Raw genomic sequence first — 121,896 nt, 5'->3', positions numbered from 1 at the left:
GTAACTTTTAGCATTATTTTCATGATTTTACTTTCAAGCTAAAATAAGTTTGATAGAATGTCCTAATTTAGGTGAGTGTATACACTTATTATTAACTGCCAGCTGGGACTGTATGTGTAATTTTGAACATGATAAGCTTACACTGCGATTAAATGTTTGCCCAAACATTGAATTGTAGCCCAATGCCAAAAAGCAAAAACCGTGGACGCTGTGCATCTGCACTGAAATCTTCACATAAAGTGCACAGAGAGTAGTCTAATGTAATGCATAGGGGTGAATGTTTTCAACTGTGACATTGTATGTTCTGTTTCCTTTTGCGGGAAATCAAAATAATCGTCAGAAGTTGAATTCAACTGTCAAACGTTTCACAAGGAATGGTTTCCCAATGCAGTAAAAACCCATATAGTATCCCTTCAGAGGGTAGAATTCAGAGAAACCAGGAGAGAACATGAAGATACTTTGAGGTCTACAAATTTCAAGAGTTACAGCTAGTGGGACTTTAAACACGTCAATCCCGATCCCGGTCCTAAATAAATGTTCATGCCTTACGGACTTTGATGTTTGCAGTGACACATATCTCGCCAGTACTGTTCTGTTGTCCCAGTCGGCTTTCGATGGTGTATCAACAGCGCAAAAGCTTGTTTCCTTTTCAGTATGATGGCGTTCTCATTTACCTTAAGGTAGAAAGCCCCTCGGTGACAGACATTCGGACTCTCAAACTTTAACAATTCTTTTCTGATACACCACTTGTGGGGGTTCATTTTCACCTTCCATCAAGCAGCATGAGATATGCGTCATCTGAACCATCAAGAAATCGGAAGTTGGTATCGTTGCATACAATAAGTACAATTTTCATGATTGTTGGGGATCAGGATTGTAACGATCAATCCTTGGACAAACAGTGAAAACTAATTATCTTTCGTACAATCTTCTTTGTTTTCATCCAAAAGTGCTTTGTAGACAGCTGTAATGTTTTCTGTTGACAGGTCTTACCGTAGTCATCTCCACTGATTTCAAAAAAAATTACTTTGTCTTAATTTGTTATTTGAAGACTCTGTTTTTCTGATTATCATTGGGACCATGATCAAGATCCAAATTGCGTTTTTGTGTCAAAATTAGGAGAAGGAAATTACTTTCTTGAACAAATAACTTCTCGGCCTGTTTCCTCGTTGAGATATTCTTACATTTCCTCTCGAAAGCTGATACTGGCATTTTGTATTCATACCTATTCGTTAAAACAGAGAGTGGCTATCTATATTTAGTATATGCAAATTAGGCCTATTTGTAACACCTAGACCACTCTTTACTTTTAATATGTGATTTATTTGAAATTTAAAGATATGAAAATGAAAAGTGACAATACTTTAGATCGTATTGCGTTTTAGGTACATGGAGACTTGACTTTAACTTTTCGGGCGACAATCAGCCTTGCCTTGTACAAATGTGTTCGTTAACTCTATGAGAGGTTTTGCCTGGCGAATTGCCAAATTATTAATTTCACAACATGTCATCTCTTTCCGTACATACTCCACCCACCATGTCACTGTTATTTAAGGTCTGAACAAGGAAAAAGGAAGCCAAAAAGAGCTTTACCTTTTAGGAAGACATATCGTGATGGATTCTGATCTACTGCCTCAGAGAACACGAATGTAAAGAGGGAAAAGGTAGGTGTAAATATGAAACATTTCTACATTCTTTATTCACCTATCCCTGAACTTAAGGCCTAAATATAATTTCAACTTACACACAAACAGTCAAGAAGCTATTAAGGACGATATGCCCCATTCCCCATATGTTGTTATGACAGTATATTTCCATTGACGTAAACCTCTCGTAGGCATGCTGCATGGTTTTCTCGTCATTGTATGTAGCGCATGGCAAGTAACTTAAAATAGAGTTTCACCTCAGAAGGGGTGAAACGAGACCCTTAGCTAGAAACGAAGTCTTTTAATGCAATAAGTGTACAAATGCGTAAAAAGTTGCGCGTATTTACAGTATTTTATAACAGATTTGTCACAAATTTGCAAAAACCTTCGCAGCTTAGCGCTTGAGAAGCATTTACCTGTTAGATCAAAATGAGAATCTGTTCCCCTGTTGTTTGACATTGTAGTGTAACTTAAAATAACCCTAATTTAGGCAAAGTTAATTTAACAATCAAGTGAAGTATTTTAGCCTTTCCCGGTCGAAATTGTATTTCCTTTCCATGTGGTTTTGGAGATCAGAAGTTGATTGTAATTCGACAAGTTAGTGACAGTTTTGAAGAGAGATACACCGTACACGCATGATCATCATCATCTTCATCATCAACATAATTATCATCATCATCATCATCATCATCATCATCATCATCATCATCGTCATCATCATCATCATCATCATCATCATCATCACTTGTGTACTCCAGCCTTTGCCGTAGTTCCATTTAAGTTACCATCTGGAAAAATTACTTTGTCAGGTGTACTCAAACAGCAGTGAAAGCAGAAAGGGAGATCGCGGATTTGCCAATTTTTTCCCAAATACTGTATGTCCCTAAAATGCACGGATGCCAGTTTCTTCGGTCTCGGAGGTGACGAGGGGAAATAGCGGGGGGGGGGGGGGGGTTGTTAACCCTGTTTTTGATTACGGTTATTAGATTTGCGTACATGGAAACTTGACTCTAACTTTTCGCTCGACGATCCCCTTGCCTTGTACAAATGTGTTCGTTAACTCTATGGTTTTTGTTTTGCCTGGCGAATTTCCAAATTCTTAAGTTCACAGTATGCAGTCTCTTTCCGTTCATATTCCACCCACCATGTCACTGTAATTTAAGGTCTGGACAAGGAAAAAGGAAGCAAAAAAGAAACTTTAGTAAGACATGTCGTCATGAATTCTGATATACTGCCCTTTATTCACTTATCCCTGACCGTAAGGCCTAAGTCTAATTTCATGTACACAACAGGCAAGAAACTTCTCAGGACAATTAACCCAATTCCCCTTATTTTGTTACGATAGTAATTTTCCAATGAAGTAAATCTTTCGCACACCTGCAGCATTGTTTGCTCGTAATTATATGTCATCTAATGACAAGTGACGTAAAATGGAACTTCGCCGCAGAAAAACAACTGCCCTAGCTAGAAAGACACATTCTATTAATGCTTTCAAAATTCCAATGCGGAAAACGTAGTGCGTATTTACAGTATTTAAAACAGACATCACAAATTTGCAAAGTGTTCACAGGTAAAGGTTAAGAAGTATTTGCCTGTTAGATCAAAATGAGAACGTGTCCCATTGTCTTTGGCATTTCAGTATAACTGAAAATGATCTCTTATCGAAGCAAAGTTGATTTAACAATCAATTATCCATCGGTGAAATATTTTTTGCATTTCCTAGTCGAGATTGTCTTCCTTTCCATGTGTTTGAAGATCTGAATTTGACTGTAATTCGACAGTTTTATGACGGATTTGAAGAGAGATAAACCATTATCATTATTGTCATCATCGACATTATCATCATGATCATCATAGTCCTCGTCGTCATCGTCATTTCATCACCATCGTCGCCGTCGTCTTCATGATTACCATGATCATCATCATCGCAGTCGTCACCATCCTCGTCATCATCATTGCTATTGTACCTCGGTTGTACCGTATTTTAGCATTTACTGACCACACTTGACAAAGCCGTTTTCGGCGTGGTCAATATTATGTACATTATACGTTGTATTGGACACACCGTGAACTGCTGCGTCGAGTGCGACTCGAGTCGTATGCGCACGCGTTTACAGCCATGTACAGCAGATCGCAAAGAGAACACAACTAATCTGAATCCATTACAGTGATTTTTCAAGTATTTCATAGCGGTCAGGAATTTAAACCCTGATCCATTACCAAACTGCTTTTAATTTTAACGTTCTTACTTGCTGAGATTAAACACCTTATCCGCGTTTGTCTCAGCTTTATCCTCCAGAATTGGAGATTAAAGAAACTACAGAAACGGCCTTTTCTGCTTCATATCTGGACATTTTACTTGAATTTGACTCTAATGGTCACCTTTCTACTAGGCTATATGACAAGAGAGATGATTTTAACTTTAGTATCATCAATTTTCCACACCTCATAAGTAATATTCCACTCTCACCAGCTTATGGGGTATATATTTCCCAGCTTATTCGATATGCTAGAGCATGCACTTCATATGATGATTTTGTAGAGAGACATGGCCATCTCTCTTACAAACTATTAAATCAAGGTTACACCAGAGCAAGACTTGTCTCTACATTCAAACGCTTTTTTGGCAGGTATCGCAAGCTGGTAGATAAATACAATATCTCTCTTCGACAAATGATCACTGATGGCATCGGTGACATTGGGCCTTAGTTAGTGACCACTACCTATCTGACTTATAGATTGATATATGGCGGGTGCCACATGTGGGGCAGGATGCGCTTACTATTTTCGAAACACCTGACATCACTTCTTGGTCTTCTGACCAGAGGTCCATATATCTTTCTTTCATGAATATGACTTTGTTTGTGTACCGTCTATTTACTGTCTGTTCTGTGCTGTTTTGTGTCTATGTTTACAACTATTGTCTTGCGAATTCCGACCTACTGTCATTGGATTATGGATTGGTATGATTGCGATTATTTTTCGTACACAAACAAAGAAAGGTGAACACAGCAAGTTGCAAAAGGGTCTTGTTTGATCAGAAAATGATGCCACACTCTTTTACACTATGGAAGTCAGGAGCTGTGACACTCTACAAAGTAACCAAATGTTTGTGCTTTCTGTCAACAGACAAATTTGTAGGAAAGGCATTTCTACACTGGCCACCATGGTTCGATACTCAACTCAGTCGTTGGTGGCGCTGTTCATACTTATATACCTCACAGCAACGAAGTGTTGTCCTCAAACGTGTAGATGTCAGTCAAAACTTTCGAAGCGATCCTGGTTGTGGTTAAGATCTAACGGCGAGGTCGACTGCAGTCGTAGATCCCTGACTGCGTTACCGTTAGGCATCAAAGCAGAAACTGTGAATCTTGATCTTAGTTACAATGACATAACCACACTTCTACCAGAAGCATTCAGTTCCCTGTCACGGCTGAAGTACCTACACCTGAAGAACAATGCCATTTCTGTCATTTCATCCAGAGCATTTCATGGACTGATCAGTCTAGAGAAATTATATATTGACTACAATGACGTCATTACATTACCCGAAAATGTGTTCAGTTCTCTGTCACGGCTGAAGTACTTATACCTAGGGAAAAATGCCATTTCTGTCATTTCATCCGGAGCATTTCATGGACTGACCAGTCTAGAGAAGTTATACCTTGACTACAATGACGTCATTACATTACCCGAAAATGTGTTCAGTTCCCTGACACGGCTGAAGCACTTATACCTGAACGATAACGCGATTTCGACGATTTCATCCAAAGCATTCACTGGCCTAAGCAATCTCTACGAATTAACAATTTCATACAATGAAATCACTTCCTTGCCAGCGAGTATCTTTCACAACTTGCAAAATCTCCATCGCTTAGAAATGGATCACAACAAAATATCGAGTGTACCGATCGAGGTATTGCGTAGCCTACCTTCATTGCAGCATTTATACTTGTCGAACAACCTGTTAACAGATGTATCGACTCTGAACGATTTACCAAATCTTCGATCCTTGAAGTTAGATGGTAACTGTCTCAAGGTATTGCAAGACGGCGTGTTCGAAAAACTAACGAAGCTAAGAAGCCTATACTTAAAACGCTGTTGCATCGAAACTGTATTTCCTTCCACGTTTCGGGGACTATCCAACATGACAGAGTTGTTTCTAGACTACAACAAATTGATAGCAATACCAACTACAATATTCGATGATATGCAAAATCTACGTCGCTTAGGAATGGATGGCAACAAAATATCATCACTACCCGACACAATATATCAGACACTGAACAAATTACGCACATTGAGCTTTAACGGCAATAACCTGACAACTTTACCCTTCGGCATTTTCGACGGTTCGAATAAGCTTAACGTGTCGAGTGTAACGCAAAAGAAAATAACCTCATTGCGATATTTGGACTTGGGGAACAACCTGTTAACAAATGTGCGGACTGTGTACGGTTTACCAAAGCTTGAAACTTTGACTCTAGATGGTAACTGTATCAAGAAATTGCAAGACGGAGTATTCAAAAGACTGACAAAGTTAAGATTCCTAAAGCTACAAAGCTGCTGCATCAAAACTGTATTTCACTCAACATTTCGGAAACTATCCAACACAATGGAGCTGGTTCTGGACAACAACAAATTGGAAACATTACCATCTACTCTATTCAATGATATGCACAGCCTGAAAAGATTGTATCTCCGACACAATCGTCTAACACATTTGCCATCCAACATATTCACTGGTTTGCCTTTAGTAGAATTAGAGCTCGATCACAACAAACTGCACCATCCTCCAGTAATTTTGTCTTTAAATGAACTTCACTTCCTATCTCTGTCACATAACGACATAGGAATTATTCCCGACAACTTTTCAAATCCAAATATTGACATTTGGAACTTAGATTTTAGTTTCAATAAGCTAAGCAGGATTCCAAAATTTAATTTTACGTCAGGAAATTCAATCAAATTTAGGGGGAATCCCATAAGTCGAATCGGTCCCGACGCATTCAGCTGGATATCTGCGGAGGACGTGTATATAGATCTGGCAGAAATGGGCCTTTCATACATTAGTGATGGCGCTTTTAGGGGCATGACTCTGGCAAACCGCATATATATTGACCTCTCATGGAACCAGCTGTCATTCCTGTCAGACTCGCTTATATTTAACATTCTATCAAGCGATGGCGAACAACTCATCGACCTTCGTTTTTACGGCAATCCTTGGGCATGTGATTGCCGCCTGCGTGGACTACGTCAGTTGATTGAGAATTATAGAGTTTCAGAGACCATTGATGATCCGTTTTGGCGATTTGGAGGACCATTTGAGTCGATTGAGGACTATGGAGAGGGCATTCTTATTTCGTCTTGGGGGTTTATATGCCGAACACCACAGATCTACGCTGGTTTCAATGTCATGGACATGTCACCAGAAACTTTCATATGTACTGTTCCCGAATTCGCTGAACGTGTGGGAGTGACTAGTGTCGATGAAGGCGATACAGCAGAACTAAATTGTAGAGCAACAGGTGTGCCCGAACCAAGCGTTTATTGGATAACCCCTGGTGGAAATCTTGTGAATGGAACTATCTACAATGATACGATGGGAGTTTATGAAGAGCTGCGAATGAACAGTCAGGGCACCCTCTTTATAACCTCATCTCGAACGGAACATTCCGGAACCTACGTCTGTATAGCAACGAACATGAAGGGCACCGCAGCTAAAGTTATTATTGTACGTGTGAATTCAAGGATGACATCCTCCATCACGAATATTACGAAGCCCGTTGACGAGAGCTCAACAATATCTACCAACATCGTGGAGGGAAGAAGATTCCAAAATACCGACACAAACTTTCCATAGCAACTTAAATTGCAGGTTTAGTGACTGGAACATTCGTTGGAGGTTCTATATTCGTTGCGGGTTTAGTGATGCTTGTGTTAGTAGCACCTATAGAAAGGAACCGCATGGTTACGAATAAATATCAAGATCAAAATTCAAAGACCGAACTCAGATTTAGCGACTTGCAATAAGTCTTCAAAAGCCGATATGATCCCGAAGAGAGTCATGAAACTACTAATGATGATACTAGAAAGAACGTCACCGATCTCAGAAATGTCGGCGATGATGCAACAAAGCTGAAAAACACCAGATATATATGTAATCCGTTAACAAATACCTTGCCAACCTTTAGACACGCAATTCTAAGCACATGAAGATACAACGAAAATGGATGATTCGGAGTACACCTCTCTCACCGGACACTACAGCCCCTGAACATGTATAGGAAGCCATCAACAGGAAAAGGAATTTGCAAGATATGCTCAGAGTCAATCCGTAATAAGTCTGCCATACCATGTCCTCAAGTTTAACAGATAAGAGATTTTGAGTCAAAACATAATTTGATCGTGCACAACCAACGTAAAAGTGCACGAATCAATAGATCCAGAAATTACGCGTGTCTGAGACAATGCTTTCTGAAAAAAACGAGGTTTTCTTCGAATTCCACAATTAATTGTTTATTGTAGGAGAATACATTTGCATAGTATATGTGATACTGGTGGAACGCATTTCTGCACGGCTGGTCATTAAATTCTATATCTCCCTGTCAGAGCAAAAATAGGATTTTGGCAATGTCGTCTCTCAAATGTAAAAGTATGCATTTTGCTATGCTCCTGAATGTTTTAATTGTGCGGTTTGTTGTCAATCGCAGGTAAGGCCAGAGAGAAAAAAAGTATTGTTTCCTGGATTGCTGTCGGCAAAGGTACAGAGGCGGCGATCGAATTTTTAATTTTTTGACGAACCAGCAAAATCTGCCACTAGTTACATGTACATTGTGACTGATGACTTGTAGTTTAGATTTATAAATTGTCCACCATAATATACGTTACAATACGGGCAGTGTTGAAAGAAATCCTTTCATGTTCCTTGGTCAGATTAGCTGCTACTTGTAATATAGCTCAGTGAATGTCAAAATTAGATCTCCAAGTTCGCTTAAATGAAGTTTCCCTTTCTTCCTTGCTTGATATACATTGATGCTATTCGTTTACTTAAGGTAGTATGCTCCTCGAAAGTGAATGACTTAAACTTTTGTTCAAACTTTCCTCAATGAAATTTACAACTATCCTCATATCAAATCAAGAATGAATATCAGGGGTCACCGTGCAAAGTTTGGCACTAGAGAAACAAGTTACCTAACATTTACTGGATGTTGAAATTCAAAATGGCCGCCGTCTCTGTGTTTACCCAATGGGGATGGATACAATTTTCGATTTTCGAGAAATTAAGACAGTGAAAATGGTCCCTAATCCGGAGTTTCAAAATGGGTCCCAACAAGCCGTAGATTAATAAAAAGAGGATAATCCGAATATCTGTCCCTGAGGCGCATTCTACCTTAACAACAAAAAATAACCACAAACCAAGTAATTTAGCTTATAAGCGGATCGAAGAAGAGTGATTCCACCATCATCCGTTGATGTAACTATGCAATCTTTCTAGCAACTTATAATTATGCATGGCATGATAAAGGTATCAATTGCATTCGACATTATATCATAGATTTCGTTACCTGGTAATGTACCTATCGTCTTATAACTTTATTTATTCGTAATTCACCGTGAGTAGCGTCTCACAATTGCGCTACATATTCCAAATTTTCAAGGTATATGACAATTATGATCTGGATATTGAGCAAAGACGATAGTCTCCGACAGCGTTACTATCTTGTCTTTTACACAATGGAATAGTAAGACTATTACAGACATCGATATAAGATGTATGTCATTGTCACCGTTTGAAACTAACGTTAATATGTATTTCTGTCCTTCTCTATAACGTTTATCTTCATACGTACATTGCATCGATTGAATTGTTTGTATGGGGTTGGTTTGGTAACTACAGTTAAACAGATTTTTCATCACCGGTTAACGACTTCGGAACAATTATCTTATGGTGTTTTAACTGATATTCTACAATATGTAATAAGTTCATTTATCCAGGTATTAAAGTAAATATACGTCTCCTCATGTTAAATTGATGTTATTTCTTAATCAAATATCCCTGGACAGATTTACAGTTATGTCTTATTTTCACTGAATTTACAAAAACACATTGATTTTCACTGAGTTTACAAAAAGACACTGGTGACGTTTACGACGTCCTATACAGTTATCTTCACTGTGATATATTGTAGAACGATTCCTTTAATTAACAAGTTTATATTACATCATGTCAATTAAAGTTACTAGAATATTCTAATAATACTTTATTACTCAAGATAAATAAAGTTGAAAAAGTGTAAACTAGAAGGTACTGTTCGAGTTGCTAATAAATATTCACGTAAAACAATGGAGAGATATATCATAGATGCACAGTGAAGCCTTTAAAAGAGAGAAAGTTTGTTCAATTTCAAATATCACGTACGTGTAGGCATGCTTGGATGATTTGTCTATCGTAGTGTGGGTTTATTAACAGTTGCATTTCGAGAATTTCCTATCCAACTTATCAATAATTAATGGATGTTTTAAATGTTGAAAGGAATGTTGCATCGATCGGTGTACTTGAAGTAATTTGCGAGTTTTGTAAAAGACGACATGTTATAATTTGAAACAATACAGGAAAACAGTCATACGACGATCACATATATGGACCAAGTATCACCAAGACTTGTCAAGAGACTGTGAGCTTATCGATGAATGAAATAAAGGAACATGTTTCATCAAATCGTAGCTGCGTTTTTAATTGCATGAACTGATTAAACGCGTTGACAATTTCTGATCTGTTTGACGGGTGATGAGCACGTGATTGTGTATGTCGTTAGATATATTATGAGCATTCGTGTCGCTAGTGTAGAATGTAAAAACTCTGCCTTTTATAGTTAGCAATATATACGCCGACTTTGACTTTAAGTTATAATGTAAGAGTATTGGAGTGAATTTCTGGCGTGAAATGTTATATATATATATACACACACACATATATATATAATGAGATTTTTTCTCGATCTGAGACACTGCGCGAGTTGTGTGATATCGCGAATATAGCACTGTTATTTTCACACCGCCACCAATCAGATCGCTGTATTTTCATCATTAATATACACGTAAAATAAATAACGTGACACGGTATCTGGAATTCGAGTTTTTAACACTGCAAAAGACGTCACTGATGATTCGTGGGGAGTAGAAAACTTAATCGACTCTATCTTGGTGACATTGTACCCAAAGTCGTTTCAACGACAAAATGATTATTTTATTCAGGTGGATACAGCCGTCTAAGGTTTAACTACATAAACATCAAATTAAAGTACTTACGGAACTTGCGGCAAAACTTCAAGCGTTATTTCAGGGCAAAACTTCAACCGTTATTTCAACAGGCCCCAGTGGAATAGTGTGTCCTACATCACCAGGGCCACAAATCTCTAAGACAATGCTACTCCTTACACATAAGTCAGCTGAAGTCTGCAGTAGTAAAGTCGATACTCACACATTCCCGTTAGTCAGTTCCAGCTTCATTCATAGCAGTTTGAATGATCTTCACAGAGTGAGATTTCGTGCTTGGAGTTGTATTTACTTTAATTGAAGTACAACCAAGGCTGAAGTGCACAGAACCCATGAAACGAGCGTAGGCATGTAAGGAAGACAGGGCCGATGTTTCTAGGGTGTGCCCAAGTATTAAGTTTTAATAGTTTTGAAAATTATATTACTTAACGGTCTATCTAAGTAGGAATGCCAACACTATATTATATGTATTTCCAAACGTACAACCGAAACTTATTTGTTACCCAAACAAAAACGAACAAACAAACAAACCTAAAACTCATCTGCGAAAGAAAGACAAACAAAGGGCCAAAATGCTTCACAAGTAGGCTCAAAAAATCAGTCACGAACGGGCTTCAGTCACAGTGCAGCATTACAGTTTCCGTTTCGGAGTTTCCGTAGTCTACCAACGTTATGCTGGATCTTAAAACATGGAAAGTTAGAAGAGAAAGGCTTGGTGAAGTTAGCGTACAAGATTGTAAAGTTCGACCATTATGTAAACAACCACAAGACATTTCATGACTAATTAAAATATTGGGACACGTATCGGTTTATGAGTATGACGTTTTAATCTATAAATTGTTCTTTGTAAAATGTGATGATGTAGTCTTTCCCTGTGATATTAACTTTCTTAATAGATACTGTCTTTCTTTGAATGCTTATTTTAAGTCCAGGACTTCATTTCTGTGCGACTTTTCAATATTTTATACAACACAACCATAAACGCCACCGTACCACCACCTTTCAGCGCTACAACAACGACAGTACCGACATTAGCATCTTCACCACCACAACAGCTACCAAGTTTGTTTTCACAAGTTTTGACAGAGCGTGTCGTTGCTATACGTTTCTAAATCGTCATTTGATCATAAAAAAGAATATTAGGTACTTGTTACCAAATGGTTTATTAATGATTATTCAATGCGTAAACACATAAATGTATTGATTTAAGAAAACAAGTAAAATATATCATATTCAATACAATGAAAAATTTAAAACATCATCAATAAATTATCCAATATCTTTACTATATCTCATTTGAAAATACTTTTAGTTATTCAAACTCTTATCTAAATTTAGACACGGAACATTTTTGATCAAACTAAAGTTGTATCGTTTCTATTTCCTCGTAGAGAGATCAATTATTTCCTTCAAAGCCACACTGATAATACTTTTATCATCTCACTGTCACAAACTAAGCACCAAATTTCATGAATCTGAAATTTTGAGCCAATCATAGTCATTATCAAAGATTTTCACCCGTTACGTGCCTAATTAGGCAAGGCCTGCAACTTATAGACTGAAAGATCCGTCGCTTGAGGGTGCGCTCTACCCTGGGGCGTAAAAAGCACCCTCGAGCGACGGATCTTTAAGTCTAATAACTGATGAATAGAATATAATACAAACGTATTTTTACTCACTTACGAAGCCCTCTTTGTTGTCGCTTCTGTTTAATACCTGGTAGAGGTAAAGGCTACATCCCTGCTTCAGTGCTACAATGACAAGCAACTGTCACATCATCCATGGTGCAGCTGGACGTACTACAGTGAAAGTTTCTTTTACTTTTACTATAGGGCAGTTAATATGGACTAGAACTTTGCTTGCCATCTCCTCAGACCGGTTTACACAGAGGCTTTATGTGCAATCTCTTTGAATATCTAATGATTTATTTCTATTTTCTGCTTGTCTTCTAAGTTTCAAACTACGTCGTAGAGGTGTCATTTTTAGCTCACGTGTTCACACACGTGACCTGATGTCGAAGCAATGCCTATCTGTCTGTGTATGTGTGTCTGTGTGTCTGTGTGTCTGTGTGTGCGTCTGTCCGTCTGTCTGTCTGTGCGCCAGATATCTCAAAAGCGGCTCTTCAGATCAGAATCAAATCTGGTACATAGATTGTTTCGCAAATGGCAAGAACTGATTAGTTTTTGGTGGGTGTGGCTTGCTTACTTTTGCTCATTTGCATAATTAATGATTTTAGAAAAAAACCGGATATACTTGGAGAACGATTGCACAAAACGTAATGACATTTGCTACAAATGTTGATCACACCAAGATATATAAGCCCTGAAAGATATAAATGGATGACGTGATACAATAAAGTGGTGATACAATATGACAGCAGTCAAAGAAATTTAGTATTTTCATTTCAGCTAATTACATATTTGTATACTTAATGACATTTAGAATTAATCTGTTGTGCATATTGTTCATTTTGTTGATCATAACACTTTCATTGAAGTTGCAAACATGTGGCAAAGTTTTAAAATATACACATAACTGCAGTATATCATGAAACACGTGAGGACTTTCAGCTCATATCTGATATTTGGTGTGTCTTGCAACAGATAGTAGTATTTATTCAATAAGTACTACAGGCCACCGGCCCAATGTACAAGCTTACAAATCAATACATAGCAAACACTTAGAGAGTCAAAGGTATATCCATGAATTGATACTGCCAAACAGATTTTCAGTCATAAAAGAGGCAAAACCATTTACAATCATAAATCTTGTAAAAACAATGCTCTTTTTTTCAAAAGCATGGAACAAGTATATCGCACAATTCCTTATAACTACTGGGTCTATAGCGTTCATAATTCTTATGAATTTATATCGTGATAGTGGCTGATCTGTAAAAAAACTTGGAATATATTGATTTCTGAGTTCTACATAAAGAGGACAAACGAAAAGGAAATGAAACTCATCTTCAATACTATCCATACACATCGGACGTTTCCTGTCCATTCTTTGAATTCCCAAGTGTCTTCCTTTTTCAATCATAAGAGAATGAGCAGAAATTCTAAATTTAAGTAATGCTGAACGAAATACAGGTTTCATGTCAATGGTGAGGTATGTTTCTAAGACCAAATCAGTTTTAAACAATTGGTAGCTAGACAATCTGTCCAGTGAAACTACCTTTTCACACCAATTTTGAAAATCAATGTCCAAGCATCGTTGCCGAAAAATACAAATAAATCTATTTTCATCTCCAACCCCCTGATTACACCACGTATCAGCAAATCCATATGTTAATAAAACTCTTTTAAGATTTTTTACCCAACATTCCTTGTTTGCCTCCGCCATAGTACACTGGAGGTGATAACACTGCAAAACATACCGATCAGCATTCATTTTCAAAATTCTCAGCCAATACTTTATCATCCTCACCACAGTCACTAAACGTATAGCCCTTAGAGTAGGGCGACCTAGCTCCCCTCTCACAGCTACGTGAATATACGATGAATGTGAAGAAAGTAAGAATTTACAGAACTTGATATGGACATTTTCAACAACTTTGGCTTCATGATAGCCCCATATTTCACATCCGTAATGTAAAATCGGTACAATCTTTGTATCAAATATTTGAGAGCACAGAGGAATTGGCACTTGGCCCGATTTTCTCAAATTAATCATCAAAGCATGGAGGGCCTTTGATGCTTGGTCTGCTAATTGTTCAATAGCCCTTGACCATAGGCCTCTTGAAGACAATTCCAATCCTAAATACATGTAAACATAATAAGACACGATCTCAACCGTCTGCTGACCATAGAACCATTTTTCATAGCTCCTCAGCACTCCACCATTTCTAAAGACAACAACTTTAGTTTTACTTAAATTAACCTTCAATTTGTTCTTGTCACAGTAAGTTTTTAATTTGGTAAGCAGACGTTGTAATCCTATTGCATTGTATGACATTAGTACGAGGTCGTCAGCAAAAAGAAGGTAAAAGAGTTTAATCATTCCGACTGAACATCCGACATCGTCACCTAAAATATGATCAACCCTTAGCTCTTCGTGCAAGTCATTTATGAAAAAGGAAAAAAGGAAAAGAGACAAGATACATCCCTGTCTGACACCTACAGGGCAATTGAAAAAGTCAGTCAGACCAGATGGTGTTAAAACACAAGATTTGACTTCTTGATACATGGAATACAATGAAAATGCGATACATGTTACCCTTTATACCTGCATTACCAAGTTTAAAGAATATGGCTGTTCTATTGACCTTATCAAAGGCTTTTTCAAAATCTACGAATGCGCAGTAAAAGCGACCCCTTTTAGTAGTTAAATATTTTTGGATGAGCGTGTGAATAATAAAAATATTATCTGTAGTACAGTAACCAGCTCTAAAGCCAGCTTGCTCCTCACTTCTATATTCACAAATATTGTCCCATTTACATAACCTGATATATAAAATTCTGGAAAAAATTTTACTTGCTATCGGGAGCAAAGATATACCACGATAGTTACTTGCCAACTGTCTCGATCCCTTTTTGGACACCGTGGTGCGAAGCACCAAAGGTGTCCTTTGTCGCCACAATGTCTGTGTGTGTGTCCGTCTGTCCGTCCGTCCGTCCGTCCGTCCGTCTGTCCGTCCGTAGACAGATTTTGTTCCACTCATAACTTAAGAACCCTTAGGTCCAATGTCATGCAATTTGGTATTTGGTATAATCATGATGAGACTTAGATCTGATTAAATTTTGGTGGGTGTGGCTTATTAATTAATTGCTCATTTGCATATTTTATGACTTTTTTCGTTCACGCAGATATCTCAGAGACGCCTGGAGCGATTTGGTTCAAACTTGGTACAATGATAGTACTCTACCTCATACAGATGCACGTTGATTTGTTCCAAAATGCGATCAAATTTGGCCGTGTTAGAGGACTTTTTAGTTTTCACCTCCATAGACTCCCATGTATAAGGCAGTCCATAGACTCCCATGTTTAAGGCAGTCCATAGACTCCCATGTATAAGGAAGTCCATAGACTCCCATGTATAAGGCAGTCCATAGACTCCCATGTATAAGGCAGTCCATAGACTCCCATGTATAAGGCCAAGAAAAATAAAAATTTAGTTTCTCATCGTATTCATATTGCAAAAAGGATGCAGTGACACAGTTTTTAGTCCCCAAAGATTAAGTCCAGGGGGCTCATAGATTGGGTCATGTCAGTCCGTTAGTCCATCCATGTGAGTCCATCCGTTCACGCAGATATCTCAGACGCTTTGACAAAATGTCACGTGACCTTTGACCTCGAATATACATATTTGTCCATAACTCAGTAACCACAAGTGCTAAACCTTTCATATATGGTATGATGGGACACCCTATGACGCCACATATTGTACCTCATTAATTATGTGCATATCTAATTTTGAGCAAGCCAATAGAGCTAGAGGTCTGATTTTTGGTATATATGGATAACTTAGGGATGGACCATTAGATCTTGGGAGGGGGGGGGGTGGTCAAAAACAGAAAAAAAATTTCAGAGCAGAAAGTTAGGAAAAAAAAATCTTCAAACTAGTTTGCAAAATAAAAAAAAAATAAATAAGAAGACAAAGGCGTAAAAAAAAATCTGCAAAAGTCTTTAAAATTTTGAATTTTTTTTAGATTTTACCGACAGTAAGCAACTTTCTGTATTTTTAATACATCCTCCCGGCACATTTTTAATTTTAATTTATACATTTAGAGTGACTGTATCCCTTATACTGGAAGTTGTGATTATCTTATCTTTTCAGGACTTTTGTATTCTGATCACTTGAAAATTATGAAATTATAGAGCCTGTTTTCTACTTGTTTCCTGCGTACAAACCAAGCAGGTACACTAGGTAAAACATTGAAACTATGGTATGGTTGTCAAGACAGAAAGTTGTATTTGCCTTTTAAGATCAAGGTAAACAGATGCAGGCCACATCAGTTTCATTTTTTTTCACAGCATTTTATTACAATGATGAATGCAAGAATGGGTGAACAAGTAGAAACACGTCAATAATGATAAAACAACATATCAAGTCATTATGTATTATTTTGCTTTTAAAAAGGCATTTTCAATTCTTTTTTCTCAAAAAACAGCCTCAAATAACAACAGCAACACTGTTTTAACATTCAACAATACACTACGTAGAATGCCATCTACCCAACAAATCCCAACACAAAAACACATAAAAGGGTTGAACTTTGAAAGTTTCTCGATAGCAAATACTGAATAAATCTGCATGGTTAATCGTTTTTGTGTAGCAAATTTCAAAGAAATTGGACAAGCCCTTTCAGAGAATACAGATTTTTGACCATGAATGGCATAAATTGCCCAAAAAGACAAATATTGAAATTTCAACACATCTATACACATCCAATCAATTTGGACATGCTGCTAAAGAGAAATAGATGTTTTGATCAAAAAAGGGCAACAATTGCTCTAAAAACACAAATATGCAAATTTCACTATATTATTTAGCTTATTTTAGCTTCTCAGCTTGTCAAAATCAATTGTAAATCATGAGATATGCATGATGTTTGGTGGGGTGAATGTAGGCATTTCACCACGCAGTAGAAAGGGAAGCCAGGAAACCAAAATAGTCAATTTTCAAAACTATACGAAGCTACTGAGGAGCAAGAAGGCCATGTTTCAGAGGAAGATGTGTAATCCGAAAAAAATGCTCCCAAAGTGCCACCAAATAACACCATTTTTATCTCTATTTTTCAAAAGCTCCAACGGCAGGAGGGGGAGACCCCCTCCTGACCACCCCCCACAAAAATACTCCCCAAGTGCCACCAAATAACACCATTTTAATCTCTATTTTTCAAAAGCTCCAACAGCAGCAGGGGGACACCCCTCTCCTGACCTCTTCCCAGTGACCGCTTAAGTGGCCGCTTGTGGTGCTTGGCACCACATGTTTCCCCTCTTTATCTTCAGACAGCGACGAACGAAAAAAAAAATTATAAATCTGAAAATTTACTCTGAAAAAAAAATTTGCACAGCTAATCTCAATTGGAAAAAAAAAATTTCAGAAATTTACAATAGTAAAAAAAAAATTTTCACAATTTCATTGTGACCACCCCCCCTCCCAAGGTCTAATGGTCCATCCCTTAGCAATACAATTTTTTTTGACAAAATGTCATGTGACCTCGGTGACCTTTGACCTCAAATATACATATTTGTCCATAACTCAGTAACCACAAGTGCTACACCCTTCATATTTGGTATGATGGGACACCTTATGACGCCACATATTGTTCCTCATTAATTATGCACATATCTAATTTTGAGCGAGCCAATAAAGCTAGAGGTCTGATTTTTGGTATATAGGGATAACTTAGCAATACAATTTTTTTTTACAAAATATCACGTGACCTCAATGACCTTTGACCTCAAATATACATATTTGTCCAAAACTCAGTAACCACAAGTGCTACACCCTTCATATTTGGTATGATGGGACACCTTATGACGCCACATATTGTACCTCATCAATTATGTGCATATCTAATTTTGAGCACGCCAATAGAGGTAAATATATGATTTTTAGTATATAGGGATAGACTATAGGATAGAAATTTTTTGACAAAATGTCATGTGACCTCGATAACCTTTTACCTTAAATACACGATTATGTCAATAAATAAGTAACCACAAGTGCTATGTCCTTTATATTTAGTAGGATGGGAGACCTTATGACAACACATGCTTTACCTCGTTAATTATGCCCATATATAATTGTGGGCAAGCCAATAGAGCTAGAGGTCTGAATTTTAGCATATATGGATTAATTAGCAATACAATGTTTTATTTTCAAAATGTCACGTGACCTTGATGATCTTTGACCTTCAATATGCATATATATGCATAACTCAGTAACCACAAGTTCTTTACGCTTCAATTTTGATAGGATAATAGACCTTAAGATGTCACATCTTGTACCTCATGTATTACGCACATATGTATTTCTTGGCTGGCCAATACAGCTAGAGGTCTGATCTTTTTTCCCGATTTAGAACCATAACTTAGACATGCCTCTTGTTTCAAATTGGGAACAATGACATAGACCTATGTGTCCATAGATCTGAACATATACACTCCAGTGATACTTCTTAATGACCTCATTTCCCTGCCCCATCAAGACTAATACTCCTATTACAAGTGGGGACTATGTCATTGTCAATGACTTGTTACCCTATAGCATAACTATGGTAAAAGTTTAGTAAGTTTGGTTAATTAATTCTAATTTGCATATTTAATGAATTTTTGTAATAAGACTACCAGTATACTGAAGAACTTCTTAAGCAAATGTGATGGCCATACTTTTATCAGCTTGTAGAAACATCATAGTTAAGAAACAATTATTTTTAAAATAATGCTACACCATGAATACTGTTTTATGTGTGATTATTTTTTTTCAATAAAATAAAAAATGTGTTCAGTGGGTTTTCTCATAGGAGTGTATGTTAGCAGTAAGGGGTTCGTAAAGTTGTGTTTGCGGCGCCATCTAGTGGTCAGAACAAGTAAGGCCTTTCAACCTCGCTCTCATGCATCGAGCAGCCATACTTTCTGTGTGTCGCTACGAGATACGAGATTCAGTTCCTTCTACGTCTATCTACAGTCACACCAGTGGAGCCAGTACGACATTCGGTAAGAGGTTTATTTTTGTATCCGTATTTAGAGCATGTGTTAACTTTGCGTGTACCGATAATATCTGTGAGTGAATGAGAGTTGAGAAGCTGTGTGCAGAAAGAAACGGCCTCGAAAGTTATCCAAAGCACGTCACTGATGAGTCGTGTCAAAACGTGTGGCAACATCTCACCACACATCGAGTATACAATATGGGCCCTAATTATGGTCTAGTTTAAAAAGAGTATCTAAATTTACGAGGGATCGACTGTAATTGTGTTTTCAATATTCACGGAGTTCATTCGAAAAATGTTACTCGCGTGATGACGACGCCATTGTTTTACAATTAGGGCTTGGGCGTGCATTAAAAACAACCGTTCCCCTGATTTCTACCACACTTGGGATTCTTATAGTGGAAACTGAAAGTTCAACCCCGATTTGCGAGAATTTTTGGTTATTTTTGGGCATCGTAACTTTTGTGGAGTACAAGTCGGGGGCCCCTGTAAGGTTGTGCCGTCACGGACATAGCGGAGTAAGCGAAATGTGGTGTTTACATGGTTCAAACTAGGATATATTTTCATTTTAGCATACCGAGTCTGAAAACAAATGACCCTCCTGGTTTCACTTTAGTAAATTACTATATCTTGTATTTTCACTGATATCGTGAAACTTGCCAAAATGTCCCGATAGAACTTGTAGACCACGCCGTTTTCCCGTTAAACACAATTCCCCGAATGGCGTCATTTGTTATGCCCAATCAGATTGAGCGTTCTTCCGCACGCTTTCCAATACATTGGACATTACATAGTACAAGATATCGTAAGACGTAATCGTTGCTATGATTGGCGGAAGCGTTTTGATGCCCTTCGGCATGTCGATAGGGCCTAGGGGCCATTAGGTAAATTTTCTCAGTAAACGCAATATCAAGAGAAATACGAGCGTGCGGAAGTGGGGCAAAGAATATGTAAAGACATTTAAGATGGGGCACCGGTATCTTTTTATATGGTTGCTATGGGCCGTTTCTGGGTTTTACTTATGACTTTCGATTAAGTCGCTTGCCGTGGCTTGGCTGGGTGCAGCGACAAGTCGAAAATCCCTAGTTGTATGAGCGCGCGCCCCCTGACAATATTGATATGCAAATTAGGTAGTGCAAAGTTCAAAACCCTAAGGCTTTGCAAAACGCTGCATGTCAACGGAAGTAGTTGTACCAGGGTCATTCTGGTGAACCATGGAAAATGTTGACGGATTTTGTTTGCAGCGAAAACGGCCCGATGCTGGTATTTTAGCATGGTCGTTACACCCCTACTAAAATCATGGATTTGATGCGTTTTCAGACGGGTATTTCGCCTGATAATCCTTTTCGACGAAAGGATATTTGCGAAAACGATGCGTCAACAGGTGCAGACATTGACTGTTTACATTTGTGTACAATAACGCTGAAATCGGTTCATTGTGGAAAAAGCCTTAGGGATTTTACTGTCGACAATCCAATGGCGGCGAAAGTAAACCATGAATTTTCAGCGCCCGAAAGAGTTACCGTGGAGACTAGTCGCGTCTGTTTCGTACGCGGGATCGCAGAAGAACCCATTGCGGACAGAGACGCTTGCACAGGCTGTATGAGGAAAGTTGCAGGCTAGTACGGAAAACCGCGGCACACATGCTGTCAGCTTTGGGTGTCGATCGGGTAAAGGAAAATGTCTGAAGTGCTGTGTGATGCCGAAAATTGAATCACAACAATAGTACTAAAAGTTACGACCGAGATTCTGTCTTCCGCCTCACATTCTTGGCATTCGACGGACTATCTAACGGACCCTATCTAACACTGCAAACGCCTAGCCTAGGATGCCCACCAGCAACAGTATGATGGAGACACCAGGGCAACATTGATAGGAAGGATCATCACTACGTCATCGCCGTGTGCAGAAATGACAGTACAGAAAATGTATTTCAGTAAGGTAAGTGGGTATATGTTTGTTTTCACTGTTGTTTATTGGTTTTCATCCAAAGTGACTATAAATAGGACCTTGGAGCTTGAGGTAGACAGTGTTGCAAACAGTTTTTCCAAAATATGGGTCATGTCTGTGTCCCCTATCTGACAATTTTAGGTGGTCATCAGCAATATTTGAGGGACAATTTACCCAGGAATTTCTACAATATTATTGATAAATTGTATAGAAATAGTTTTAAATGTAGTGACTAGTATAAATGATTTTCAAAGCTATACAGCTTATTGGCTTTGGGTGGAACAATGCATGATAAAAATTACAATGCCATAAATATGAAATTTATAAACATGGGGCAGTGCAATTCAGAAATTTAATAAGACTTCGCACGTAAAACCTGGATAGATTGGGTTGATTCTGTACATCATACTCATCCTCATCCTCAGGGGTCACGTGAAAATGAGGATGAGGATGACGCTACAGCGTCAGCTTCACCGGCGTCAGATCCGGTTATTCCCGAATGCGTCTGATGGAATGATAAGTGTAAAATTGACTTTTAAAATGTGCTCCAAGTTTCATATCACTGTAAATATCAATCAAAACACATTGGGTTTGTATTTCATAATATTTAGTAACCTCTCCTCTTAGTATCCGTTTCTCGCGATGTAGGTACAACGCAATATTCTTAGCCCTTAAAGTTCAAAGGCTGTATGTTTAATATGATGACTTTTCAGGCCTCAAGTCATAGCTACACAAGTTGATTGTTTTATATGTTCTCAGAATAATTAGGGCTTTCATATCGCCTCTCATGGTGGCGATTTTTACACATTTCAGACCATGTATACCTTTTTGGCACCAATTTTTTGAAAATCTTAATGCAAGAGTTGATAGGATACCAACAAACGTATCCATTGACTGAAAATAACGAACATTTCCAAAAAACTAGTCTGTATGGGATATTCTAAGGATAGAATATTACCTGCAAACAGTTTAACGATTCATAAGAAAGTTGTGAAAGAATGGACTTGTTATTTTCTTTAATTATGGGCGAATTTTATCATTCATCCTTCATCGGGTAGCGTAACTTTGGCAATCTTTGGATACGACGCTGAAGCTGACGCTGAGTAGCGTCATTTTCAGCGTCAGCTATAAAGGTCACCTGAGGCTGAGGATGAGGATGACACCCACTTTACCTTCGTTGATTCTGTCAGTGATGTTTTTTAAAATCAAGATGCAAAGGTGTCTAGAGTGCATCTAGATGAGAACACAATGAGAGTGAGGATTCATTGGGGATTGCTCAATTTCTCTTTTGGCTAAATGATGATATTTATAACTGGATCATTCTCTTGAATATTTGATCAGAAGACTAATTGAGCCATCTCCTATGAAAACACACTGGCATGTTCAATCATAAACAACACAGAAACTGTTAGTCATTGATATACTTATTTTATTAAAAATACATTTATATTCTGTAATCAGCCCCCAAACTCTGTTCACTTAAAAGTGATAATAAAAACTTTGTTAAGTATGTAAATTAAATAATTGTAATTATAAATTAATCATCATGATATCCTTTGAAAATGTTTCATAATTTGATTAGTTGTATTTTCTCTTTTAAATCCCAAACTTTTTAATTTATTGAGGAAATCCTGAACAGTTGCCCCCTGTGCATATAAATCTTGAAGTTTTTCATATGTAAAATTTTTCTCCACCAATTTACTGTATGTGTAGTTTGATATTTTAATAACCGAATTGTGTGGTGGAGTGTTTTCTACAAATTTTAATTTCAGAGCTGTTACAGCATTGTAATGATGGAATTTTTCTCCCAGGTGTTTGTTGTTTCTGTGACATTTTTTGTTTCCATGCTTTGCAGATGCTGCTTCACCCTTCTGCTGGTCAAGATCATTTTCAGTGCCCTTGTGTCCTCAAGTGACCTATGAGCTGTAAAAGAAGATCAATACATGTATTGGTGAGTAACATTTATTTTCAGTAGATTTATGAAGTTCTAGTGTACTGTAGTGCACTGTCTCTGCCTGTTTTTCCCATTCACTGTCTGCAAGAATGATTGTCATCACACAACACACAAGCCAATGGACATCCTATTCTGTCACATGTACCTTTCTATACTTGAAACTCTGACAGCCCTGTCAAGTGCATAAATGTATGAACCACGACATCAAAGTGTCATTACTCACCATTATACCTGCGTCTGGGAAATAGAACTTTAAAGATAGACTCCATTGATAGACTGGTTGTCTTCAGTACATTCTGAGACTTCAGCTGAAAAAGTATAATCCTTAATTTGTAAATTGTTCATCACTCTTCAATCAAGTTATTGACAATAATATGATTGTCATGGTAACAAATTTCTATTGTTTACCGAAAAGTACAGAGCAACATGCACCACTCTGTAATTGCTCTGGGGAGAACACTGAGTATATTTCCACATACATGTATGTGATGTTACATATGTGAAGATCTAATCTAAATTTGGTTCTTTTGTTGTATTTGTATTAATAGATTTTCATGGGTTTGCCAGCATGTATTTTTCTTATTTACAAGCCTTTTTGACCAAGTCAATATTCCTTAACCACGGTAACTTTGGCAATAACAAAAATACCTTGCCTATTAACATGTACATGTATATTGTTTCTCAACTACAGTTTACACATGAACTGTTCATCTACTCATCCAGTCTATCTATGGTAAGTTTTGTCCATACATGTAGTTGAATCTGACTCTACACAAAAAATCTGTGTTTGCTAAGGCCAAGTAAAGAAAAGGTTTGTGTCTCATCCTAGACATCTTGCAAAAATGATGCAGTGACAGTTTTTTTCTCCATTTTTTTCATTCTTCAACCAACAAGAATGTGCAAACAACATGAAGACAATATGCAGAAAAAAAGGTTGATGCAGTGGGTCTGGATTGATGAGCGTGTGGTTGAGAAACAAACTTTATATTTTTCTTGGCCTAAGTAAACACAAAACAAAAAAACTTTATAAAAAATAACAAGAACTCAAAAGTTACCAGATTTTCACACTTTCTGATGTTAAAATAAACATAGTTACAACTTACTTCCCGACATAGTTTCAGTGAGTCAGCAAAATGCAAATTACAGTCTTTCATCCTGGTTACAATTAAGTCTGTCATTCCTCTTACATGGACTTCTTTGAAAAGTAGAGGATAGTCATAAGCATAACCATTATGGGCGACCATTACTGTAAGACAAATATGTTTAATAAGTATGACAGTGACACATAGTGCAGACCTAATGCACCAGGCACCCAGCATCCATTCAAGGTAATCTCCAAGCAAGCAGTCTGTTCATCATTATTAAAGGGATAAAGTCACTATTTTTGACATTATTTTGGTTATTTTAGTTTTGTAATGTTATCAATGTTGTTCTGCTCACTAAATAATGCTTAATCACTGGTTGTTAAAGTTCACATGAATTCTTCTTTAGAACAATTTTTGGTACATACCAAAAGTTAAATGTTGGAAGTAATCATGCATTTCGTCTATGTATAGAGTGTAAGTTGAGCTGTGGGAACCAGTGATTGAGCCCATTTCCTTAAGCAGAACAATACAAATAATATTCTACAAGAAACTTAAATAACTCAAATAATGACAAAAATAAGCAATTTTGTGCCTTTAATACCCAACATGGACACAGGCCAATTTATTCATTACTGAAATCTAATCAATCTTACAGGTTCTATCAATAGAGGTTATTCATTCAAACTACAATTATTGAGTGGTGATTAGCAATATGCCCAATACAAGAAACTAAAAAAATTATTTTTATTGTTATTCCTTTTGATCAATAATTTGATTTAATTATAAAACTTAGTTATATTATGTGAGTGTACTTGCCTGGATAAATTGTGCATTGTAGTTTTTCCTCTACTTCCTGTACAAGGGTGGCCACCCAATCTAAGAAAGATGGTAGTGCTGTGGATAGTTTTGGTTTACCTTGTAACATTCCCTGGGAAATACCTGTCTTCATTGCAACTGGAAAGGGAATATTTGAAATATAATATTTATTCCTGTGAAAATAATCCAACCCATTTCATAATCATGCATAATATAATAATAGTAGAAAACATTAATATTGTGATTTAAATTGCCCAGAAAAAAGGAACAGAAAAGGAAAAGCCCCGGATACCAAGCTGTTTTTTGAATTAACTTTCAGTTGTGTTTGAACTTTGTTATTTTAATACTCTATACTAACCTATTGATTTTATCTTTGCAGAAGTCTTAACAAGAGTTGAAAACTCAAGAGGAGTTTCCAGATGCTGGATTCTGTGGGGTATGTATGCACTGGCACCAATCTCTATGATACTATCTCTGTGTGTGTTTCCACCAGTACCCTCTAAATCAAAGATAATAAATATCCTTGATTGCATAGAGGGTATTTGTTCGATTCCAGCTTCAGTCCCAGTACCATAGGTAGATGAAGTTGCTGCAGCTTGAGTACTGGCATTGGTGGTAGCAACTGTGCTAGATGGAGTGGTTGTGACAGTAGGTGTTGCTGAAGCCATGTTGTCTTCAGTGATGACAGTCTCATCCTCATCACTGCTGTCACTCTGATCAACAGCCATACTTTTGCCCACATATTGAACAGTTGTCACACCAGTGGCTCTAATACTGTCCATTCTAGTCTTCTCATGCCGCAAGCGACGCTTCCTGCTCTTCTTTTGTGCAGCTCTGTGTTTGAGACATGTGTTACGTGCAGAGAAAACGAACAAAAGGGTGAACTCAGCAGTTAACGTTTAAACAAAATTTATTATGAAATAAAAACTAATTGCTAAGTCAGGGATAGAGTACAAGCTTTAAAAGTGTACAGACTACTTATCTCAGCTGGGACGGCAAAGCTCCAGTCTCAGAGTTGTAACAGTCAGTTGAATGAATGAACAGTCCTTGCAGGCTTGCAGCTGCACAAAGTCCACAGTATAAATCCAGCGTTGACAGTGAAGGTCTTGAAAAGTCTTGAGAATGACTACTGCTGGAGTTTAGTAACACACAAGAGACACGATCCCAAAAGTCTGACTGGAAGCTGTGCGCGTCCCTTTTATAAAGGCATATAAGAACAATCTAGAACTTTTATTGACATGCTAATTACAGTTCTAAAATTATCTCCCTTACACAACTAATCAACTTTCCAGAACATTCCAAACATGACTAATTGAATTCAAGGTTGTGAGGTCATCAAGGGCAGTGACCTTGGGAATGTTCTAGACTAATTGAACTCAGGTCATGATGAGTGTGGGGGAAATGACCTACATAACACACCCCCTCTTCAAAAAAAAGAAAATTTTTCAAAGAAAAATCTTTCTTTTACAAATGTAATCTTGAAAAAGATTTAAGTACTCAAAATTTTTTTACTCTAAAGTAAAATTTCTTGAAAGTGAACAACAATAAACTCTAAATACGAGAGAGACAGTCTGCAATAAATTGTCTCTGCCTTTGATATGTCTAATGTCAAGATTAAACTCCTGTAACATTAAACTCCATCTTAGCAATCTCTGATTTTTGCCTTTGAATTTCTGCAGAAAAAACAAGAGGGTTGTGATCAATATAAACCACTATTGGCTGATTTGAAGAAGTAACATAAACTTCAAAATGCTGTAAAGCTAATATCAAAGATAAACACTCTTTTTCAATTGTAGAGTAGTTTCTCTGGGATTTGTTAAATTTGCGTGAAAAATAGCAAACAGGATGATCTATACCATGACTATCCTCTTGCAATAAAACAGCACCAGCAGCCGTATCACTAGCATCTACAGCTAATTTGAATGGCAAAGTGAAATCTGGTGCAGACAATACTGGGGCACTTTGCAGTATGGCTTTAAGTGTATCAAATGCCTGTTGGCATTGCTCTGACCAAACAAACTGTACTTTCTTTTTAAGTAAGTTAGTCAAAGGCTCAGTAATTGTGGAGAAATTTGGACAGAATTTTCTGTAGTAACCAGCCATACCGAGAAAGCGCATCAGTTGTCGTTTGCAGTTTGGTATGGGAAAACTTGAAATGGCACTGATTTTGGCATCAACAGGTTTTACCTCACCCTGTCCTACAGTATGTCCGAGGTAAGTTACCCTTGCCCATACAAACTCAGATTTGGCAAGGTTGACAGTCAACATTGCTTTACTCAGTCTCTCAAAGAACTTCCGCATGAGCTTGATGTGTTCCTCCCAGGTGTCACTATACAGAATGACGTCGTCAACGTAAGCTGCACACCCGTCTAGCCCGGATATGACGTCGTTGATCATCCGTTGGAACGTTGCCGGAGAGTTCTTCATTCCAAATGGCATCACCTTGTACTGGAACAATCCGTCTGGCGTAACAAAGGCGGATATTTCACGAGCACGATCTGTCAGAGGGACTTGCCAAAATCCCTTCAGTAGGTCAAATTTCGTCACATACTTGGCTTTTCCCACTCGGTCGATGCAGTCATCAATCCTCGGGATTGGGAAAGTGTCTGTCTTTGTTAAAGTGTTGACCTTCCTAAAGTCCGTGCACATACGATAACTGTGATCTGATTTGGGAACAAGTATGCACGGCGAACTCCAGTTACTTTTACTGGGTTCAATAAAGTCATTGTCCAGCAGGTATTTGACTTCTTCCTGGAGATATTTTGCTTTTGTTGGATTCAGTCTGTATGGATGTTGTTTTACAGGCTTACTGTCCCCAACATCAACGTCGTGATAGATGACGTTTGTCCTCGTTGGAACATCTTGAAACAGGTGTTTATATTCGTGGAGCAGTTCTTTCACCTGTTGTTGTGTTCTGGCTGGAGGTGTGCCAACTTTGTAGACTCCAGCTTCTCCAGGATTTCTGAGTTCTGAAGCTTGACCGAGCCCAGCTTTGAGTTTAGAGTATTTTCACTCAAGTCAGTTTCAGTATCACTATCTTCATAATGGCCAGAACTGACGGTACTGACAGGCTGAGTTATAGTAGGATTATCCCTATCCAAATATGGCTTAAGCATATTTATGTGACATAGCTGCTTTTGTTTTCGCCTGTCAGGTGTTATTATGATGTAATTTAAATCACTCAATTTCTTATCGATTAGATATGGCCCAAAGTAACGAGCATGGAGTGGTTTGCCAGGAATTGGAAGTAGAACAAGAACTTTTTGACCTGGTTCAAACTTCCGTTTTGAGGTGTTTTTATCGTATTTGGTTTTCATTGACTGCTGAGATGACTCAAGATTTTCTCTGGCTAATTCACATGCTTTAGAGAGTTTTGTACGAAAATCTGACACATATTGCAAAATATTCAGACAATCATCATCGTCTGATAGGAATTTCTCTTTAACGAGCTTAAGTGGGCACGGACTGTATGTCCAAATACAAGCTCAAATGGGCTAAAACCAAGAGACTCTTGAATTGACTCTCTAACAGCAAAGAGCAAAAAATGAATTCCTTCATCCCACTGCTTCTCTGTGTCAAAACAGTAGGTCCTAATCATGTTTTTCAAAGTTTGATGAAATCGCTCAAGAGCACCCTGACTTTCTGGATGATAGGCGGATGACCTATACTGTTTAATGCCTAGCTGATCCATTACTTGTTGAAAAATACCAGACATAAAGTTGGAGCCTTGATCGGACTGGACACATTTAGGGAGGCCAAATAAAGTGAAAAATTTGACTAAAGCTTTCACTATAGTCTTTGTCTTTATATTCTCAGTGGTATGGCTTCTGGGAACCGAGTTGATGTACACATAATTGTCAACATGTACTCATTTCCTGATCTTGTTTTTGGTAGGGGCCCAACACAGTCTATTAGTATCCTACTAAATGGTTCTTGAAATGCAGGAATTGGCTGTAAAGGGGCCTTTGGAATGGTCTGATTTGGCTTTCCTACCATTTGACATGTGTGACAAGTTTTACAGAAATGTGCTACATCCTGCCTGAGATTAGGCCAATAAAAGTGACTGAGAATTTTGTGATAAGTTTTCCTTACTCCCAAATGACCAGCCCAGGGGGTTTCATGGGCTAGGCGCAATATTTCAGCACGATAGGGCTTTGGAACGACAATTTGATGTTTTATAGCCCAATCGTCATCAACCAAAACATCTGGAGGTCTCCATTTACGCATGAGAATACCAGATTTTGTATAATAGGAAACAGAGCTATCTGAAGTTTTACCTTCATCATCTACCTGTCAAACAAAGACAAAATATCTGGGTCTTTGTGTTGTTCTGCAATGAGATTTGATCTAGAAAATGTCTGACTTTGGTCAGCAGAAGTTTTACTGGAAGTTTCAAATCCACGAGGGATAACGGAATGATCCGTGTCAAACACCTGACTGAGAAAGGTGTCATTTAAGTCAACATCTGTGACATTATTTTTGAGAGTATTTTGATTCTCGGAAGTTTTCTTTGACATGGCTCGAGTAATGGCACATGAAGGAAATAAATCGGGTATCTCTTGTTCAATTGGCTCTGGATCCTGATCTAAACTAGGATTATCAGTCACAAGTGGATTAGTAATGACCTTGTCCCCAGCAAGGTCGTTTCCAAGAAGAAGGTGAATCCCTTCAAAAGGCAAAAAAGGCCTAATACCTAAAGCCACAGGTCCAGAAACAAAGTCCGAAGACAAATAGACATTATGGAGAGGAACAGGAATGTAGTCATTACAATCTACCCCCTTAATAAGAACTTTAGAACCTGAAAATGACTTTTCAGAAAACGGCAGGGTATCTGCCAACAAAAGAGACTGGGAAGCCCCGGTATCTCTTAAAATTTTGACAGGGGTAGCGGAAGAGAAATCACTAGAAAGTGATATAAAACCATTATGAATAAATGGTCTCGAAAATACCCATAATGCTATCTTGAGAAGAATGACCTTGACCTCATTAATTGGGGATGAGAGGGGTTTAACCTCAGAAAATGTGTTGCACACATTATTAGACTCTAATTGAGTTGATGAAGAAATAAAGCCGGTGGGCTTAGATCCACTTTGACCACTTTGACCTTCACGTTTTCTTTTCAATTTGAAACACTCTGACATTAATGGCCGTCTTTCTTACAATAATTACAAGAAAGGTACCAAACTGTTTGTCAGAAGGAGATTGAGACTTGGGATCTGATGATGTGGGAGTGTTACTTGAACTCTGTGAACTGTTGTCATTTGATTTTCTACTGTCCTTTGAAAAATCTTGGATGAAAAGGAGGAGTTAAATTTACCTGCATTGTTTCTGTATGAAAAGGACTGGGATGGTTTGCTGAGAAATGAAGATTTGTGGGTCAATGAATAATCATCGGCCAAACGTGCAGCAACCTCCAATGTATCTGCCTTTTGTTCATTGATAAACGTCTTGATGTCACTCCGAATGCACCTCTTAAATTCTTCAATCAAAACAAGCTGTCGTAATTTGTCATAATTCTGACTGACCTTTTCAGAAGAACACCAGCGATCAAACAGTTGTTCTTTTGTTCGAGCAAATTCAACATAAGTTTGATCCTTCACCTTCTCACAATCCCTAAATTTCTGACGGTAAGCTTCAGGCACCAACTCATAGCCCTTGAGAATTAATTCCTTCACAGAATCATAATTTGAAGCCTGCTCTACTGACAACTGAATGTAAATTTCTCTGGCTTTACCCACCAAAGCACTCTGCAAAAGCATAGACCAGGACTCCTTAGGCCAATCAGACTCTGAGCAATTTTCTCAAAATGAAGGAAATATTATCAACATCCTTTTCTTGGAAAGGGGGAACTAACCTGAAATGCTTAGTGATGTCAAACTTGTCTGAAGGAAGAATTTTCCTGATTGTCCAAGCTCTAAACGTCTCATTTCTAACTGTAGTCGATGTTCTCCAATTCTCTCTCCTTTTCTCTCTGTCTTTCTTCCATTGTAATTCTTTGTCTTTCATTTGTAATTCTTTGTCTTTCATTTGTAATTTTTCCTGCCTTTCCCTTTCTTCCATTTGCAATTTTTCCTTTTCTAATTCCAATTTCTTAAGCTCCAAATCTGCCTGTATTTCTAATTCTAATTTTTGAGTTCGAAGGAAGACTCAGGCTCATAATCTTTTAAGGCAGACTCCTCAAAATGGCCAGAATTAACTAAATGTTTTGCAATCTTGAACTGAATTTCTCGCTTGCGCATAGATCTTTTGACATCTACTTTAAGGAAATTGCCAGTGCTATGAGGTTGTCTTTTCTGAGGGAATTAAATGTGTCCTGATCAAGGTCATCCATAAATTCGTCTGGCTTGAATTCCGCCATGATTGAATTTCGCTGAGTTCACAGTATACAGTAGTTTTGAAAAGGCTGTCAAAAATGTTGTCAAACGGCTCAAAATATTCGTCTCCCGGACGAGCCCCCAATTTGTTACGTGCAGAGAAAACGAACAAAAGGGTGAACTCAGCAGTTAACGTTTAAACAAAATTTATTATGAAAATAAAACTAATTGCTAAGTCAGGGATAGAGTACAAGCTTTAAAAGTGTACAGACTACTTATCTCAGCTGGGACGGCAAAGCTCCAGTCTCAGAGTTGTAACAGTCAGTTGAATGAATGAACAGTCCTTGCAGGCTTGCAGCTGCACAAAGTCCACAGTATAAATCCAGCGTTGGCAGTGAAGGTCTTGAAAAGTCTTGAGAATGACTACTGCTGGAGTTTAGTAACACACAAGAGACACGATCCCAAAAGTCTGACTGGAAGCTGTGCGCGTCCCTTTTATAAAGGCATATAAGAACAATCTAGAACTTTTATTGACATGCTAATTACAGTTCTAAAATTATCTCCCTTACACAACTAATCAACTTTCCAGAACATTCCAAACATGACTAATGAATTCAAGGTTGTGAGGTCATCAAGGGCAGTGACCTTGGAATGTTCTAGACTAATTGAACTCAGGTCATGATGAGTGTGGGGGAAATGACCTACATAACACATGCAATTCACAAATCTAATAATTCTAATAGAAAAAAGACTGTAGGTACATTGTATATCACCTGGAGCACTTGTAGAAAATGCCCTATCTCAATAAAATGCTGTGTTAACTATAGACTGCTAAGATGTATGAGACTCATAAGTAGAAAAGCAAACAGTGCAGCCAGACTGTCATTGCACAGATATAAATTAATTTGAGTTAATACCTACTTCTGCATCAACTTCACGTTACATTTGACACTGCTCTATTATTTTTTAAAACATTTTTGTTAAGGGTCGATTTCCTTGATAATGAGCGTGTGTGCAATCCCTGATTTTCATGGATTTTGAAATTCACCAGAATTCAGTGAAGAATTGATGATGCATGTGATCGCCAGAGATACTTGACGCACACAATGCTTTAGTAATACTCTTTGTGTGAGAGTATGATTTGAGGGCTTAGTGGGTAGTGAACCTATGAATTCCTCAATAAAATCAATGTAGAATGCAAACATTTGATGTCATTGTGACAAACTACTAATTATACAAATGTAGAAAGGTGCCATAAAGATACAGGATACCTTTTCTTGATGACTTCCTGACTTTCATTCTCTGCTTTCTTCAGTCGCCACTGTCTTTGCAGCTCTAACACTGCTCTAACTGCTGTTTCAGGAACATCAACTTCTAAGTAAAGGAACAGCAGCAGTTTCCAAATTGGTCCAATATTCTAGGTAAGTAAAATATTTATGTCTTTAGTTTTAATTCATATCTGAAACACAATTGGCCTATTTTCTGTTATATGGTTTGTCAAATCATTGTCACTTGTGTATGATAATGATTCAACATACCTAAATGATGAACTCTGTGAGATGCATTACAAATAAAATATTTACTGTACTTATTCAAGTAACAGCATGATGAATATCTCCTTTTGTGAGTCACTCCAAAATGATCTGTTTCCCCTCAGCCTTCACCTGTGAGGAACATGTTAATATGGGGTGACTCACAATCCCTTGGGTAGACAGCCATATACTGTTACCCTCATAGCAAATCAATAGATGTAATGGTAAGGAATAAAATGTAAGGAATAAAACAATAAAAAACACTCAACATGCTAAACTATGATTTTGTCACATGTCACATTGAAGTGTATTATTAATGATGGTATTTTCCAATTTTACCTTGTGCAAGATTGCCATATCCGTCTTCATACAGTAGTGTTTGTGACCTAGGTAAATCCTTTTGTCTCTGTATTTTAGTGCCAGGGAGTGGAAGGCCTCAGCAACATTTGTTGTGAATTTACCAGCAGGATTGATATATTCTTCTGGCTTGTTAGCTACTTTCTGCATGATGTCTGTGAATTTCTTTAACTGTTCTGGACAATTCACCAAGTTTGTAGTGCTGTAAGGCTTACCATCTTTCTTCTGAAAATAATTTTAACATTTAAAAAAAATTAAAAAATGTAAATTAGACACATTTCCATTGTAGAAGTACAAAATTTTGTCATGGAGAGTGGAAGAAGACATTTTTCATCATTATATTATTAATAATAGCTATGAGACTTGCATCTTTATATTACAGGTGTATGAATGATCCTGACAATGATACACACCTTTGGATGAAATCTGCACCATTCTGAAGAATGATCATCAGAGTAATGTCGTGGAAAATTCATCACTGCCTCGGCAAATTCCTTGAGAGGATTTTCTGCTTTCAGGATGTCTTCCGAATTAACAAAGTGATTGAATGACTCCTTGAATGCATCCAACACTTTTGCTGTAAAGCGTTTGCACTTGGTATTGCACTGTTGAACAAGAAAATTTGTAACAAAAGATATTTTTTATAGTATTTCACAAAGCCATATACCACAATACCTTATTATACACCATATACAATGACTGACTATTCAATATGGATATAATACTCACAATAACTTCAAAATATGGTTTCATAATTTATGGAGTAGTGGCACCCATGCAGATATCCACAATATGATGAATAAAATAAACAGAGTAGTCTTAATCTACTGTTTTGATTGACACATCACTGCTGTAAATTCATAACATATGTACATTTCACAAATACATGTAATTTGGTTGATTCTGTAAGCTCACGTCAACTTTGCTGTATTGCAACAGAAGCAGATAATTCCTAGTGAATTTTAATGTAACCATCATAAAATTTGTGTTGGTGTAATAAAATATTAAGTTTAACCAAGGAATATTAGTTTTGCTTCTATCATCCACATACTTTCCAAACGTAAAAGTTTCCAACTTCCTTCCAAAGGAACCCAATATTACCTTACATTTCACTTGTGACAAGTTTGCCAATTCACCATAGAGAGTTTTCTGCACATGATTGCTGCAGTAAGTGACTTCAGCTTCAGGGAACAACTCCACCAATATATTGCCGAGAGCTGCATCTTTGTCTGCAATCAACCGACTGATGGTGATACCTGAAGCTTTGACACTGTGACAGATCTCACTAAACATGTCTCCCTCAGCCCCAGCACTTGTTCCCTCCCAATTGTGTCCCTGGCCAAGTTTGGTTCGGTGAGCTCTGAAGGCGATCTTCCCACTCTTCAGATCATGTAGGGTGAATGAACTATTATTAGCATTTCTTCTGCTTCCATAGAAACCGTCTGCCACTGCCTCCCAGTTGTGCTCATCACCCCACTCTTTTACCATACGCTGCACCTCACTGCAAGACCAGTCACATAGTGTGGTAATTGCTGGAAAGAGCCAGTTTACATCCGTCTCAAATGTGGACTCTGCTACTTTGGGCAACCCCAGCAGATCCATCACATCACTGTAATCTTTGTGATACTGACCAGACATTAACCAGATATGAACTGAATTGCCTCGCGTGCACATTTTGTAAAGTACTTCTTGGGGTATTGGCTTTTATGACATTACATTGTTTTTATTCCCGAAATAAATCCAATCTATCTAAATTTGACATTATCCCCACTGTATTACGCAATGAAAAAAAAGAAAAGAAACCATTTGAAAAATTATGATCCAACAATATCTGTCGATGCAAGTGCAAATGGCTGAGCAGGCTCTTGACTGGCAGAGGTCGCGTTTGCGTATAAATTCTGCATATTTCACATAAAATTGCCATGTAGAACGAGTTGACCTACTTCACAGTATCTCAATGCGCCCAAAACGATACAATCATCTGTGCCGCGCCGTGTAGCAGCAAAATGAGTTCGTGACCTTTGAAGTACGCGTTTCAAAAAATAAATACCCATGGGAACCTGCTCACCACGCCACGCAACTCATGTACAGCTGACTATGGTGCACTTGTCAGGCGATGGTCGATGATTGTGGTTATTGCCTATATTGTCAAGTTCAATGCCTAATTTACGGAAACACGAACTCTGTCTAGTGTATTCGAAGCTCTGCGTACAGGTTGTGCACACGGCCTCTACCACGTGGTGTCCTGTGGACAGTGTGGTACAAGCCGTCGGCCTACCACCGTACCGCCGGGAAACGCAGACCTATTGTACGTAGGAGCTAGCCTACTGCTGCTGATTTAACATCAATGCCAACATGGAAATCTCATGAAAAATTTGTCATTGTTGGTTCTGTAGCTAATACAATCTTGAAAAGCAACTTAAAAGACACAGACTGTCAATACGTCGCCATAATATTATGCTGATCTCAGCGGAACCATGCCGGAATATAAATTCGCTGACACACACACAAGATTGAAAAGTGTCACTCTACATCTCATTCTCAGAGAAAAATGCATTGATCAAATATTATGACGCTGACCTTCGATAATCTAGCTTTTGGTTCGCTCACATTGGTGGAGGGACTGTGGTTCGCTATGTCCAGAGTAACCCACACGATTCTTAAAGTCAAACGTCGACACGACGACATCAACAGTCAAAACTCAAGATTAGCGATCACCGCGGCCGAGTGACTGAATTCAGAAATCACTTTGTATAAAATGTTTTAGTATAGCGCCCTCAAACATACTTATTTAGCGTCCCATAGACTTATACAGGCCACAAATTTTCTTTTACTCATAACTTGATAAATTCGCAAAGCACAACCACCAAAAACTGATCAGTTCTTGCAAATTTGAAGAACAAATTGTGTGCGAAATGTGATCGGAATCTGCCAAGCCGTTTTTGAGATATCGTGCTAACAGACAGACAGACACACACACAGAAACGCCTAAACCATAACCTCGCTGCGCGCATGCGCACGCGAGGTAAAAATGACATGACAGTGTATGTGGGCAGCCAGTTTCTTGGTCTTGTCACCCCCTTAATTTTTTTATCATTGACTAATTCCATCTGATTAAAACAAACATTACAATTAAATCTCAGAACATTTTTTTCAATTGCATGACACAATTTTCCCTCTCGACATTTTCCACAGTTTGTTTGCTCCACAAAATTAATAATAGTTTCTGATGTTGTAAGGATAGGATTGTGAGATGATTGAGTTGAAAGAGATGAATTTATTAATGATGACGGAAAAGAAAATTCTTCTTGGGAAATATATTGATTTAATTTTTCGTGAAGTGATATTTTATCTGATTGGTAATGCAATTGGGATTTGTTTGATTGGCTAATAGGAGATATGGTAAAATTTGTAGTAGAATTATTTGATGGATCTATTTGGGGCCCTTCAGTAGAAGACTCTGCACTGACTTCCAGTCCGTCTGGTACAAGAGCTAGAGAGAATGGGAAATGACGAGAAAGTTTAGTCTCAACTAATGCGATGGGTGTAATAGTGTCAAAGCTAACGAAGCCCTAGCTGCAGTCGCAGCTCTTGTAGGTTTTTTTCTCCCGGCGAGTACGGGTTGCAACGGAAAAATGAGATCTTTTTCCGTGGCAACTCATACTCCCCCGGGAAAAAACATACGAGAGCTACGACTGCAGCTAACGAAGCCCCATAGACATCAGATCGCATCATTGGTGCAGTGAATCACTATACTATCGATGTTTGTACTCCACATGGAACATTAAAAACATCACAACAGTGTACTTCCCTCATTCCGAAGAATGACAACACAATGAACTTCCTCACACGAAAAGAAACGAAGCATCGGGCGACACTTACCACTTTCCGATGCGGAAGTAAAAGTCCCGAAGTCGGCATCTCCCGATCCCGGTATCTTGTGCTGCTCACTCCAACGTACATGACTGGCAGCAACAGCCACACGTTGTCTTTTGGGTTTTCGGGGCATATGTATCAAAATCTCTCCAAAATTTCGTGGAAAATTTCACTTTTGACAAAAAGTTACACACCGATCGTCAACTACCGGCCTGTACAATTTCGGTCAAGTAAGGTTATGTTTACATCTGTGTACGCAAGCGCAGTAGGCAAGTCTCGCGTTTAACGTGAACTTTGGACTCACGTTACTAACAAGATTATGCAAATTTTATGCTAATATCACTAGGGTTGTACGGCGGTGCGCGGACAGTGGGCTATCGCCACCGGAAATATTCACAATATAGCAAGGCATTTCTGTGTTCAAGATATGACGGTCGATGAATTTCATTCGGTTGTAAAACGAATTTTAAAATTACCCCTCTGTGTCGTAGTGTGGCGTTCAAATTATGGCTAAACATTTCAGTTTAAAATGTTGAAAAATAAAGTGTAGTCCTCAGTTTGTTTCAACATATGCATATTTATTACTGGTATGTTATTTCATTTCAATAATTTAGCCCATCTTTAGTGTGTATTTTTTTATTTCTTTAGTCCATATTTGTTTAGCAGTGTTCTAAAATTTCTGAACAATTTGCAAATTATTCTGATGATATTTCAGATGCATATATTTGTGGTGATGATAACATAGTTGTTACTTTGTACAAAGATTGTAAATTTTGTGCAGTCCAGCTGCAATTGAAACATCAACTGATAATGGTGTATTATTTCCTATTGGATTTATATGTCAGAATTGCACAAATCTGTGCTGAATTAGAATAATGACACTGATCAAGAATCCCATCTGATTTCAGTTTTACAGTGGCTATTGGGAGAATGTTGTTCGCAGAGGAAATGCATAATGTGCATTGAATGTAAAAATCAAAATATTTAATATGAAATTTAAATCATTTTAGTGAATCATAGCTAGACAACCTATCTCTGACATATTTTTCTTTCTTTTGCAGTACTGGTATTCACTGTTTCTTTACTGCAGCTGCTAATTAAAAAAAAGAGCCAAAATAAATCAGAATACACACACTTAGTACACAGACATTTGACAACAACATCCAACAGTGACATTGAAAATACATACTAACAAGCAACAAGCAGAGCTTGTTAGTTCTAGAATATACAGAATATTATCTCACATAGTGAGTGTCTGAATATTATTCTGAATTGTATTCCAAAGCACATTCTGAAAGGACTCTTCTGGAATATACAGAATATTATCTCACATAGTGAGTGTCTGAATGTTATTCTGAATTGTATTCCAAAGCACATTCTGAAAGTAACTCTTCTGAAAATTTCACATTCTTTGCCACTGCACCATCTCCCTAATACATACTGATGACCCACGGTGTCCACTCAAGTCTCACTTTGATTGTGAATTGGAAAGATAATACTCTCCCGCCAGGCCGTCGGAAATTTACCCGAACTAAAAATGGCATTAAATGAAACACAGAGTAAGTTGCTTAATTCATTGCAGCAATATTTGTAAAAATCAGGCGGAATACCATCTTGACCAGGGAACTTTCCTGCTTTAAGTTTTCTAATACTATTTTCCACCTCCTCCACAGTAATTGGTGAATTCAACATGTCGTCATATTGGTCATGAGCAGACGATGGAAACTGACCCTGAGCAAATTCTGTAACAGTTGTATCGAAATACTCCCACGTGTCTGAATAGTCTGAATTTTCACAAGTGGCATTTCTACTTGGATTGAACAATGACTCGAAAAAAATCATACCGATCATGTTAGCTGATTGAAGACGGAATAGAAGGCCTAGATTCCCTGACATAGCCCCAGAATTTTTTACTGTCTTTGTCATAAGCTGCTTTAATGAACTCTGTGATTCTTGCATTACGATGTATATTCTTTTTCACTGTAATCATCTTTTTATAATCATGCTTCTGGGTCTTGTAGCCCTCAAGAAGATCTAAGGACCTATTATGGCGAAAACGTCTAAGTAAAATATGCAATTTGTCCCGTGTGCGTCTACTTTCTTCATCAAACCAAACATTTCTAGTGAACTTAGTGCATTTTTTGTTAAATCTTGTTGATCTATTACTTGGCAATAAACTATAAAAAAGTTCATTGATTTTACCAATCGCCCCGTCTACATGCGTGTTATCTATATCACTCATAATATTGTGGATTCTAGGTCCAAAAACCCCCGTACTCAAATTCTCCTTGAATTTGTTACACATTTCCTCATTAACTCTGTATTTACAACATTGTGACATACAGTGGTACTGATTAACATCATCGGTATCTAATTGAGCGTCTACATCATAATTTAATTAAAATTCCGCTGACATGTGATCTGAATCAACTCTACAACCAATTTCGAGGTCAGAGATCGAACCAATCATATTATGCGAAACAAGAACATAATCAACAACACTCGCACCCTTTGCAGTTATACATGTAAAATGCCCCTCTTTATCAGAAGTTGTGCGACCATTTACAATACGCAAGGAGACCGATTTACACAAATTCAGCAAAAGATTTCCATATTCGTTTACTTCTTTGTCACAGTTATGATGTGTACCCACATCTGTGTCCACACTGTAATATTCACCAACAGGTATGTGATTACCCGTGTCATCGTTAATGTAGTCATTTAGTTCTGCAGTTCGAGCGTTAAAGTCGCCAATTAACATAAAATTACCATAACAAAATCTTTGCGACAGATTGACTATATCACTTTCGATCTCGGCGAACATGTCACCACTAGAATAATGCGATCCATCAGGTGGTATATACACAGCTCCGATCAATAAATTGTTCTGATTTGGAAACTCAAAGTTCAGCCACAAAACGAAGTCTTTAGTGCATTCTAGTCTCCGAACAAACTTTGCAAAAATTGTTTTAATGAATACTGCGATACCACCTGATTGTCTCCCCTTCCTTCTTATTTGTTGTCCACTAACGAAAAAGGCGCAATAGCCATCCAAATGAATGTTACACAATTCAGAGACAACAGATACCTCGTCAGCGACAGTTCATTGACACCAAGATTTCCCCATTTACTTTCTCAGCGCACCTAGGTCATACTGTGATTCTTGCCTGACCATAACAACACACTGGCCACTTTGATTTACGTGATTCTTGACCCGGGCTGATCTTTGAAACGGTGCCAAGTGACAGGGCTTTAAGCTTATATTTTTGTAGAATCAACATTCAAAAGTGATTGTCTCCGAAAATGTGATTTCGTTTTGTTATTGCAAAAATATGTTGTGGTATCGAAAGTCATTATTGTTGACATTAGAAAATGTTTGGTAAAACTTATTATATCATGGCTATGCAAGTCTCTGCATTGCGAATGAGTGTTCTATAAATAACTCAACACTATGACCACTCTACCTAGCAGACTTTGTTATTTAAATTTGCACCAGGAAAGGGTAGGTGAAAAATAATCTTCGACACTTTGTGTTCGGTATAAAAAGAAAACAAATTGGTAAAATCTCAACCTTGGCATCACAGCAGGCGATTCTCGACCAAGGTAAGAATGAACCAACCAACTTTGTAAACGTCATTGCAAGTGTTCTTGTCAGTTGTGTCCAGGTCGAGTCAGAATGAAACTGCTTCAGATTTTTCCCCAAGTTTTTTCCCTAATATGTAACTCATAGTTTTAATGTCGATCCTAACTTTTGCATCTTGTAGTCAGTTGATATTTCTGTCATTCTAATCTAGTTGTCGCCATTTGTAGCTATCTTAACGTGTGATAATATTGGTATGCAGCCTTGTTAGTTGTCTGTCCCATTGTAGTCTTCCACAGGATTGCATGGAGCTTTGATTTTAACTATATACGAGTAAGCGATTAGCCATCTGCCAATGTGCCTTATAAACAGAAAGGGCACGCTGAGTCTTTGGGCAACGGAACCTACCTTCAATTCGGTTTAAACATTAAGCAATTAAGTAAAATTGCGGCAATGGACTTAGAGTCACATGACTGTTACATAGGCTACCATCCACGTTAAATGCATAGAGGAATTTTCTTACCTAATAAAATTGAGATGTGTCATTTTGTTATGCAGTGTCAGTGATCTCCCCAGGATTTTTGATAGAGTGGCGGCTAATTTGCATAACAATAAATGTAATTGTTATGGTAATGAGTTTCTATTGTTTACCAAAAATTATAGAGTGGCGGCCACCACTCTATAATAGCTCTGGGGAGAACACTGAGTGTAATCAAACTGAAAAGTCGAAACAAAACCGAAACAGAACAGGTTAAAACTAAAAAGTGTAAAAATCTCGATGAACGGTTTTGTAGTAACTGTTGAATACCAGCTTGACAAGGCGACTTAACGATTAGTCATGAACAGGCTTCCGGGGATCCCGTCACTGTTGCAGTTTGACGTCAGAGTTCACTAAATCAACGGAATCTTTCTGTCATATCTTGAAAAGATGCAAACTTTACTTTTGAGTTAAAAACAAATAAACCAAAAATGACGCAACAAACTAAATAAGCATTTGCTGCAGCTGCTTTCAAAAAATCATCCATTGATTCAGAAAATGTGGATTTTATTCATTACAAGACTCACAAGAGCGTGTTTGCTTACCCGAAATGCTGCAACGTCGGTTTTATTGCGCAGACGAATACAATTTTTTTGTGAAAGAAGGCGTAATAAAACTAAAAAAGCAAAAATAACTGCACAAAATGAGAAACAAACAATCTCAAACACAATATTACAACACAACAAACATAAACGAAACACAGTGACCAACAAAAAGCATAGAATTACTAAGAATCTTTCTTCACACAAATCTAACAATTATAGAAACGAACGCTCTTTGCAAAGGCTTGAAATTAATTCCAACATCAAAAGGTCAAAACAGAATCAATCTCTTACTAGACACAAATGAATTCATACTGAGAATGAGACTACGATACATAAAGTCGATAAAACTTGCTGGGTACATTAAAGATACCATGATACAACATTATTGAAAGTCATTAAACATTTTTACTTGAGCAAGTTCCTAATTTGCATATTTAATGATATCATTTGAGTCAATTTCTAATTTGCACATTTAATGAACTTTACTAGTTAGGGATATATACTGGGATTTACATGATAAAAGTTGGCAAAATATGCTATGTACAATGATGATTATACCTGGTTAAAATAGTATTAAAAGTCATTATTATACATCTACCATCGAGAACAATAGAATTTAGCGTGCGCTAAAAAAGCCGTACGGAACTCGCGCCCGTTCCGTACGGCACGGTTTCAAGGCGCCCCATTCCCTGCGGCTGTATCTGCGCGTTCACTGTAGAACGGTTTCAAGGGACCCCTTGGACGAGTGCCAGAACAAGTCTCGCGCGCGCTCTGTACGTACGTATGTGTGCAGTGCACACACTCTAAAACTTGCAGAAGCGCGTCCGAGGTAGCGTTCCACACTGGCGCGATAAAATCGGAAGAAAAATTGTTGACATTGCACGAAAACGGTCACTACTCCGACATTTTGATGCCCCGATCAGGAATGTAAGATGTATAATAATAAGGTTATTACGAAAATACCGCAAAGGATGCACTCGGACATTGGCGCTGCGCATCGCCCTCCGCTTCGCGTCGGGCGATACGCAGCGCCAATGTCCTCGTGCATCCTTTGCGGTATTTTCGTAATAACCTCATATTAGGCCCCCCCCCCCCCAAAAAAAAAAATTGTGCTGTTCCGATTACCCGACCTACCCCAATTTTAACCCCCCGACCCTAGACTTTTTAGAGCCTCGTAAACCGGTAGTAAAAATAACGATATGAAAAAAACGTGAAACGCATGAAATCACGCGAGAACTATGACAAATCGCGCGAATCACGCGAGAACTAATACGTCATTCTTATAGAAGTGATGCCACACGCTCATGCAAACTGTACTTGCGACATGACACTGACAGTTGTTGCACACTGAACGGTTCCCGGTTTTCAAACTGCTGTATCTCAAAAAGTATTAGGCCTAATTCAATAAAATTTTCGATAAAAAAATTCCAATTCAACTGCTCGTTCTACCATGGGATTTTTTTTGAAAATAAAGAAAAAAATATAGTGTAATTTTAGCGCTCAAAATCAAGCATTATTTTTTGCCATACAGCGTGCCGTACTGTGCGCGGCACGCACATTTCTCAGGCCACTACTTCCTATGTTAGAATGGAATGGCTCGTTACAGCATGTTGTTCAGTGCCTAAACGGCGTTTTGTAGGTAGGTTTTCGCTAAAATGCAGGGACAATTTTCAGTGATCGGAGTTAGTATACCAAACAGCAACTGTTATATTAAATTTGTGGAAAGTTTGAAGCATTTTCATGGCCGCTTTTTGATGTAATCTTTCATTTACATTCTTGTTGTCATTTCCGAACCGTGCCATGCACAGCGCGGCCATATTATGCAGGCCAAGTGAAAACCCGGAAGTGTTTTGTGATAGTGAATCGAGCAAACTTTTGGTCAATTTTACTTTTTATAGTCATTCTGTCATTAAACTATAAACCCGTACACCAAAAACTGTGTGTTAAGGTCAGTTCTGAGTAGTTTCAAAATCTGTGCGTTCGGAATTTACCGTGAATTTTGCCGTACGTACGTGCTTCGTTGAACAGCCCCTAACTGCCAACACTACAATCAGCTGTTTTCAAACGTTAACCCTGGTAGTTTTGCGAACATTAAACTGTGTTCATTTTCCATCTGTTGATGTTACACAAAATTTACAAAATGATATTTGACAACAGAAATGAATACTCTTTTGATGATGTATGGGAATAAAGTCAGCATGCCATGGTTATTATTATAATAAATGTAAACAACCTTTATTTTTAAACAGCATTAACGTAAACTGGGGAAAATGACAGACAGGGGTAGTGCGGGAATTGGGAATTGATAAACAAGACAAGTTGAAAGACGGGCAAATGAAGAGAGAATGAAAAATCTACGAAAAGGAAAGGAAAGGAAAAAATCATAACCCTGACTCTAGATTTCAATTCTAAAGGAAAACTGAGTACAACATGCTGACAGCTTTTTAGGGGGAGTAATATTCTTGTGTAAAAAAGGACAGCTCCAGGGGGATTATTCTGTACTGTGAGTTGATCAGTTGAACAAAGACTTATTTTATTCATATTCCTATGATTTTTGGTTTTTTGAATATCAGAATTTCTCAAATGTAACATTTAAGAAATTTTACATATCTAAAATATATTTATTCTTTTTTGTTATTACTCAAGTTTAACTGTCCAAAATTTGACAGAACTAGCTTAAAAACTCTGAAAGTTACAGTAGTTTGAAAATGGCGAAAAATAGCTTTCTGACTGGTAGTACCGGTATACACGGTGCCGTCCAATTTTCAACTCTGTCTCACAAAATTTTTGGCATTTTCAAGTCTCTGTGTAAAGAAAGCAAAAGCTCCTTATACCTTACTCTTACAATATATTGCACAAAAAGTATTTTAAAGCAGATTAGTTAGAGAATTAATGTTATTATACAACTATATTTTTTCATAGGGATACCCACAAAATGACTCTTAGCCATATGTTGAAATTTTTTGACCATTTGTCAAAAAATCCAGCATATTTTAATTCTAAAAAAATCATAACCCTGGAAGTGGACAAGATAGAACCATCATTCAAACAGTTTTTTGAATCCTGAGACAAGATCTTCAAGAAAACATACAATTCAAGTAAGTTTAACCAAGAACAAAAAGGGCCTGGTATCCCTACTTATAGCAGGCCTTGTCTCAAACAAAATGGTGACTCGCGATGGACATAACGTGTACTCAATTTTGTTTCGCAAATTCGATCATGGCGAAGAAAGGTCGATTTTGTCTTCTGTTAAACAGAACCGAACATTCGAAGAAATGTTGGAGGAACACCATCCAGGTTTTTCTGAATGTAAAATGTACTCTATTCGAGTTGAATGTGCCAGTGATGCTGCTGGGCCGTGATTGGAAGTACAGCAGACAAATATACAGGTTGGCGAGGCTACAAACAACTTCAACGTAAAGTATGTGCGTTTTTCTTGCGAGTGACTGCAAAAAGCTGAGGATTTACCTGTGGATAAACAGTTCACTTTCCTGTCAAAGAATTGTTATTCAGCCATATCAATTTCCTTGGCAGTCTAATAAACCACACAAATCAGTTCTACTGATGAATATTTTATTTTAATATATTGGTATTCAATTTGAGTGCGTTTCATGAGGAAATTGTTCACTGGTAGTTTGTTTGAACGCGTACAAAATGCACATTGAGAAATAAAAAAAAAATGGAAAAAAAAATTTCCCTACCTACCTACCCTATTTTTGAAAACCATGTAATCGGAACAGCACATATTTTTTTGTTTGGCCTTATCATATACCTAGATTCACGTACCCATGTAAGCCTATGGGAAAAGGCGCTCTTAAAGGTATACTGTCACCTGTTCCTATTTTGCCACAGTTACCATGGAAAGAGAAAATCTAACCAATCACAGATTTTAAGCGGGTGGCCGCTTTTTAAAAACAACGCCCTCACATGGGCATTTTGAATACCAAGGAATGCCCCTTTGACCATATAAGGGCATATTTAGATTACAGGTGACTGTATACCTTTAAAGGTGTGTAATAAGTTGCCGTATCACGCCCAGGCACACTTTGCCCAAATAAGGTAGTGTGCGCGCTTTTTCGAACTTTTTCGTTGTCGTTGCTACGCGCGTTGCTATCCACGTACATTCCATTCGAAAGCATGTCAGCGCGAGATTTGAACCCGTTTCTATGCGCTTCGCTCGTAGTTTTGAAGCAAATTGTAGACAGTTCGAATCTTATTCTAATCAAAATTGGTTTAAAACAAGTGCTTGATAGTCTCCTCTCAATGTTTTGCTGAGAAAGTGTATTTTAACGAGCAGGATCAACTACTCATCTGTGCTCATTCTATAGTGACATTGGCGTTCGCATAGAACAAGCTCGTGACGCGTTCCACAACAGAACAAATGACAACATCGCACATATTAATCCGCAAAGTTGCGAGGCTCATGTTTTTTTTTGAATTTACGCCCATAACTTCATCAAAATTGTATTGATAAATACTGAAACATATCACAACCGTTCCATAAGGTATATGATAAAACCTTTACGACCAAGATACGGGTTTTGCGGACCTCGGTCGTACGGCGTACGGGCCCTCGCACGCTCGGGCCCTTCCGCCGTACAACCTCGGTCCGCAAAACCCGTATCAGGGCCGTAAAGATTATTTCGCATTTTAATGTCAGCATATCTTATGAGCTTTCACAATTTTGCATATATAGCTTGAAGGACTTTACTGAAGGCAATTACATTTGCTATATAAAGTGATGATACAATATGACAGCAGTCAAAGAAATTTAGTATTAGCTAATTACGTATTTGTATACTTAATGACCTTTAGAATTAATCTGTTGTGAATATTGTTCATTTTGTTGATCATAACACTTTCATTGAAGTTGCAAACATGTAGCAAAGTTTTAAATTTACACGTTACTGCAATATGTAATGTTGTAATGGTGTGTCTTGCAACAGATACCTCGTCAGCGACAGTTCATTGACACCCATTTACTTTCTCAGCGCACCTAGGTCATACTGTGATTCTTGCCTGACCATAACAACACACTGGCTACTTTGATTTACGTGATTCTTGACCCGGGCTGATCTTTGAAACGGTGCCAAGTGACAGGGCTTTAAGCTTATATTTTTGTTATTTAAATTTGCTACCAGGAAAGGGTAGGTGAAAAATAATTTTCGACACTTTGTGTTCTGTATAAAAAGAAAACAAATTGGTAAAATCTCAACCTTGGCATCACAGCAGGCGATTCTCGACCAAGGTAAGAATGAACGAACCAACTTTGTAAACGTCATTGCAAGTGTTCTTGTCAGTTGTGTCCAGGTCGAGTCAGAAAGAAACTGCTTCAGGTTTTTCCCCAAGTTTTTTTCCCTAATATGTAACACATAGTTTTAATGTCGATCCTAACTTTTGCATCTTGTAGTCAGTTGATATTTATTCAGTACAAGACTCACAAGAGCGTGTTGCTTACCCGAAATGCTGTAACGTCGGTTTTATTGCGCAGTCAAATACAATTTTTTGGTGAAAGAATTGAGTCAAATGTCCATGTCAATTAAAAGTCTATCTAATACCTTCTTTAAGCTGTGCCATGAAAGTATTCAGGGCCTTTTCTGCCTTTTGTCATCTACATTTGTACATTGAAATGTTTGATCAAACTTCGTTGGTGGGACGTTTTCAAATTATAAGGTATATTCGATTGTGTACTAATTTGCTATGCCAACATTGCTTACGTCATTAACCCAACAAAACTGCACAGGATACTGCGGCTAGACTTGTACTCTATGGCATTGCTCCTGTTAATATGTTTGACCTGATTAAACTAAAGGCTGCATCCTAACTTCTACGCTCAAATCACGAATCCGATTTCATTCACGTGATTCTTGACCCTTGCTGACCTTTGAATCGGTTCCAAATAACTGCGCACCGAGTATTTGTAGAGTCAATGACATCATCCGATGCACGAAAATGGATGTTTTAGATAGCTATTGAAACAGTTTTGTTAAAGTCGTCACTTTTACCACTATGACTGATTTGAAATCTATGGATATCATGGCTTTGCAAATCTTTGCATTACGAAGAACTGATTAGAAAACAACTTAACTGTTGTCTACCCACCCAGCAGTTTTTTGTTATTTAAATTTTGCCACCAGGGAAAGGTAGGCGAAAAATAATATGTTTAGGTCATATGGAACAGAAACTGTCTCTGCGAATTTTCCCCCTTGGTGTCATAATAGGCTTATTTGACAAAGGTTAGAATGAATGCGTCAAATTTGTACTCTCGTTTGTTAAATTGCCTTAGTTCAGTGTTCCAAGTTGTTGTCAAAGGCAGAAACACCTCAAGTTTGTTCCCGATATGCTAGTTTAAGTCGATCCCAACGTTTACCTGACATGTTGTCGTCAATTTTTGTTTGTCATTCTAATCTTAACGTTGCTGGTATACGATACTCAATATATTTGTTTTGCAGTACAGGCATGTACACTAGTTGGAAGTGTGTGAGTTGGTGTTCATATCATGAAAGTGTCAAGTATTTGGAAATCTGTCACAACCTTTGCATCGCTTTGCTATAGACATAGAGGTCAAGCTTGCTTCTACCTCTATAACCAGCGATTGTTACTCCTAGGGGACTAGACAGAAATTACAGGGGAGAGAGTTGGTGATTTTTGGGGTGGGTTGCAATTTTTCGCGAAAGCATTTTTGGAGGGTAATGAACTAGTCCATTAGGAAACGGTACAACGGTACATAAAAGTCGTCTTTCACTTATAATAATTAATAATAATTGATAACTCCATGTTTCGAACCGCAACAGCATTATTAAGTTAGTTCATTGAATGATTTACTTTTAGTTTTGTATTTATTTACTTTTAGTTTTGTATTTCTTAGTGTCTCTACTTCAGTTTCAAGGTTTGTGTAGTGCAAATGTTGAAAGACATGCATTTTCTATGAATTAAAGCTTGTCTTTGACAGAGATAGACGTCTAAGTGAAACTCAATTCCACTTTTTATCCTTTTGTGTCCATAAAAACAGATTTGCTTTAGTACATACATACGTTGTACTGTGGTTTGTTTAGCCAGAGTGCTACCCTAATTAACTTTGGTCTCTACGATCAACTTGATAAGTACTTTAGCACTCCGCTTGTGTGTTCTATGCAAACACTCAAATGAGCTGGTTCTTTTTATCTGAAATGTTATCTTCAAAACTTGTGTGCGACCTAAAAAGGTAAACATAATGTATACGCGATTGTCCATCCTGAATGACTGCAGTTGTATAACTTTATGGTACTTGTGAATTGCCGAAGTTGTTACTTCTAAATCTAGGTATGAGCGCCAACGTTCGCTATATTTTGTATTTCCAAAGGTATAATCGATACTAAATTGTAACTCCAACAAAAACAAACAAACAACACCTAAAACTCGTCAGCCAAACAAACACAAAGTCTTGAACAACAATTGGCCAAAAAGCTTCACAAGTAGGCTCAAAGAATCGGTCACGACTGGGCTCTCCGTCACTACAGCACTACAGTTTCGCTTATGGAGTTCCTGTTGTCGACCAACGTTATGTTAGATTTTAAAATATGTAAAGTAAGAAAAGAAAGGCTGAGTGAAGTTAGTTATGATTGTAAAGTTTGACCACAATGAAAACGTTCACAAGACATTTCATTACTAATTAAACTATCAGGTAGCTTATCGGTTTATGAGTAAGACGAGTAATCCATTAATAAAAAGAAACTTTTATTTTGTAAAATGGAATGATGTAGTATTTCCCTTTGACATGATTATCTTGGTAGGTACGGTCTTTCTTTTGAATGCGTATTTCAAGTCCAGAACGTCATTTTTTTGCAACAACTTTTCAATATTTTGAGCAACACAACAATAAACACCTCCATAACCTGCAGCACCACAACAATGCCGTACCGGCAACAGTACCGGCATTAGCACATTCACTGTATATATGCAGCGGTAAAACAACTACAGTACCGTCATTGGCACCTTCACCAAAACAACAACCAAGGATCTAGACAGAATGTTGTCATTGTCATTTGATGTTGAAAAAAAATACGGGTACTTGTCGCCCAAATTGTATACCAGTGCTTTTTCGATGCTTAAACACATAAAATGTGTTGATTCAGAAAAACAAGTAAAGATTTCATATTAATTACACTATAAAATTAAAAAGTGACTCAAGTGTCATCAATAAATTACCCAATATCTTTACTAGTCTATGTCATTAGAAAGTACCTTTAGTTATTCAAGCTCTTATCGAAATTTAGACACTATATAGTTTTGATCAAACTAAAGTTGTAATGTTGATGCATCGTTTCCATTTCCTCGTACAGAGATCAATTAGGCCACAGTAAGTAAATTCTTAAAGGTACGCAGGTAAGCTGTCATAGTGTGTCATAATATGATCGCTGTATGCATTTTGATGACAAATGGATTAAAATAAACAGTCATCCGTCCACGTTTGCTTTTTTCTTATCAGTTTTAGATTTCATTCTTGTTCGTTCAATGTGTCAACTGTCTCTCCATGCTCTGCACAGAGGCTGGATAAACTGGTACTGTTGTCTCATATCTGGTGTAATTGGGGTAAATGTGTATAGAGGGTGTTGTTTTACATCACCGAATGCTTCATGAGTGAAATCCGACTACCGCGGAGGAGAGTTTGGGCGCAAAGTTAAAAGCCGCGACTTGATTTGCGACAAAATAGCGTCACCAATGGCGACATTTCAAAAGGAATCTTTGTGTTTGTTTCCAAAAATCTCCAAAAATCTACGAGCACGCGGACGCAAAACAAAGAATGTATTTACGCTGGCCTTACTTACTTCAAGCCACATTGACAATAGTTCATCATCTAACTGATACAAACTTAGCAGGACACCACTGCCAAATTTCATGAATCAGGACCGTGGGCGAACAAAAGGGGCACTATTGATACAGATATTTGCAAACACCGGGCGGGAGTTTTGAAATCCCATGTAAACGATGGTTTATCAGGGGGTAAACGCTGACTGCTACACACTAGGGGGATTTGGAACATTTAATTATCACATGTCTGATTATCAAAATCGGGGTCTCCGCTAAACACGATCATATTCCTTGGCTGAGAGAACCATAAATCCCTCGCCCTCCCTCGTCGCGTCTGCCTACATGTCAGTGCGACTACCAAGTGGAAATACTGTAGAGCTTTTTATAATACTACATGATGATGACAGTATATTTATATCTAGTTAAGTTGCTAACTTGGATGAAATATAGACAACATTTCGCTTTCTATTTGGCAACATAGACAACATAGACAGTGCTGTAGCGTCCAACAGCCTGTCCCGAGTTGGCAGACTTTGCCTAGATGACCCGACGGCATGTAAGTGACGGCGAGTATAGCGGCTGCGGGGTAACGTCATTGAGGGTGACATTACGGATTTTACACCTATTGTGATATGTACGTAACGAGTACAGATATTATGCGACAAAAAGTAGAACTAACATTGTGTCATTCATGTATACTGAAACTATAATCATTAGAGAAGTGGAGGGCAAATTCGAACTTCGATAATTCGTTTTCACCTCGCTTTGACACAAGAAGCCTCGAGTCTTCCAGGCCCCGTGGTCAAGAATAGTCTACACTCTCAAACTTAAGGTGTCTATTTTTGCTGTTTTGGCCTTACTTATCTGGTTACAAAATATCAGAGCTACTAGATAACCTTTCGACACAATGATAAAGGAAAAATGAGATGTCTATTGCACTTTACGGATTGGCAATCGCTTCAAGTTGTAATATTTGTAATATTTGGCACAAATCGACTGGCTGTGAATGTGATCGATGAAAACAAACAAACAAAATGTCTGTTACGTTGCGAGGAATTTCAAGATGTATCGATTGCCAGTGTTCTGATGTATACACACATAGACACAATACCGTTCACTTTTGGTAAAACGAAAGGCAGCACGGCTCTAAAATAGACATATTCTTATAGGGTTTTCTCGGGCAGTACCGAAGACTCAATCGACGATACGATCACTGCCCCAGTTTCTTTGATCCGTTGAAGCACAGTGACTCTACCCCTGGGGTATAGAGTAACCGTGGTTGAAGTTTGCATGGGTATAGCTTTCGCATACTTCCGCTGAAATGGCGTAAGTAATTTACATACTTTGTAACGATTTAGAAAACACCCTGTGCGTACGGAAAGAAGGGTAACTTGGTCGGAACCTCTTAGGCTGATATCTCTGTCCGCTTGCTGGGATAATTTCGCTTTGACCGTATGATAAATTGAATAATTATGATGGGCACTTTCGTGACATATGCAAATATGGGTCAAATGGCCGTACAGGAAACACATTTTGAAACATATGCGATCTCCGACAGAAATGGGAACATTTTTTCAGTTTGTTTTCGACTCAAGTTTGGTCACTATATATTCACAGACATCATATGCAAGATTCAATCACAATGTACGCCTGAAACATGACAAAATTATGGGATTCTGCGACCAAACACGGCACATCCGATAAGTTGCGTGGCTTTTTTACATTTGCATAGATTTACGACAACCGGCTTTTATAGGGAAGTTCGTGTTTAAATGCAAACATATTGCCAGTTTTATATTGGGAAAATATTGTTCAGAGTTTTCTCAAAGAGTCTCTTGTAATGTGGATTCGCATTTTCGGTGAAATTCAAAAACAAAATTTCTCGTACTCATATGCACTTGTAACCACCTCATTCTAATCAAGTACATATATCAATATTGCTAGTTTTGTGTTCTGAGTTTTCTCATTGACTATACATATCATTTACGACATTTTCGATGAAATCCAAACAATCACATTTCTTATACACAAATGCACTCTTTACCTCCCAATTCAAGCAAAGTATATCAACACGAATTACCGGACATATATAATACTGATATAGCTTGTTTTATCAGGAAAATTGAAATAATTTGCATAATCGACTCGAATGTATTGTGATAGGATGATTTTGGACAAAGCGCTATATTGGTCAAAAATTTGTCTAAAATAGTTGTGCAAAAAGTGTTGACCCTTCCCACAAGGTATACCTGAAATTTCATGACCCTTCAAAACACAGCTTTAGCGATAAAATGTGACCAAATCTCAAAAAACTTTGGCGTTCCCCTGTGATTTCTGTCAAGTTCCTTACACAAGTCATACACACTTTTTATTCATTATAAACTTAGCAACGTAAAATGTGACAATCCTCCAGGCTAAGTTTGTAAACTCCCCAAGATTGCTCCAGCCCACCCCCTCATGATAACTAAAGACTCCCTAATATTAACTGCCCCTGTGATTAAATTGTGTACCTTTTTAATTGAAATCGTGTTTTTACTTCAAATTTATGTGTAAGATGACTTTGAACTTTATTGCGTTTGAATGCCTTTGTATACATTTAAGTGAGTCAAACAACAACAACAACAACAACTTTAATTGTATAATTTCCTTTTTACACTAACAACTCTGTCGGCTATACTTCACATTTGCGTATTTTCTTCAACAGAGAAACCATTAAACAAGGCAGGTCCTTAGATGCAACTATGGTAGGATGCAAAGCTATATTGGTGGCGCTATTCAAATTATTTCTTATCATCAATGGAGCAATAAGCTGTCCATCAGTATGCAGCTGCCGGTCAGATAACTACTTCGACTGCAACTCCAGATCCTTGACAGTGATACCCAAAGAAATTCCAGCTGAAACAGTCACACTTGACCTTGCTCACAATAGCTTGACGTCACTTCCCACAGAGACATTCAGTTCCCTGACACAGCTGAAGGACTTATATCTCAACAATAACGCCATTTCAGTCATATCGTACGGAGCATTCAATGGACTGATCAGTCTAGAGCAATTATACCTTCAATATAATAACATCACGACACTGTCATCTGACGCCTTCAATGGTTTGTCCAGTTTAAAGTATCTGTATTTGTACAACAACAAGATATCAACATTACCACCAGGAATCTTCTCTGGCTTAAATTCGTTAAGACAGCTACGATTACAGAACAATGAAATGACAGCACTACCATCGGGAATCTTTTTTGGCTTAAACGTGTTGTACTCTATTCACCTCTATAACACTGAAATCACAACATTGTCACCTAACATCTTCAGTGGTTTGTCAGGGTTACAACATCTGTATTTGTACAACAACAAGATATCATCATTACCACCAGGAATCTTCACTGGCTTAAATTTGTTGATAAGTCTACGAATGTACAATAATAATATCACTGCAATTGCGAAATTTGTTCACTTACCAAAGCTTTCAATCTTGGCGCTGGATAATAATTGTATCACTGCATTGCAAGATGGAGTATTCGAAAGGTTACCGAAGCTACGCAGTCTAACCCTGCAAAATAACTGCATCGAAAATGCATCTTCTGCAGCATTTCGGGGATTGACCAATCTCAAAAACCTTTATCTTGGACAGAACAAACTTACAAGGCTACCTGTCACACTGTTTCATGAAATCGGAAACTTGACAAAGTTGCGACTTGAATCCAATGCTTTGACGTCATTAGCATCTAATCAGTTCATTCGCTTGTCTCACTTAACAAAGCTTTACCTAGATAACAATAAAATTACAGCGTTGTCATTTGACATCTTCAGTGGTTTGTCCAGTTTACGATATCTGTATTTGCAAAACAACAATATATCAACATTACCATTAGGAATCTTCGATGATATGAAAACCGGATCATACATCGATCTTTATCTGCATGACAATCCATGGGCATGTGATTGTCACCTCCTTGGACTAAAGCAGTGGTTCGAGGATAACAGAGAAAATATCAATATTAACATATACGGGTTGACGTGTCAAACACCACAGGCCTATGTCGGACTGGATTTCATGGATATTTCCGAAGAGAAAATAACATGCACGTCTCCTGAATTCTCCGAACTCGTAAGATGGGTACACGCTGAAGAAGGTAATACCGTGGAATTGACCTGTGATGCAACAGGTGTGCCTGAACCAAATGTTTCTTGGATAACACCGAATGGAGATATTGTAAACAAAGCTAGCAACAGCAATACAACTGTTAAATTCGGCGATCTGGAGCTAAAAAACCAAGGTACAATTGTTATCGTGGCATCTCAGATGAAACATTCCGGATTATATGCATGCATAGCTGTAAACTTACAAGGCAATGCTGCTTGCATTACACATTTGCGTATCGTTCAGAAAGTGACATCTTCCACCCAATACAGTACGACGGCTGTCGACCACAACTCTACAATACCGAACTCAAACGCAAATTCTATTTCAAAACCCAAAACCACTGTAGTCATAGCAACCGGAACATTCTTTGGCGGACTTATTTTAGGTGTTGGTGTGATAATAATAATTTTGATGACAGCTGTTAAAAGGAACCGCACGAGTGCAGAAGATAACTGTCAAGAACAAAAATCTAATCTTACGTTCAGATTAAGTGACTTACAGGACGTCTTCAAAAGTCGACACGTTAGCGAAAAGGGCAATGTTAACATTGTTGATTCGAATATCACAGTCATGAAAAATGAGGGCGCTGATGCAACAAATCTCGAGGAAATACCTGGTACATATGTAAAGCCTCCAGAAATATATAATCAACGTTCACAAACGCACATCTATGGAGATGAAAATGCGACGGAAACGAGTGATTCCACATACACCTCTCTCTCACCAGATACTAGGGCTCCTGAACATGTGTATGCAACCTGTACAAGAAATTAAAACAGACAAGACGTCACAGTTCCTCAGATTTCTTGATAAAAAGTAAATCACAGGTAGAATAAATATAGACTGTAAATTTAGGCCTTGTCAAATTACAGATCGTGATTACAACACAAAGCCGCATTTATTTTGGTAGTGCAACACTCTATGCTCGTTTTGAAAATGAAAATTATACTTGTAAACGAAGTAGTGTTTATTAGACAATAGTTTTCGAATAAGGGTAATATATAAATGACGAAAATGTATAAATGATGACATTTTATCGAAAGGGGGATATATCCCTGATGGGGTCACTGTTAAACAAAGCGGCAGATCGAACGGATGAAAAATGAAGTTTACACATGTGAATTGCCAAGGTTCTTCGGTAGAATGACATGATGTCAAATATGCCCTTAAAAGGGCATTGTAAACACATGTGCGATGTCTTCAGTTCAATCGTATGTACTGGTATTGAGATTGACAAATGCAATTCGTTTATTCCCTTAATTCTAAGCCTTTGTGCCCCTCAACTTTATGTATGCAAGGAAGCAAAGCACATCTAAACCACATTTCAAAGCATACCTACGTAACATTGCATGGCAACCTTTATTTGGAATCACCGGGCGGCATATACATAAAGAACACTTTGACAGGTCATTTCTACGAAAGGAAATGGTTTCTTAAGGGGCTCTCCCATATTTTAAAGACTTTCTGCAGCAACTGGATCCCCAAGAGTTACGCTGATTTGTAACACTGTACAGTATGGGCACAGTCAATTCTTCAGGTTTTCTTTCTCTTACCCTTAATTAATTTAGAATATATCCATTGGGAAATATCTGAATATTTTGGGCTATCACAGCCGTACATCTCTCTCGTTTTGTCGAAAGGTAGGTTTTTATCCAGTGTTCTGTATGTTAGCAGCCTGCTTGGAGTCAATGAGGTAAGTTTTCGTAGTGATAACCTTGTAATATTTTTAACGGCACGAATAATGTAGTTCATCTATTTTAAACAAAGTTCGATTATGGTTAATCGCTTAAGAATAACTTTCTTTTGAAGTATTTTGTAATGGTACTGAAGAAAGTTTAACGATTTTAGTAACATTTTACATGAATTGTTGGCTGTGACATACTGATAGATTTTTGCGTGAGTATTTTCGATTATAATAATGTTGAAGATTTACATTGCCAAGTTTAAGAAGTTGCATTAAAATTCCAGTTTAATTAGTATTTTTAGAATTGAGTTATCTTTTGACTTTTTCACCTGGTATCACTAAAATTTTGAAAATTTTGTGGAACAATGATATGTTATTATTATCATAATAATCATACTTTTCAGATATTAATTGTAACAGGTGTCAATACAAATACAGATCGTTATGGAGTTTAGGTAGTTGTAGTAGATCCAGAAACTCAAGGATACTATTAGGTTGTTAACTACTTTTTCATTTACTTTTTTGAATTTGTAATTGTTATTGCCATTCGTCATTGATATTATCATAATAGATTTGAGCGTTGTATTGTAATGGTTTTGATTTCAGACTATACTTATACTATTCAGTTTTTAGCATAATAATCGCAATCATACCAATCCATAATCCAATGACAGTAGGTCGGAATTCGCAAGACAATAGTTGTAAACATAGACACAAAACAGCACAGAACAGACAGTAAATATACGGTACACAAACAAAGTCATATTCGTGAAAGAAAGATATATGGACCTCTGGCCAGAAGACCAAGAAGTGATGTCAGGTGTTTCGAAAATAGTAAGCGCATCCTGCCCCACATGTGGCACCCGCCATATATCAATCTATAGGTCAGATAGGTAGTGGTCACTAACTAAGGCCCAATGTCACCGATGCCATCAGTGATCATTTGGTGAAGAGAGATATCGTATTTATCTACCAGCTTGCGATACCTGCCAAAAAAGCGTTTGAATGTAGAGACAAGTCTTGCTCTGGTGTAACGTTGATTTAATAGTTTGTAAGAGAGATGGCCATGTCTCTCTACAAAATCACCATATGAACTGCATGCTCTAGCATATCGAATAAGCTGGGAAATGTATACCCCATAAGATGGTGAGAGTGGAATATTACTTATGAGGTGTGGAAAATTGATGATACTAAAGTTAAAATCATCTCTCTTGTCATATAGCCTAGTAGAAAGGTGACCATTAGAGTCAAATTCAAGTAAAATGTCCAGATATGAAGCAGAAAAGGCCGTTTCTGTAGTTTCTTTAATCTCCAATTCTGGAGGATAAATCATAGCGAGATATCTACTGAATTCAGAGTTATTCATAGAAATAACATCGTCTATGTATCTATATGTTAGATTGAACGTTCGAGCTACAGAGACCTTTTTCTGTTTAATTAAGTTCTGGATAAATTCTGCCTCATATGAGAACAGAAATAAGTCTGCAAGCAAGGGAGCACAGTTAGTGCCCATAGGAATTCCTATACACTGTTGGAAAATGTGCCCTCCAAATTCTACAAATATGTTGTCGATGAGGAAATCAAGCATACCGATAATGTCTTCTCGGTATAAAACACTTTAGCGTTAGTTGTATTTTTAACAAAATATGTAGAATTATACCCTAATACCACATATTTGTAACGGCGTGAACCGTTTTTGTAGAAAAATGCTTGGTTGATGATGTTTTTCAAGCGTTCTTTCAATTTATTATGTGGTATTGTGGTATACAATGTGGAAAAATCGAAAGTTTTAATAGATGTTATTTTTGAAACAGATCTTGATTTCAAATTTTCCAAGAAATTTTCCTCTTCATGAATCATAATAACAACGATTCGAGGTGAACCATTCTTAATATCCGATTGTTCCATTACTGTAAGTAGTTCACATATTCTAGTACTGATATTAATACACATCACGAATCGAGAGATTCCATTGATGTTACAACGATCTTTTATACAGTAATGATGCATGTATTTAGTTAAGGGTTAAATGATCGGGCTTGTTAGGGGACTTTGATCTCAGTGTGTCTTCTTCTTCTTCTTCTTCTTCTTCTTCTTCTTCTCTCTCATAACACAAATATATATATATATATATATATATATATATATATATATATATATATATATATATATATATATATATATATAGAGAGAGAGAGAGAGAGAGAGAGAGAGAGAGAGAGAGAGAGAGAGAGAGAGAGAGAGAGATAGATAGATAGATAGATAGATAGATAGATAGATGGATGGATGGATGGATGGATGGATGGATGGATGGATGGATGGATGGATGGATAGATGCATACATACATACATACATACATACATACATACATACATACATACATACATACATACATACATACATACAAACATACGCACGCACGCACGCACGCACGCGCGCACACGCACACACACACACACATACATACATACATACATACATACATACATACATACATACATACATACATACATACATACATACATACATACATACATACATACATACATACATACATACATACATACATACATACATACATACATACATACATACATACATACATACATACACCAAAGTAAACAGATGCCTAAGGGGAAATATAGTCATACATACATACATTCTTGAGTATACAGGAAGCAGTTTTGATTTATATATTCCATTATGTAGAGTTATTTTTAACTTTTTTGTTTCAAATATACTTCAAAACTTGAATAACGAATTAGATAAACAGAAAGATAAGAACTTCTCTGTCAATGTTTGTTTCATTTGAAAACAAAACAGTTAACTTCGATTCAGTCATTGTCAAACCCTTCAGTAAATATAAGCTACTTATTAGCAATAAAGACATCAAAATGGAAGTGAGAAGGCGCAACTCTTTTTTTGACCTACATTCGCTCAAAATTGGCAAATGGATACACCGACAGTAATTGTTTGGACAAAGAAAGAAACGGTGAACCGTATTCGGCAACGTTTCAGTAGGTACACGTACTCTCGAAAAAAGACAACCCATAGTTTTCAAATTGTGACAACAATCACGTTTCTTCAACATGCTGGTCTAAATTATGAGCTGCTGTTGATATAGTTTCAGAATAGTTTGAGCATAAAAAAATCAAGGAACGGATGGACTTGTGATCGGTAAACCGAGAAACAGATTATTCACATTATATGGAATTGAAATGTCAAAAATATATTCATAGACATTATGACGTCATAGATATCGAGTGAGCAAAGTATGCGACGTGAGGTAAAGTTTACATTTTTTCCTGTTTTTCTATGTTTTCAGGAAATATAAATTAGAAGACTTTGTGTCAAGATTTACAACTTTTTCATTGAGCTATTCTGTTGCTTGTTCAGAAATGGTTCGTTTCGGTTTATGACAGAGAGTCAGATAGCGTCAAATTAATCGGTCCACAGTAAACTGATGTCAAGGCCTCGCATTTAAACAATTTCGAATCATTTGATACATGACAGTTTGATCTAAGAGAAGATAGATTGCACTTAAAATTTATCACCTTCTCTGATGTCCATTTCCCTTTTGAAATTAATGACTGAGAAGACAGACATGAGTGGATTGTTTCGGTAGCATGCCCTTGAAAAGTTTGGATTTACCAGCAAGTTATTTGTGATACCACACGAAGAAAATGAATCTTTGAAATTGTCTGTTTGCCCACAGATAGGTTGTCCTTGTCTGTTATTTGACTAATCAGTATTTTCAACCAAGGTAAGTATGATAAAAATAGTCAACCACTGTGATATGGTACCTCTTGTACCTTTTGTCTCAGTGTAGTATCATCAGTATCATGGGTGATTATTTAGGGCGTAAAATGCTACTTCAATGACTATTTAATCAAACGTTTTATGTCCATTTCTGATCGGAGTTAGGAGAGAAATCAAACTTGGTCCGTGGTAAGTTCAGACATAATTCAAGGCGACTTGTACAATTGCGGTAGTTCTGTGTGATGATCAACTTCGCTAGTCAAAAGGGTCTTTCCTCGGGCAAGGACCCTTCCTAGGAACAACTACATGTACATATATGATGTGTAATGCTGACTTAACAAAGCCGTGCGGACCGGGCGATTTGTGATGTGAACCATGGTTGACAAGGGGCATTCTTATTTCAATTAAGAAAAAATATTCTTTATATTCAAAGAGGAAAAAAGGGCCAATGAACACTCATATAAATCAATATTATAAGAATTATATAAATATTTTGACGAAAGTCTTAAAACATGAAAAGAAACGGTACTTTTGTGATAAGTTCAACAATGCTCATGGTAACTCTGGGAAAACATGGCAAGTTATACACGAAATCTTAAATAGTAACGTTAGAAATAGTTTAACACCATATAAATTAAAGGTTAATAATGAAGAAGTGACTGACAGCACAAAAATTGCTGAGGTTTTCAGTAATTATTTTACAAAGGTTGGTCCCAATTTGGCGTCACAAATTATAGCCAATGTCAACTTTAGGCAATATCTTAGGAGAAACCACAATAGGTCCTTTTTCTTCATCATTTTGTTGCAAGTGACGTCGTTAATGAATTGCGCTCCCCAGATCCAAAAAATGGCTACCGGTCATGATGATATTCATCCTTTATAAGACAAGGATGCTGCTGATTATATTTCCAGTCCCCTAGCACATATCATCAACCTTTCTTTAGCTCATGGTTACTTTCCAGATGCACTTAAATTTGCCAAAATTACAGCTCATTTCAGTTTTCAGTTTTACCTGTCTTTAGCAAAATTTTTGAAACACTTTTAAATAAGCAGCTTATCTCATTCCTAGAAAAACATAACATTCTCTCAGAAACTCAATATGGCTTTAGAAAGAAATATAGCACTAAACTTGCCCTGGCAGATATTATTGCAGAATTAACAGATCAAGTGGATAATGGTTGCACAACTGTTGGTATATTTGTCGATCTTAAAAAGGCATTTGACACCATCAACCACGATATACTTTTACAAAAACTCGAATTTTATGGAATAAGAGGTCACCCACTACTTTGGTTTAGAAATTACTTTGAAAATCGCAAGCATTCAGTTGTAATGTATGGAAAACCGTCAGAATCACGTCAAATTACACGTGGAGTTCTACAGGGTTCCATTCTAGGGCCAACTCTTTTTTTGATATATATCAATGACATTAATAACTCTACAAGCTGCTTTAATTTCAAACTTTTTGCTGAAGACTCTCAAACACTACATCTCAACCACATAAATATTGAATTTCATAAAATCAACGATTGGAGCATGGCGAACAAATTAAATGTTAATGCAGAAAAAACTAATTACATGGTAGTTAAAACACGTCAAAAACGTGTAACTTTACACGGTAATTTATACCTTGGAAATCAACAGATTAAGAAAGCTTCATCAGCTAGTTATCTTGGTGTAACAATTGACAGTTCCCTTTCCTGGAATCCACACATTAAGAATGTGATAAATAAAATAACCCCCAAAGTTGGAATTATCTCACGTCTTCGACATTTCGTTCCAAAGTTTATCCTATTTCAACTCTACAATGCCTTCATTCTACCACACTTAACGTACTGCTTAGAAATATGGGGAAATACTTACACTACTTTCCTTGAACCTATTTACCGCCTACAAAAAAATTGTCCGTTTGATTACTTTTTCTGATTTTCATGCCCACTCGGATCCCCTCTTTCGTCAACTAAACATCCTTCATATTTTTAAACTAAGTAATTACTGTTCTTGCCTTTTTGTGTTTGATTTCAAAAATAACGGTTTTCCAATCACTATTAACAATTGTTTTGAACTTCCTCGCCATAGGTACTCTACACGATCAGTTGAGCATAGCAATTATTGTATTCCTAAAACAAGACTTACAGTCACACAACACAACATTAAGTATGCAGCAATTAAACATTGGAATTATCTACCTTCTTAAGCAAATAACGTGTAGACAAAGGTTCAAAGTAGAATTAAGAAACTACTTAATGAACATATAACAATATATATCTTTTTCCTTGAGTTGTTTATGTGTCTAATGTATTTTATTTCCTCTCTATCTCCGATATGTATTTTTGTCTTACTTGAGCCCTTTATGGCATCATCGTTTGCAGTTATTAGCTGAGTAGTGGGCCATGGACTCGACTAGTCCTTATGGACTATTTCTATGGTTCAAACCAGATAAAGTCATACTTTCACAGTGACTGTAATATTTTTCTTGTAATTGTACCTTTATCTGGTTAAATAAACAATTCAATAACCGGGCTATAGTCCTTCCGCAAGGACGTAATTGATTATTCAACAGAGCTAACAAATCACTGGAATCTGTTAGTAATTCATTGATACACAGTGGAGGGACTGTGATTGATATAGTGGAATTATGAAATGTACATTTTTTCGGAAACTGAAAAAACTGCATGTGAAAATTTAATGCTCAGTCTCATATACCTTCGTCAACAGTGGTCCGATTTACGATCGCTGCCAGACAGTTTCCGATCTTTAGCAGTGGCAGATAATACTGCACCAGGCAAAGTTTTCATAGAAATATAATATGCAGATACCTCGCCTTTTAATATGAAAAACGGTAGAGTATGGCTTTGTACTGTAAGGCCGTCTTCAATACTTAGTCCATGTACATGTTCTGGACGCTCGAACGTAAAAGTAAAGTACATGCGAACGGTACTGATGTGTCGGTGAGGAAAATCACTAACACAATCATTTGCAAAGCTATGCTTTATCATACCGACGAACGCGTATTTCTGATACATTGTGAAGGAACTAACGTACGGCAAACGCAAACGTTACCATGAATTATTCATGTTATATATTGTGTTAAAATCGCCTTTCCATTCTCTCACAATAACGAGCGCTCTACGGAGACGTCATCTATCTTGGTGGTGTTCGTCTCATGCACAGCAGAAAGTGCCAATGTTTTTTTATTTGAAAGTTTACAAAACAGCTTTTTAGGTGGCTAAATCGCATGAAACTGAATGTGTTTGGGTGCCAGGAGTCGTGAGAGGCTTTCCAAGAGTATTTCAACGTAGTTTAGAATAGAAGGATCCCGGGACTCATAAGTACACAGAACATCAATGAACAGATGAGCATGTGATCGGTAAACCTAGAAACAGACACCATCTCGATATAAAGTTGAAATTTCAAATTATTTTTATCGATATAAAGTTGAAATTTCAAATTATTTTTATTAAAAGACAAAAGATATTTGATATGAGCCGAGTATGCGACTTACTGTAAACTTTATGTTTCATTTCTGCGATTTGTACCCTCAGATTTCTTTCGGAACATTAACGAGATATTATGTACAATATGCCTATTATGTACAATATGCCTTTTTTGCCCCAATTTAGTACGCTTTAGTTGAACTATTCTGCAACTTGGTTATAAGAGTTTCGTTTGCGTGGGAGAGTTATTGATATTACCTCTAAAGTAATTTGTCGACAGCATTGGAACCATTTCATGTCACCTTGTGCGTATAAGGGTTAAAATTCGCTGACGATCATCATTTACGAATTTTAAGACGTCTATTTCTCTTTTTGCTGTTTGTAAGTCAGAAACATGTAAATTGTTTTCTGATGGTTGATAATTCTAGCATTTACAACGGAATCCTAACAAGTTGCTTACACATCATCATTTGCCCCACTTTTTCTCGTCCCGCTATAACTGTAATTATAACTGTAAACTGGAATGCTTCCAAACGATCAGTGAAGAGGTAATTCGATGTCAACTTTCATTTGTAATATTGGTACATTTCAATTATTCATCGTGCACTGTAACCAACAGATTTTTATGATTCCGTCGAAACACGCAATCAGACTACTTAGTAATGCTGAAAAGATAATGAAAGGAAACTAAACGAAGAACAAATCTCAGGCTAAAAGTGGAGGTGTAGCATGTATTGATTTAGAAATAAACCCATTTTACATCACCGACGATCAGTCTGATCGATCGGTCATTTCTCCCAGAAAGTAAACCTGTAGCCTAATTTTTAGAACACAGTTATCAGTTTTAAATAATAGTGATATCAAATAACCAAAGCATTGTGTGTTTAAACTAGGAGATATTCTGTTAGCCGCTAACTTAACTTAATGATGGACACACAGTGAGTTACATCTAAGCAACCCGTGTTCATTTATGATGAAGTGTAAGCGATATAGCCACCAATCCACTTTTTGGAACAATGAAAATCTGATTATTTTTCCTTTGCTTTGCTCTATATTTGACTGTTGGTCGATCTTGTACTCATTAAAGTCGACTGGGCTGATATGTCCATCAACTACATGAAACTGACAGGCTAGATAATGGTTTAATCTCCATGTATGAAACGATTGCCAAATAAGTAAATAATTCATTCATTCACATTCTTTAGCATAACTGCAAGGATAGCAAATTGGAAATAGGAAATATAGCGTATGTTGCTGAAATAAGTGAAGCACTCCTTCCTACAAAATAAGCCGTTGAAAGATATTCCCATTTCCTACATCTTTTTGCCTTAAGCCTCGATGGAGTATTCGAAAGATTAACGAAGCTAAACAATATTTACCTGTTGATACCGCTTCGATAATACCGAGGGACTGTGTACCGAATTCAACTCAAAGTCAATTTTGAGAGCATGAAGTCATGTTGGCATAGTGGCTGGATTACTCCTTGGTGGACTTGTTTTAGGTTTGATAATAATAACAATCTTGATCGCTAGAGGCGCAAGAGTAAACACATAGGTCGAAGGAGGAAATCAAAACTAAGTGTAGATTCGGAGATTTACGGGAAATCTTTAACGACATAGAAGAAAATCGTTAGAACACTGTTGTTGTACCGATAATGTCACTGACGTGAAAAACGAGGGCGCTGCTGCAAACACATTGTAGTTATGGAAAGCCTCGGGAGATATCTGATGAATTGTAATATAATCAAATAGACACCAAATTATATAAATGTTGTGGAAATGGATGACTAAGCGTACTTTACTCTCTGAACCTACTTGTAAAACCCTAACCAAAACGTGATAATTACGGTTTTCAGAGCTCGTGAATAAATATATATTATCCTATGGTATTTTTCACTGTTTGACGTCATATACGAGTGTTTTTCGCGGAGCCGTACAACTTCGCGCCGAAATTTATCACATGAACAGTCTTCTTTATCTTTCTTTTGATGTTGATGGATCAAAATTATTGTGACAAATTGCATGATTTTTGTCGCGATTTGTGTTTTATTTACGCGGATTACTTTCATTTAATGAGTAACGCGACCCATCACTCAGGAGATGTGCAAATGTTTAGTGGTATGCTTTCATTCAAAAATCTGATCAAGTTGAAATTTGGATACATCGAATGGTATCTCCACCAATCTTGCGCTGAACCGATGCCAAGGAAAGTCGGCCATCGGCGGACGTAGCTTTCACCGCGCGCAAGCGACGGATGGCCATAGTATTCAGAGTTATTTACAATAATTACAAATAGATTTATGAAGTAAATGCAGCGACACGATCGAAACAGCAATTTCCATTCTTAGTGATGCCGTGGCTTTAAAAATGTCATAAGTTTACGACCTTGGCGAGAACGAAAGATTCCGTTCGATGATACACATGTATATCTCATTGTCATTCGTGTGGGCACCGTGACAACGCTGCTATCACCGGTCTCCGCCGGTGTCGACAACTGGTCAATCCAGATCTTGATCGTCAATGTTTACATCTTACGGACTTTGATGTTTGCAGTGTCAAATATCTCGCGCGAAGATGCCTCCAAATTTTGTTACTTGACGGAAACTCTGTTCTGTTGTCCGAGTCAACTTTCGATCATACATCCACAGCGCTGCACTGCAGAATTAAAGGAATTCTTATGTGGAGAAGGAAATTTATCATTATTCTTCGAATGGCACGATGTTTTTGCCTTCTATGTCGCTTTCCCGAAGATCGTACGCTATTTTTAAGCTTGCATGTATTTATTCAGTTGAACTACATGCATGTATGTATGAACGGTACTTAAAATGCAGGAAAAGGTTCCGATTGAAGACGCACAACAGGGTGCTGGTGTATGTCATACAGGTGGTGATACGGGCCAGTTCATAATAAAAGCTTGCATGTATTTATTCAGTAGAACTACATGCATGTATGAACGGATTCGAACTTAAAATGCAGGAAAAGGTTCCGATTGAAGACGCACAACAGGGTGCTGGTGTATGTCATACAGGTGGTGATAAGGGCCAGTTCATAATAAAAGTTAGCGAATGCATTATTGTTCAGAAAATTTTCAAATCACAGATCATGAATCATCAACACAATGTAAACACATTTAACTATGGCCCTGATGCAATTGATTTAAATAAAATGTTTGATTAAGAAAAAGGTTTCAAAAATAGAGTATGAAAGTGCAGGTGACATGTATTTTGCCTAACGGAGGGTTGTATTCCGAAAACGATGAAATAATGAGGCCACCATTTCAAAAGATTAAAACTGGATGAAAAATGTAGTTCACTTGCTTGAATTAGTCTAGATTCACTGGGAAAGGATATTTTTGTATTAAGTTAAGAATTCTTCTAAAGAGCATTCAAAACACGTAAGCAATGCTATATGTTCCGTCTTACCAGCTGGTATTAAATTAACGATGCAACTTATTTATTCTATTAATTCTACACCTTCAACATTTTCAATGAAATCCGAAAATTCCGTTCCTTGTACACAAATGCATGTTTTACTTCCCACTTCAAGCAAAGTACATTTACATATATTATTAAACACATATAAATGTACAGATATGGCTTGCTGTGTGGGAGAAAATTGTCAACTAAGTTTGCGTGATAGACCTCCATGTGTAATGATTTCATATCAGCCACATCTTTCCGCCTCATTGTTGCGCAAAATATGGTGACCCTCCCGCAAATGCATGACCCTTCAAAAATGCTTGGGTGATAAATTGCGATCTGAGCCCTCTCAAAACGCCAGTCCTCTTCTTGTAATTTCTGTCTGCTACTTACATAACAATTATTAAACTAATTGTTATGTAAATTAGCTGATAATGTTTCAGTTACAAAAAACGTTCTCTCAAACACACTCGTATTTTCAAAGCAGTGCCAATTGTGTACTCTTGATCGCAATCCAGTGCCCACTTATTTGATAAAGTTCTGTTATAACAATTAAACTTTCGACATACCAACCAGATATTATATTACCATGTCCTGCCCGTCGCATTTTGATTGGTCGAGCTGATCCATGTGACTAACCACAAATACACAGTAATGGTTTGCTTACATGCCCGTGAATATGAATAATAAGATTAACAACTCAAAGTATCGTAAATTTACAGCTCAAACGTAAATCATAATCAATCACAAAATAAAATGGAGCACTTGTAGGTCAAGTTGAGATACTTTTTTCTGAAAGCATCTCCGGATTTGCCAATTTTTTACAGCGCGCGTGACAGTGCGTCGCGTATTGCTCAGTTTCTGGGACCCATGGCTTTCCTCTCGACCTTGCCCACAAACAAACGTCAGCGCGTCGCCCGTTATTTCTATATTATTACCTTACAGCTCAACATTCTATTCCGAATTCAATTTTACAGCTTAAAGTTATACTCTAAATTCAATTTAACAACTCAACATTCTGTGTTTCTTTGAATACTCTATTTTACATTCTGCGATACTCGACCTGCTACTTTATCATTTCACAATTTCACAATATATTTCACAGTTCAACATTAGGGACCGTTCAGTTTTTACGGCCGGGGGGGGCCGGCAAAATCCAGGGGGGGGGGGTCATCATAATTTTGGAATCCATAAACGGGGGGGGGGGTCATCGCTTTTTCACTGGTAGGAAAGGGGGGGTCACCACATTTTCAAAAACATAATACCAACAATAAAGTTCACTTTATGCCATGGCCATAATCGACCCTCTTTACCGGCGGGCCGCCTTAGGCGGCCCACTACAATAAATATACATTATGTATTACCCATGACCCTCTTAACGGGCAGACGCCTTTGGCGGACCACTCCAATTAGGTTTACTTCATTCAATGGCCATGATCCGACCCTCTTTACCGGCGGCCCACTACAATAAATTGACTTTATGTAATACCCCATGGCAATCTTACTGTAAAATTCCCAATTGAAGCCGCGGCTTGTATTAGAAACATTTTTGAGGGACCCCTGGGATCACGCACTGAATAATGGTAATGGCCGCGCGCCTTCAGCGGCCCTGTCCAGTAAAGTCTACTTTATGCAATAGCCATGAGCAACCCTCTTTACCGGCGGGCCGCCTTTGGTGGCCCACTAGAATAAAGTTGACTTTACGTAATGGCCCATGACCCTCTTTACCGGAGGGCTGCCTTTGGCGAACCACTCCAATAAAGTTTTCTTTATACAATGTCCATGGACATGAGTTGTCTATAGAAATGAAGTTAAAAATTGCCTTACAGTCGTCCTAATTAACAGACGTTTCAATGGATGTGGCTGAGAAGTTTGTGCACTGGCATCTCTGCTACACGAATAAAGTGCGCCGCGTACCGGAGTTCAAATCCAAACCATGCGGGTAAATTTGACATATGGGTTTTGGTTATTTTTAAGGGGGGGGGGTCATCAATTTTTTTCGTCTGACAAAGGGGGGTCATCTTTTTTTCACAAAAAATGCAGGCGGGGTCTATATTTTTTTGAACACCGGCGACAAGATTTTGCCGCCCCCCCCCCCAGGCCGTAAAAACTAAACGCTCCCTTATCACTCTCCAAATTTCGTTACCTTATGAGGTCGGAGCTGCCAAAGAGTTTTCGCTGTTTTTGCAAAATGGATGGAAATTCCGTACACTATTCTACTAAGGACGAGGATACCGCAACGTTGGCAATTTTGTCATTGTCAGATGATATTATTTCAGTTCGCCACCTATGATTCTAATAATAGAGGGGTTGGACAGTGGACCATGCCTGACATGTTCTTTTATTCGATATTATCAGATAAAATTGATATTATTGTCTAACATCTAAGTAAGTGGCCCATGCCCGACATCCTGTTTTATAGGTTAATATCGGATGAAATCGATAATATAGTCCAATTTCTAAGTTGGAGTCAAACATTAAAACGGTAGTGAAGTGGTCAAGGCTCGACATGCTGTTTTATCGGATAATATCGGATAAAACAAAATACTCTTTTATCGGATAATATCTGATAAAATCGATAATGTCTTCTAACTTTTAAGATAGAGTCTAACATTAGAAGGGTAAGAAAGTGGCCCAGGCTCGATATTCTCTTTTATCGGATAATATCGGATAAAATCGAAAATATAGTCTAACACCTAGGGCAGTAGCACATGTACATACCCGAAATGCTCTTGTATAGGATAAAGCCCGAGTACAAGGGCTCTTCTGGTATATAAAGTCCAACCCAACGATAAAATGTCGAGGCCGCAGGCCGAGATATTTCTGCTGATGTGCAGCTTGAATAAGCTCTTTCTCTGATTGGTCCATTTTCACTATTCACAGCCACTTAGGGAGTCTATTTGTATTGTTTTCATTATATTGGTCAGATTCAGCTACCCAATTGGGTCAGATCTTATTCAGTGCTGCACATTAGCCCAGATATTTTATCGTAGGGTTGGACTTTATATACCAGAAGAGCCCGAGTACGAGGTTTTATCCGACTTAAAAACTATCGCCCCTAACTGATATATTTTCGTTTTCAATGTGTTTACGTCAACCGTCCCCTTTGTCAATGCAACATGTTTAGGATATGAATTAAAACTTTTATTTGTGAAATAGCCTTCCAATGTAATGGAAAATCCTATAAATGCCCTAGGGCACATTAGTTTATGTTTGTACCACCGCAGATTTTGTGTTGCAGCTGGTTTCCGCTGTGTTACCAAATTTGAATATTAGGGAAAAAACGTACCAGATGTCTACAGAATATGACATGTTCACTTTTGATTGGACAGTACTTTACTACGGCGCTGTCATTAGTTTCTGGAATTTGGTGAATAAGGCTTTACGAGTAAATAAAACACCCTGAATTGAGCACTCTGATTGGTCAATCAACAGTAGATATTTTTAATTATCGATAATATCGGATAAAATCGATATTACCGTATAACAAGGAAGTGGCCCATGCCCGAAATGTCTTCCATCGGTTAATATCGGGTAAAATCGAAAATATCCAAGTTAGAGTCTGGCATAAGAAGGGTAGGGAAATGGCCAAGGCTCGACATGGTCTTTTATGGGACTAACATTCATGGAAGTGACCGAAGCCTGACATCCTTTTTTATCGATAAATATAGAATAACATCGAAAATATCGCCTGACTTCTAAGTTAGAGTCTAACATTATGAGGGTAGGGCAGTGGCCAAGGCTCGACATGCTCTTTTATCGGATAATATAGGATAAAATCGACAATACCGCCTAACCTCTTAGTTAAAGTATAATACTAGAAGGGTAGGGAGGTAGGCCAGGCTCAACATGCTCTTTTATCTTATAATATCGGATAAGATCGATTATATCGTCCAACTTCGAAGTTAGAGTATAATATTAGAAGGTATATCGGGCATGGTTCACTTAAAGATTGAAAGTTGCAAAACGACGACAATAGCAGTATATAAGGCTTATTAAATCTATATTCACTAATGATAATTAAAGTTTTGCGTTTAGGATCTTTGTGAAAAACACATTTAAGCTTAAGATATAAGGAACTTGTCCTGTTTAAACAAACTGAAATTTTATTCAAAGTTGTGATGGATACCTTTGCAATTGTTTTCTCATCTTTTTCTTGTTCTTATGAATTAGATGGTGTATTACCGTGCCATACACTGACCAGTGTACAGGAATATATAGCCAGTAGATCTTTACATAAAAATCTTGGTAATATGTAGAAATAGCTTCTCATAGTGCCAGGAAGTCATATACGTAGTATCAAAAGATATTAAGATGCCTTTGTCTTTTAAGTTGATTCTTTCAGGTTATTAATTTAGGAATTAAAAAAAACTACAGCGAAAACGGAGTCAGCGTGGATTCTCTGTTGTGTCGGGCAACAAAATAAACGCAGCCACAGACGTTTTTTCAGACAGAACACCCAAACTAAACGTCATCAAAGGCACACCGCCTATTCAATCAATCCCACAAATCAAATAAAGATTCGATTTGTATTCTTATTGTTACAAAAAGTTCCTCATGACGAGTTTAGATTAAAGCAAAAATAGGGTAAATTATGTACAGGAAGAGCTTGAACGGCGCGGTATCACGTTTCCTACGTCTGCATCTACACAAACTTCTTTGGTCAATCGAGGTGGTAGCTTCAGCGAAACTGGGACAGCATCAACCGAACAAACACCGCATCAAGCAGCTCAATATAGATTGCTGCCATCGGAATGCCAATATTATACACCTTATCTACATTATTCGATATCATCTTCATCACCGTACGTCTATTATAAACGTCCAGATGAAATTCCGATGACAGCGTGCACACCCTCGACTGTTTGACCGACATCTCTAACCCCCCCACGAGCGACAACTCGTACAAGGGTCGGGTCCGTAGTGTTTTTCCATTGACGCTGGCTATCCGCTTTTAGCTTCAGTTGTTCTTCCTAAAGACGGAAAACTCTTGCTTCAGTTTGTGAGTTGAATAAAATCATCGATAACATTGAAATTTAGAGTTTTTAAATATTTTTGTTCAAGACACGGATATATTTGTCTTACACATCGAGACGAAATTAACACGTCCAAAAAAAGTAAGTCCTGGTAACGCCAGCACGCCTTTACAATAGAAAACGATTTCATGACATTTACAACATTGTCTGTGTGTTTTGTCTTTAAAAAACGTCAGTGGCTACGTTTATTTTGTCACCAGGCACAAGAGAGAGTCCACGCTGACTCCATTTTCGCTGTATGGCCCTTGGGCAAGTCTAACCGTGCATTATGTTTGTTATTCCATTAACAGAGAAATCTGTACACAAGGCACGTCTATAAAAGCCACGATGGTTCAATGCATAGTGTTATTGGTGATGCTGTTCACAGTGCATGCGAGCATATATGGAGCTAGAAGTTGCCCTGCAGTGTGTGACTGCCTAGCAAACAGCAAGGTCGACTGCCGCCGCAGATCTCTGACAGGCATACCCGCTGGCATTCCGGCAGAAACTGTCACCCTTGACCTCGATTACAATAGAATCACGTCACTTGCCACAGAAGCGTTCAGTTCCCTGTCACGGCTGAAATACTTATACCTGTACGATAACGATATTTCAGTCATTTCATCAAGAGCATTCCGTGGCCTGACCAGTCTTGTTAGATTATGGCTTCAGCGAAACGACATCACCATATTGCCGGCAAATGTGTTTGCTTCCCTTTCACAGTTGAAGTACTTGTCCCTCTGGAGCAACGCGATTTCAGTCATTTCATCGTCAGCATTTAATGACCTTAACAATCTTCGGGAATTACGACTTGATAACAATGATATAACTACATTGCCGGTAAATGTCTTTGAAGATTTGCAGAATCTACTCAATTTATACTTGTCTTACAACAAGATATCGTCACTAGCCATCAATGTTTTTCGGGGACTGAACAAACTGGAAAAATTGGACCTTAGTAACAACAACATCACTACTTTTACCCTTGGCGTTTTTGATGGTTTGAATAACCTGAAATCGTTGATTGTACAGAACAATAGAATAGCGAATGTGCCAGTTGAGGCCTTACTTAAACTAAACTCATTCAGTAGTTTAGACTTGGCCAACAATCTGTTGAGAGATGTGTCGGTTGTGAATGGCTTGCAAAATCTCACAACCCTGAAGCTGGACGGTAATTGTATTAATGCCTTGCGAGAAGGGATATTTGAAAGTCTGACAAAGTTAAGGATCCTTTACCTACAACGCTGCTGCATCGACACTGTATCAGCTTTGGCATTTCGAGGACTGACAAATCTTAGAGAACTGTATCTGGGAAACAACAACCTGACAACATTATCAATAACAGTCTTCGATGAAATGAAAATGTTGACAAAACTGTCTATACAAAACAACGCTTTGACATCTGCACCACCCATGTTGCTCTTTAATTTGTCTCTATTGGAATATCTAGATCTCAGTTACAACTCACTCCGCCAACCTCCAGTTATTTCGTCCTTAAGTAGGCTACAATACCTATCGCTTTCACACAACTATATAGAGAATATTCCTGACAACTTTTTGGGGTCAGAAGGACAGATTACAACATTCGATTTTAGTTTAAATAAGCTAAGCAGAATTCCAAACCTGAACTTCTCTTGTTTTTCAGGAAGATATATTGATGGAATCAGATTTGGAGGGAATCCTATAAGTGAAATTGGCCCTGATGCGTTTTATGGCATATCTGCAGAATATCATTTGAATATAGATCTGTCAGATATGGGTCTTAAATACATTAGTAATGGTGCTTTCAAAGGTATGTCCGCACCACGTTATCTACATATTGACCTTTCAGGAAATCAGCTATATTACTTACAAGATTTGTTTTTTTCTGAGATGTTAAACGGAGATAGAGGGCGCTTTAGTCTTTACTTGTATGGAAATCCATGGTCATGTGATTGCCGCCTGCGTGGACTACGTCAGTTGTTTGAGGATATTGATGAAAAAACTATTTCGGTGAGGGGGTTTGCATGTCAAACACCACAGATATATAGTGGCCTCTATGTCATGGGTATTTCAGCAGATAATTTGACGTGCACACCTCCTGAATTCTCTAAACCTATGAGATGGACCAGTGTCGAAGAAGGTGATACTATAGAACTAGATTGCAATGCAGAAGGTGTGCCTGAACCGAGTATCTATTGGGTAAACCCCGCTGGAAATCGTATAGACAACAGAAGCAATAATGACACGGTAGAAGCTAATGGAGAAATGCTACTTAACAATTTGAACCAAGGTGACCTTGTCATAGTGTCTTCCAGAATGCAACATTCCGGAACCTACGTATGTATAGCAACCAATTTAAAGGGTATCGCAGCTTCTGCTACACATTTAAGTATTATTCCAAGATTTGTTGAAAGCTCAGCAACAACACAAACACCAGCAGCAACAAAAACAGCAACAACCACAACCACGAGCTGCCCTCGTGCCAGCATGTCATCTCTTCAAAGTCAGGCAGGCAGAGTTGCTGGAACATTTATTGGCGGATCTATTTTCGGTGTAGCTATGGTGGTGATAATTTTGATTGCAGCTGCTAAGAGGAAACGTAAGGGCGACGATAAATGTAAAGAACAGAAATCAAAGATTTCGTTCAGATTTAGTGACTTACAAAAAGCCTTCAAGAATCGACGTGATACGGAGGAACGCTATAACAGCTGTAGTGGTTATACCAATGAGGGCGCTGGGGCAACAAACAGTGAAGCAACGTCTGATAAATGTGTCATGCCGCCAGTGATAAATGACCAAGTCTCACACACGCAGATCTACGCAAGTGTAGATGTGGTTAAAAGTGATGATTCGACCTACACTTCTCTGTCACCAAATACCAGAGCCCCCGACCATGTGTACCAAGCCTTGACTAAGAAATAAAGCAGGATAGCTATATATTTAAAAGTAATCATGATCTAATTGTTACACGGTTCCGATTTTGCTTCAAAAAGTGATCGCGGTAGTTTTGGATCAGATCACAAAACGTGCATTATATCATAGAATACAAATTTCGTTAAAGAAAAGAATTTATACCTTTTGAACCTTTAAAAGTTAAAATACCGATTTAACTCGGTGCTATGCATAATTTGTTACTTAAAACTGAAAACACGGGAACGCATTCCTGTTAAATTTATTTAAATTTTTCTTGTGACTAGCCAAAACCAATGACCGCTCTTCAAAAAATATTCACAGCTCTTAAACACAATTAAGTACATGATGCAATGTAATTTATGCAAAATTTATTGTCGCCAATCAATGATAGATATCAGCTGTCACAACGTAGAGAGTCACTAACGATTTAACTGCACTGTTTGGAATTACCTTGATCCATGTATTTGGAATCATGGTAGTGAGATGTTTACTGATGACGATGTCGGGGAGTACAACATAAACATGCGGAAACTGATAATTGTGTTCTACTTTTCTTTGCTAGACTAAGGGCGCTAATCGGTCCGCATCATTTTACTGGTCTTCAGAACACCGTCTTGGTGGTTTTGGTCACTTGAACTTCTACACTTTGAACATAAATCATATTAGCAAAGTTCCACCCGTGCTCATGAGCATTGTCTTTACATGCATTTTGTAATTTCTGTGACTGCGTTCATACAATTTTAACAGGATCGGAAACCAACAAAAGAACAACAATTCCACCATTCTCCAAGTCGGACTTACCCGTCGGGGACGGTCACTTAAAAGAATGTCCACCACCGATATTGTTGGTCAAAGCGAGCTTTAAAACTCGACAAATGCACATTAAAACTACAGCTCTGACGTCTTAAAAATGACTATTGTTTTCCCTCTTATTCCCGCGCGATTTTATGGGAGCCACAACTCACAGTGTGTGAGGCCTCAGCGAGCCACACATTGCGTAGCCTCGGATGTACTTTTTCACATTCTGTACTCGAGCTCAAGTCACCTCTTATGCGTTCATAAAATAGATGTATCTAGTAAAATTATTGTTTTTTTAAGTTTACATTTGAAAAAAATATTTGAATTAATTGTTTCAGGTTACAATAGGTAATTGTTTTACTACAGTAAAGGTATTTAGTCCTGTGCTTTTTAGTTGATTTACCACTGTCGTACGAGCTTTTGTAATATAGCCAAGATTGAAATTTATTCAACATGACTTGTAAGATTAAGTTTATCCGATAAGTAAGGTCAAGATGGGAGTTGAATTACTGCGTTTCATTCTAATTTACCCTGAATAGCGCCTACAAATTCCAACATATGTTGAAATCTTTTAAGACACAGATTATGCTTTTAATATTATACAGTCATAATTCAATGGATTTATCATTATTATTTGTCTTACCTTTCAGTAACCGGAGTGGTCAACTTCAACGTAGTCAAGATATTAATGTAAATGTCGTTATAATCAATTAATCAAATTGAGTTATATTGAGTTATATACTTTTTCGGCCCTACCTTTGCTGCTTGATTATTATTCATCTTGATATATAAAATTCATTGATGACTTATTTTCATGATGGTGTCTTTACAAACTGAAGCGTGTGTACAGATATTTTATCGTGATCATTTCTAAGTGTTACTGTTTCAAAAAATCCATTAGGGTAGAATTATATTGTCACAATAGAACCGGGCCATACGCTTGCGCAGGGTAAGATTTGAAATTTAATTTCGATTGAAAGTGATAGTTTGCCATTCATATTTTTTTTATTTGATACTCTGTCCATATTACTCTTCTTCGTCAAAGGCGATGGAAAACATTGCTGGGTATGCATATGTTAGGGACGGCAGTGTAGTGTAGCGAAGCGCCCCATCGGGCAGGGAACCAGTCGACGCGTGCACCGGGGTCCAGCGCGTGCTCTTGCAGTAGTCCCTAGCCCTTAGCACGCCTGCCTGCGTACTTCGCGCAAGGCCAGTACTGTCACACACAATGATATATAGCGATTGGTTGTTAACGAAGACGAATTTTATTGTCCGAAATGTGGAAACCTATTCAAATTTCTTGGTACAGTCGCAGCCGAGTAGATGATAGTTTTTGCTGCTCGTTTAAAAGCGAAATTTCCAAGTGAAAGTCAATACCTTATCCCATTTTATGGTTAGCCCCTTCACTTGTAGCAGAAGTACATGTATTTTCGATAGTTGATTGTATACTGAACGGAGTAAAATTCGTGTTGTTCAGAAACATCATAAACATTATATTTGCAACAGTAGGGTACAATAGAAATACGTCTATTGAATCATCAAATTATCCTATGAATTTAAACTAAAAGTTCAACATGATTTTGTAAGTTTGTCAATGTACATGGTTTATAAGTTTTATAGCAATGAATTATTCCAAGATTGTGATATTTTTAAAAGTCCCGTTGAATAAATGTACTTATTTATATCTTCCGTGTTTGCTTGCGTCACTGTATGGATTTAAAGAATACCAGAGTGAGTGATAACCAATATAGGTCTGTGATCGTGTAAGCCCATATATTCTCAGCAAGCCACTGATATACATCGAGTATGACAAAATACAAACGAGGCCACTTGAAACTGTTGTTGCCGTCTTGAGACAGATGAGTAGAAACAGTGACGTTGTATGAAATGATCTGAAATTTGTATTAGTATGCTATAGGCAGTGCATGGTATTCTTTCTGAAGGCTTTAAAATAAGTTCAGCACTCTAAGATATATATAAAATGATAAATTATAAGATTGTTGTCCCTTGTTAAAGTTCGCACAACGTATATAACTCACCAAAAAATGACTCCGACAGAATTGTAAGCGGTAGATCTAAACACATTTAATTTGGTGGAACATAAAAATACGTATGTGCACTAAAAATTTGATCGTTTCTCCTGTTATACTTGAGCCTGCAACGTACATTGTAGCAATTACACCAATCCGTTATCCAAAAATCATAAGCAAAAAATCGTAGTACACAAGTCATAGAACTGATCAGGACAAACACAGTACAGCGCATCACAAAGTACCGGTACACTTAATACAGTCAAAGTCGCGAAAGAAAGATGTGTGGACCTCTGGTTAAAAGACTAAGTAGCGATCTCAGGTATTTCGAAAGATCTCAGGTATTTCGAAAGCTGCTCAACATGTATAGCACCTGCCTTATGCCAATCTGTTGGTCAAAAAAGGAAATGCATTGTCACAATGTTGTTGTTGATGCCACAGTGATTAACTGTCTTAGGGATACATACTAGTAAACAAATTCACGACACCTGCCATAAAAACATTTGAATGTAGAAACAGGCTTTTGTCTTGTGAAACCTTGATTTATAAGTTCGCAAGAGTGGTGGCAATATATCTCTACAAAATTACAAATACACTCTCTCGCGTAACGAATAGGTTGAGATTTGTATACCCCATAGGCTGGCGGGAGTGGAATATTGCTGTCTAGGTGAGGGAAATCGAGAACAATAAAATTGACATCATCTCTCTTGTCGTACAGTCTGGTAGAGAGATGACTATTAGAATACAAATGCACAAAGAAGCTAATATCCATTTCGAGGATGGTTTTTGAAGTTTTGAGCTTGGATTTTTGCAAAGATCATTATCTGCTTGAATATGCAGATGGTTGTTGAATATTGATGTAGCATTTCGTGGTTATATTAGGAATTACGTATAGGGCAGATGGAAATCTTAGCAATGAGCATGAAATTCTGTAATAACGCCACCGGCCCGGGCCGTCATTTTCATCACTAACTAAAGTTTCAATGGACTTATTCACACGAGCAATGAATCAGAACTCAAACTGATACCAATCTAACACCTTTAAAAATGATTTGTGCCGCTTAATATTTTAAAATAGGAAAAATTAGCTAAACGCTACTGTGGTGGCCTACGGAAAATTAATTAGTCTTTAGCCACATCATATTACATATTTTAAGTGATAGCGCTTGTACACGTTCAGCTTTTAAATTACGATGTTGAGATTAACTTGGCGAAAATCCACTTTACTTTTCTACAAAACTCGACCATCTCTATCGTGTCACATAGCCAATTGGGACGAAACATCTAACTTATTCTGTATGGAAATCCCAAAGCATGTGATTGCCGCGTAAATGGACTTAGGCAGTTGTTTCAGGAAAATGCTTATTCTCATCTCCATGTTATGAATATCACTAGGTGCATCTGTGAAAAAGGAGGTGCAAACACATAAAATCTATGCTGGACTTGATTTCAAGGATATTTTAACTGAGAATATGACATGCAGTTAATGTCAATTTTCAGAACACGTAACATGGACTGGTATTGAACATTGGGCGCAGTGTGGTGTGCCTGAAGCGTACGTTTACCAGATAAAACGGAAAGGACACACTGTTAAGAAAAGTGAAACTACAACAGCAGTCACCCACGATCTGGGACTTGACAACCAGGGTGCACTATTGTTGTGTTATCATCGCCGGTGAAGCATTCCGGAACGTATGTGCACGGAGCAGTTAACTAGAAGGGCAAAGTAGTCGCTGTTATTCCTTTATATTATATCATTCCGAAGGTGACATCATTGAATGTACAAAGTACGAATATAAGGGTGTTGATAACAACTCTATAATGCTGAGTTCAAATTTATAATTCATTTCAGAGCACGAAAGTTCTGCAGGCATAGTAACTGAAGCAATCCTTGGTTAACTTGTTTTCGGTTTATAGTAATAATTCTGATCGCAGCTGTTTAACGAAAGGACAAGAGTAAAGATACAACCGAAGAAGGAGATGAAAAATTACGTGCAGGCTCAGTGACCTGCAACTGCGGCAAGTGAGGAAAGTCGTGATAACACGACTGGTTGTATCAATGTCAATAAAGTGAAGTGTGAGGGCGTTGCTGCAACATATCGTAAGAGAGACATGTTGTTTATGTATAATCTCGATAAATATCTGATGAACTTTCACACAAGCAAATATACATCAACATAAATGCTGTGGAAATGGATGACTCAGCGTAGACCACGAAGGCCCCTAACGAAACCTCTCCAGAAAATAGAATATGCAAGATAATTGCGGTTCCTCAGAAGTCGTGACTAATAAAAAAGTAGTAAATAAAATATAGTACACAAGATTTGATCTTAAATATTTTCAAATAACAGATCATGAATCATCAACACAAAGTAGAAATATTTACAATGTACCAATGGCGATGATGCAACTGATTAATATAAAATGTTTGATTAAGTTTAAGGTTTGAAGATAGGGTGTGAAAGTGAGTTGTGTTTTGCCTTAAGGGGGATGTCCATCGAGATCAAATAATAAGGCCATCATTTCAACGAATTAAACTCAATGAAAAATGTAGTTCATGAATATGTAAATTAGCCGAGGTTAACGGGATAAGGGTATTTGTGTACGAAGCAAAACGTATACTCCTAAAGAGCATTCATACATGTACGCAGTAAAAATACTATGAGTTCCGTCGTACCAGCAGTCACAAAATTAGTGACGATATATTCTGTTAATGGTCATTTTCGGCTATACCGTGAGTCTTAAGGTTAAACTTTGAAATCCATGTTTTAAAAATGACCATTTTCAATAATAGCGAATATTTGCATGCTCTGCGTCTGTCAAATTGACTCTCCGATATGGTTTTCTGAGAAAATTTGTTTTAAACAGACTATCCGTAGTTTGAAATAAGTATCGCGTTAAACAAATCTCTTGACCCGCATTGATTTACCAAATTTAATTCTAAGTAAAATTATAATAATCTGAAAAATAGAATTTCCTGTAGATAACAAGAACTGTATCAATGCATGTCCTTGACATACTCCAGCGAAACTTACAATTATATCTCTTTGAAAGGACAATAGGCCCATTGATTTCTCCGGAGGCAGTCTCTCAACTATACTTTTTGCCCGAAACAATCCACAACAAACCAATTTACTGCAATGTGATTTCAATAAGAAGGAACTTGAAAATGCTGTTTCGTTGATTTTTATTGTCTTTAAAATATATTGCAATGTGAAATATATTCCTATCTTTACTTGGTATATCTAATCATTTCAAAATAAGCATAACATTGTTTCTAAGTAGCAGATAGAATCCATAGTAAATGGCGGCTAGTCACTATTCCAATATCCATGCAATCAATTAGAAAATATAAATTAAGCTAGTAATTAATTTTCAAAAGTTTTCGCAGGGGTGATGAAATTATAAAATTGTTAAAACCATGTTAAGGATGGTACTTTACAGCAGAACTTTGCGGGGTAAGTTTTATTGAATATATATAAAAGTCCTATCTATCTCCACGCTCTGTTTAGCAAGTACCCCTGCAAGTACCCCTGAAACAGCCAATCAAAAATTTAGCAAAATGATGACAAGGTGTGTGATTGACATATTGCTTGAGCAAACAAAATTATCCTTTGGGTTACCAATGCGTTTCCAAAGAATTCTTTCATTGCATTGAATTTAAACAAAACTGTGTGTCAAATATACTCTGTCTCTTGAACTAACTAATAGGTAGCAAAATGACACATTGTCATCAGAAGGGAGGCAAATTTCCTGGCGTTGGCACAGAGGATACCAAACCAGTTTTAGAATAATTTGAACACATCCATTTCATTTTGGCACACCCCTCATTCGGTACCTTTGAATTTGAATTTGTAATTGTATCCCCCTCCCACAGCAAGTTTCGTCAACCATGGAAATGAAGTCGAAGACAAGTGGACACGTCGTGAGTATTTTCCGAGCTGAACGAAGAAATATCAGGGAATAATAAACTTATCACATGCATAAGCAAATAATTCGTTACTCTTTCGCAAAATACAAGAATTAAGTGTTTAAACTTTTTTACTACTTTAGGAATAATATCAATACGCCATGGGCGAGTTGTCAATCAGTAGTCGTCCGTCGTGTGAGCGAGGAACACGGCGTTTACGTTCTACGAAGGAAATATTGGACGACCGGACGACCTCTACACGTATCTTCCGCAAAGGTATATATGATTTCAAAGATATCATTGCTATCAAAGATAGCTATTTTTGGAGAACGAAAATCTCACGGAGTGAACACTGTATAACGTCGCGCCCGATCCTGGTTACAATGGTTCCTATACTTCGGAACCCACGGTAATGTGACTAGCTTCGAGTTTGTTGTTTCCGCATATTATTCACGTAATACAGGCGTAGACACTTTTGTGTTTTTACTGTTCGGGATATTTATGTCGTAGTTTATGAAAATATTGATGTCATTACATGAATTACGAGGACCAAAACACAATACACGAACCCCTCCCCCTTGCAATGGAACCTGTAAACTTATGACAATCGCATGCATGAAAGTACTCTGGGCGTCGAAAGTTCAGACCGCTATGGGGTCTATACGAATACGAACCCCCATATTGCTGACAAAACTGAAACACAATGACTCAAAATTTGCCAAGTGGACTTGTTTTGTCAGACTATAATTATCATGACTAACTTTTACGAAATGTTCACGATAGACACACATTTTAATCTTGGGAGAAATACCAACCACCGTGTTGTTTGTTCACATTGACGAGCACATCGCAGATCGCGTCGACGCAAAAAAGTTGATGACATAAGACTCGGGTTCTCGTGACCAGGGAATAAATCCCGGTATTTTTTGTTCAGTGACGACAAACTTGACTTGCGCATGTGATAATGTGCGTTACAAATTGCCATTGTGCAGTAGCGACTTTGGGTGTTTGAACTCGCAAAATAAGCTTTCTGGAAATGCCGTTCTGTGGATTCAAAATGAAAGGAAATATTTTTGAAAGTCTTATTGCATTTTGAAGTAAAAGCCTTTCAATATAATTCCAAGAATGTGATGCAAAACGTCTTCTTCTAAATAACTATTTCAATGTAAAACAGCAACTAGTAAGGTTTGCATATGACGAGGAGCTCGTCACATCCAGGGCAGTAAGCGTGTAAAGTGCACAATCATCTAACATCACACCTCATGAAATATGCGTTATCTGAACCACCCTGGAATCGGAAGTTGGCATCGTTATCAAAAAATACAGCCACAAACATCTTCATTTGAATACAATAAGGACACACTGTAAGGACATGAAATGATCAATGAGGTCAATCCTTGGAGAAAGAGTGCGAACTTATTTCTCTCGATCCATCGTCTTGGATTCATTCAAATGTGCTTTGTAGCCAATTGCAATGCTTTCTGTTGACAGGTCTATTGAACCGTAGTCATCTCCACTAACTTCAAAATATGACGTACGTGTAATTTGAGGGTTTTGACAATTCTTCTGATGTTCATTAGGACCTATGTCTTACCAAGTGAAAAAGTCTCTCTCACTTGTTAAAATGTCTAAATTTATATATGATCAAAAGCCAAATTTCATTTTTGTGTTCAATACATGGGCAAGAAATTACTTCCTTTAATAAATAAACGTTTCGGTCTGTTTGCGCATTGGTATATTCTTGTCTTTCCTCTCGAAAGCTGACCCTTCGGCAAACATCCTGTCACTTTATATTCCTAGCTATGCGTTTAACGAGGCCTCCTTAGGGCAGGAAACAGCCGTCTCTTTTAGTATATGCAAATTAGGTCAATTTCTACCGCCTAGACCACTCTTTACTTTTGATTTGTGATTTGCTTGAACTTTAATAAAATGAAAAGTGACAAATTTCGATGGTATTAAGTTTTAGTTTGCGTACGTGGAGACTTGACTATTACTTTTCGCGCGACGATCCTCCTGGCATGGTACAAATGTGTTCGTTAACGCTACAAGAGTTTTTCCCTGGCGAATTATCAATTTCTTAAGGAAAGTATGACGTATCTTTCCGTACATACTCCACCCACCATGTCACCGTTATTTAAGTTCTATACAAGGAAAAAGGATGTGAAAGAGAACCTTACTTTTGAGGCAGACATATTGTGATCAATTCTGAGATACTGTCGCGGATCATACGATTGTGAAGAGGGAAAAGGTAGGTGTAAAGCTGAAACATTTCTACATTCTTTTTATATCTATCCCTGACCGTAAGGCCTAAATCTACTTTCTTCATGTACAAAAAAGGCAAGAAGCTATTTAGGAAGTTTTACCCTATTCCCTCCATATCTTATCATGACAGTACATTTCCAACCAAGTAATTCATTGCGCAGACTTGCAGCAGAGTTTGCTCGTAATTATATGAAATCGAAAGACAAGTGACTTAAAATGGAGCTTCGCCATAGAAGGCGGTAAAAGGAGACCCTTCGCTTGAAAAAACACATTCTTTTAATACAATTTGAATACAAATATGTATATCAAAGTGCGTAGTTATGATATTTAAAACAGGTCTATCACAAATTTGAACAAAACCTTCGCAACTTATCGCTTTACAAGCGTTTCCCTGTAAGATCAAAATGAGACGATCCCCTGAGAATGTGTCCACTGTTGTTTCACATTTTAGTGGAAGTGATCACTAATCAAAACAATGTTGATTGAATAATCAAAAATCGGTGAACTATTTTCCATTTCCCTGTCGAGATTGTCTTTCCTTTCAATGTGTTCAAATATTTTAATTTGATCGTAATTCGACAAATTTGTGAGTTTTGAAGACTTACACCGTCATCATCATCATCATCATCATCATCATCATCATCATCATCATCATCGCTTTTGTACTTCAGCCTCTACCGTAGTTCTTGTTGGGTTAACGTTTGGAAAAATTACTTTGTCAGGTTTACTCATTTTGCAGTGAACGCATAATGGATGCGGGCGGATGTGCCGATATTTGTCATAATACTAGTGTGTCTTGAAAATAGTTTGCTTATGGTGGTGAAGAGGAAGAGAAGCTAGTGGGAGGGAAAAGGAAAATGAAAAGTGACAAAAAGTTTCCATGGTATTGAGTTTTAGTTTTGCGTACACGGAGATTTGACTGTTACTTTTCGCACTACGATCACCATTGCCTTCAAAAAGCTGGCGAATTTTTAAATTCTAAAGTTCAAACGCGTATCTTTCCGTACATACTCCATCCACCATGTCACTGTTATTTAAGTTCCTCTCGAGGAAAAAAGAAGCGAAAGAGAACCTAACCTTTGAGGCAGACATATTGTGATGAATTCTGATATTCTGCCTCACATCAAGCGATTGTATTATTTATTTATTTATTTATTTATTTATTTATTTATTTATTTATTTATTTATTTATTTATTTATTTATTTCCTGCAACCCTTTTAAAGCAGGGATTCACTGAAAACAACAGGAGCAGCAAATCACACTTAGTACTGGAAATACAAATAAAAAGTTACAGAAGAGCTAGCTGAAAAAATCTAATAAAGCAAACAAGCCATTATTATCAACCATGTTGTTAGAGACTAAAGTTGAAAAGGAACTGTTAGTTAAATTAGAAATTTCTTCCTACTATCTACTATATCTATTAAGAAACGTCTGAAAAAGTTGTCAATTTCTTTGTACAGATCTTTCTTGTAATTCTTTGTAGACTCATTCAGGAAGAAACATATCAACTCCTTTCTTTCTCTGACATCCTTTAGTACGTCCAATTCGCTGTTATTCAACAGCATTTCTTCAGTATAAGTCATTAATTGTTGTCTTTCTGTTGTGAACTGATCACACTTGTAAAGAAAATGTTCAAATGTCTCATCTTTATTTCCACAGCAAGCACATGTGCAATCATCTTCATTGTTTTCCCACCTTCTCTTTTCATATTTCAGACCAAGACTTTATGATCTTGCTTTAAACTTTAATTGAGCACCCTTGAAATCATGGATAGATTTTAGATAATGACATTCCTTTCAATAATGACCAGTATTTCCGATTTGAATTATCTAAAGATTTTGCAACATTAACACATTGCTGAACTTTAAATTGTAACTGTTTCTGTTTATTTATATTTTATGCCTTCTTTTTATCTTGTAAGTAGAGTTGCCACAGAGCTTGACCTTCATTGACCCTGCTATTGTTTTCCTTCAAGTTCACCCACTGTCTGTATCATGCTTGACTTCTTTCTTTCATTTATTGCCATTTTAATTTCTGTACAAAAAAGGGCAAAAGTAGGTGTAAATCTGAAACATGTTTACATTCTATATTCACCGTAAGGCATAAATGCAATTTCTATACTTGTACACGAAAAGGCAAGTAGCTATTAAGGACGATATACCCCGTTCTCCGTTATCTTGTTATGACAGTAAATTTCCAATGAAGTAAGTCTTTCGCAGACCTGCAGCAAGGTTTGCTCGTACTTATATGTAGTCTAATAAGAACTTAGTTAAAATGGAGTCTCGCCGCATAAGGGGGAAAACGAGTCGTTTAGCTACAAAGGAACATTCTTTTAATGCAAGTAGAATAACTGTGCGGAAAAAGTTGTGCATATTTACTGTATTTCACAACAGAATTTTTACAAAATCGCAAAAAACCTTCGCAGCCAAGCGCTTGAGAAGCATCTACCTATAAGATCAAAACGAGAACGTGCCTCACTGTTGTTTGACATTCTAGTGTAACTTTAAATGATCCTTAATCTAAAAATAAGGTTTGTTTAATGATCAAAAATCCATCGGTGAGCTACCGTTGTACTTGCCAGTCGAGATTGCCTTTCCTTTCCGTTTGTTTGGAAGAGCTGAACTTTATTGTGATTCGACATATGTGTGACAGTTAAGTTTACACCACGATCATCATCGTCATAATCTACGTCTTCATTATCATTATAGTTATCATCATCATCATCATCATCATCATCATCATCGCTGCTGTACTTCGGCCTCTACCGTCCTTCTTTTAATGCTATCTTTAGGGGAAAATTCCTTTGTCAGGTATACTCATTCTGCGCTAAAAGTTGAAGTGGTGAGCGCTTGTGTGCTGGTTTTTGCCAAAGTATGTCCCGAAAATGGCTGTCAGTTTCTTGGGTCTTGAAGGTGACGAGGGGAATGATGACATGTAGGGTTCAACGTGTTTTTTTACTATGATTGCTTGGGGACGTCACCGTACGCTTATGAAGCGTTTTATCGGGACAGGAGGATCGTATGTTTTTATTGTAATTTTCCTGTCATGAAATATGCCTTTGCTGTTTATTAGCAGGTATGTTTTCGGGAAAAGGAAAACACACAGAAATATACTAAGCTTTTTACCTACTCCAAGGTGAAAAATAACTTGAAGACTGAAATTAAAATGTTTTGTAAAATGTAAAATTGAAATCTACTTGTAACAATGGTTGGTTGCTGCCTAATTTACCCAAGTCTGTTTTTAATTCACTGTTGTTCTTTTTGAAATAGTGATTAACATCAATTTGTGTACAACAATTCTAGACATCTAATAATTCAAAGAATGTGTGGCATTTATTACATGCCTCGGTGTGAGTGCAAATCAGTGCATTTAATTGAATAGGAACATCCGGGAAGTCTGCGGGCCGTCTGAACGATGTACGGACTGGTTTCCATAGTTACCCGGTCCGGTTAAGCCCTTCGACGTTTTCGACGTCAAAGTAGACGCTTTGCGCTTGATGCAAAATATCCATGCGCGCAATGCTATTTTGACTTTTGATAAAATCTGTTTGATGCTGGTCGATAATCGTAAAATTGTTTGAGAATGTCCCACTTATAACTAAATGTCATATAGCGTTAACTTTAAAGAGGCACTGTAATAAAAATATTATTGCCTGAATACATGGGTTTGTGTGCCCTCGTAGCAGGAGACAATTTGCCCTCCTGGTGTCGAACAAATTGCTACCCGCTGCCGGGCACATAAATCCATGTATTCAGGTAATAATATAAAATATTCACAAATCACTCACAATACTGTACTCACACTTTCCCGTTTTTCACTTCCCGTATATGCAATTAAAATAACAAAAAAACCAGAATGTTATATAACTGTTAGAATGTAAATAATTAATTCCTCAACATCTTATGAACTATCTGCTGTTAGTGCCATTTCGATTTCAAGAGAGAAATAGCCTAGTATTCAGTCTCAGGCCAGTGCATCAGTGTTTTTATATCATCCTATCAAAATTTATCAACACTGTTATGCGGCCCTATAGCTAAAAGTTGCAATGTTTTCGAAAGTTGGTATGGGATTGACCTTTATTTCCTTGCACTTCTGTCTGAAGATTGCAGGACGCATTTTCACTGTCAATTTTCACTGTTAATTTTAGTTTCTCAAACCACGTAACGAGAGATACAAAAACAATACCGAGTTGTTAAAGTCTGTGTGGAACTTACCTCAAAAAGTAAGGACCAAGTCTTTGACATTTCGTGGTCAATTATTGACAAAGCATCGAGGTACTCTAACATAAGCAGGCGATGTAATCTTTGTATATCAGAAAAGCTGCACATTATCAATGATGACAAATATTAATTGTTAAACAAACGCTCTGAGTTGGTTTGAAAATATCGCCACCAAAACAAACGCTCTGAGTTGGTTTGAAAATATCGCCACCAAAACAAATTTTAACACCATGGTACACCCCGATCATACATATATATGAGTGTCGAGCTAGGAATCCTTTCACTTCTGTCTGAAGATTGCAGGATGCATGAAACTATGTAAATCAGGAGCTGTGATACAGTACAGAGTAAACAAATGTTTGTGTTTTCTGTCAACAGACAAATTTCTACGAAAGGCATTTCTGCACTGGTCACTATCATGATTCGATGCTCAGCTCAGACGTTGGTGGCGCTGTTCATACTCACGAACATCACTGCAACGATTTGTTGTCCTCAAACATGTAGCTGTCAGTCTACTCCCAACGTCAACGTCGACTGCGATCACAGATCCTTGACGGCAATACCGCCAGGAGTTCAAGCACAAACTGCCAAGCTTGATCTTAGTTACAATAAAATAACCACACTTCTACCAGAAGCATTCAATTCCCTCTCGCAGCTGAAGTACTTACACCTGAAGAACAATGCCATTTCTGTCATTTCATCCGGAGCATTTCATGGACTGACCAGTCTAGAAAAATTATACCTTAACTACAATGACGTCATTACATTGCCCGAAAATGTGTTCAGTTCCCTGACACGGCTGAAGTACTTATACCTGAACGATAACGCAATTTCGATGATTTCATCCAAAGCATTCACTGGCCTAAGCAATCTCTACGAATTGACGATTTCATACAATGAAATCACTTCCTTGCCAGCGAGTGTCTTTCACAACTTGCAAAATCTACATCGCTTGGAAATGTATAAGAACAAGATATCATCACTACCCGTTACTATCTTTCAGACACTGGATAAATTATACGCATTGGATCTTGGCGGCAATAACCTGACAACTTTCCCCTTCGGCATATTCAACGGTTTGAATAATCTTAACGTGTTGATGTTAATGCGAAACAAAATATCGAGTGTACCGATCGAGGCCTTGCGTAGCCTACCTTCATTGCAACATTTACACATGTTTAACAACCTATTAACAAATGTGTCGGCTCTGAAAGATTTACAAAATCTTAAAACCTTGAAGTTAGATGGTAACTGTATTCAGGTGTTGCAAGATGGCGTGTTCGAAAGACTAACAAAGTTAAGAATCCTATACCTACAGCGCTGCTGCATCGAAACTGTATTTCCTTCCACGTTTCGGGGACTATCCAGCCTATTGAACCTGTATTTGAACAACAACGAATTGAAAACATTACCAGCTACACTATTCGATGATGTGCAAAACCTGAAAAGACTGTATCTTCGACATAATGAACTCACATCCCTACCATCCAACATTTTTACTGGTTTGCCTTTAGAAGATTTAGAGCTCGATCACAACAAACTGCGCCATCCTCCAGTAATTTTGTCTTTAAACGAACTTCACTACCTCTCTCTTTCACATAACGACTTAGAAATTATCCCGACAACTTTTCCAATCCAAAGATTGAGATTCGGAAGTTAGATTTTAGTTTCAATAAGCTAAGCAGGATTCCAAAATTTAATTTTAAGTCAGGAATTTATTTCACTAATATCGAATTTAGGGGGAATCCCATAACACGAATCGGTCCCAACACATTCAACTGGATATCTGCGAAGAAAGTTTATATAAATTTGGCAGAAATGGGTCTTTCATACATAAGTGATGGCGCTTTTAGGGGCATGACTCTGGCAAACCATATAACTATTGACCTCTCACGGAACCAGCTGTCATTCCTGTCAGACTCACTTATATTTGACATTCTATCAAGCGATGGCGAACAACTCATCGACCTTCGTTTTCACGGCAACCCTTGGGCATGCGATTGCCGCCTGCGTGGACTACGTCAATTGATTGAGAATTATAGAGTCCCAGAGACCACTGACGATCCGCCTTGGCGGTTTCGAGGACTACGTGAGTCGATTAAGGACTATGGAGAGGGCATTTTTATTTCGTCCTTGGGGTTTATATGCCGAACACCACAGATCTACGCTGGCTTCAATGTCATGGACATTTCACCAGAAACTTTGATATGTACTGTTCCCGAATTCGATGAACGTGTGGAAGTGACTAGTGTCGATGAAGGCGATACATCAGAACTGAATTGTACAGCAACAGGTGTGCCCGAACCAAGCGTTTATTGGATAACCCCAGGTGGAAATCTTGTGAATGGAACTAACTACAATGATACGATGGGAGTTTATGAAGAACTGCAAATGAACAGTCAAGGCACCCTCTTTATAACCTCATCTCGAACGGAGCATTCCGGAACCTACGTCTGTATAGCAACGAACATGAAGGGCACTGCAACTAAATTTATTCTTTTACGTGTAAAGTCATGGATGACATCCTCCATCGCGGATATTACGAAGCCCGTTGACGAAAGTTCAACAATATCTACCAATACCGTGGAGGGAAGAAGATTCCAACATACCGACACAAACCTTCCAAAACATCTTGCAGGTTTAGCGACTGGAGCATTCGTTGGCGGTTTTATTTTCGGTGCAGGAGTAGTAATGCTTGTGTTAGTCGCAGCTATTAAACGAAACCGCATGGGTGCGAATAAATGTCAAGATCAAAATTTAAAGATCAAGCTCAGATTTAGTGACTTGCAAGCAGTCGTCAAGAGTCGAAAAGATACTGAAGAAAGTCATAAAACTACCAGCAAGAATGTCACCGACCTTAAAAATGTAGACCATGATGCAACAAAGCTTGAAAAAAACACCAGATAGATATGTAATGCGTAAACAAATACCAAGTAAACCTCTAGACACGCAATTCTATGCCAATGTAGATACGGAGAAAACAGATGATTCGGCATACACCTCTCTCTCAACTGGCACAAGGGCCCCTGAATATGTATACGAAGCCATCAATAAGGAAACCACTGAGGAAGCCATGCTAAGAGACAATCCTTAATAAGTCTGCCATCAACCCTGCCCTAAAGTTTACCAGATAAGAGATTTAGAGGCAATATATAATTTGATGGTGCTCAACCAAAGTAATAGTATGGTTGTCCTGACAGACGTCTTGCCAAAGTTTGAAAGTGCAAAGTGCACAAATCGGTAGATCCAGTAATTACGTGTGCCTCAAATAATGCTTTCTGAAAAAAAAAACCGAGGTTTTCATCGAATTCAACAATTGTTATTGTAGGAGAATACATTTGCATAGTACATGTGATACTGGACGCGCTTCTGCACTGCTGGTCATTAAATTCGACATCTCCCTGAAACATAAGATACTTTTCTGGTGCTGAGCAAAAAAAGATGGTTTCGGCATTGTCATCTCTCAAATGTAAAAGTGCATGCATAACGCTCCTGAATGTTTTAATTGTGCAATGTACAGTTTGTTGTCAACCGCAGGTAATGCCAGAGAAAAAACATTGTTTTTTTCGGCAAAGCTATAGAGGCAGCGAGCGATTTATAATTTTTTGACGAACCAGGAAAATCTCCAACTAGTTGCATGCACATTGTATATGATGTCTTGGGTGTAGATTTTACAAACGATCCACCATTATGATAATATGTGTCACACATACGGGCACTGATGACAGAAATTCCTTCATGTTCCTGGGTCAGATTAGCTGCTACTTGTAATATAGCTCAGTATATGTCAAAATTAGATCTCTAGCTTTGCTTAAATGAGGTTTCCCTTTCTTCCTGCTTTGAAATAGCCAGCAAAATCAGGCTATCGAAACCACACGGCTCTCTCGCTCAGCTTTAAGTTGGTAGTGTTTCAGTGCAAGCACATACTATGAATTGATGTTCTAAGTGTAGCTCAAGACAGCAATGATTTATTTACTTAAGGTAGTATACTCCTCGAAAGTGAATGACTTATACTTTTGTTCAAACTTTCCTCAATTAAATTTTCTATTCTCTTACCAAATCAAGAATAAATACAAAGGGTCACCATACAAAATTTTGCACTAAAGAAACAAATTACCCAATATGTACTGATGGTTGAAATTCAAAATGGCCGCCATCTCTGATTATTCAATGAAGAAAAATAAAATTTTCGATCTTCTAAGGACTAAGACAGAAAAAATGTTCCCTACTGCGTGAGTTTCAAAATGAGTCCTCACAAGTCGTAGGTTAAAAAAGTATTATAAAAATTTGAGTGTCCAAATATCTGTCTCTGAGGCACAACAGAAAATAACCATAAACTAAGTAATTTTGGCTCAAAAGCGGATATGAGTGCTTCCATCACTTGTTTTCAGTTGATGTAAGTTAAGCAATCTTTCTAGCATAATATCTTATGCATGGCATGATAAAGGTATCAATTGCATTTAACATTACATCATAGATTTCGTTACCTGGTAATGTATACCAATCGTCTTACTGTTTATTCGTAATTCATCACAACTAGCGTCTCACAGTTGCGCTACAAATTTTCAAGGTATATGACAATTATGATCTGGATATTGAGCATAGAGGATACATTTCTAATAGCTTTACTTATTCTTCACAAAACGGAATATTCAGTCCATTAAAGACATAGAAATAAAGATTTCATTGTCACTGTTTGAAACTGTTTATTTCTCTCCTTCGCTATTGAAATTAGCGTTCATCTTGATATGCACATTGCATCGATTGAATTGTTTCTATTGAATTGGTTTTTAAACTACAATTAAACAGATTTTTGCACCACCTGTTAATGACTTCGGAACAATTATTTTATGGTGTTTTAACTGATATTCTATAAAATGTAATAAGTCCATTTATCTATATATCCAAGTATTCAAGTAAATTTACGTTTCCACATCGAATATCCGTGATCACATTTACAGAGATGTCCTATTTCACAGAATTTACAAAAACACGCTGGTGACGTTTACGAAGACCTATACAGTTATCTTCACTGTCACAGTGATAAATTGGAGAATGATCCTTGTATTTGTTTATTCTAATAATCCTTCATTACTCGAGATAAATAATGTTGAAAAAGTAAACGACAAAGTACTGCCCTGGTTGTTAATAAATATTCACGCAAAGCAATGAAGATAGAGATCATAGATACACAGTGAAGCCTTTTAAAAAGATAAAGTTTTGTTCAATTTCAAGTATCACGTACGTACGTGCAGGCATTCTTGGGTGATTTGTCTGTCTCAGTGTGGGTTTATTAATAGTCACATTCCGAATATTTCCTATCCCAGTTATCAGTAATTTTTAATTGATGTTTTAAACGTTGAGAGTAATATTGTATCGAGCGGTGTACTTGAAGTAATTTGCGAGTTTTGTAGAAGACGATATGTTATAATTTGAAACACTTAGACAGTAAAACAGTCAAACAACGATCACATATATGGACCAAGTATCACCAAGACTTGTCAAGAGACTGTGAGCTTATCGATGAATAAAATAAAGGAGCATGTTTCATTAAATCTTAGCTGCGTTTTTATTGCACGAAATATGTTAACGCGTTGACAATGTTTGATCTCTATGAGGGGTGATGAGCACGTGATCGTGTGCATGTCATTAGTTAGATATTTTGTGAGCATTTGTGTTGCTAGCGTCGAATGCAAAAATCTGGCTTTAGCGAGCAATAAACGCCGACTTGGACTGCAAGTTGGAAAAGTTAATTTCTGGCGTGAAATGTAAAAAATGGGATTTTTCTCAGGCTGAGACATTGCGCATGTTTGAACTTTGAGATATCGCGGATAAAGTACTGTTATTTTCACACGATAGCGCACTTATTAGATACGACAATATGTGTTTGCGTCATCAACCCAACAAAAACTGCACAGGATACTGCGGCCAGACTTAAACTCTATGGTATTGCTCCTGTTATATGCTTGACCTGATTTACCTAAAAGCTGCATCCTAACTTCTACGCTCAAATCACGAATCAGATATCATTCGCGTGATTTTTGACACGGACTGACCTTTGAATCGGTTCCAAAATTACTACGCACCATAGACAGTCGAGAAAGTTTCTCGAGTGTCTATGCACGCACTGAGTATTTGTAGAGTCATAACTCCATTCAACGGCCAAAAATGAATGTTTTGTCATTCATGTTGTTGAAAAAAGTGTTACAGTATACTGAGCCGTCTCTTGCCGTTTCGATTGATCTGGTAAATCTTTTGAGATCATGGCTTTGCAAATCTTTGCATTGCGAAGTGTAGAAAAACAACTCAACTGTACGTCCACTCCACCCACCAGTTTAAATTCTGAGAACGAGAAAAGGTAAGTAAAAAATAATTTGCATATGTCATATGGAACAGAAAATGTTCATTTTCCACGTCGGCGTCACATCAGCGAGGCATGTTTCTGACAACGGATATAATTGATGGGTCCTATGCGTATTCTTTCTTGTTCAATTACCTTGTTTTATGTCCCAAGAACGGCAAATTAAAGGCAGAAACCCCTCTAGCTTGTTCCTGGTCAATCCTTAATTTTACCTGAAAATCTGTCGCCAATTCATGTGTGTTATTCTAATCTAATCGTTGCTGCTTTTTGGTACTAAAGTTATGTTTTGCAATACATTTATATATATATATATATATATATATATATATATATATATATATATATATATATATATATATATATATATATATATATATATATATATATATATATATATATATATATATATATATGTATACCGGATTAGATAACTTAATCGACTCGATCTTGGTAACATTGTACCGAAGGCAGCTTTCGTGCTTGGAGTTGTATTTTGCATGACTTCAAGTACAAACCTAGGCTTAAGAACCCAGAGCCCATGAAAAAAGCGTAGGCATGTACAAGTTTACTAAGTCACGCAAAGACAACACTGACTAATATCATAAGGAAGACGGGGGCCGATGTTCTTAAGATGTGCCAAAGTATTAAGTTTAAATAGTTTTAATAATTATATCACTGGTGAAGTGCCGAAAGGTGTTACTTCTCCATCTGGGTATGAAAGCCAACACTACATAATTTATATTTCCACACGTACAATCGAAATTAATTTGTTACTCGAAAAAAAACACCAAACAAACAAAACCTAAAACTGGCCCGCCAAACAAAGGCATTAACAACTGTTGGCCGAAAAGGTTTACAAGTAGGCTCAACGAATCAGTACGTCACTACAGCGCTACACTTTTGGTTATGCAGTTCCCGTAGTCGACCAACGTTATGCTGGAATTTAAAACATTGAGAGCAAGAAGAGAAAGACTGAGTGAAGTAAGCTATGATCGTAAAGTTCGACTACAATGTAAACATCCACAAGACATTTCATTACTAATTAAAATATCAGTCGCACAGATCGCCAAAAAAGGAACTATAATGAATATTCATTTATATGTCAAGGGTCGTATATTGACCAATCAGAACTGCGCGCTAACAATTTGGGGGCAATTTACTGTCATCGATAAGACATGGTTGCTGCTGCAGTATTTTGATTCGTATCTGAGGTTGCGGCAGCACGCTCTTTACAATTTCTACGCTTAATTTCTACGACATGCAAGAAAAAGACAAAATCTACTCCACAAAATTACATTTGTAAACATGTAAGGCGGTCTAGTTACATTATGCTGTGGTGATATTTAGCATATTTACAGAGATCAAAATATTTTGGCAATTAATGTGGAACCCAGAGAAATAATCCATGTCCAAAAACAAACTATGGATGCCCTGTCGCTCTCTGTTATAGTAAATGTTAATCATTATGTTTGATGTAGAAAATCAATATCCGTATGGGCAGTTCATGCTTTCAAACAGACCTGCGTGGAATGCCGAGTGTTCCCAGTGTTAAACGGCCTCCCACAATAGCCCTGCAAGGGTCCATAGACAAAACTGGCGACTTGCGGTCCCAATTTGGACCGCGCACGAAAAACTACTTTTCTGACTGCTTTCGGCAGAAATCAACTCAATTCCGATCTATGCTTATCCGAATCACTCAAATAACTGCTCCGTGGGCGGCCATACCTTGCATTTAACATATCTAAAGGGCCCGTTGTCAACGGACCTTAGCGGGGCTGTGGCTGTCGTATAACGCCGGGAACACACAGCATCGTACGCAGGGCTACCAAACAATCAAAAGCACAATGATGCCTATAAGGTTAAACTATATTTCGATCACGGCGCGTATTTTAGGGAGCGTTCAGTTGTAATGGCAGGGGGCGGGCTGGCAAATGTGCTAACTGAAGGACGTGTATTGAACTATCACTGCTCGCTGATTTGGACCATGTCTACACGTTTTAACAGGCTTAATAATAAACGGGTGCCGCACCCATAAAATGGCGCCCTATGGGAAAATACAAAAAAAAAAGTATTTCCTGCACATACACATCGTGATCATACCAGAAACAAGCATCATGCCATTTACTTGAATGTACAACACATGATGGCCAACATTTTCGTGTTGTAATCTTTATTTTCTCTGTCATATGATTAGTTTTTGAAAATGGCGGGAAATCTAAAATGACGTTAAAACCTTTGAATTTACATGCCACTTTGACATGCATGGCGAGTAATACACTTTCCAGTCTCTATTGGGTCTTATTCAAAGAAAACACTTGGAAAACTCAGGATATTTTGAGATCAGTTTATTAAACATTCACAACTGTTGGGGCTTTAAAAAGCAATAAGGCAGATTATTGTAGTTTTGAAAGTATTAAAATCAGTATTGTCATTTCCCAACATTTCTAATTTGCCATTAGCGGACACAAGTCTGAGAAAAATGCCGGCAATGCTTGATATTTCTTGAGCATCAGTCAAAATAAGTGAACCCCTACCCATTATTGCACCGAAAAATTGATGAACCCCCCTTTTTAAAATGACAAAAGTTTTATGATTCCCCCCATTGCTTGAGTAAAGCTGCACACAAAAACACCTCTGAAAGGGGGGGGGGGCGATAGAAGCCAAAAAAAGATTGTAAGATTTTTCCAAATGACCCCCTTAACAAACTCACAATGTGTCGACGTTTAATTCTCCTCTTCTGACTTGCTATAATTTTTAAAATCCCCCTCAAAGGGGATCGGACAGAAATTACAGGTGAGTCGCAATTATTTTTTGCGCAAGTATGTGTGTACAAAAATTTGATATCAGTTAATCAGCCGTTAATAATGTTGATTTACTATACATGGTAGAGTATGAGAAAACTATAATACTTTTTCAATGCAAAACTAGCAATATCTATGCATTTATAGACGTTTTGCAATTGACATAAATGTACTTAATTGGAAAAGGGTAGTTACAACTGGTATGTATACAAACAATTGGATTTTGGAATTTCACCGAAATGTAGATTCATTGTACACGGTAGTCTATGAAAAAAACTATGAATAATATTTTTGCAATGCTCAACTAACTAAATCTGTGCTTTTATAGGTGTTTGGCAATTGATACAAAGGTACTTGATTCAGATAGGATATTTGAAAGTTCAGATGTTGGCAACAACTTTATGATATTGGAAGTTCACCTAAAAGTATTATATCACTTTCCATGACATTAGTCTATAGGTGACTGTTTAATATTTCCCCTGACAAAACTTGCTATATCGCTAATATGTAAGTAATAGGAATTGTTCATTGCCCTCAGTGAGCTCGATTTACAATAAGATAAGCCTTAGAGTTTCCAAGGCAAGATGTTCATATGACAGATAATTATACTTTTATTCAGATTTACGGCTAAATGACTTCAGAGAATGAAATGCAGCGAATCATTTTTATCTCCCAGAATATATTTGAATACTGAAACTGCTTTTTGACGGGACGGATACTTATGAAAATTAAGTGACCCATCTATGCTGTTTGAAAAATACATTACCCCCTTTGCAGTTTTTAAATTAAATGTGACACCCCCCCGGATTTTGCCGGCCCACCCCCGGCCATAATAACTTAACGTTCCCTTAAACAGTACAGCTTTTATAGATATAATGCGAACCTAACCCGTGGAAATAGTTCAGTTTTACTTAGCCACACGCCCAGATAGGGCGCGGAACTCAGGTCTACTTCCGCATTTTACCTTGATCGTGTATCGGGGTCAGCGACGGTACTGTTCCGTGAGCTATATTAAAATTTACACAATTGCGGCAAATGTTGGTACCACGGTCACCCAGCCCCTTAAAACCGGCCATAATTGACTTTGGCACATAGCGTACAAGTGTCGGAGGTTTTTGGCAGCGTCCGTCCCGGACCACCGTGAATGGAGCGGATTTGCACATGATTTTACAAATTGGCAGTGCTCTCCCTTGTTCAGACCTCGCGTACACTATCCAACTCCAGCTTCCAACAAAACCAAAAGTACTAAAACAAGATTTCCCTTCAGCACATATTTAGGGATTGCAGGGCAGGGAAGCGTAGCGAGCATCCTCGAGCGACTGCCGGTTTTTCAGTCTAGTGCCCAATAGATTAGAATACAATACAAACATTAACTTACTCAATTACAAATCCTCTTTGTACCTGGTGGACGTAAAGTCTACATCCCACCTTCAGTGCTACAATGACAAACAACTGTCACATCTTCCACGGCGTAGCTGACGTACTACAGTGAAAGTTCCTTTACTATCGGGCAGTTAATATGGACTAGAACTTTGCTTGCCATCTCCTCAGACCGGTTTATAGAGAGGCTTTATGTGCAATCTCTTTGAATATCTAATGATTTATTTTTATTTTCCGCTTGTCTTCTAAGTTTCAAACTACGTCGTACAGGTGTCATTTTATTTGGTGTGTCTTGCAACAGATACTTCGTCAGCAATAGTTCATTGACATCAAGATTAAATGTATCCCCATTTACTTTATCAGCGCACGTAGGTCCTACTGTGATTCTTACCTTACCATAACAAAACACTGGCCAATTTGATTCACGTGATTCTTGACCCGGGCTGATCTTTGTAACAGTGCCAAGTGACAGGACTTACGATATTTGTAGACTCAACATTCAAAAGTGATCGTCTCCGAAAATATGATTTCTTTTTGTTATTGAAGTTCAACTTGTCAAAAACATGTTGTGGTATCAAAAGTCGTTATTGTTGACATTAGAAAATGTTTGGTAAAACTTAATATATCACGGCTATGCAAGTCTCTGCATTGCGAATGAGTGTTCTATAAATAACTCAGCACAATGGGCACTCACCTTGGAGACTTTTGTTATTTAAATTTTACAACCAGGAACGGGTAAGCGAAAAATAATCTTCGATACTTCGTGTTTTGTATAAACAGCAACTAATTGGTAAATTTCCACCTTGGCATCACAGCAGGCTATTGTCGACTAAGGTAAGAATGAATCTGCCAATTTTGTAAAGTCCATTTACAGTGATCTTGTCCATTGTCACCATGTCAGGATTGGAAGAAACTACGTCAGTTTTTCCCCTTATATGTCACACATAGTTTTAAGGTCGATTCTAACTTTTGAATCTTTAAATCAGCTAATGTTTCTGTCTTTCTAATCTAGTTGTTGCCATTTGAGCTATCTTAACGTGTTATAATATTGGTATGCAGACTTGTTAGTGGCATTGCGGTCTCATTGTAGTCTTTCAGGGGTTTGCATGGAGCTTTGCTTGTGAATGTATATAAAGTCGAGTGCTTTGCCATCTACTAATGTGATTTATAGACAGAAAGGGCACGTTGAATCTTTGAGTGTGGTGACCTGCCTTCAATTCAGTTTAAGCATTAAGCAATAAAGTGAAATTGCGTTCGATGAACGTAAAGTAACATGACTGTTATGTAGACTACCATCCATGTTGAATGTATAGAGGAATTTTCTTGCTTAATAAAGATTGAGAAGTGTCATTTTATTTTGCAGTGTACTTAAACTGAAAAGTCGAAACAAAAGCGAAATAGAAAAGGTTAAAACTGAAAATTTAAAACAACAGCGTACCAAAAAGTACCAGCTTGACAAGGCGGCTTAACGATCAGTCATGAACAGGCTTCCAGGGATCCCGTCACTGTTGCGGTTGAGGTCACAACCGAATCTTTCTGGCACATCTTGAAAAGAAGCAAACTTTACTTTTAAATTAAAAAAAAAATTCAATAAATCATCCATTGATTCAGAAAATATGGATTTTATTTATTACAAGACTCATAATAACGTGTTTGCTTACCCGAAATGCTGCAACGTCGGTTTTATTGCGCAGACAAATACAATGTTTTGATGAAAGAATTGAGTCAAAATTCCATGTCAATCAATAGACTATCTAATACCTTCCTTAAGCTGTGCCATGAAAGTATTAAGGGCCCTTTCTGCGTTTTGTCAACAACATTTGTACATCGAAATGTTTGATCAAACTTCGTTGGTGGGACGTTTTCAAATTATAAGGTGAATTCGATTGTGTACTAATTAGCTATGTCAACATTGCTTACGTCATCAACCCATCAAAACTGCACAGGATACTGCGGCCAGACTTGTACTCTATGGTATTGCTCCTGTTAATATGTTTGACCTGATTTACCTAAAAGCTGCATCCTAACTTCTACGCTCAAATCACGAATCAGATATCATTCACGTGATTCTTGACCCGAGCTGACCTTTGAATCGGTTCCAAATTACTGCGCACGAGTATTTGTAGAGTCAATGACATCATCCAATCCCGAAAATGAATGTTTTAGATAGTTATTGAAAAAGTTTTGTTAAAGTCGTCACTTTTACCACAATGACTGATTTGAAATCTTTGGATATCATGGCTTTGCAAGTCTTTGCATTACGAAGAACTGTTTAGAAAACAACTCAACTGTTGTCTACCCCACCCAGCAGTTTATTGTTATTTAAATTTTGCCACCAGGAAAAGGTAGGCGAAAAAATAATATGTTTAGGTCATATGGAACAGAAACTGTCTCTTCGAATTTTCCCCCTTGGTGTCATAATAGGCTTATTTGCGAAAGGTTAGAATGAATGCGTCAAATTTGTACTCTCGTTTGTTAAATTGCCTTTGTTTAGTGTCCCAAGTTGTTGTCAAAGGCAGAAACACCTCAAGTTTGTTCCCGATATGCTAGTTTAAGTCGATCCCAACGTTTACCTGACATGTTGTCGTCAATTTTTGTTTGTTATTCTAATCTAAACGTTGCTGGTATACGATACTCCATATGCTTGTTTTGCAGTATAGGCATGTACACTGGTTGGAAGTATAAGAGTTGGTGTTCATACCGTGAAAGTGTCAGGTATTTGGAAATCTGTCACAGCCTTTGCATCGCTATTTGCTATAGACATAGAGGTACAAGCTTGCTTCTACCTCTATGACCAGCCATTATTAGTCCTAGGGGATTGGACAGAAATTACAGGGGAGTAGCTTGGTGATTTTTGGGGTGGGTTGCAATTTTTCGCAAAAGGGTAATGAACTAGTCCATTAGGAAACCAATAGTTTCTGTTTAAATCAGAACTGAAATATGCCGCTGCAGTTTTGCATTGTATATAAAGGAGACAAAGCTCTCATATATCAAAACAAAAAACTCGAACAGAGTCTTCAACAATCATTAATCAGTTCATTAATTAATCAATTATTCTGACCGATAATCATAATTTCAGCGTCTCTCTTACAAACTAAAAGCTACATGGAAAATTAAGCAGACAAATATGAGCAAGTTGTTTTATTGGAGCTCTGCAAACTTTGGTCTCAATATAAAAATAAAGTGTTATTGTCATATGGAATGAAAGCATGTGTTAATAAATTTAGGCGAGTCATATAACAACAAACAACAACAACAACGACAACGACAACAACAACAACAACAACAACAACAATAATAATAATAATAATAATAATAATAATAATAATAATAGTAATTATTATTGTACTTGGGCCTCAGCCCAAGTACATTTGTTTTCATTCCGTGGGAAAAAACTGTAAGGTATAACCATTTCTGGCTGAGACCAGGGAGGGCAAATGTATTGGCTTCATCTTTCTTGGCATAATAAATGGCGTAATGATGTTAACTGAATGGAAGTGCTGCTCTCAGCCAGTCTTGAATAAGTGAGATGTGAATATAAATGCTTCTCTATCTGAGTTCTTGGCCACAAAATCTTCTGAATATAATCAAAATGTGCATCGAAATGCAACAATTAATGCACCCTCCGTTTCCTAGGCGATGGCACGACCTTTGCTACACCCACTGGACGAGCCAAAGTGGGAGGGGTAATTTCGGTTTGGTCGAACAGGAGGGCTCGAGACCAGAATTTAACATTTAAACTTGAAACATGTTTAATCACTGACAAGATGTGGATTAGTGTTAATCAAAGAGAAAGTTTGAAAAGGAAAGGTTTTATATCCCGGACGCAATGAAAAACATTACGACTGGAAACTGTACCCCCGGTTGAGAATAGTAATGCCCACAGCGATGGAGAACACTTATCCTTGAGCTGAGAAAACCAGACCATCATTTCGAAATAGAGCTGCAGATTCGAGAAGCTCGTTAAAATAGCTAGGTACACCCCGTAAGGGGTGGTTCGCGTCTTGAGGGCAAATTTCGCCTCCTTCATTTAGAAATCGTACGTTTGTTTTTCCAGGGGAACACATCATTTGACACAAAATTTGCATGAAAAGGGGTCGCCAGTAAGCACGTGGTCAAATCTGGCATAAGAAACAATATGAAATGTTGGGTAAAGCCAGTCCAAAATAAACTGATTTGAACTTTTGTGTTTTGTAATTTATACCACTGCAGTAACATGACTTTTTTTGACAACATCACACAATGTAATACGTTTTGAAACTGAATACTCCGACGTATTCTGTGTCCCCTTTGCTAAAAAATACGGTATGCCGATTACCATGTAAGGAGATGATGACGTCAAGACAGATTTGTAGTGCGTTTGGTCTTGGATGGTGCACGAAGTTTTGTCGAGGTAGCTTGTGTATTATTTCCTAAATGGGAGATTAGGGTCGATCTAAAAGAAGGCCGAAAAATGTTATGATACTCTAAGCGAGCTGAACTCCAATGCGAATGGTTGGATAATTTGGAGGATGTCTAGACTGATCTCGTCTCATTAAGATTATTTGGCGGTCAGTATTGAATTTCAACTGCGTCACAAGTTTGCGTCGAACGGTCAACGAACGATATTTTAGAAATCTGGAGACATGGCACATCGCAGTTTTATTTTAGTATTTTATATTTTACAAAAGATGTAAGAAGCAATGATTTTGTTGAAAATTCTGAAAAAAATATAGGAAGATTGATCGCGAACACATTTTCACTTGGGGGTCAACTAGCCCTGCGTACGATGCTGTGTGTTCCGCTACAGCTAACCGCCCCGCTCACCACAGCCCTGCAAAGACCCGTACGTTGGGTCGGTGACTTCAAATCCATTTTGGGACTTGACGTAAAAAGCCAAATTACTGCCGAAATTCAGCGTTCTTGGGCCCAAGTCGTATCCCAGCCTACCTCAGCTACTCGATCGCTTCCAAAAATGACAGTCTTTTATTCACTTCTCGTAAATAACCGTCGATGTCGGCAACTCTCTCGCTGGCCCTGCGTACGATGCTGTGTGTTAGCTGTAGCACATAGCATCGTACGCAGGGCTAGGGGTCAACATGGGGTCGCAGCCATGTTGCCTCAAAACTTATTTCTGTCTGCACTCAAAACTCAAAAATGTCGCATATGAACCTGAAAAATCGATGTAATTTTGTCAAACTTCGGCGAAATTTCAGCCTATAGACAAAATTTCATCTAGGTAAGGTAAATTTACTGAAATTTGATCGACAAATAATCCTGAGCTTGAACGTGACAGCTCGCCTTCTCCGGGAAGTCATGCATCCGGCCAGCTGCCCATATGGCCGGGTGCATGAGATTGTTTTCAAGCGACGGCGGCAGACCGTACGCGGGGCTCTGGATATGAACCTACCGCCGGTGTAGCTGTAATAACTGTTGCGTTGTTTTTAATCACCACGGACGAAGTCCGAGGGGACTTATAGGTTTGGTCGTGTCCGTGCGTCCGTTCACGCCAAGTACCCAACCCCATACTGATGCACGTCGATTTGTTTCACAATGCTTTCAAATTTGGCCGTGTTAGAGGACTTTTTAGTTTACACCTCCATAGACTCCCATGTATAAGGCAGTTCTCCATAGATTCGCATGTATGATGCCAAGAAAAATAAAAATTTAGTTTCTCATCGTATTCATATTGCCTAAAGGATGCAGTGACACAGTTTTTTTGTCCCCACGGATAAAGTCTAGGGGGCTTATAGATTGGCTCACATCTCTCCGTGAGTCCATCAGTGAGTCCATCGGTTCACGCAGATATCTCAGACATTTGACAAAATATCATGTAACCTTGGTGACCTTTGACCTCAAATATACATTATTGTCCATAACTCAGTAACCACAAGTGCTAAACCTTTCATATTTGGTATGATGGGACACCTTATGACGCCACATATTGTACCATTAATTATGTGCATATCTAATTATGAGCGAGCCAATAGAGCAAGAGGTCTGATTTCTGGTATATAGGGATAAGTTAACAATATAATTTGTTTGACAAAACTTCACGTGACCTCAATGACCTTTGACCTCAAATATACATATTTGTCCACAACTCAGTAACCACAAGTGCTACACCCTTCATATTTGGTATGAAAGGACACCTTATGACACCACCTGGTACTTGTACATGATAATGAAGGACTGTATAAGAGATATATTCATACCGGCTGGGACGTCGCCCGGGTTAACAAGGTCCCGACCAGCTACACGGGGCACAGTAGCTCAAAATCCGTGTGTCCTCGGATTATCCTTCGGGATGTTACTAAGACATCATACGTGCAATCAGAGGGCAATTTTTATCACAGAAATGGAGAAAGCTACCAGACAATTAAACCATGCAAATTGCTACTGACGGACTGTTTAAAGTCATCTCCAGCTTGTGATTATACAGGTTCTATCACAAAGTGTGGTATTAAAAACTGCAAAACCTGTAGTATGCTCATCACTACAGAACAGTTCAGTAGTAGTTTGACAGGTAAGACCTATTCTACCAAATGTCTGGAACCTCTGAATTGCACAACAAAAAACGTAATCTATGGAATTGAGTGTTCATTGTGCGGGCTCATTTATGTTGGTGAAACAGGAAACAGCTTACGATCTAGAATGAACGGACATCGCAGTGGAGTGAATCGATCTTTGGACGTGCAACTTTATAAGCATTTTAACCAAGACGATCACTCCACTTTGTCTATGCGTGTCCGTATTCTTGAAAAGATATACCATCCAACCAACAGCCCCACACTTAGTTCACCATTCCGTAGACAGAGAGAATACCACTGGATTAGACAGTTAGGTACCGCAATGCCTTATGGTTGTAATGACAACATCAAAGATATAGGCAATCTCTCAAGTCCTGGTTGTTCAGAAGTGAATGTGATGGGCCTATTTGAGTCTTCTGTCCGTAGAAGACGTAGTCATGGACATAGGCGTTACCATCGGCCTAAATTGGATACATCAGCTACATCCAATTGTCATGACAAATTTCATGAACTGCTTCTTTTATTGCAGAAGCCTTTAGGTCTCCATCACATTCGTACTTCATTATTTGCTCTTTCCATCAAGGACTTGAGAAGGTTGCATGTCTATGCATTGGGATTGTCTTTGACAGATCCGAACAAACAACCGTACAGACTGGTTAGTATTATTGCTGACATTGCACTATACAGACTATACAAGCCTGTTCGTGCTGAACCTATGACTGATGATCATCGTCATTTCATACATCTTCCATTTACTAACAAAGGAATTGATGCCATTAATATCAGCAATATACTACACAACAAAAAGGTTACATCAACTATACCTGTATACTTTAAGAACCAGTCTGTACCTATTCTGTCATATCAATACACCAAGACAATCTCCAATAAAATATTCAATTACAATAAGGCATTGCGGCACTTAAAAATTGATGAATTCCTTCAAACACCAGCATCCTGTGACTGCTCTACATCTCCCTTCAAATATACTCCAGTTGGCCATGTCATCACTGGTGATCTGAACTTGGTTGAACATCACCACCTTCGTAAGATATTATCTTGTGGACCCAAGTTCAGAGAACCTCGCAGGATCAACTGGAACCATAATTTTAAGATCATTATGGACTCTGTAGAAGAATATGCCAGGAAATGGGCTAAAACGGAGGATGTAGAGTTGGACACACTGTCAGAATGGGTAAAATCTGTGAGGAAAATAGTGCGTGGCCGTATTGGTCGACTAAGATCACATGTTTGCAGAAGACCCTATTCTGTATTTAAAGATCCTGATGCTGTTAAGTGTTTGAATGATATCCATGACAAATATGTTGTCGTCCCTGCTGATAAAGCTGCCAATAACATTGTATTTGTCTGTAAGAAGTATTATTTTGAATGTCTTATAGACGAACTTGGTGTAACTAAGACCTCAACCAACTCCACTTACAGACAATCAATGTTCAAAAAATCTGAAATTTTGGCAAACCATAAGTCATTCATGGATAATTTTAATATTACAACAAAGGATGACCATAATAAGTTGCCTAGCTTATACTGGATACCAAAGCTCCACAAAACACCTTACAAAGCTAGGTTTATCGCAGGATCTTCAAAATGTTCAACAACAGAGTTATCGAAGATACTGACTTCTGTTCTTTGTACTGTTAAACGGGGACTTCAATCATACTGTGATGTTGTCTTTTCTCGGAGTGGTATAAATCAAATGTGGATATTAAAAAATTCGAAGGAACTCTTGGAAAATTTGAAATCAAGATCTGTTTCAAAAATAACATCTATTAAAACTTTCGATTTTTCCACATTGTATACCACAATACCACATGATAAATTGAAAGAACGCTTGAAAAACATCATCAACCAAGCATTTTTCTACAAAAACGGTTCACGCCGTTACAAATATGTGGTATTAGGGTATAATTCTACATATTTTGTTAAAAATACAACTAATGCTAAAGTGTTTTATACCGAGAAAGACATTATCAGTATGCTTGATTTCCTCATTGACAACATATTTGTTGAATTTGGAGGACACATTTTCCAACAGTGTATAGGAATTCCCATGGGCACTAACTGTGCTCCCTTACTTGCCGACTTATTTCTGTTCTCATACGAGGCAGAATTTATCCAGAACCTTATCAAGCAGAAAAAGGTCTCTGTAGCTCGTACTTTCAACCTAACATTTAGATACATAGACGATGTTATTTCATTGAATAACTCTGAATTCAGTAAATATCTCGCTATGATTTATCCTCCAGAATTGGAGATTAAAGAAACTACAGAAACGGCCTCTTCTGCTTCATATCTGGACATTTTACTTGAATTTGACTCCAATGGTCACCTTTCTACTAGGCTATATGACAAGAGAGATGATTTCAACTTTAGTATAATTAATTTTCCACACCTCATCAGTAATATTCCACTCTCACCTGCTTATGGGGTATACATTTCCCAGCTTATACGATATGCAAGAGCATGCAGTTCATATGGTGATTTGTAGAGAGACATGGCCATCTCTCTTACAAACTGTTAAATCAAGGTTACACCAGAGCAAGACTTGTCTCTACATTCAAACGCTTTTTGGCAGGTATCGCAAGCTGGTAGATAAATACAATATCTCTCTTCGACAAATGATCACTGATGGCATCGGTGACATTGGGCCTTAGTTAGTGACCACTACCTATCTGACTTACAGATTGATATATGGCGGGTGCCACATGTGGGGCAGGATGCGCTTACTATTTTCGAAACACCTGACATCACTTCTTGGTCTTTGGCCAGAGGTCCATATATCTTTCTTTCATGAATTTGACTTTGTTTGTACCGTCTATTTACTGTCTGTTCTGTGCTGTTTTGTGTCTATGTTTACAACTATTGTCTTACAAATTTTGACCTAGTGTTATTGGATTATGGATTGGTATGATTGCGATTATTATACCTCATTAATTATGTGCATATCTTATTTTGAGCGAGCCAATAGAGCTAGAGGTCTGATTTTTGGTATATAGGAATAACTTAGCAATACAATTATTATGACAAAATGTGACGTGACCTCAATGACCTTTGACCTCATATATATATTTTTGTCCACAACTCAGTAACCACAAGTGCTACATCCTTCATATTTGGTATGATAAGACACCTTATGACACCACATATTGTACCTCATTAATTATGCGCATATATAATTTTGAGCGCGCTAATAGAGCTAGAGGTCTGATTTTGGTATGTAGGAATAACTTAGCAATACAATTATTTTGACAAAATGTCACGTGACCTCGATGACCTTTGACCTCAAATATATATATTTGTCCACAACTCAGTAACCACAAGTGCTACACCCTTCATAAATGGTATGATGGGACACCTTATGACACCACATATTGTACCTCATTAATTATGCGCATATCTAATTCTGAGCAAGCCAATAGAGCTGGATGTCCGATTTTTGGTATATAGGGATAACTATAGGGTAGAAATCTAAATATGCCCATCTAAATATTAGACATCTACCATCGAGAACAAAAGAAATTTGCTGTAATTTGAATATTTAAGGAGTTTAAGCAATTCCCGCTATAAATAAAGAACCCCTGCCTCAAACTCCACAAAAGTTGCTAGACATATTTTGCCGTTGTCATGCCATTGCTTCGTTTAATAACCAGTTAATCAAATGCCTCATTGACAGGAGGAAATTCAAGACCATATTTGAATAGTAGTATATATTGTCCTCAAAATTACTCTATCACGGCCCAAGTACTCATTGCCTTCAGCAATACTGCCTTTTATTATTATTATTATTATTATTATTATTATTATTATTTATATTTTTGTATGAGCTGCTCTGTCGGCTTTGCTTGACCTAAGTTTGTGTTTCTTACAACAGAGAAACTGGAACAAAAGGCACGACTTTTAAGCCCACAATGGTTGCCTGCACAGCACTGTTAGCGATGCTGTTCGCATTACTCCTGAACATCAATGGAGCTATGAGTTGTCCTTCAATGTGCAGCTGTCGGTGGAATAGTTACGTCGACTGTGACTACAAATCCTTGACAGTGATACCCTCAGGTATTCCAGCTGAAACAATCACCTTGACCTTGATCACAATAGTATAACGTCACTTCCCACAGAGGCGTTCAGTCCCCTGACACGGCTGAAGAACTTATATCTCAACAGTAACGCGATTTCAGTCATTTCATCTGGAGCTTTTAGTAACCTGAACAATCTGGAGAAATTACGACTCAACCACAATGACATCAGCACATTGTCACCGAATATATTCAGCTCCCTGTCACAGCTGAAGTCCTTGTACCTCAACATTAATGCGATTTCAGCCATTTCATATGAAGTATTCAATGGAGTGACCAGTCTAGAGATATTAGACCTTGCCAACAATAACATCACTACATTGCAGGCAAATGTGTTCAGTTTCCTGTCTCGGCTAAAGTCATTTTACTTGTCAAGTAACAGGATTTCAGTCATTTCATCCAGAGCATTCCATGGACTTACAAGCCTAGACACATTGCATCTCCAAGACAACAGCATCGATACATTGCCGACAAATGTCTTCAACGGTTTGCATAATCTACGTTACTTGTACTTGCATCAAAACAAGATACCATCACTACCGGTCGATATTTTCCGCGAACTGGACGAACTTAAGTACTTACTGCTTGACAACAACAATTTGACAACGTTTCCGCTAGGTGTTTTTGATAATTTGAATAATCTGGAGTCTTTGCGTTTAACAAATAACAGGATAGCGTCGCTAGCGAGTGCAACCTTACTCAGCTTGAATTCGTTGAAAACTTTAGAATTGCAAAACAATCTACTTACCAGAGTGGTAGGTGTGAATGGTTTACCTTCTCTCACAACTTTGAAGTTGTACGGTAATTGTCTTACATCACTGCAAGATGGAGACTTTGAAAATTTAAGGAAGCTACGCTCTCTTTACCTGCAAAATACCTGCATCGCTAAATTATCTCCTTCACTATTTCGAGGATTGCGAAATCTCCGATATCTGTATCTTAACAACAACAACCTTACAGAATTACCAATAGCACTCTTCGATGACACGACAAACCTCACAAATCTCTACATGCAAAAAATGCTTTGGCTACTCTTCCATCTCACCTATTCAGTGGTTTGTCTCTGTTACGGGAGTTAGATCTCAGTTACAACAAACTTCGTCAACTTCCTATTATGTTATCTTTGAATACCTCCAGTCTCTATCGCTTTCTCATAACCTTATTGATAGTATTCCAGACAACATTTTCGGTTCGTTGTTTGAGATTTGGAAATTAGATTTTAGTTTCAATAAGCTAAGAATGATTCCGAAATTTACCTTTGCTTCAGATGACTATTCTATTGAAATCACTTTTAGAGGGAATCCAATCACCGAAATCGGTCCTGATGCATTCAACTGGTTGTCTGGGAAGACGTACTGGCATTTGTACTTAGATCTATCAGAGATGACTCTTAGTTATATAAGTGAAAGCGCTTTCGAAGGTTTAATACAGTCCACGATATTTGATTAATTAGAGAAAAACCAGTTAACTTTCCTTCAAAAATCGTCCATCTCTACCATGTTACTTAGTGAATCTTCACAATACATCTCGCTTTCTCTGCATGACAATCCCTGGGCATGTGATTGTCGCTTAGTGCACTACGACGATGGCTGGAGACTGTCCACTCTATTACGTATGGTTATGTAGACCTCTCTGGGTTGACGTGCAAAACACCTCACACCTATGCTGGACTTGATTTCATGCACATTGCGGACGAGAACATGACATGCAGTACACCTGAATTCTCGGAACTTGTAAGGTGGATTGATGTTGAAGAAGGTGATGCGATAGAATTGAGCTGTAATGCAACGGGTGTCCCTGAACCTGATGTTTACTGGATTACATCAAGTGGAGACATTGTTAACTCAAATAAAAACATAAATACAACGGTAGTCGACGATTTTGAACTGAACAGCCATGGTACACTCGTTATTACATCAACTCTCATGAAACATTCCGGAACGTATGTTTGCATAGCTGTGAATTTAAAGGGCAAAGCAGCTTGTGCTACTCACTTGCGTATCATTCCGAAGGTAACTTCTTCAACTGTGTACAATGAGATGGCTATTGTTGCAAACGCCACAATACCGATTTCAAACTTAAAATCAATTTCTGAACACGAAAGTCATGTAGGCATTGCAACTGGAGCATTCTTTGGTGGACTTGTTTTAGGTGTAGGTGTGATAATCATAATTTTGATCGCAGCTGTTAAAAGGAAACGCAATAGTAAAGAAGATGCACGTCCGGAACAAAAATCGAAAATTACGATCAGATTTAGTGACTTAAAGGCCGTTTTCAAAAACCGACAATATACTGAAGACAGCAATGGGAATAGTGTAAGTGATACCAATATCACTGACACGAAAAATGAGGGCGCTGCTGCAGCTCTTAGGGACACCCGTGATAGATATGTAAAGCCTCAAGAAATATCTGATCAACTTTCACGAACGCAAATTTATGCAAATGTAAATGTGGTGGAAACGGGTGATTCAACATACGCCTCTCTCTCACCTGATACTAGGGCCCTGAACATGTGTATGAAACCTTCACAAAATAATACAGCTTTTCGAAGTCACAATTACTGTTCCTTCGACGTCATTTATAATAATCCAATCAACAGTTAACTAAATATTGGACTCAAAATTTAGACCCAAATGTTTTCAAATGACCTATCATGAATCACCAACACAAAGTAAAGAAATTGCCGTCGCTGATGCAACGAACATGCTCGATTTGAAAAAGTATTCGAATGTGCGAAATAAAACGTGTGATCAGATTAAAGGTTTTAAATTAGGGCTCTTGACGAGAAACAAATCGCGCCTTACCAACAGATTAGATAAATAAAATATAAAGGCTATATAAAGGGTACTTAGGGGACCTTAAACCAGTGTTTCTCGTGACTAGACTTCTAAGTTACACCGATTTGTAACGCTCTGCAGTGTGGTTACAGTATTCTTCACTTTGTTCATTTTAATTTTGAATTAATATGAATATGTGGGTAATTTTTGAATATGGGAGCTATCGCAGCCCATAAACTCTCCCGGTTCACGCAAGCAAGTTTTTTTCTTAATTTAATAATAATAATTAACTTAGCCTGCCATGAGTTAATAATTTAAATGTCCATAAAGCGATATTCTTAAAATATTTTAAAGATACAATTTGCTAAAATCCAGAGTCATGATTTATGTATCATGGATAATTTTCTTTCTATGTATTCATTGGTGTCTACATATATGTACGTTTTGAGACTTAGGTCATATTTAACATGAATTGTTAGCTGTGATTTACTGGTATATGTGGTCTGGAGTAATTTTGATTTCCATATTGTCAGGTTGCATCCAAATTACAACGTAATTAGCATTTGAACATTGAGATACCTTCACGGTACATCACTAACTTTTGAATATTTTTTGAAACGATAGCATGCATTATATCCCTCATTACCGTACTTTTCAGACATTCAATCAATACAAATACAGATAGTTACGGATTTTAACCAGGCGTAGTACATTAAGAGATTAAAGATGCAATTAAGTAATTGCGTATCTAATTTTCATTTACCTTTTTGTTGAATTTGTAATTGTTTTCGCCATCTATCCGTTATATGATCATTATTGATTGAACTAATTTTGTTGTAATTGTTTCTGTTGAGCCTGTAGTGTATCACGTCTTTACGAATCGAGACAAAACAACCCTTCGAATTGAAGTAATCGATGTAAGTTGTTTACATGTTCTAGTATTCATATAAATACAAGTAAAGATTTTCATTCCTCTTTCATAATTAGTGATGACTGTAACGTATTTGCTACATTTTGTTTGAACAAGAAGGCAAATCTCTCTCTCTCTCTCTCTCTCTCTCTCTCTCTCTCTCTCTTCTCTCTCTCTCTCTTCATATATACACACATACACACAGAGTTACTTAGACCCTTGACTTTTATTTAGTAGAATCGTCACTCCTTCTCCGATTGTGATTGGCTTGTTGTTAATGTTGTCAAAATATTGTAGTTATTTAACGTTATCATCGGTAACGGTACAAAACATTCTGTAAAATGTTGCTTTTTAAGACCATTTTAGACCACAGCTTTATCTAACCTCAGCAGTGATTTAGTGTAAGTGATCTGCTATGCATTAATGATTTAACTATACCTGAAGATAGTAATGCATTGATTTTTTCACTTTACAGCAGAAGATAATCAGTTACTTAGTAATTTTTGCTTCTGAAGGCTAATGCTTGGTCTAGGGTCGTACCACTGTAATTAACAAGTATGTATTACATGATGTCATTATTGGTACTAGAATATTCTACTAATCATTCATTACTCGAGATCAATAAAGTTAATATACATCAGAAGGTATACTATACTGTCTTAGTTGTTAATAAATATTCACCTAAAACAATAAAGATACACACCATAAGTGAAGCCTTTTACATAGAGAAAGTTTGTTCAATTTCAAATATAACGTGTAAACCTCTTGGGTGAACCTTTATCTATCTCAGTGTGGCTTTATTAACGGGTCACATTTCTAGAATTTCCTATCTCACTTATTATCAGTCATTAGCTCACGTGTTCACACATGTGAGCTAATGTCGCAGTGATATCTGTCTGTCTCTGTGTGTGTGTCTGTCCCTCTGTCTGTGTGCCCCATATCTCAAGAACGGCTGATAAGATCAGAATCAAATTTCATACATAGATTCAGTTTGAACATGGCAAGAACTGATTAGTTTTTTATAGGTATGGCTTGCGTATATTATGCTCGTTTGCATACTTGATGATTTTAGTAAATGCAGACATAAAATGAGTACGGCTGCACAGAATTGGATGACTTTGCTACAAATGTTGATCAGACCAAGATTCGTCCGCCATTTGAGACATAAAGGTGTTACATGAAAGTTAATTGCTAATTTGCATATTAATTAACTTTCCTAATTAGGGATATACATCTAAATTGACCAATCAAAATTAACGAAACTTGGTATGTACATGCAAGTTACTATGATTTAACATCATTGAAAGTCATTAGGCATTTTTACTTCAGCCAATGCACTATTTGCGTGTTTAGTAAACTTTCCTAATTGGGTGTTATATCTTGATTGACTAGACCAAAGTCGACGAAACTTGCTATACATTGATCATACTAGGTAATAATCAAAGTCATCTAGCAGTTTTACATCAGCCAATTTCTAATTTACATATTTAATGAACTTTCCTAAATAGGGTTATATACTTAAATTTCATGACCACAGTTGACGAAACTTGCTTTGCACATGGAAGATACTATGATACAACATCATTGAAAGTCATTAGGCATTTTACTTCAATGCCTAATTTCCGTATTTAATGAACTTTCCTAATTAGGCATATATACCTGGATTAACTTAAATCAAAGTTGGCGAAACATGCCATGTACATTGATGATACTAGGTTAAAGCAATATTCAAAGTCACTTAGCATTTTCACTGCAACTGATCACTTATAGCTTGAAGGACTTGACCAAAGGCAGTTACACTTGCTATATAAAGTGGTAATAAAGGCAGCATTCGAAGAAATTTAGTATTTTTAGTTCAGCTAATTACATATTTATACACTTAATGACCTTGTAATTAATCTGTGATGAATATTGTTCATGATGTTGATCATAACACTTTCAATGAAGTTGCAAACATGTGGGAAAAGTTTAAATTCACAGACAACTGCAATATATAATGAAACACGTCAGCATTTTCAGTTCATATCTGGTTTTAAAGATTTTTAAACGTGGACATTAATGTTGCATCGAGCTGTCAATATATTCTTTCATTTTGAGTTTGATTCGTATGGAATATTTCAAAGAAACCACAATTTATCTAGTCAGTAGTCGTCTTTACACTATGTAGAGTTCAGTTTGGTTTTGCTAATAATTGGAGTAATTTGCGAGTTTTGTAAAAGACGAAATTTTATAATCTGAAACAATACAGGGAAACAGTCATATGACGATCACACATGGTAAAAGTGTCACCTAGCTTATCGATGAATTAAATAAAGGAACATGTTTCATCAAATCTTAGCTGCGTTTTTATTGCACGAAATATTTAAACGCCTTGACAAGTCTCATCTCTTGACGGGTGATGATACGTGATTGTGTATATCGTTAGATATTTTGTGAGCATTTGTGTCGCTTGAGTCGAATGTTAAAAATCTGGCTTTTGAGACCAACAAACGCCGAGCGGGACTTCAACATGCAAAAGTTATATTGTAACGGTATTTAAGTGAATTTCTGGCATGAAATATAAAAATGAATTTTTTCTCTGTCTGAGACATTGGACGTGTTTAAATGTGTGATATCGCGAATATGGCACTGTTATTTTCACGCCTCGACTCATCAGATCGCTGCATTTTCGCCATTAATATACCGGTAAGCTTATAATAAGTAACGTGACACCGTATCTGGACTTCGAGGTCATTGACGCTACAGAAGACGTCACTGAAGATTCATTTGGAGTTGAAAACTTAATCGACTCAATCTTTGTTGCATTGTAACCGAAGAAGTTTCAACGACAAAAGGATTGTTTTACTCACCGGGGGGGGGGGGGGGTAAAGCCGTCTGATGAATGAGTAAGGGTAAGTATCAAAAGTACTGACTGAATTTGCGGCAAAACTTGATCCGTCATTTAAGTAGGCCGCAAGTGGAATATCATTTCTCAGAAGACAACAAATACTACAGTAGTTTGCCCTACATCACCAGGGCCATAAATCTCTAAAAAACAACGCTTCTCCTTATAGGCGAGCGGCAGGTTCACCTATTTTTGACACTTAATGTACCCACCTTACATACAGCCACATCATACATCATTTGAAAGCTTATTACCTCTACTTCAAGAAATTGACGATGTGGAGCTGCCAAGGAGGGCCATAACCCCCTAATTTGCATAATTCATATGAGTACCCAATTTGCATAAATGTGATATAAAATTAGGAAATTAAGGTGAAGTACTACGAATTACGTCAAAATTAAGTTGTGGTGTCATTTTCTTGAAACTTTGCACAAATATTCTTGGAAGTTGTGCTAGTGCAAAAATGAAATAAAAAATGGGGGTCACCACGCTTGTTTCCATGGAAACGGACGTTAAAATGGCGATGTTAGAAATAAATAAAAATGATATAATTCACTTAAACTAAAGAGAGCAATTATAAAACGCGTAAATCTGCGCAGAAACGTTCTAAAGCGTGTGCGCGTCCGAATTCGTCGCCCTTTACCTTAACTACTTTAAACATACTTTTAAACTATCAAGTGATATATCAAATGAAAGGTATTTACATTTAGAATTCAAATTAATATTCAAAACGATATTAAAAATGGTTTACTGAAATATTTCATATTTATATTGAAAAAAATATTTTCCCCTTTTGAATAACAATATTTATTATTTGAACACATACAGCCACATCATACAGCCACATTATACATCATTTGAAAGCTTACTGTCTCTACTTGAAGAAAATAGACAACATTTAGCTGTCAAGTACGGCCGTAGCCCCTAATTTGCATAAATCCCACGGGTACCCAATTTGCATAAATGCGATATAATATTAGATATTTATTATTCACTACTCAAAACATACTTTTAAACTATCGAGTGATATATCAAATGAAAGGTATTTGCATGTAGAATACTAAACAGACATCCAAAAAGATATTTAAATTCATTTCACTGAAATATTGTCATATTTATATTGACAAAAATATTTTCCCCTTTTCAATAACAATATTTAAAAAGATTTAATAAAAAAGCCAAATCGTACAGAATCATCATACGCCCTTTGAAAGCTTACTATCTCTACTTCAAGAAAATTGACAATGTGGAGCTCTCAAGTACGGACATGGCCCTTAATTTGCATTATTTACATTGGTACCCAATTTGCAAGAATGCAATATAAAATTAGAAATTTATCAACTACTATAAACATACTTTAAACTATCGAGTGATATATCAAAGGAAAGGTATTTGCATGGAGAATACAAAATGGATATCCAAAGAGATATTAAATGATTTTACTTATAAATGTTTTCGTACTAATGTAGAACAATATACTTTCCCCTTTTGAATAACGATATTTTGATAATTTTGACACATAGAACCGCATCATATAACCACATCAAACGTTATTTGAAAGCCTATTATCTCTGCCTCATGAAAAATTACAATGTTCAACTGACAAATAGGGTCTTATTATTCAATTTGCATAAAGCACACGGGTACCTAATTTGCAAGAATACGACATAAAATTACAAAGATCCATTTTAAGTACTCTAAACTTACTTTTCAACTATCAAGTGATATATTAAATGATAGGTATTTGCATGTAGAATAGAATCATGAACTCCAAACGTGTATTCAAAATATTCTTATTGAATATTTTCAATTAAATCGTAAACATCTTGACTCGTTTTTAATATTCAAAATATTGTGTAGTAAATACGAATAATGCTCACGTTATGGGGATAAATATCTGAATTTGTTTTGCAATTGATTTTTTGTTTATTAAGGATACGCAGACTGGAACCTTTTCCTGTCTAATTCCCATATAGCTGAACAACAAGAATACATAAAACCAATTGGAACTAATTCGGAATAATTGGGTCTTCATATTTTGCAAATTTTCTAAAACGTGTTTTGTGCTCTATAGTTGAGTGTTGAAATATTACAAGTTACTCTTAAAAACAAGTAAAAAGAAAAGCAGATGAGCTTAAATTTGCAAATTAAATCGACATTACTTCACCATCCAATTATCCCAAATTAGTTCCAATCTTGTTATAAACAGCTGTGTGTTGAATGACCCTTTTGTATTATTGATGTCATTTTTGTTTCTATTTCTCTAGAAATCTTGTTTGATGGAGACACCATTGGTTACTACATCTGTTTTACATCTGTATTTTCAATTCAGTTATGTGGAATATTTAGATGGAAGGCACCATATTTCATTTATCGTATTTATTGTTATATAATGAAGGAAAAGCAACTCAACACACCGTTCATATCTTCGTTGTTTGCATTTTGTGTATGATCTTATGTATATTGTCAGTTATGTTTGGCTGTTTTATATAAAGTGTTAATTAGCCATGGTGATTATTCCAGTTAACAGTAAAATACTAGCACCACTTACAAGTTGGTACCTCATGCTAAAAATACAAGTGAACAAAATGACGCCCACCAGGAAAGTTCGTGGCCGTCCAATTATAAGTGGATGATGCAGTCCAACCTTTCACAGATCAGAATTCATTGACTATTTTCTTAAACAAATCGTGAAGAAATAAACAACATACATCAAAGATACGACAGATTTTACACGGAAAATTGAGACAATAAAAGTTCCGGCCAATGCGACATTGGTAACTCTAGACATTGTTTCAATGTACACTAATAAAACGCACAATGAAGCAATGGAATCAGTCGACAGAGCAGGAAAGATCACCAAATGATTGCATAATCAAAACAACAACAACAAAATACATGATGGCTATGCTAAAAATGATCTTGAAAAACAACACTTTCAAGTCAACAGTGAATTTTATCGTCAGGTATTTGGGTGCGGTAAGGGATCTCCAGTTTTACCAGAAAGTCCCGACATTACATTTCACAAGACAAAATGAGAATAATTCAGCAACACCCTGAACAAATATCGCTCTGACTGAGATTCAGAGATGACGTATGGTTCTCATTGGAACTCAACACAAGCTTAATGAATTCATATCAAACATAAACAAATGCATCATACTTTCAAATTTTTGAAAGCTCTTCTCAAGAAATTATATCGTTAGACCTCATTATGTATAAGGTCATCGGTGCAACAAAGAGAACATTCTTGACTGCAAAATACACACAAAACCAACAGATACATTGCAGTTCATGAAACCAAACGGCAACATTCAAACGCGAAACATTACGATTCATTAGAACAATCATGCAACAACAAGACAATACAAAATACAAGATAATTTTGAGATAAAAGTAATGAAATGCGACAAAACGATTCTAAATCTTGTTTAATTATTACTTAAGCTTTGGACAATCGGATGACATTTAAATGTTATTAAACTTTCATTTAATTACTTTCAAAACCTTGGAATCGTAAAAAGTAAAAGGGAACCAAAACATTTCCGGGTCCCCTATATGCAGATCAAAAACTCTAAGTACACCTCTACAATCTCCCAAATTTTTCAAATCCAACCCAAATTCCTCCGCCCCTCACCGTTATTTGTGAGCGTAGCCTAATCACATACATAAAAACGGAAATATAAACGTTACGATGATGCCAAACTTCACAAAACCTACAACACTCCGATCTCCGATTCAAATGAGCATACACAAATAAGCCTGAACGAACAGTAGACATTCTAGCTTCCGTACTTGAACAAACTGAACTTCAGTGGAACAACTCGATTGGTAACACCTACAATCATTCAATCAGTGCACATGTTTCACCAAAAGAATAGAAGGACTGATGAAAACAACTCTATTCTCGAAAGGTAGCATCAAAGGATCGCAGTGTCACATTAGTCTTGCAACCCCATAGGACAGGACACGTAGATTAGGGCTATGTCTCGCCATGGCAGATCAACACTATACATAAAACGGCCAAACATAACATAATATATACTTACAATATACACAATATCACACACAAAGTTCAAACAACTAAGATATGAACGATGTGTGGAGTTGCTTTCTCTTATTACATGTCACCAATTTTGTCTGCTGTCAAATTAATCTTCCTGCACAGACCTTTACTCCTGCCAAGGCAGCGATAACTGTGGCAACCCTTTTACAATGCTGGTGAAGAGGATGATGAATTCCTACAATTACTAGTTTTACTGGAAATGACATGAATGATTTGAATCGTGAATCATGCCATTACTTTGACTGCAGCTTACTCTGACACATTGTATCCGCTGCAGAGTTACTTATTCACAACTATGATAGTGTTGTTCATGTGGACATTTCTTATTATTTGTACTCAATAGTAATTGGTGACATTTTCCTGACACATCTTTTTTATGAAAAAATGTTAGCGTTCAAATCATTTACCATATATGTTAAAATCAAAATGTTATATATATCCTGTTTTCATGGCTACAACATTACAAGAAAATGTTGGTATTCTTGAGTAACATTAAAAAGTTTCGTCATGCTGTGAATGGCTATATTATACTCCAAACAAAAGGCATATTCGAGTATCAGCCTCTGACCTATAAAAGCTAGACATCGGTATTGGATAATATTGTAAACAAGAATAGGAGTTCATGTTTTAAAACACACATTCAACAAAAAAGTAATAATTTTCAGGACTAATTTCAGCTGTTTGTTCACCATGTTCTACGCACTTTTCACATCATAATGCTTTTGGTTGCATTGATACTCTAGTTATTTTTTAAAATACCATTATTCAAAAGAGGAAATATTTATTTCAACAGAAATATGAAAATATTTAGTAAAATCACTTTAAATATCACTTTTGATATCAATTTTGTGTTTTACATGCAAATACCATTACCAAATACCATATATCACTCGATAGTGTAAATGTTTAGAATAGTTAACAATGAATTTTCTAATTTTATATCTCATTTCTGCAAATTGCTTACCAGTGTAAATTATGCACATAAAGGGGTACGGCCTTCCTTGATAGCTCAACATTGTCAATTTTCTTCAAGTAGATATAATAAGCTTTCAAATGACGTATGATGTGGCTGTATGATAGGGCTGTATGTGTTAAAATTTTTAAAATATTGTTATTCTAAAGGGGAAAATATTTTTTCCATATAAATATGAAAATATTTCAGTGAAATCAATTTCAATATCTCTTTGGATATTCATTTTGTATTCTACATGCAACTACCTTTCATTTGATATATCACTCGATAGTTTAAACATATGTTCCAAGAAGTTAACTATAACTTTATAAAACTATATCGCATTTATGCAAATTGGGTATGCATGTTGATTATGCAAATTAGGGGGTTACGGCCCGATTTGGTAGCTCCAAATTAATTGTCACTTTTCTTGAAGTAGAGATAATAGGCTTTCAAATGATATATGATGTGGCTGTGTTTTGTGGCTGTATGTCTTAAAATTTTAAAATATTGTTATTCAAAAGGGGAAAATATTGTTTCCATATAAACCTGAAATTATTTCAGTGAAATCTATTTCAATATCTCTTTGAATAACAATTTTGTAATCTACATGGAAAGACCTTTCATTTGATATATCACTCGATAGTTTAAACGTATCGTTA

The 121,896-nt window shown here is 37.3% G+C and overlaps 7 protein-coding genes and 1 long non-coding RNA gene across 9 annotated transcripts; 7 read left to right on the top strand and 1 right to left on the bottom strand.

The window, feature by feature from the left end:
- Positions 1-1,565: 1,565 nt before the first annotated feature.
- LOC139134840 (insulin-like growth factor-binding protein complex acid labile subunit) lies at positions 1,566-10,368 on the top strand. The gene is made up of 2 exons (XM_070701900.1): positions 1,566-1,664; positions 4,776-10,368. Exon 2 carries the CDS (start codon positions 4,813-4,815, stop codon positions 7,507-7,509), a length of 2,697 nt encoding a protein of 898 aa, XP_070558001.1. The 5' UTR covers positions 1,566-1,664; positions 4,776-4,812; the 3' UTR covers positions 7,510-10,368.
- Positions 10,369-17,788: 7,420 nt separating this feature from the next.
- On the top strand, positions 17,789-39,667 carry LOC139134828 (uncharacterized). 2 transcript variants are annotated; one of them, XR_011552884.1, is made up of 6 exons: positions 17,789-21,523; positions 23,388-23,483; positions 24,178-24,219; positions 25,767-25,823; positions 33,064-33,122; positions 33,973-34,111. It is a non-coding gene; the product is annotated as an uncharacterized lncRNA (long non-coding RNA). The 2 variants fall into 2 exon arrangements; XR_011552885.1 differs by lacking the exon at positions 17,789-21,523 and adding an exon at positions 39,140-39,667 and having other exon boundaries at positions 23,357-23,483; positions 33,973-38,713.
- LOC139134824 (uncharacterized) lies at positions 22,945-35,228 on the bottom strand. Its single transcript, XM_070701886.1, has 9 exons — positions 34,692-35,228; positions 34,004-34,195; positions 33,573-33,815; positions 32,973-33,118; positions 25,746-26,221; positions 25,388-25,525; positions 24,590-24,732; positions 23,710-23,794; positions 22,945-23,455 (listed from the first exon to the last, which is right to left on the bottom strand). Exons 1-9 carry the CDS (start codon positions 35,226-35,228, stop codon positions 23,310-23,312), a joined length of 2,106 nt encoding a protein of 701 aa, XP_070557987.1. The 3' UTR covers positions 22,945-23,309.
- A 7,606-nt stretch (positions 39,668-47,273) lies between the features above and the next one.
- Positions 47,274-75,288, top strand: LOC139134195 (protein slit-like). The gene is made up of 5 exons (XM_070701108.1): positions 47,274-47,377; positions 53,624-55,842; positions 72,773-73,882; positions 74,030-74,176; positions 74,444-75,288. Exons 2-5 carry the CDS (start codon positions 53,661-53,663, stop codon positions 75,286-75,288), a joined length of 4,284 nt encoding a protein of 1,427 aa, XP_070557209.1. The 5' UTR covers positions 47,274-47,377; positions 53,624-53,660.
- Positions 75,289-88,879: 13,591 nt separating this feature from the next.
- Positions 88,880-90,170, top strand: LOC139134825 (leucine-rich repeat-containing protein 15-like). Its single transcript, XM_070701887.1, has one exon. The coding sequence runs from the start codon at positions 88,919-88,921 to the stop codon at positions 90,158-90,160; it is 1,242 nt and encodes a 413-aa protein (XP_070557988.1). The 5' UTR covers positions 88,880-88,918; the 3' UTR covers positions 90,161-90,170.
- On the top strand, positions 90,170-94,055 carry LOC139134826 (leucine-rich repeat neuronal protein 1-like). Its single transcript, XM_070701888.1, has one exon. The coding sequence runs from the start codon at positions 90,319-90,321 to the stop codon at positions 91,405-91,407; it is 1,089 nt and encodes a 362-aa protein (XP_070557989.1). The 5' UTR covers positions 90,170-90,318; the 3' UTR covers positions 91,408-94,055.
- Positions 94,056-109,641: 15,586 nt separating this feature from the next.
- On the top strand, positions 109,642-110,729 carry LOC139134194 (leucine-rich repeat-containing protein 15-like; the record flags this gene model as incomplete). Its single annotated transcript, XM_070701107.1, has 1 exon — positions 109,642-110,729. A coding segment is annotated over one exon (1,083 nt), but the record flags the coding sequence as incomplete, so codon positions are not given.
- Positions 110,730-111,324: 595 nt separating this feature from the next.
- Positions 111,325-113,492, top strand: LOC139134827 (leucine-rich repeat and immunoglobulin-like domain-containing nogo receptor-interacting protein 2). Its single transcript, XM_070701890.1, has one exon. The coding sequence runs from the start codon at positions 111,325-111,327 to the stop codon at positions 112,246-112,248; it is 924 nt and encodes a 307-aa protein (XP_070557991.1). The 3' UTR covers positions 112,249-113,492.
- The last annotated feature ends 8,404 nt before the right edge of the window (positions 113,493-121,896 follow it).

This window comes from Ptychodera flava, chromosome 6 (genome assembly GCF_041260155.1).
Source record: "Ptychodera flava strain L36383 chromosome 6, AS_Pfla_20210202, whole genome shotgun sequence".
Taxonomy (NCBI): domain Eukaryota; kingdom Metazoa; phylum Hemichordata; class Enteropneusta; family Ptychoderidae; genus Ptychodera; species Ptychodera flava.
This window is presented reverse-complemented; position numbering and strand designations above follow the sequence as displayed.

Coding starts and splice junctions, on each gene's coding strand:
- LOC139134824 (XM_070701886.1), bottom strand. CDS start 35,228: ATGTCTGGTCAGTATCACAAAGATTACAGTGATGTGATGGATCTGCTG. Junction 25,526..25,745: donor TGCAAAGATAAAATCAATAG/GTTAGTATAGAG, acceptor TTCCCTTTCCAG/TTGCAATGAAGACAGGTATT. Junction 23,456..23,709: donor TCCCAGACGCAGGTATAATG/GTGAGTAATGAC, acceptor CTTCTTTTACAG/CTCATAGGTCACTTGAGGAC.
- LOC139134195 (XM_070701108.1), top strand. CDS start 53,661: ATGGTAGGATGCAAAGCTATATTGGTGGCGCTATTCAAATTATTTCTT. Junction 55,843..72,772: donor TGCAACCTGTACAAGAAATT/AAAACAGACAAG, acceptor TGCTGTTCACAG/TGCATGCGAGCATATATGGA. Junction 74,177..74,443: donor TAGTAATGGTGCTTTCAAAG/GTATGTCCGCAC, acceptor GTATTTCAGCAG/ATAATTTGACGTGCACACCT.
- LOC139134825 (XM_070701887.1), top strand. CDS start 88,919: ATGATTCGATGCTCAGCTCAGACGTTGGTGGCGCTGTTCATACTCACG.
- LOC139134827 (XM_070701890.1), top strand. CDS start 111,325: ATGCACATTGCGGACGAGAACATGACATGCAGTACACCTGAATTCTCG.
- LOC139134826 (XM_070701888.1), top strand. CDS start 90,319: ATGGGTCTTTCATACATAAGTGATGGCGCTTTTAGGGGCATGACTCTG.
- LOC139134840 (XM_070701900.1), top strand. CDS start 4,813: ATGGTTCGATACTCAACTCAGTCGTTGGTGGCGCTGTTCATACTTATA.